At 40.6% G+C, this 144179-nt stretch overlaps 2 protein-coding genes across 3 annotated transcripts; one reads left to right on the top strand and one right to left on the bottom strand.

The window, feature by feature from the left end:
• The first annotated feature begins 23762 nt into the window (after positions 1 to 23762).
• On the top strand, positions 23763 to 34696 carry PPIC (peptidylprolyl isomerase C). Of its 2 annotated transcripts, XM_054178504.1 has the most exons (5): positions 23763 to 23935; positions 28017 to 28130; positions 28600 to 28693; positions 30298 to 30482; positions 34184 to 34686. In XM_054178504.1, exons 1-5 carry the CDS (start codon positions 23828 to 23830, stop codon positions 34310 to 34312), a joined length of 630 nt encoding a protein of 209 aa, XP_054034479.1. In that variant the 5' UTR covers positions 23763 to 23827; the 3' UTR covers positions 34313 to 34686. The 2 variants fall into 2 exon arrangements, with proteins under 2 accessions (XP_054034479.1, XP_054034480.1); XM_054178505.1 differs by lacking the exon at positions 28017 to 28130 and having other exon boundaries at positions 34184 to 34696.
• A 1901-nt stretch (positions 34697 to 36597) lies between these two features.
• SNX24 (sorting nexin 24) lies at positions 36598 to 141930 on the bottom strand. The gene is made up of 7 exons (XM_054178566.1): positions 141767 to 141930; positions 89581 to 89664; positions 84483 to 84587; positions 45238 to 45332; positions 44098 to 44130; positions 43204 to 43268; positions 36598 to 36883 (listed from the first exon to the last, which is right to left on the bottom strand). The coding sequence occupies exons 1-7, from the start codon at positions 141824 to 141826 to the stop codon at positions 36813 to 36815; spliced, it is 513 nt and encodes a 170-aa protein (XP_054034541.1). The 5' UTR covers positions 141827 to 141930; the 3' UTR covers positions 36598 to 36812.
• Positions 141931 to 144179: the final 2249 nt, after the last annotated feature.

Genomic DNA, 144179 nt, shown 5'->3' with positions numbered 1-144179 from the left:
CAAAGTGGGATGTGAACAGTTCACAAAGTTCTGTTGATGGAGGAAGAGCCAGATTAGTCAGCTTCCCTGCAATAAAAAGTTACAAGAGAGTAGGGCAGTCTGCCCGTTCAGCAATTAAGTTGGAATAATAAGCAGATCTGGCTTCTTTCAAAACATCTCTGTACACATTTATGTGGTCCAAACTTGTAAGTGCAGCACATGCAGTCAAGAAGTCCTCAAACAGCATTTAACTTGCAACCCAGAACATTCAGTTTTGAGTACATCTGCCAAAAAGTATTCTATTGAGGTGGTATGCCCTTTAGGGCATCATAAGGGTGATTCAGGTATTATGTATTTAAAAGAAAATCTAGAAGCAATCAATACATCAGGAAGCTTTATTTTTTTTCTCTCTCTCTATTTTGGCAAACTATGTTCAGTTAAAAATGAATGGAAGGGTAAGGTATCACAAACCTTATGTAAGCTTTACTCAGACTGTATTCCATTAAGTTGGGTTTTTTTGTTTGGTTGGTTTGGGGTTTTGTTTGTTTGATTGCTTGTTTTGTGTATTTTTAATGTGGCCAATTTTTAATTTGGTACGAACAAGTGAAAAGGAATTAGCAACAATTAGCAGCTCCTTAGCAATTCTTACCTACAAAGCCTCTTATCAATATCACTAACACAGCAGATGGCTATTCTGCAGGTGAAGAAGCCACATCAATGGAAGAAACAGGACTTGATCCTAAGTACATTTGGAATGCTTTTAGACTTCACATATAAAAATGCATTATTTGAAATAAATGGGATAAATTTCATGTGAACACCTGAACGTGTATAATTTGGTGGGCCTTTCTTATTTGTCTCAGGAAATAAATATAAACAGAATTATGATGAAACAGAATTAGAACACTGGAATTACCCATTCCTACTGCCTCAACAACAAATAGAAATTGCACTGTCACATTTCATTTCCAGCAGCTAAATAACAGATGACTTTATATGGCACTGTCCACACCTCTGGAACTTTTGAGATTACACCCTATATCAGAACAGCTTTATTTTATTTCCCTTCAAGTGGTCTGTCTCCAAAATTTCTTAACTGATACTAGCAGAGTGTTAAACTTTAAAGATAAAAAGGATAAGAATTATGAAGTATGAGGGAAAAATCAGACATACTGTAAGACTATCTGAAGTAAGCTCAATAAGAGGTTTGTGTGGGAACAACAAAAAAGTTAACCTGCTGTACAGAAGACATGAAAAGAATATTCCTGCATCACATGGGAAGCAGGCTAGTCCCAAGACAAGAAATGTGAGCAGGAAGAATGATTAGTGCAATGCCTTAAAACTGTACCACTGATGGTGTAGGACTGAGTCAGACTGACAATGCAGGAAAATTAATGTACTTTGTTCTGTGGCAGCATCTTCTATGAGGTGTCTGTCCCAAACAGCTTTTGATCTCAGCTGATCTTTCAGGAAGTTCCACAGAGACAGAGTATTTGATTTAGACTACAGAAAGCCTTGGAAGCCTGTTCTGTAGAGCAATTCTGTGCTGTCAGAGGATACTGTATGTACAATCTGTAACTTTAACATTCATGGTGATTTTGATTCTGTGCTTCAGCCATATCCCTGCTTCCATTATGCTATTGATATAAACAGAAACCTTAGTCCTGGAAGCCAAATTCAAGTATCATTCCATATATCATCATAAGATGTACCAAAAGTTGTTCCAACACATTAACAGTGCCTCTCCGTCAAAAGGAGCACAAATCTGGGAGGCAAGTCTAATATTCTTCAGCTATCCCTGCTTGTTGTATGAAGCATATGGCATATACATGCAATGATAATTCACAATGAATTAGTGTCATTCTTATAGAGAAGATAGAGAATGAAGACTATGACTTCATCTAAAAGCCTTGGAAAAACTATGCAGTGGCCTTGTCCAATTGCAAATGGAAGTAGCCACGCAGCATTCATACTGTTTATTTTATGAATTTCATAGTGGAAAATCATTCAATGAAAAGTGGTTCAGAAATGAATTGATTTCCTTTGCCTGTGCCCTTAAATTTGATGAATATAGCCTTTGGAAAAGCTACTGAAAGTCTTATTTGTGGCAGCTAGATCACAGAGTCCAATGTTGCTCTTGGAGCTAACTCTGAGAAAGAGACTGTTAAGATTTGGAGGTTTAACTACATACTGCAAAATCTTTACTAAACTGCCTCCACATTCATATAGGTTTTGTCTTGTTTCTCTTATGCTTTTTCCATATTAATTACCAGCAGATAAATCTTCCATTACTTTTTTATGATGAAGAGGACAGTAACGTGTTGCTGTTTGTTCTATTTTAGGACACTGAGCAATTTGCTTAATCCTCAATGGCTTCAGTATTTGTTTTTGTAAGATTAAAGACAGTGCATATGGCAGTAATTCTTCTTGTGGATGAATCATACAGAACAGTTGGACACATTGGGAAATCATGTTAATGTGTATTTTATCATCAGAAAGGGTTGCAAGCAGTAAGCAATAGAAGTTCAAACACAGGAAGTTAACAGAATCATGGAACATTTGATGTTGGAAGGAACAGTTGGAGGTCTTTTGGTTCAACCTCCTGCTCAGAGAAACCTACAGCCAGTTGCACAGGGGCATGGCCAGGCAGCTTTTGAATACCTCTTAGAAGGGAGAATCCATCACCTGTCTGGGCTACCTGTGCCAGCGCTCAGTCACCCTCACAGTGCCAAAGTTTTTCCTGATGTTCAGGAGAAACCTCCTGGAGAGAGGCCAGACAGAGAGGGACCTAGGGGTGCTGGTCGATGGTAGGCTGAACATGAGCCTGCGGTGTGACCAAGCAGCCAAGAGGGCCAATGACATCCTGGCCTGCATCAAGAACGGTGTGGCCAGCAGGAGCAGGGAGGCGATTCTCCCACTGTACACTGCACTGGTTAGGCCACACCTTGAGTACTGTGTCCAGTTCTGGGCCCCACAGTTTAGGAAGGATGTTGACTTGCTGGAGCGTGTCCAGAGAAGGGCAACAAAGTTGGTGAGGGGTTTGGAACACAAGCCCTATGAGGAGAGGCTGAGGGAGCTGGGGTTGCTTAGCCTGCAGAAGAGGAGACTCAGGGGTGACCTTATTGCTCTTTACAGCTACCTGAAGGGAGGTTGTAGACAGGTGGATGTTGGTCTCTTCTCCCAGGCAGCCAGCACCAGGACAAGAGGACACAGTCTCAGGCTGCACCAGGGGAGGTTTAGGCTGGATGTTAGAAAGAAGTTCTATACAGAGAGAGTGATTGCCCATTGGAATGGGCTGTCCAGAGAGGTGATGGAATAGAATAGAACAGAATAAACCAGGTTGGAAGAGACCTTCAAGATCATCACGTCCAACCCATCCACCAATCCAACCCACCTAAACAACTAACCCATGGCACCAAGCACCCCATCAAGTCTCCTCCTGAACACCTCCAATGACGGCGACTCCACCACCTCCCCAGGCAGCCCGTTCCAAAGGGCAATCACTCTCTCTGTATAGAACTTCTTCCTAACATCCAACCTAAAGCTCCTCCTGGCAGGAGGAGTCACCATCATTGGAGGTGTTCAGGAGGAGACTATAAAAAATTTAATGTCCCTCTTCATTCTGGTTTGGTGGTCTATAACAGATTCATACCGCAATATCACTCTTGCTTACCTTACTCCTGATTCTTAATTTGCATGGTTTCCTATGTCTTCCTAACATAGAGGGTGTCCTGATGTTCAGGAGAAACCTCCTGGAGAGCGGCCAGGCAGAGAGGGACCTAGGTGTCCACCACTTCTTCTTCCTTGCCTATCTATCCCTTCTGAAAAGTTGGTACCCATCAATTGCAGCACTGCATTGGTGGGAGTCATCCCACCAGGTTTCTGTGATGGCTGCTATATCATAGTTTCCCTGTAGCACAATGGCCTCCAGCTCCTCCTGTTTATTGCCCACGCTGCATGCATTGGTGTACAGACATTTCATGGAGGGAGCTGAGTACATAGTTTTCATCCTTGAGCAGGCCTAGACCTTCTGGTTATCTAAGATGCTGACACACTGTTCTGCAAATGTTGGGCTACTACACCCAGATTTCTCAGTGGCAAGGCCAGCTACATCCCTGTCCCCCTTTGGATACAGCACTAGCTGACAACCTCACAATGCAATAACTTTTTCTGAATCTGGCTTATCCTGTTGCAGCCATAAGGATTCACATCAATCTCAGGTTTCTATGCTGTATCACAGACTGTGCCCCTCCACAGTCAGAATTCTTGCTGATAGCATCTCATTGCCTGTGTGTCAGGCCGCGTATCTTCTTTGGTTCTTATACACACAGAAGTTCCGCTTTTCAGTGACTGGGGAAAAGGCCTTGAAGAAAAGCAGATTAACTAGTGCGGACTATGAAGCAGTGAAAAAACACCACCTAGCTCCAGTTACAGAGAAAGAATATAACCTTCTCATTGGTGTTTCTCATTGCCTAATCCTCAGTAACTTACAGTAACATGCAGAAGCATAACATAAAATGGGAGCTATTGTATACTCAGACTCATTACCTTTTCCTCTCCATTTCTATCTACCGCAATGTTAAAAAGTTTTCTGAGTAATTATAAGTAAACACAAAAGGTCTTGATCCAATGCCTCTTCCCCTGAAATTCAGCAGTATGATGACCTCAGGATGTAATGCTATAATGACAGTCTCATATCTGCAGATATGTAAAAGTTACATGTTGGGCTGATAAACCCATGAAAACACTTTGGAACTTTCATCTTGCTGATGGTTCCTGACCCCCAGACATAACATTCAGGAAGGGAAAAAAGGGTCAGCAAAAGCAGCTGAACTCCAAAATGAGCTCCCAGTCTACAGTATTCATCTCTCAGGCTACTGTTCTACCATGCTGAAAGATAGCTCTGTTATTAGTGTTTATGTGTCTCTTGACTAGCAGCTTCTGAAACTCAGTCCTTCTGAAACAAACAAACAAACAAACAAACAAACAAACAAACAAAAGTCGTTTGGTCTCCAAAGAGTCAAAGTGTTTTCTCCACATTTCTCCACATTTTTCCTCCATGTCCACCATTGCTACTCCTGTTTCTTGAGTGCTTGAACCATGGCAGAAAATGGAATTAAACACAAATTAATATAATGGAAATATGCAATCTATAACTGCAATCACCAAAAAAAGGCTACCAATGATTCTTGAAAATACAGAAGTGTATTTAATCCTTGAAACTTTTCGACCCTCTTTCTTCCTAAACCAAAGTACCTCAGTTGTATTCTATCAAGTAGAATTTGAGTAAAGACTGCATTTTATGTCATCCCTTCTGATCCTTATCCTTTTAATAGTTAGTGGTAGTGAGCAGCCACTAAGCACTAAATAGTTACTGGAAAACTTTAAGAACACTCATCTTTGCCTTCAAGAGAAAAGAGGAAAGAGAAGGCTGGACTGAAAATGTATATTTCTGGGTGTAATTTGGCCTCGTTCTTATTATTTTCTTCTGTGTGTCTTTTTGTCCTTTTGGTATTTACTGGGGGAATAAAGGCATACAAAATAAACATGAACTACTTCTCTTTTCACTGATTCTTCTATTCATAATCATATCCTATTTCCAGCATAAACTACAGAAAGCCTATTCTCCAAGTCCTATTGAATTTACCACATGGATCAAGGGATGTGGCTAAAAGTGATGTCTAGTCTCTAAACACAAGATTTGATGTAGCTGAACGGAGTCTTTCCTGGTGATGTGATACTAGTTGGAACTAGGTCACCATATAGTTCTTGATGTCAGACTTTTACTCCTGATTTAAGGCCAGTTGAAGTCAGTGGCAGCTTCTGAGATTTTACAAGTAGTTTGGTGTGGGTCAGAGATAGCTGTGTGCAAAACCTCTTTCCTCCATCGCAGAGTCTTCTCACACAAATTATGCTTATTTCTCCTGCTCCAGGACTGTCAGCTGCCAACAGCTAGGGTCTGTTCTCCTTTAAAGTTTGTAGGGATAATGTTCCTAATAAAACAGCAGACAGTTCATGATTTTTAGCTACGTAGAATAATATATGATAATTTCTCAGTTCCCTGAGAAGGGAGATGAGCTGCATTTAGAATAGAATAGAATAGAATAGAATAGAATAGAATAGAATAGAATAGACCAGGTTGGAAGAGACCTTCAAGATCATTGTGTCCAACCCATCAACCAATCCAACCCACCTAATCAACTAACCCATGGCACCAAGCACCCCATCAAGTCTCCTCCTGAACACCTCCAATGATGGTGACTCCACCACCTCCCCAGGCAGCCCATTCCAATGGGCAATGACTCTCTCTGTATAGAACTTCTTCCTGACATCCAGCCTAAACCTCCCCTGGCATAGCCTGAGACTGTGTCTTCTTGTTCCGGTGCTGGCTGCCTGGGAGAAGAGACCAACATCCACCTGTCTACAACCTCCCTTCAGGTAGCTGTAGAGAGCAACAAGGTAACCCCTGAGCCTCCTCCAGGCTAAGCAACCCCAGCTCCCTCAGCCTCTCCTCATAGGGCTTGTGTTCCAAACCCCTCACCAACTTTGTTGCCCTTCTCTGGACTCGTTCCAGCAAGTCAACATCCTTCCTAAACTGTGGGGCCCAGAACTGGACACAGTACTCGAGGTGCAGCCTAACCAGTGCAGTGTACAGGCGCACAATGACCTCCCTGCTCCTGCTGGCCACACTGTTCCTGATGCAGGCCAGGATGCCATTGGCCCTCATGGCTGCTTGGTCACACTGCAGGCTCATGTTCAGCCTACCATCGACCAGCACCCCTAGGTCCCTCTCTGCCTGGCCGCTCTCCAGCCACTCTGACACCAGCCTGTAGCACTGCATTCTTTGGAAAGACAGTGGAGTATCTAAAAGACCTCTTCTTACCTCCTGAAGCCAATTCAAAAAAACCCTAACATGTCCTTGGGAAGACTTCAGTGGAAAAAAACACAACAACCCTCTTCTATTATTTAGAAGTATGGTGACTTCCAAGTATATGTATTATTTAGTAAATAAAATAGGCAATCTGCACCTGATTAGTAGACTACAATTTTAGAATTACACTAGTAATTTAACTCAACTATTCATTCAGAATCCTGAGCATGTCCTTAGTCTTATAGTTATTACCTACATGATATTACAAACAGCACATGGTATTACTGACAGCAGCTGGGATTACTCATGCTAGAAGCTTGAATTTATTTTTTTTCCCCCTCCAAGGCTTCTGTAGCTTAGAATGCTCAGAAAACCATTTGGCAATATTTGCTTTGTTTTTTGATGACATTATCGCTACTACATACAGACAACATTAGTAGGTGACAGGAGCACACATTTATGAAAGGACAACTACTTTTCAACTTATTTGACTCACTCAATCAGGATTGGGACACATGGCAATTTTGCTAATTCTGGTCATGGCTGAAATATGACTTGTAGTCATGTAGACCTATTCTAGGTCTGAAGGAAGAATCATAGAATCATAGATTCATTTCTATTGGAAAAGACCTTCAAGACCATTGAGTCCAACTGTCAACTCTCCACCCCATTAAACCATGTCCCAAAGTCCCATGTCTGCACTTATTTTGAACACCTCCAAAGACAATGACTCCATCACCTCCCTAGTAGCCTGTGCCAAGGCCTGACCAGCCTTTCAGTAAGGAAATTTTTCCTGACATCTAACCTAAACCTCCCCGGGTGCAACTTAAGGCTATCTCCTTTTGTCCTATCATTAGTCACTTAGGAAAAGACACCAACACCCACCTCGCTCCAACCTCCTTTCAGGTAATTGTAGAGAGAAATTAGTCCTCCTTTTCTCCAAACTAAACAATCCCAGTTTCCTCAGCCACTCTTCAGCAGACTTCTCCAGACCCTTCACCAGCTTCATTGCCCCCCTCTGGACATGTACCAGCACCTCAATGTTCCTCTTCTAGGGAGGGGCCCAAAAATAAACACGGTATTTGAGGTGCGGCATCACCAGTGCCAAGTACAGCTTGGCAATCACTGATACAGATAGGGTGATGTTGGCCTTCTTGACCACTGGAGCACATCAATCATACCTCTAACTTTTGATTGTTAAGACCTTCAGACACAATTATGGACAAGCATCATTTAATTGGATCATAGCTGTGATATGTCTCTTTAACTACTTGTACCTTCTGGAACAAAAGACCACATGTGGATACTCCAAGTCTCACTAGAAAAATGCCCTTAGCCAAGCTTATCTTTGCAGGCTGCCAAATGTAAAAATCCTACTGAGACAGAAAATGAAATTAATAGGGAAGCATCAAAGACAGAAGGCAGAAGGCCAGCCAGCAGGGCCATCCCTGCTGGAAGGCTTCACCAACGTGCCGTTCACATGCTCTTGAATATCTTTCTTCAACAGAGGCAAAGGTCACTTTGTAAGAACTGAATTTATACTGATGCTAAAGAGGCAAGGAAAAAAAAGATCCAGGCTCTAATTTACATTTCAAACACTCATTTCTCTTTTATAAATTGTTTAAATCTAATTTCCTAATGACATCATAATTTATGAACCATGGCATCAAAAGACAACACGTTAGTTGTGGGTGACATTATTTATTCCCTAGGGTAAAATTTGCTGCATTAAACATAATAGAGCCAATGTGTTTATGAAATGAGCACAAATTTTGTCTTTGCAGTCAAGATTTACTGGTTCAAATGTATAGATTGGTGTCCTAAGTGTGAAAACAGTAGTTTGCACATCATGTGATATATCAATCTGTTTTTGTAGCAACGTATGAGCACAACAGTTGTGAATAAACTTTGAATTTACAATAATACCGAGGTCTTCTACAAGGGGTTACCCATAAAGCTGTCACTTCCTTGGCTATGCTGTCTGAAGCTAGAGAATTTTGACACAAAACATTGCTAAATCTAAGAAAGTGTTGGATTTTCTGTCAAGTGGGAGAGAGACAGGGCATAGCCCCAAAAAGGAAAAAGCTTTCCTGGAACTGAATTTTAAGCATTCACTGTAATCCCTCACTTTCAGCAGCAGCCACAACTGGCAATCTTAGGGGTGACTTTTTTCTCACTTGTCAAGTTGATGGAAGGAAAGATGTGAAGGAAGAGATCTGCAAAAAGTGAGTTCCCCAGAAGCCTGCAATGCCAATGAAATAATAAGAATGCTAATGTTTAAAGAAGCCGGAACATCTTGGAACAGAGCAGTACATGGACTTTATCAATCTGATGTTTTAATGAGGAAAAAAATGCCACCAGTAGTTTGCCAAGCCAAAATTTTTCTTCTTCTAAGAATACCATTGACACATCCCCAGATAGAATCAGAGAAACATCTGCTCTGTTTCTACTCTGCTGCTGCTTCTGCTAAAATCCAGGGCTATATTTTACGATGTGTAAAACCTGACATAGAAATAAATCAGCTTCCAGGAAGCATTTTTGGGATTTGATTTAAATCCACCAAATTCTATTTTCAGTAGAAAAATCAATGCATAGCTTTGGGGCCTCTAAAGAAGATTATCTAGAATTTAATGTAATAAATAATATAAAAAATATTCTTTCACCGTACAAATCATTACTTTGTCAACCAAAACTCTGTGAGATGTGCCATCCAAACCATTATGTAATTAAGGTATGCTTCCAGACATAGATAAAATATGGCATCCAGCAGACTATAAGCAAACTTAAGACTGAAGAAATAACAAGTTTCAATGGTGTTGCAATTACACTAAGCATTTTAGCATCTAAAACACAATGTGAAGTCCTATTTATGAAAGCATTTCCCAGTAAAATGATACTAATACATCTGATCCTTGAGCTATTTATCCCAGGTTCTTTTTATTGTAGTCATAAATCTGATTCCTTTTTCACAGAATCATAGAGTGGAACCAATGTCCTGCCATGAGCAGAAATATTTTCAACTAGACCAGCTTGCTCAGAGACCTGCTAGTTTATTCAGACCAACTTAAATTTCAAAAGCACTTTCCACTTTTCCCAACATGTGACAGTGCTTCATATGAATGAGGGATAAAACAAAAAGCCAGTAAAATATTTAACAGATGCACTAAGAACAAATTCTTGCACTTTAGGCTTAGCAGTCTTGCTTATGTAGAACACAAATGGCAAACAGGAAAACGTGTCATGAGCATCAATTTCCAATTAATTAAATATTGAGAAGTGATGGCAGTGTGAGCAAATTGTCATTCCAGACAATTGCATTTCCATGCATTATGTATATTCTATGTATTTTGTAAGAAGTTCTTGCTTTAAAATGCTTTGTGTAGTCTTCAGGGATTAGGGGGGCTTGCTGACACTTCGAGGTGAAGCGGTTATTAATTTATGAATATGAAATATTAATTATATAAATATTAATTTAATTAGTAAAATTATTAATAACCAACGAATCACTATTTTATACACAGATTGTAGTGCACGATTGTGAAATACATCCCATAAGTGGTTTAGTATCTACAATTTGGACCCCATTAGAATATTTACAGAATTAATTTCGATTAATGGAGCAAAGGATGCAATTCCACGGCTTATCCACCAGGCGGCTACGCGACGGGACCTTGGCGGCTGCTTCACTATATACAAAGAGCATTACAATGTGTCAGAGGCTTGAACGTGAAATGCCATGCTGCCTGGGCGGGTGCTTTGAACTGAATGTCAGTGAGTGGAAAGCATGTCGAAGATACACTGTGTCCTTTTGTAGCGAAGTTTGTTGCCAGGCTGTGGTGGAGCCGCTGGCTGGCAACCTTGTCCCTCCTGCTGCAGGGGAGAGGGGGCAGAACGTAAGGTAGCCGGCAGGCAGGCTCCCTTAGCAGGACTCAGGCGGTTCCCTCCAGCCGGCAGGGAGCGGTCCTGCGGGGTTGGCCTGGTAGAACCGGTAGGGCTGGTCCCTAGACGGGGTCTGACCGGCAGCAACGACCTTCAGGGCCGGTGAGGACGGCCCCAGGGAAGAGGCGTGGCTGTGACGAGCGGCAGCTTGCCTTTTGCTTGGCTCGAAGGAGCAGGCGGGACCTTTTCAGAGTGGTCCCAGCTGTGGAGCACAGGCATGGACGGTGCTCTGGGTTTCCCTGGGGTTCACAGGGTACGGAGCGGCAGAAGTGGCGGCTCCTCATCTCTCCTGCAATGGTGGGGACGCGCAGGCATGCGGCTAGGCACTGGTCCTGCTTTCCGAGCTGACACATAGGGTTGTGCAGCTCGTTAGCCTGTTGCTTAAAGCTGTAGCAGAGGTCTGGACTGCTGGACTAGGCTAGTCCCTTCCCCATCAACTGAGCAGTCTTACCCCTGGGTGTACAGTCCTCTTGAAGACACGGCAGGCTCTTCTTCCAGCCGGTCGGGCTGGCAATACAATGCTGTGGCTTCTCAGGTTTTGGGCAAGGGTCCCTCCTCTGGAGGCTCTCAGGGCTGAGGCACGATGGGCCTTCCCTGATGCTGGCTTCTCCTCGTCATGCAAGGGCTGCTAGTATGCTTGCATGTGGGAGTGAGAAGACTTACTAGCAATGGCTTAATAACAAAGGCTATGGCACGTAGGCTTGGTAGCTCAAGCAAAGAGAAAGAGGACAAAGAGAAAGAGGGCAACTTGTTTACAAGTTGGGGTAATATTTGTAAGTCTCTCGAGGCCACATTTGACCAATGGTCACTCTCGTAAACAGCCGGCTTCGGCCTATAGAAAGCGTGAAGCTAGAATTATGCTTGGTACTAGCACGAGCATCCCATGCGATGGGTGCATGCAGTTGTTCATGCCACCTGGCTGATGCCTTGGCCTTTGTTCCCCTCAGGAAAGGAGAGGGATATGTCCACACATGCTGGGACAAGTTTCAGTATCTGGGGCATAATTCTGGGAATATGGCGCCTTCACCACACACTTTCAAAGTACATTTTAAAACCACTACTCCTTCACACTAGCTTAAAAGCAAATGCTTCTCCCAAAAGTGTTTTAAATCCCCAGCTTTTAATGTCAGGCCTCTCAGTTCCTCTAATGATAGTGAGAATTAAATGCTGAGATTCGTCAGGCACCTCTGAAAATTCAACTTCTAAATATAAAGGCACATTGAGTCTGGCTGAGATGGATACTTTTTTATTTTGGCTTGGCTTTTTTATTTTTCTTCCAAGAGACAGAAACCTGGATACTGTGACATAGAAATGCTTAATGAGGAGTACAAGAATACACATAACTGACTGTAACACTGCTCAAACAAAAGGTACTAAGGAGAACCACCAACTAGATATAGCTGCTATGCTGGTTTTGTTCCTGGTGAGTTTTTTGGTAGTGACAGGAGTGGACTACTAGCATGGCTTCTGTAAGAAACTTCAAGAAGCTCCCCTGGTTCCAAGCTGGATTCAACTCCAGCCAAGGACAGTTCAATCAGCACCAAGTCAGTCATCTCCCACAGCTGTAAGTTGGACTCACCTCTGGCCAAGACCAAGTCAGTCAGCACCTTTGTGATAATATATTTAGGAGAGGATAAAAGTGTTCCTTTGTTTTGGGAGCTCTTTTGTTTCAGAGGGGAGTAGGACAAGAGAGAGACAGCCATGCAGGTTGGAAGCAGGGGAGGAGACATGCCAGACAGAGCAGCCACTCCCCTTTGGCCTGTGGTGTAACAGCAGGCTGAGCCCTTGAAGCTCAGTGCAACAGTGGAGCAGAATCCTGTCTGCAGCCCATAGAGGACCCCATGCTGGAGAAGGGGTCTGTGTCCAAAGAAGGCTGTGACTCTGAGGGAAGCTTGCAATGAAGCAGTCTGGTGCTGGGAGAATTGTGGTCTGTGGAAGAGACCCACACTAATAGAAGAGCTTAGTGGAGGATTGTCTCTTATGAAAGGGATGCCACATTGCAGCAGGGGAGAACTGTAAGTATTTTTCCCCCTGAAGAGACATTGGCAGGAACAACATCAAATGGACTGGGACTGACCACAATGCTCATTTCCTGACCCATGCACTACTAGGAGGGAGGAGGTAGAAAAATGAGAGCAGAGTCTAGGAAGGAGGGAGGGGTGGGGGAAAACATATTTGAAATCCAGTTTTATTTATCACTGCCCTACTTTGGTTTAATAGGTGAATTGGTGATGGGTTTATTGTAAATTGATTTTGTTTCCTTGAGTCTGTCTTCTGCCTATGACCACAATGTGTGAATGAGCTCCCTGCTTCGTCTCAACCCTCAAACCACCTGTATTTTCTCCTCCCTATCCCACCGGAAAGGAGTAGGAGTGAGTGAGTGGCTTTTTAGTGCTTTGTTGCCAGCTTTGTTGCCACTACATACTACTCATCCTGAAAACAAAATTAGTGTCCTTTCCTAGATCCCTACATAATCCTGGCAGAACTCCTTTAGGTACTGCATACATTTAATGTACAAAAATGTACAGAAAATTATTTCACATAGAAAAAGGATCATGGTATGTATTTCTCAGAAATTTGATCTCTGATTTGCAACACCTCCAGAAAGAGTAGTGTAGCTCTAACGTAATATTTCCTGTACTTCAGTGCATGTTTTAATGACATGATACATACAATAGTGCAGTATATTTAAGTCAAGCACATGCAGGCAACTCCATATGGGTTAGGAACTTGCTGGAGGGCTGAGCCCAGAGAGTGGCAGTGAATGGTGTCATGTCCAGCTGCTGGACAGTCACTAGTGCTGTCCCCCAGGGATCAGTGCTGGGCCCCATCCTGTTCAATATCTTTATTGATGATCTGGATGAGGGGATTGAGTCCATCATCAGTAAATTTGCAGATGACACCAAGCTGGGGGCAGGAGTTGATCTGCTGGAGGGTAGAAGGACTCTCCAGAGGGACTTTGACAGGCTGGACAGATGGGCAGAGTCCAACATGATGGCATTCAACAAGTCCAAGTGCTGGATGCTGGACTTTGGTCACAAGAACCCCATGCAACACTACAGCTTGGGATTGGAGTGGCTGGAGAGCAGGCAAGCAGAAAGGGACCTGGAGATGCTGGTTGACAGCTAGCTGAACAAGAGCCAGCAGTGTGTCCAGGTGGCTAAGAGGACTAATGGCATCCTAGCCTGCATCAGAAATAGTGTGGCCAGCAGGAGCAGGGAGGTCATTCTGCCCCTGTACTCAGCACTGGTTAGGCCACACCTCGAGTCCTGTGTCCAGTTCTGGGCCCCTCAGTTTAAGAAGGATATTGAGACACTTGAATGTGTCCAAGGAAGGGCAACAAGGCTGGTGAGAGGCCTCAAGCACAAGCCCTGTGAGGAGAGGCTGAGGGGGCTGGGGTTGTTCAGCCTGGAGAAGAGGAGGCTCAGAGGAGACCATGAGGTGTTGGGTGACAGGTTGGACTTGATGATCTCTGAGGTCTTTTCCAACTGTACGATTCTATGAACTATGAAATCCCAAAGTTAGAAGGAAGTGTGAGGGTGAAGAACCGCTTTCTTACACAGTATACTCTGTATGATAGCAAATTAATTAATCTTTTCAAGAAATCTTCTAAGTAGATGAGGTCCTTGGTCAGACACTGCTTTTAGCATGGTAGTAAAAATGGTGAACTTCAGGGACACTAAAATTATACTTACCTGTGTTCTCTGTATGTTCAAAGCTGTATTTCCTGTACTAATAAATCCAACTTTTTACTTCTGTCAGCATAGCAGGCTCAAGTGTGAGTTAAAGACAGAAATATTATTTATTCCCACCTTTCATTCATCTTGAAACAAACCACCACCATTTTTTGTCCATTTAAAACCATCCTTGAAGCAGCCTTCCTTCTGATTAATGGTACTCAGGTCTTTTCTAAAATTAGCATTTTTCATATAAAAGGTCTCCAAACATCTGATTGTATTACGACCTTTAAAGTAAAAACTCTTGTACTTGTCATTTTCTTGAACAGCTACAAGTCCTGCTTTTCCTCTTGACTACTACCACTTCCTCTGGTATTTGAAAGGTGGGAACCAGTCCCATTCACATGCCTTCAGAATGCCGAGTACCTTAGACATCTTCCAAGTGCACTCTCAGTTGTTATTTACAACAGCAAGTGTCCTTTCTCTGTTTCAATCTTTCTACTTCCTTTTTGTCATGCTCAACTACTTCTTCCCCTTGCTCAACTGTCCCCCCAACAATTATGTTAGCAATCATGAAAAATCTCCTATGAAAAGAGCAAAGCTGGATTAATTCTTTACCATAGTCATGTGATGGGATGCTGCTTCAAAACTTTTTCAACTTCTGATTTGTGCTTTCAAGGAAGGAATTCTTTCCTCTTTTCTCTTAGGACCCAGAGCCATAGGCTCTGTGTCCTGATTTGCATCTTTAGGCATCATAAGGCAGGTTTTGATTACTGGAACTTGAAGTTGTCGACAAAGACATACTCTTCAAACATCTATGTACTTCCCTTTAGGTGTATTTCCATGGAAGAGAGATCACAGCCATAGTTAAGGAACGCGCAAAAGTGTTTGGACAACAATCTTTATTGTAAGTAATAATCACACAAAGAGAGAAACTGAAATAATTTTTAAATGCTATGAAGTTTTAGCTTTTTTTTTTTTTTTGCCTTGAAAACAGAGAAATCTGACTGTATGCTTCCTTCAGCTAGGCTTAACTGCTATTTTTTTTCTCTTCCCCTAAGGCATCTTATGCAACTGCAGATGTTATGAAAACTAAAATTCAAATGACTGACTATGTGCTAAATGCTCACTGCAGTGAGATGTGCAATTACAGATAGCTCTGATATCCTGTAAACAAATGTGCTCAAAGCAAAAATGGTCCTGGTTCCAGCTGCACAATTTTGAAAACACATTGCTGGTATCACCTAAGTAAATGCTTTGACCATTAAAGTGGAGAGGGCGACACTTCAAATTATGTTTGGATACAAAATTTTAAAAGCTTAAAAACTCTTCACCAAGAGGAAGACACTTATCCGGAACATAGGACACATTTATTTTGCATAAGTGCACCAGATGACAGGAGAAGTCTAAGCCATTTCACAAGTGATTTAATAGAAGAGACAGCAGATATGACACACTCTATCCTTCTGAAGTCACACAAAGGGAAAGACAAAAAAAAAAAGGCAAACAAAACTCCCCATAAACCTCTTTCTTCATTATTCATCAAGGCCGTGTACAGTGAATTAGTGACTTACAATTTGTAGACTTTATTTTTTTTAAACTGTGATCTCTTAGAAATATGTGCAGTAACAATTGTTATTGGTATTTTATAACTTTAAAACATTTTATAATTCAGACAATGTATAAGATGAAGTGGTGTCAATTCTTACTTTTTATCGGATTAAAGTCTGGCTTTAAACACACGACTTTGCCAGTGATACATTAAAAACCCAAGACAAGTAATGTGGTGTCACAATGAAATGCCACGGACAAGGATCAAGCCTGGAAAAGATGACACATTTTCAGTGATTCAGGTTTGAGAATCAAAATCTCATCTACAAGGATATAAAATAAAAACTTAGTTACAGCAGCCTTACAGAATGCAGTGTTTACTCCAAGTTTTATCCTGGCAACTGTCAAACTAGAATAGAATAGAATGGAATGGAATGGAATGGAATGAAATAGAATAGAATAGAATAGAATAGAATAGAATAGAATAGAATAGAATAGAATAGAATAGAATAGAATAGAATAGAATAGAATAGAATATGAATAGAATAAGAATAGAATAGAATAGAATAGGAATAGAATAAGAATAGAATAGAATAGACCAGGTTGGAAGAGACCTTCAAGATCATCGCATCCAACCTATCAACCAATCCAACCCACCTAAACAACTAACCCATGGCACCAAGCACCCCATTAAGTCTCCTCCTGAACACCTCCAATGCCTCCCCAGGCAGCCCATTCCAATGGGCAATCACTCTCTCTGTATAGAAGTTAACATTGATGAAAGTGCCTGTGCAACCATAAAGCATTATTATTATGTATGTCATGCCCAGAATTCTTTTTACCTGTATATAATGATATACTAGAGTGATTTGGATATGAAATATTTCTATACCACTACAATAAATCATAGCTCACTAAAATACCATAGTGCTGAAAGGAAGTGCTAGAATTACTGCCAATGCTAGTACTACCAGAAATCAAAATCTGTCAGATGCTGTATGCTTCATATATCTTTCTTCCATATGCATTTTAAATTGTAAAACGCCCATCATAAGCAATGAAACACCTCATTACATATACTATTACTTAAACTGAAGACTGTCAAACAGTAGCAAATTATTCTGTTAAAGGCTCGATCCATAAGACAGTAAGAGCCAAAATAACACGTCTCCTGGATCTAAAATGCAAAATCTCCTGTTCATCATATTACAAACACAATACAGGGCTATGTAATTTTTGCCACAATAACTTCATGTTACTTGATCAATTAAAAAAAAAAAAAAAAGGAAAAAAAAGCCTTATCTGTGACTTCTACTCACATTTAAGGATAGGGGTAATATTTCAGCTAAAAACTACACAGCCAGATGACGCCTGCTCTAATATTTGACCCATGTGGAAAGATTGAAGGAATTGGAGTTGTTTAGTCTACAGAAAAGAAAACTGAGGGAAGAAATGATAACAGTCTTCACATCAGCTGCACTGAAGAGGTGAACAAACTGCTCATGGTTAGGGAGGATGAAACAGGAAAGAATGGTCTTCTGTTGCAGACCCTCTCCTGATTTTGCACTTTTTTAATACAGAGAAATTGTCCTTGTGCAAAGCCACAGTGAATTCAGTGTAGTTTTCAGCAGACTGTGCTCAATTTGTCCATGTAAAGGGTTTGGAGAGCCTTTAAAAATCTTCAAGATAGTAATGAATAACTAAAGAAGAAAAAAATAAAGAGGTCGTAACAGATTTTACATATTATTACCCAGTTTTATCATAAAGATTTCTTTCTCTTCACAGTCAACACAAAGCCTAAATTTGTCTGGCTTTTGTACACTTTCAGTTTGAGAGTAATGAAATAAAATTCTTACAAAAAGAACTTGCACTTCTTTCAGCATCAGGAAGAGATTTTCCATGTAAAATTGAATTTTCATTGAATGCATTAAGTTTCTGCCTCTTTTCAAGGTTTCCTCTTAAAATGTTGTTTTATCCTCTTCCAAAAATTATTTAGCAGCATCACCAATATGCATAAACTTTCCAACATAATATAAACCAGATCCTCTCTCATCTCACTGTTTTTACATCTCTTTGGTGCTATTAACCACTCATTTCATTCTTCCTGTCTCATACCGTCGTCTTGTACATGGATGAAACCTATTTACACTTCAATAAACTAGGAAATCATCCTTGCAAACACCAATGTTTTTATTAAGAGAGTGAAATGGAACTCTAGAAGTACTGTGGATGGTACTGTTCAGCATACCTACACTGAACAGGTCTTTCTGCATTGAGAAGTCTTAAATTAAGAAGCCTTCCAGCCAGACCATCTTTTTCTGTCTTCCCAGCTCATTGCTTGTTCCCCTGCACCTCATAATTTGAACAGAGTAGTCAGTGAACTAATCTGACTGAATATCTTTTAGGAAATAGAGACCCATCAGTCTCTATTTGTCTTCTTTCAGGTTCAAAACATAAAAATAATTATGGCTTTTCCCACAATTTTCAACACTCATCTTGTGCCTCACATGCATCCTGAGTATCAAAAGTGTTTTGTTACACATTGGTCTCTTCCCACTTTCTCCAGACCTACAAATATGGCCATCAGAGTGCTGAAGAACTTTAAAATGCCTTCATATATGTTCCAAGAGCAACTCTTTTCCATTTTCAGCATATTCCTCTGAGCATCACAGTCAGTAACAGTTAATGTATAGGGTAAGCACAATGAGTACAACTTCACAGCAAATACTGAATAGGTAGCTACTATAAAGGTAAATCATAGTGATAAAAATAGAGGGAAATGGCTAGGTTTTCACTTTGGGATTTTAACTTTTGAGATTTGTGTTATTAAGTACATATGTGGGATGCAAAAGGTTGAGCATTTATTAAAAATACTAAACTTTTTTCTAACATATTTGTACAATTACAGAGTCCTTTTAAAGTTTATACAAAACTACTGCAACAAATCAGTACATCTTTGGACTTTGTCATATTTCTGCAGCAAATCTTAACTCCAGAGCTAGTCAAAAACCATTATTATGTGGTGATGCAATATAAGGAAGGCAGCTGAATCATAATTTACTTTCTCAGCACCTTGTCAAAACAGTTAGAAAAAAACCATAGTTCACTCTGAGTAAATTCTTGTACTCATACACTCACTGAAAAGTACAGTGATATACTGAAGAATCTAAAAGACTGTAAAATTTTGGGCCTGCTTTCATATTTAAAGAAGAACTTTTGTGTGAAATATAGCAAACACTGACACCAGAATCAACAAAATACTTTAACCACCTGTAAACACACGAACCAGTTTTGTTTCAGCACTAAGACAAGCAGACCTAATTAGCTGCACAGAAACTGGGTAAATGTCTTGAACTGTGCTCCAAAGACCAATCATCCCCAGTGATGACAGTGAGCCCCCAAAGGCAGGGTTTCTGCAAAGCCCTTAGTTTTACAAGGTGCAAGCACATAGGTTAGGTGTCTAAGCTAAGCCCTATATTAGCCCAGGTTGTTTCTTTTGCCGAGGAGCTACAATCACAGATATGTTACTCCTCTTGAGTGTTGTAGTTTGAGCTGGGTGCCCCCCTGGTGCATTCACTTCCTGTGTCCAGAAGTCCAGCCCAGAGGGATGGACACAGGAAAGTGTGTATTTCCTACCATAATTCTTTGCACCACTATAAGATCCAGTGCGGAGTCTGGCACTTCTCTCTTTCCTTCCCTCTCCGAGACTTGGTAACTGGGGGAGAGATCTCCCGGCCATGGGCCTGATTAGGCCCAAGGCCACAGGGGGATGGGCAGTCTCAGGCCTGGCCAGCTGAGACTAGCCCAGCAGAGGGAGGGGGAAGAAGGAGCCCTGGGGGTTTTGCATGCACCCTCAGGTGGGGATGGGATCTTTCTTTGTCACTGCGCTTTGGGTTTTCTGTAACATTCACTGCTTTCTATTTCAACTTTCATCACTTCTGCAATCCGTTTGTCTGAGTCGTTATTTCTGCCTGTGGTGGGGAGGGGACCTGCCCCAACCCATTACATTGAGGAAACAGGATCTTTTGGTGTCAATCATGAACCAAACAAGACAATCACTCAACGTTTCTGTTCATATGCTATGTAATAGAGAATCACTAACCACCAATATGCTGTGCCTGGGAAATGATTTTTTACTACAGTTGCCTGATGAAAAATCTCATTGCACTCAGATGCGCTAATATAGGTAGCATGCAAGGCAGAATGGAAAGCAGCAGCAAAGTGACACCCCCTGTGAAAAACAGTCTATGATCAATCTATACCAAATGATGTGCGTTAGGCTTTGCGCACTTTAGGTGCACATAGGTCTGTGCACTTCCCTCTCCCCCTCCCCCTGCCCCCCAACACCTCTACTTATTCTGATTTGATTTTCAATGCTGAGTAGCCTTGCCATACACAAAGGAAATTCCTGTCAGATCAAAATAAAACAGTAGATGTATTGCAGAAGCATGTCCAGCATTCTTCAATTGCTAGTGGGCATTTGGTCAGCTGGAGAGACCACCTGAAAAGCCCATGGCTTGGATGGGCATAATCTTTAATGGACAGAAACCTGGCTAGAAGTCTAGGCCCAAAGAGTGGTGGCAAATGGATTTAAGTCCAGGTGGCAGCTAGTCACAAGTGGTATTCTCTGGTTTCTCAGCATTGGGGTCTGTTTACATTTTTATCAATGACCTGGACTAGGGAATCAAGCACACCCTCACTAAGTTTGCAAATGGTACTAAGTTGGGTGAGAGTATTGATCTGCTTGAGGGTAGGAAGTTTTTGCAAAGGCACATGGACAGGCTGGATCAAAGGGCCAATGACAGTGGCATGAGACTGGACAAGGTTAAGTGCTGGACCCTGCACTTGGGCCACAACAACTCAAGGCAACACTACAGACTTGGGGAACAGTGACTGGAAAGGATCTGGGGGTACTGGCTGAGAGAGCTAAGCCAGCAGTGTGTCCAGGTGGCCAAGAAGGCAAGTGGCCTCTCAGCTTGTATCAGAAGTAGTCTGTCCCCTTGTACTCAGCAAGTGAGTGGTGAGGCTGCACCTTGAACAGTTTTTAGCTCCTCACTGCAAGGAAGGCATTGAAGAAGAATGTGGCCAGCAGGTTAAGAGGATTTCTCCTCCCCCTCTGTTCTGCTCTGGTGACACCACATCTGGAGTATTGTGTCCAGTTCAAGGCTCCCCAATTCAAAAGGTCTATACTAGAGAGTAGGACTAGAAAGATGATTAAGGAACTCAAACATCTGTCATATGAGGAGAGGCTGAGATACCTGGGGCGGTTTAGTCTGGAAAAGAGAAGACTGAGAGGGGATCCTATTAATGTTTACAAATATCTGAAGTGTGGGTGTCAAGCAGAAGGTACAGTCTATTTTTCAGTCATGTTCTGTGATAGGACAAGGTGCTATGCATGCAAACTAGAACACAGGTAGCTCCACCTCAACATGAGGAAAACTTTACTGTAAGGGTGGCAGAACTCTGGAACAGGCTGCCCAAGGAGGTTATGGAGCCTCCCTCTCTAGAGACTTTCAAGACCTGTCTGGATGCATTTCTCTGCCACCTGCCCTAGGTGACCCTGCTTTGGCAGGAAAGGTAGCCTGTAGGATCTCCAGAGCTCCTTTCCAACCCCTACCATTCTGTGATTCTATGAAGTGCTGGATCATGTCTAAAGAAGGGCAGTGAAGATTGTGAGGGGTCTAGAAAGAGGAACAGCTGAAGGAACTGGAGTTTAGTCTGGAGAAAAGGAGGCTGAGGGAAGACCTTTTTGCTCTCTACAACTACCTGAAAGGAGGTTGCAGTGAGGTGGGTGTTGGTCTCTTCTCCCTACTAACAATTGAAAGAACAAGAGGAAATGGCCTCAAATTGCAAAAGGGGAGGTTTAGATGGAGTCTAGGAAAAAATCTTCACCAAAAGTGTTGCCAAGCATTGGAACAGGTTGCTCAGGGAAGTATTTATGAGACATGTAGATGTATTGCTTAATGACATAGTTCAGCCATGGATTTAGCAGTGTCAGGTTGAGGGTTGGCCTTGATGATCTTTGGGGTCTTTCTCAACCTGAATGATTCTATGACTGTGTAACTATTGTCTCTACTATTTGCTGAGACCCAGTCTCAAGCTGAGAGGCTCAGGTGCAATGACAGTGTACATGTGGCAGTTCATCGCTTACTCTTCCTCAGGCACACCGCTCAAGCTGTGGGCTGGTTGTGAAACCAGCACCAAACTCTTTGCATAGGTGCTACACCATGTACCCAGCAACACAGAGCTGCTGAATTTAATCCTGAGTGTTTACATAAGCCACTGCCAACCTCCTGCTTACATTGTAGCAGTATCTGCTAATTTTGTTTTCATATGCTGTCACTTGAAAGGCCATGAATTTCACAGTGAGACACAATTTGTACATTTTCAAGGCACTGTAGCACCTCCCCCTCTACTCTGCCCTAGTGAGGCCCCACCTAGAATACTGCATCCAGTTCTGGGCTTCCCAATTCAAAAGGGACATGGATCTACTTCAAGGAGTGCAATGGAGGGCTACAAGGATGATTAAGGGACTGGAGCATGTGCCTTATGAAGAAAGCTGAAAGACCCGGGGCTTTTTAGTCTGGAGAGATCTGTGTGTCAAGAATGAAGGGACAGGCTTTTTAGTCTGAGAGCTGTGTGTCAAGAAGGAAAGGATAACCTCTTCTCACTTGCGCCCTGTGACAGGATGAGGGACAATAGATATAAACTACAGCACAGGAAGTCCCCCCTCAACATGAGGAAAATCTTCCTTACTGTAAGGATCATGGAGCACTGGAAAGGCTCCCCAGAGAGGTTGTGGAGTCTCCTTCTCTTGAGACTTTTAAAACCCATCTGGATGTGTTCCTGTGCGGCTTGCTCTAGATTACATGGTCCTGCTCTGGCAGGGGGGTTGGAGCCGAAGATCTCCAGAGGTCCATTTCAACCCCTAAAACCCTGTGATCTTGTGAATACCACTTGGGATGCTGTAAAGGCTTTCATAGCAGAGAAGGCAACAGGTCACTGTCAAAGGCAAAGTGATTTGGTAGACTAGGATTTATCTTCCCTGTCTTAGTAGGCAATGATTTGGGAAAGCCATTTACATTTGATGAACCTGTTCAGCACAGCTTCTCAGTGTTCAAAGCCTGGGGTGCTGACATGGGTGCCAAACAGTCCACCTCTGCTGCCAACACAAGGGAAACTAGAAGTAGGACCAGTTCGTATTTCTGCTCAGCACATTACATATGCAAAAGACGACAGACTAACAATCTCCTTTCAACCCCCCCTGAACACCTGCAATTTTGGCTCCTTCACCCACTCGAAGGATCTTTAAGGAACCCTCCCGTGCACATGCATGGCTTAAGTCAAAAGCAGTGATGCGCACCCCCTAGACAGCCGACTCCAGCTCCGGTTTGGCGAGGCTGAGCTCCTGAGACCACACAGCATTCTGCCACCACTCCACAGCGACACCCCACCCCGTCATCACCCGAAATCCAGCCGGGGCAAAGGGCTCACTATGGAAGCCCTCCTCCTCCCCCGCAAGGAGCGGGAAAACGCACTAGCGTGAAAGCAAGCGGTAGTCACCGCAGCCCTCCGAAGCGCCCACCTCAGCCCAGTCAGGCTTCCCACTGCCAGTACCACCGCCGCCGCCTCCTCCTCCCTCCCTCCTTCCCTCCCAGCGCGGCTCCACAACGCCGGACCTAACCGGGACCAGCGACGACCGTGTGACCACGACCCCGCTGGCCCCCCCGCCACACAGCGCGGGAGGAGGCGCCCGACGGCGGGCGCAGGCGCCGCAGCGCTTTTACCTCAGCGCCCTCGCTTCAGCGCCATGGCCCGCGGGGGGCCGGCGGCGGTTGTGGGTGCAGTCGTTTGCCTTTGCTTCCTGGCCCCGGCGGCTGAGGGCTTCAAGAAGAGAGGACCCAGCGTCACAGCCAAGGTGACTGTCGCCTGCGGCCGGGGCGACTTTAAAGTCCGGCCGCCGGCTTGAGGCGAGTCGGGATCGGTCGGTCGTGAGGGGGCCGCGGCGTCTCTTTAGCGGGTCCCCAACGGGAGTGTTTATCCTGCCAGCTCTGCGCCTGTTGATGGCGGTTACTGCGGGGGAAGAGGCCGCCTAGCTGCTTTTTGCCCCCATTTTATGGTGTAAAGCTGTTCCGCGCCTTCCTGGGCTGGATTCCGGGCAGAAGGCCCCAGCGGGGTCGGCTCTGGGGAGGGCTTGGACAGATGCCCTAACTTTCCCGTTTTATAAATGTCTCGGGGTGGTTTGCTGAATCTTTTTGGTCATGCCCTCTTTCTGTAGGTGCTGGCACACTTCAGATCTCCAGTTAGCTAAGCCTGCCTCTGGCATACAGAAAGAGTAACTTTAAGATTCGTAATTGCATCCTTGTTCCTGTGGTCTCTGTGATGCTGGAAACAGTTGACGGCTGTGTGGTTGTGACCCCGTTGCACTGAGCAGTGGGATTTTCACCACTCTGGGGCTCAGTTGTGCCGTGTTTATTTTTTTGCTTCCCCCTTCATTGCTGAAACTCCTGGTAGTGCGAGACGTTATTTTATTTCATCCTTGGCTTGTGTTGCCTCGTTGCAGCCCATGACAGGCTTGGGCACTTGGTGTGCGTTAGAACTGTGCTGGCAGCGAAGCTGTGGAGCAGGACTCAAGAGTGGCTCAGTGTTGCACATCTGTCTCCTTTGTGGTAGGACTGGGGCTTCGCCGTGGGCATATGTGGTAATTAGAGATGGCACTGCCCAAGAGTCATACCTGTGGGCCTGGCACCGGGATGGGAATGCACTCAGTTATCACAGCACACTGGCATTTTTTCTCAATACATTTTTACTGGTGCAGGAAGTGGGATACCAAGTCCTGTTTTGGATAGAGTTTATATTTTTCTGCCTCTGAAGTGTCTTGTCAGCCTACACTCAAAAGCGAGTGGTGGTGTTGGTGAAGGATGCCTCCAGCAGGACAAAGCAGGGCCAGATCTACTTCCCCTGGCATGGCTGCAGCTTCCTAAGTCACAGGTTGTGCCTTTGTCTCCGAATTTCATTGCCACCATTATCAACAGCTGTCTATGATTTCATTGTCATGAACTTCCAGTCCATGATTTTTTTTTTAGGGCTGTAATCTCTTATACTTTGGTTGCCAAATCATGTTCTAGCAATATATTTCAGTTTAACTGAGCATAAAGTACTTTGCTTCTTCAGACCTTTAGCCTGAGATTTCATTTTGTGCCTTTTTCTGATTCTTAGATTGTGAGACATTGAGAATTGCAGCTGCTGACTTCTCTTGCCCCAGACAGTCATAATTTTACAGATGTTATGCAATCACACAAGTTTTCTCTCTTACAGCTTGCATAATGTAATTTAATCTAATCTTTCTTCATGCAGAAGATATTCCAGAGCTCTGAGCATTTGTGTTGCCTTTTTTCCTATGTTTTTTTAGTTTTGTTTTATCATTCTTCACTACAGAAACCAGAATAATGTGTAGCACTAAGTATGAATGTGCAGTACAGATGTATACCATGGCATGCATATGCCCATGTCCTGTCCTTATCTGTTTTTAATTATTTCTAATGTTCATTTTCATTCTCTGACCCTCACAACACAAGAGCCAAACTTTTCATCAGGGTGACTCCAGATGTCTTCTCTGACTGGCAGCTGATTTAGGACCCCTAGTTGTGGATGTACAGTCCTCTTCCACATAGAGTATTTTGCATTTATCAGGAATTCACTTGGCATTATGCTAGCTAGTCTCTAGGAAGCATGAGATCTTTCTTTTACAGTCAACTTCCTCCCTCCTCCCCTGCCCCAAATAATTGAATACTCTTGGCTGTTTTGTTCATTTTGATACACACCATCTTGGGTAAATCATGTATGAGCATGTTCATGAGAACCAACCATTATTGGTGCACACTTTTCATTTCAGTCTTGAAATATTTACTACAAATTTTAAATAAGATGAAATAGTTATATTAATAAGACTGAAAATTTATAGTGTTCTTCAAGAGTTTTTGGCAAAGTATCTGGCCAGATGTTTACTGGGATTTGAGTTTGCTGAGCTGACCAGCTCACTAATGTCTACAGGCTTTTTGACTTCTCTGAGAGCATGAGGAAATATGCTTAAATGAATGTGGCTTCTCTGTGTAAAAATGGCATTCAGGGCTACCAAATATTTCCACATTTGATTTTGTGGCCAGAAATACACATGGATGTGTTATGTGTTGCATAATTAGGAGGCACAGAACTGTCAAAAAATCACTGAGCATGTAGCATAGGTATGTGGAGTGCTAGCAGGAAGACAGGTGTTCCCAAATGCACGATAAGCCAAAGCTACGCTTTTTGGAAGTACTAGGTTAGCTACTTAGGTGAGCAGCTCTGCTTGAATGAAGCCTTCAGGCAGGGCTAGGATTAGTGTTTATGATGAACTTGTCTCATGTGCTCTGTGAAAGTGTTTGATGTTACTGCTGTCTTGGTAGCCTTGGCTGTATTTTTCATATATGCTTATGTATTTCAGGCAGTCTTCCAGGCAAAATAAAATGCAGTTAGAAAAGGCAGGCAGGGAATACCCCTTACCTAGATAGCCCTGGCGGCAAAATTTAGAGTTGTGTTTATAAAAATGTTAAGAAGTTAGTGAAAGTGTGCTGTTAATACCTTGGGAGCCATGCATCTAAGGAGTGTATTATTTAGTGCCAAGAAAATGAATGAGGTGTATCAAAAGGAATTTTATTTTCTTTATAGGGCTTTTATAGCATTAGCCAAAAGTTCAACAGTCAAAACCACATGAAGGATCAAGAAACAGTAGAAATGTTTAGTAGGAGAGTGTGAAAGAGGCATTCACATTGGAGAGACTGTGGTAATTTTTTATCATTATTGGACTAATTTCTTAGCGTTGCAGACAAATAATATTTGGTTGAGTGCCACAAGGAACAGCAAATACCACATCATAGGAATACATATTGCTGTTTCCTAGAAGTCGTAATAGTCTTTATGTAACTTTTTTAGAACTTCAAAATGCCTCATTTCCTGACAGCTGTTCCTATTTTCAGTAATTCTTGGAACATTTTTGCACATTCAAATACACATTCATGTAGTCTGAACTATATTAAAATGCTTTATAACTCATTTGCCTTTTTGAAGTTGCTTTTTAGCAACATCTACGTTGAATCTTTTAGGCAATCAGCTGAATAATGTGGACTGATTATATCTCTGTAAGGCTTGAATTCATGTTCAGGAGAGTGACTCCTTACTTGAGCTCTAGGATTTTCTTCCCTTCATTGGTCAAGTTTAATGAAATTTAACCTATATCATATACATACTAATGCCTAAAGCAGTGAAGATTATGAGTGGATAGCAAACTATCGTTTGTAGGGAGTGTCAGTTCCTTGTTCCTGTTCACCACACTGGAATAGCATTGAGAGAGCACAGAGAGAGTGATTGCCCACTGGAATGGGCTGCCTGAGGAGGTGGTGGGGTCGCCGTCGCTGGGGGTGTTCAGGGCAAGGCTTGACAGGATGCTTGGTTGCATGGTTTAGTTGATTGGGTGGTGTTGGATGATAGGTTGGACACGATGATCTTGAAGGTCTCTTCCAACCTGGTCTATTCTATTCTATTCTATTCTATTCTATTCTATTCTATTCTATTCTATTCTATTCTATTCTATTCTATTCTATTCTATTCTATTCTATTCTATTCTTCCTTACTTTCTTGTATCATCTTTTCCTTACAGTTTTAAAGATGTGTGTCTGGGAAAAATCTTGGACTCTACCTCCAAACTTGTGATTCAGCAGTCTAACTGAGCCTTTTAGAGCACTAAGAATCAAAATGTATGGTTACCTGTTCTCAAACTGTTTTCTACATGATCCGATTTCTGTAGCTCTGAAATTAATTTAACAGCACCCACAGTAACTGAAGGATATTAGTAATATTGACCGGTCAGAAGCAGTTTCTTGTCACCTTATGCTTTCAAATCTTGACCTTTTTGTTGTGCTCATGTTTGTATCACCTTTGTTCTCTTACAAAACAATGTTCAGGTGTTCTTTGATGTGAAGATTGGAGACAAAGATGTTGGCAGAATTGTAATTGGATTGTTTGGAAAAGTTGTCCCAAAGACTGTGGAAAACTTCATTGCACTGGCAACTGGAGAAGTATGTTTGCAGTTTTCTTCCACTGTATACTTTGGCTTGGACTGGGAAGTAAATATTGGTTTAATTCTGTTTGAATTCTGAATTGAAAAATCTTAATGCAGTGGATCTTGGACAAGAGTGCCATCCCCAAGACTGTGCAGTGGTGTGACTTCTCAAGTCCTTGGGGCTTGGTTCACAAGAGGCAGTTACAAGATGGTTGGACATCACCACCTCATGTCATTGCTGCCGTGCATATCTAGCATGTAGAAGTACCATGGTCAGATACCAGTCAAATAAAGATCATGGCTTTAATCATCTGAATAATACCATCTTGGGGGTAGTGTAGCCCAGCTGCATTCATGAGCATCTGCTTCTTGCCAGTATCTGTCTCCAGTGGTGGTATATTCTGTCAGATCTGGCCATTCACCACAGGCATATTTCCATAGGCTGGGATGTTACATTAATGTAAAGAATTATTTCATTCTCTTAGAGAGGATACGGATACAAAGGAAGTAAATTTCATCGTGTGATCAAAGACTTCATGATTCAAGGAGGAGACTTTACAGCTGGAGACGGATCAGGAGGTAACATGCTTAGTATCTTCCAGGTTCCCTTTCCTTTTGTCAGATGCCTTCTGAAATGATGGGCAAACCAGCATATTGGAAAAATAAAATAATTGGTTTAGAACATGTAGTACTTTTGCAATCATCTTGGAACATAAGCTGCAAATATTTGTGTTACCTGATTATGTCTAGAGCTTTCTTTGTCCTCAGTTTTTGCAGGTAGCTTTTTTTCTGTCGGTGTCTTGTCCCTGTTCAAGAAGCATGGCTTTGCATGGTGGGCTGGAGCTACACAACCAGCCAAGTTGCTCGTACAACCTGCTGTCTCCAAAAGATGGATGTCTTCATCCTTCCCCTGCTCTGGCTTTTGGACAGCACTTCCTCCCTGAGGCACTCATTGCTTGCATGTGTACGTGAACCAGTTCAAGTCATCCAGCAGAGAACTAATCCGTGATGAAGCAGTGGGAGCACATAGAGGGAAGGCAGGCAGGGAAGGAATAGGGTGCCCTCTCTGTCCTCAGTTCTGTGGAACCTTCTGAAATGTGCTATGGAGGGAATTTCAAAACAGAGGTATAGAAATTAGAAAATGAGGGTCACACCTTCTCCCCTTTTTTCTTTTACTAAACTTAAACCCATAAACTTGCTAGTGGTATGAATTCTGGCTATGTGTACCACTTCTCCCTCCTGAGTCTTTAGAAGATGCTCTGGCCAATGAGGGCAATCCCTTGCATTGCATGCATTCTAGCTTCTGATTTCTTCTCTTCCTTTGCACGCACATTCTTCAGGTGCTACGATTTCAACTGTCTGTGTACAATGTTAGTGATTTCCCTGCTGGAACAGAATGGAAAACACACATTCCTTTTCCTTTCAGTGAACAATTGGGAAGGCTAAAACATCAAAGGCACAGTGTTAGCATTAAAGGTAGGCAATGTTTGTTTGGCAGCTAGTACTGCTTATTGGGATAGTGTCTGGCAGTGTTGGGAGCAGTGTCCCTGATGTGCTAGGCAATAATGACAAATAATGAGACAGCCTTCTCTTTTCAAAGTAATGGTGGCTGAAACATGTCTCAAATGTTCTTTCTCTGAACTGTTTGCAAAACATCAAAATCTGCATGCAACGATTGAACAAATCCACAGTGAGTCGTTTAGGCTACTATTTGTCTTCATATATTTCTAAACATGTCTAAAGCAATTTTTATTTAGGAGGATAAGCTGTAAAACTTAAGACTAAAATTGTCACAAAACACGGCAACCTTATTTTTAGTGGCTATAATTAAGCAATTTAAATTTGTTGAACAGAGTGAAGTATACTGTTGTTCAGTGGTGTATGTAAGCAGGATCTGTGGAGGTACTCTGATTGTTAAATTTGAAGGATAAAACATCATCAGCTTCAAAGTATTTTCTCATGATATGTGGTGGTTTAGCTTATTTTTTTTTTCTTTACTCTGAAAATGCTTTTAGTTACAGAATCACTGACAATTGAACAGTGACTTTCCTGTGCTTACTCAAGCAATGAATCTTCAAGTCCAGAATGTACACTTTATTTTCCCCATTTTTTAAACAAAACCAGGTTTGGTTTATTTTTAATTTTTTTTTTTTTAAAGTTTGCTTTCTTATTTTGTGTCTTAGGAAGAAGCATCTATGGAGAGAGGTTTCCAGATGAGAACTTCAAGCTCAAACATTATGGAATAGGATGGGTTAGCATGGCTAATTCTGGCCCAGACACCAATGGATCTCAGTTCTTCATCAGTGTGACAAAGCCTTCCTGGTTAGATGGAAAACATGTAGTATTTGGCAAAGTCCTTGATGGAATGGTAAGCTAAAAATAGTGGCAAGAAAATATGGACTAATTCTGCCACCTTGTATCTATTTTAGCTTAACTTAAACCATTGAGGGTCAAAACAATTGAGTGTTTATGTAATATGTACATGGTAGAAAATGGTTGTGAGGAGCCTGGAGCTGGATGATTTAGAACTGAAACAGCCAATTGTGACTGCAGAAATGGAAACTTAAATTATGCCTTTGCCTTTCACAGCTGTTGTTTCAGACCACTAGCCACTGAAATCAACACTGACACCATTGCAGATTACAAATGGTCCTCCTTTCACTAACGTTGTAAGCCATGAAATAATTGTATTTCTACAAGCTAGCATCTAATTTTCTAGTGTGTGCTAGTTATGGGTGACACTTTCACTGTTAGCGTTTTAGGAGCATATGAAATACACAAACACATGTCTCTCCAATAAGGAAAAGATTATGTAATCCCCTCAATCTGTCCACATCTGCAAAACTAATCAAAGGCCAAATAGAAGCTTAAAAAAGGTACTACCAACTGATTATACTTTTGGGTTTTCCTTTTTAATTATTCCATTTAATCTGTGTTCTGAAATGAATGGCGGAAACATGAACTGCTGCACTGACCACTTCTTTAAGGAGTTTGAAAACCTCTTTGGAACACTTGCCTCCCACTCCCATGTTCACATTGAATTCAGCAGTAGCTGAAACTTTTGGAGGAGAGGGTTAGTGGACAAATGCCAAAAGACAAGTAGTCAGTATTCCAAACTGAATATACTGCTTTGATTAGTGCCTAGCATGAGGTTGGTAGTTTACCTTCTGTCTGTTGGCCATGGTGCCATGCTAAACTCTTCGTGTATGCTATGCTAAAGGTAAAAGCAGTCATCAGGTTTCTTGAAGCATAGTTATGATGTAGAAAAATAGTTACTGCTTATCTTGTATAATGTCTGGATTCACTTTTCTGCTCATAGGCTGCAGATGGACCATGTATGTGCAGGGCTGATCAGCTGAAAGCATATTTCCAGTTAGAATCACAGAATTGTAAAATCATTTTGGTTGGAAAAGACCTTTAAAATTGTTAATGCTGACAATGATCTGATTTTACCAAGTTTGGTGCTAAACCATGTCCCTTAGCACCACATCCCTGCATCTTTTATACACCTCCAGGGATGGGGATTAAGCCACTTCCTTGAGGAGCCTATTCTAGTGCTTGATAACCCTTTCAATGAGTAAGTTTCTTCTAATATTAGAGAAAAGGCCTTATGAGGAGCAGCTAAGGGAACTGGGATTGTTCAGTCAGGAGAACAGGAGCCTGATGGGAGACCTCATTGCTCTTTACAAGTGCCTGAAAGAAGGTTGTAGTGAGATGAGTGTTAGTCTCTTCTCTGAAGTAACTAGCAGTAGGATGAGAGGAAATAGCCTCAGGTTGTGCCAGGGAAGGTTTAGATTGGATAGTAGAAAAAATTATGGAAAGAACAGTCAGGCATTGGAATGGGCTGCCCAGAGAGGTGGTGAAATTACCTTCCCTGGAGGTGTTCAGAAAACTTACAGACATGGCACTTCAGGACATGGTTTAATGGCCAGAGTAGTTGAATTCTTCTTCTTAAAGATTTTTCAGTTGCTCCCCTGGTGCAACTGAGGCTGTTTCTTCATGTCCTATCACTTGTTACTAGGGAGTAGAGACTGACTCCTTTGGGCAGTTGTAGAGTAACAAGCATCTTTTTGTCCAGACTATACAACCCCAGTTCCCTCAGCTGTTTCTCAAAACACCTGTTCTCCACATGCTTCACCAGCTTCATTGTCCTTTTCTGGATGCATTCCAACACCTCAATGTCTTTCTTGTAGTGAAGGCCCCAAAACTGAATGCAGTACTCAAGGTGTGGCTTCATCAGTGCTGAGTACAGAGGCAATCACTTCCCTGGTCCTGTCTGGTCACACTGTTGCTGATTTAGGCCAGGATGCTGTTGGCCTTCTTGGCCACTTGAGCCACACTGCTGGTTTATGTTCAGATGGCTATCAACCAGCAGATCCAGGTCTTTCTCTGCCAGGCAGCTTTCCAGCAACTGTCCCCCAAGCCTGTAGCACTGCATGCAGTTGTTGTGACCCAGGTGCAGGACCCAACACTTTACCTTGTTGAATCTCATACAGTTGATCTCAGCCCATCAATCCAGCCTGTCCAGGTCCTTCTGCAGTTTTCCCACCCTCAAGCAGATCAATACCCCCAGCTTTGTGGCATCTGTAAACTTACTAAGGGGGCCCTTGATTCCCTCATCCAGATCACTGATAAAGATACTAAAAAGAACTGGCCCCAGCACTGAGCCCTGGGGAGCACCACTTGTGACCAGCTGTCAGCTGGATTTAATTCCATTCAGCACCACTTTTTAGACCCAGCCACACAGCTGTTTTTTCACACAGAAAAGCACCCACCCACCCAGCCCACGAACAGCCAGTTTCTCTGTGAGGATACTGTAGGAGACAGTGTCAAAGGCTTTACTAAAGTCCAGACAAAAAACATTCACAGCCTTTCTCCCATCCACTAAGTGGGTTACCTTGTCATAAAAGGAGATCAGGTTCCTTGAGCAGGACTTGCCCTTCATGAGCCCATACTAGTTGATGTTAGGCTGAACATGAGCCTGCAGTGTGCCCAGGCAGCCAAGAGGGCCAATGGCATCCAGGCCTGCATCAGGAACAGTGTGGCCAGCAGGAGCAGGGAGGCGATTCTCCTCCTGTATGCTGCACTGGTTAGGCCACACCTCGAGTACTGTGTCCAGTTCTGGGCCCCCCAGTTTAGGAAGGATGTTGACTTGCTGGAGCATGTCCAGAGAAGGGCAACGAAGTTGGTGAGGGGTTTGGAACAGAAGCCCTATGAGGAGAGGCTGAGGGAGCTGGGGTTGTTTAGCCTGGAGAGGAGGAGACTCAGGGGTGACCTTACTGCTCTCTACAACTACCTGAAGGGAGGTTGTAGACAGGCGGATGTTGGTCTCTTCTTCCAGGCAGCCAGCACCAGAACAAGAGGACACAGTCTCAGGCTGAGCCAGGGGAGGTTTAGGCTGGATGTTAGGAAGACGTTCTTCCCAGAAAGAGTGATTGCCCATTGGAATGGGCTGCCCAGGGAGGTGTTGGAGTCACCATCATTGGAGTTGTTCAGGAGGAGACTTGATAGGGTGCTTGGTTGCATGGTTTAGTTGAGTAGGTGGGTTGGATTAGTTGATAGGTTGGACATGATGATCTTGAAGGTCTCTTCCAACTTGGTTTATTGTATTCTAAACCTGATCACATGGTGGACCTGCACATGCTGTATAATGGCCCTCAGGATGATCTGCCTGACAGGTGAGACTGACAGGTCTGTAGCTCCCCAGGTCCTCCTTCCAGCTCTTCTTGTAGGTGGGTGTCACATGTGCCAACCTCCAGTCAGCTGGGACATCCCCACTTAGCCAGGATCCTTCATAATAGTTGTCTTGGCTACAAGTGTTTTGTGGAAGGCCTAACAGACTTCCGTGTCCTTCCGTCAGCTGTGCGTGGGTTGCCAGGTAGTACAGCAGTTAGTGTGGAAAAAAACCCCAAACATATACAGGAACTCAGCACAATAATGGTTTTTGTTCAGAAGCTTAAAAAATAGTAATGGTTGGGGCACTTAGTTGTTTATCTGGTACCAGACTTGAGCCACTGGAGTTTCCTTGGCTACACTGAACTCACTCTTTTCTTCTTTTTTTTTTAACAGTCAGTGGTGCACTCGATAGAACTCCAGCAGACAGATGAACATGACCGACCCCTTCAAGACTGTGTGATTGTGAACAGTGGCAAAATAACTGTTAAAGAACCTTTTGTAGTTGAAGTAGGTGACTGGTGAGGCCAGCAGTCAGCATGGAAACTAAAAATCACTTTTCCTTAAGGCCTGTTTTCAACCGGTCTCAACGACCCATTGAAATTGCAGTATGTATCGTTTGCCAAATACCTATATGATATAACCATTTCTTTAACAACTTGTTGGAACTATCACGCCTTGAAATTCAAGACATCCCACTAAATGCTAGATCTTGCAGAAAGTCTTCACAAAATAAAATCCAGTACTTTGCTGTTCCAAGGTTTGAAAATGCAGTAATTTGGTTCTCGGTGGAAAATTTTGCAGTATTTGTTTCTGCCTTTTCAACTGAAAAGACTGTTTCCTGTAACACATTCAGCATTTTTAAAAATGAAAAAAAAAAAAAAAAGAAAAGTAAAATACAGAAGTGTTTTGAATAAACTTTGATTTCAAAGAAATACTTAAATGAAGAGGGTTTTTATTCCTCCCTGTCCCAGAGAATCAACCTCAGTTGATTCTGCAAAATAAGCAGGGGGTGCTGCTTTCCAGATGTAAAGCCAGCAGGGATGGTAAATACCTGACAAGGTTACAGTTTCAGCTGTTGCTCAAAATGCTACAGAGGTCGCATACAATCCTGTTAAATAAGATCATCATTACAAATGGATTAAAACAGAAGAACCCTTGTTTTACAGAAAGCTGAATTTTCTTTTCTAACAGTTTTGCTGTATGTCAGGGATGCGAGTTTAGGTTCATTATTTTTTGTAATGCTGCTAAAATAACCCTTAAGATGACAGCTTAACTGGATAGCTTTTCAACAAGGTCAACATCAGGTATCACTTGGAGACAGCTGTGTTTGTTGGGTGCTATAATGAGTTACGTAGTGCTCCACAGGAACAAGATGTGGATTTTTTTCTCTTGAGTTTCCAGTGGTTTACAACTCTAGATCAAAGAGCAATGCTGAGCTCTTATAAAGGATGCTTCTGCCTGTGCAGTAGGCAGCACACCACTGATTCCTGGAGTGACTTGTTTTCTAAAGGCTGTCCTGGAGGTTGTATGAGGTATCCAGAATCTGAGTAACAGAGTAATATTACACCAAGGAAAAGTGAAAATGCTGTAGGTAGGTATTTGCCTTGGTTCCTCCTGACACATCATTTGTATTTTCAGGGGTGCTTTTACTGATTCACCATCAGTACATTCACCACAGTCCTGGTTTCTCTCCTGAGGGTGAATATGGACACTTTTATTTTCAGAGACCTGTGAAAGTATTACCATCTTCAAAATGGAGCCACATGAGACTTGTCAGGCAGGCCTCTAAATTTGCCTAGTACTAGGCAATCAGACTTCTATTTTATCCTGGTTCAAGTTTGCTACTTAATGGCTCTTCAATTACACTGAATTTTTTCCTGATGAGATAGACCTTTCTAAGCCTAGCATGGTCAGACAGCATGGTGCTGAGAGTTTTAAATGAGCAGACACCCAGGTATTATCTCATGCTTCTTGTGGAGCTAGCAGTAAGATCCATCTCTGATGATACCAGCTCAGACAAATGTCATGTTTGAAACACACCAAAAATACACTGAAGCAGTGCTTTTAGGTTCTAGTAATTTATTTTCTCATGTCCAGTAGCACACATACAAACTTCCAGTTAAATCTGAACAAATACATGTATATGTGTATATATTTATTTATGTATCAGTTTTAGTTTCATTATTTTACTACTTAATCATATTCTTGCTTTAGCTTACCACAGAGCAGTCTGCTCTGTGACTTAAGATATGGAATATAGTTTGCAAGTTGACGTGGAGATGCATAAATGCCATGTTAAATTTGGTAGACAAAACAATTTCAACTGAAATCTAGAGAGTTTCCTGAGAAAGCTGTATTTCATAATGTGGAAGCATGCTTTCCAATAAAAACTCTCCATACACCTGCACCGTCTCTTTTCCACCTGGTATTAAGGAGCAGATTCAAAATCATTTAAGAAAAATTAATAAAATAAGTGGCTTTCAATTTCTTCTTGCTGTGAGTTTTATTGTTTTGGCAATTTCTGACACACTCTTCAGCGCCAGCACTTTTAATCCATCCACTGCCAGCAATGGGTAATGCACTGGGAAAAACATCCTGGTGCGAAAAGGCTTAGTGTAATTTATGATAGAAATCACAGAAATAATTAGTAAAGCATTCAATTTTATTCAAAGGTTTAGCACCAGGCTTGGTAGAGTTAGAAGACAGTTGGACTTGATGATCTTAAAGGTCTTTTTCCAACAGGCAAGATTCTCTGCTGAAGGTTAGTGTAATTCAGTGTATGGCTTTTAGTGTTAAATACCGGTAAATAAAAGGTATAAATAACTTCAGTACTGTCGTTTCCATATTTTTTTTTTAAAGCAATTGTAGTGACATTGGTTTTATTTAAAAAGGTATAATGCTTGAACCTAAACCGAAGCTTGTACCTCTTGCTTCTGAGTAGAATTTTCACATCACAGAATTTTGTTCCTGTTAATACCACTAAAAATTACTTGCTTCCGTTTCTTCTAGCCGTGCACTGCTTCTACCTAAGCAGTAAATGAGGATAGAATATTCCATGTAGAATGCCTTCTATAACTACATTTGGAAAGTCATCTGTGAAAAAAAAAAGAGAGAAAAAAACTTCCTTTCTTATCTGTGTCAGTACAATATAAATGTTTTTGTGAAACTTAACTAGGTAAGGCCTTGTATAATTTGGGTTACTGCATCACTCAACTGTTATCCACGTTGGGGATGTGCTATTAGTAATGCTGTTTCAGCACTAAAGCCACTTTAGTGTAGCAGTGGGCATTGCTTGAATGCACTGCCAGATTTGTAGCTTATTGATTTAAAGGGATGTTCTAATACTTAATGCTGCTAGGCTCCAGCTCTTTATCTGAATCTTTTCTCACAAGGAAGATGGATTACACTGGCAATTCAATTTCTAACAAAATCTCAATATACTTGAAGAAATTCCAAGACTGCTACTGGGAATACTTCAAAGCTGTTTTTCCATTGTGGTTTACAGCAGCGTTCAGACTGAGAAGGCTTGAGGGATGCCTGTACGATCAGAGATGCTTATTTGAGGCAGGAAAATTTCAGGCTGCCCAATCAGCATAAAATGTCACATGTTACAAAAAGTCATCCGGTAATATCTGAAGGAAAAAAACACAGATGTAGAGGAAGCTGGCACTTAATTTTTGTTTGAGATTTGGCATGAAAGAATTACCTCGAACACAGTAACAGAATCACACAGAGGAGTGGCAGGACATACATTACTGAAGTGAAAGTATTTCTCAAATGCATCAACCTCTGTGTTTTTTAATGAGTGTTCTTACACCAGTGGGCATTAAGAAATCAGAAATTTCTGATAACATCTTACAACTTAAAATAGTGAGTAGACTAGGAAATAGATTTGCCTAGAAACAGAGACTATTTCTGATACAGAACTTTCCTCATTAATCACATCTTTACTCCACCTATCAGCCTATAGGATATTCAGAACGGGGAGATGCAACTTTTATAACAATCATTATATACCTGGTAACTTAGATCACAAAATATGTGTGGGGAAATGAGGTTTTATCCCCAGTCCTACTGCTGAAATAATTTTGGAGGTAAAGACTGAATAAAAAAGAAGATTTGGACTTGGTGAGGAGAAAAAAAAAAATGTCCTTACTAGCTTAAAGGTGTTCTCTCACAAGTATTAACAATAAGGTGGTTTCAGTGTATTAAAGATGTTGCAGAGATATTTTAGGATGTTTTAAGGAACTACAACCTTTGGCATAAAAAATACATTAATAATTCTTCCCAGCTTCTCATAGTAAGTCAACATTATAAATTATCTGTTAATATGTTTAATCCAATGATGACTCCTCAAGTTCTGCAAGCTCAGTTATCCCAAAGCACCATGGTAGAATAACCCTATGCTGTTGTCGTTAATGTTAAAGCACACTTGTAGGAGCAATCTGATGCTTTCTAAATTAAATACTGCTGTTCCAGAAACCTTTTTTTTGTTTGTTTTTGTTGTTGTTTTTTTTTTAAACTGGTTCTTCTATAGCATACTATAAATATGTAAGAAAATGAGTATTGATTTAAAAAAATAATACGAATTTTCAGCATCAGATTTACTGCAAGGCTTTGCTGCTTAAGAAACATTTAAGCTTAATACAAATACACCAAGGCACAGTCTTGCAGATCTGAGATACTTAAAGAATCATCAGAACAATAAGACTGAGGGAGCTGGGGTTGCTTAGCCTGGAGAGAAGGAGACTCAGGGGTGACCTTATCACTCGCTACAACTACTTGAAGGGAGGTTGTAGACAGGTGGATGATGGTCTCTTCTCCCAGGCAGCCAGTACCAGAACAAGAGGACATAGTCTCAGGCTGCGCCAGGGGAGGTTTAGGTTGGATGTGAGGAAGAAGTTCTATACAGAGAGAGTGATTGCCCATTGGAATGGGCTGCCTGGGGAGGTGGTGGAGTTGCCATCATTGGAGGTGTTCAGGAGGAGACTTGATGGGGGTGCTTGGTGCCATGGGTTAGTTGTTTAGGTGGGTTGGATTGGTTGATGGGTTGGATGCGATGGACTCTTCCAGCCCAGTCTATTCTATTCTATTCTATTCTATTCTATTCTATTCTATTCTATTCTATTCTATTCTATTCTATTCTATTCTATTCTATTCTATTCTATTCTAATACTCAGAGAATCATCAGAACAGTTTTCAAGTAAGTGACAGGAACTCCAGGATTGCATGTTGTGACACTTTCAGGCTGCGCCTTTAAGAAAGGGACAGTTACTGGAACACTCTCGCTGAATGTTTTGGTATAAAAATGAAAACAAAGATAAGTCTCATTTCATTGGTGGATTGGTAGAATGCAACTTTAAATGTTTAGCTTTAGTTCAGTTTGAATCTTAAGTCAGTTCAGTCTGTCTTTTTTTCAGTCTGTCTGTTTCAGTGTCTCTGAGCAACAGCTGTGCTGGACGGAGTTGACCTTGAATTAACTGAACTAACCAGATAAGAAACTAATTCTTGCATACGCTTTGAGCTAACAGAATTTCCTCCTTAATAATTACCTTTTTCTCTCTCTCTAATCCTTTTTGGAAAAAAAGGGAGGTAGGGGGAGAGAGGGGGTACGGGGGGGGGACACACCCTCCTGGCTGGAGGAAGGAAAGTTTTTTTCTGTATTCCGTTGGGATAGGGATGGGGAGCAGAATGAAGACCCCATAGTCCAAGAGGAGATGATTAGTGACCTGCTGCACCACTTAGACCTATGCAAGTCTATAGGACCAGATGGCAGTCACCGAAGTGTACTGAGGGAGCTGGCAGAAGTGCTCACCAAGACACTTTCCATCATTTACTGGCAGTCCTGGCTAAGTGGGGACATCATAGCTGACTGGAGATTGGCAAATGTGAAACCCATCTACAAGAAGAGACAGAAGGAGGACTCAGGGAACAACAGACCTACCAATCTGACCTTGGTGCCAGGGAAGGTCATGGAGCAGATCATCTAGAGTGCCATTATGCAACCAGATGCTCAGGCCCAGTCATGGGTTCACGAAAGGCAGTTCCTGCTTAATGAACCTGACCTTTTCTATGACAAGGTGGCCCACTTAGTGGATGAGGGAAAGGCTGTAGAAGTTTTTTACCTGGAATTTAGTAAAATATTTGACACTGTCTCCCACAGCATCCTCCTGGAAAAACTGTCTGCTCATGGCTTGGATTGGTGGATGCTTTGCTGGGTGAAAAAAAGGCTGGGTGGCTGGGCTCAGAGTGGCACTGAATGGAGTTAAATCCACTTGATGGCCAGTAAAGAGTGGTGGTCCCCAGGGCTCAGTGTTTGGGCCAGTTCTCTTTATTATCTTTATCAATATCTGGACAAAGGAGTTGAGTGCACCTCAGTAAATTTGCAGATGCCACCAAGCTGGGTAGGAGTGTTGATTTGTTTGAGTGTAGGAAGGCTCTGCAAAGGGATCTGGAAAGGCTAAGTTGATTGGCTGAAATAATTGTATGAGGTTTAACAAAGCCACATGGCAGGTCCTGTACTTGGGTCGTAACAACCCCATGCAGTGCTACAGGCTTGGGGGAGAGTGGATGGAAAGTTGCCCAGCAGAAAAGGACCTGGGGGGGGGTGTTGGTTGACAGCTATCTGAACATCAGCCATCAGTGTGCCCAGGTGGCCAAGAAGGCCAGCAGCACCCTGGCATGTATCAGGAATGGTGTGACCAGCAGGAGTAGGGAAGTGATTGTGCCCCTCTACTTGGCCCTGGTGAGGCCACATCTCGAATACTGTGTTCAGTTTTGGGCCCCCCAGTACAAGGAAGACACAGAGATGCTGGAGTATGTACAGAGAAGGGCAATAAAGATGGTGATATGTCTGGAGAACATTGCTGAGGGAACTGAGACTGTTTAGACTGAAGAAGAGGAAGCTGAAGGGAGATCTCATTGCTCTCTGTGACTACCAGAAAGGAGGCTGTAGTGAGATGGGGGTCAGTCTTTTCTTTCTAGTATCAGGTGGTAGGATGAGAGGCAATGGCCAGAAGTTGCCATTAGATATCAGGAAAAAATTCTTTATGAAAACAGTGGTGAGGCATTGGAATAGGTTTATCTGTATTTTCTCTAGAAACTCTAAGAGTCTAAGTAAATGGAGTCAACTAGTAGAGCTTCTAGACTTAAAACTTAGAATGTTAAAGAAAGGAAGAAAACTAAGTTAAAGAATAACTTCAAAGCGAGTTTGATGTTTTAAGGTCTTTGAATACAGAGAATCTTCACCTGCCATAGGCAATTCTAAATATTTTGTCAAGGCCCAAAGAAGAGTTGTCAAGAGCCTAGAATTTCCTTTGTTTCAGAAGTCATTAATGAAGCTTACTTAATATTTAAATGTCATGCATTAGAAAAGGCTTTTATCTTAATTCAAGTGAAGCGCCACTTAAAAGAGTAACAAAATTCATTATGAAGTTCCTAATGATTTCAAGAGAAGGGAGCTTAGCCTTACACAGAGAGAAGGAAGATTTAATACCATCACAGAACTGCAAAATGTTGAAAAATCTTAAAGCAAAACCTTGCATATGAGCTGGAAACATTAAGCACTGTTTTCATTTTTCAGGATAACTGTATATGAAATCCATTTTCTCTCTCAGGAATGGTATGGAATTAAATGATGTTCGTAATTTACACCCTGCCCTTGAGGAATCTGATTTTGCAATTAAGAGGAGCATTAAACAGCATGATTAAGACATGCAGTGTGGCTTACTCCAAATATTAGTATAGGCAGCATCTGCACCAGTCGCAGATCAGACAGAGGTAACACTGCGGATCCTTCTGCATTACTGTTGTCACTTGGGTCAGGAGTGACTTTGTGAAGTGGCTATCTTTCCTTATTGTGCTTAAGTTCATTGACATTCTGTTTTGCACTCCAGCCTCAAACAGGCATTTAGTCCATGTGACCTAAGTCAAAGTAAAAGCCAAACAAACCTGTATTGTATTTTCTCATACGGACCTTGATCAACCAGGATGACTTCTGCACTCACTACTTCTCGCTAGAACTGTAAGTTGAGTAAGACTCCATAAAGTTAATACCGTTGGGCCACTCTACTAGCTACAGTGGACATGGTCTTCAAGAGAGACTATTTAACCCTCTCAAAATACATAGGCCTATTCTTGTGGCTGTGAGTAACAGCTTGAAAAAGCAACAGAATCACAGTGTGTTTGGAGCTGGAAGATAGAACTGGTCATCATCTAGTCCAACCCTCTGCTCAAGCATGGACACCTAGAGCCAGTTACCTAGGACCATGTCCAGATGGCTTCTCTGTATCTTCAGTGATGGAAACTCAACCACCATGCTGAGAAACCTGTGCCAGGGCTCAGTCACTCTCACAGTGACAGTGTATTTCCTGATGTCCTTGTTCTGGGCATCACTAAAAAGAGCCTGGCTTTGTGTTCTTTGCACTCTCCCTTCAGGTATTCAAATAGATCTTGAGAAAATCTCAAGGCACTACACTTCATTGGATAAGACATTTCAAGCATTCTTTCCTAAATTTCCTCTTAAACAGTTAATGATTTTTGAGGCAGCTCAAGAATCTGACTTTTGATTTCAACACAATATTTTGTAAAACCAAATTTTATATAAACATCTATCTATCTATCTAGATATATATCTTTTAATCTACAGCTCTGAGAGAAAATTCTCTTAAGAGCATATTATATGTTTAATACAAAATTTAGTAGAAATAACAATTCAAACAAGTATCATGACAAAACCAGGAGGGACACACTACTAAAAATAACATTTTTCTTTTGTGCACACACTTAAGACAGAGGGTAAGTTCTCTGATTAAGAATGCAAATAACTTCTATAAAAGAAAAAAAAGGAAGAAAAAAGAAAAAGGGTTTATAAGAAGCTATTTCAAACACTCTTGTGAAACATGTATTAAGGGATGAAAGCTAACGTAAATGTCCTACGAAACACATCAATTATACTTGAAGTATGCATTCCTCCCCCCCCCCCCCCCCCCTTAATAACCTCTAGAGCTTATAAATGATAAGAACTAGTAATAATCCAAATGGAAGTACAAACATGTTTGCAGTAGATCGACTGGTGTTTAGGGAAAAACCACTTAGAAGGGAGTGGGCCTCTAAGTTCAAATCCTTCAGGCAAAACAGCCCAAAAGGTCAACAACAAGAAAAGAAAAGTGATGTTGTTCATCTTTCCATCTGAATTCCCAGAAGGTTTGTCTGAATGAACAACTGGGGGCGAAAATTCCACCCACCCTACTTAGTGTTTTAATATTTTTTTATACAAGAACTATTTTTTTATTGGCAGGTTATTAGATTTTGGACCAGTGTCATTTGACTAGGCTTGTATTAATAATAATGTGGTTTATGTGGTGCAGGGTCAGATCAGTAAAGCGCTGTTAACAGATGACAGGTTTGATTACCGTTGGCTTTAGGCAAGACATATGGATCCCTTAGGAACAGCAGCACAGGCTGGTGGGACAGTTTGCTGGAAAGGTCAAGAACAGGGATGTCAGTATCAAGGGACAACAAACAGAATATTCTACAAACTAGCTTTGATAAAATGCGATAGCTGAACTGTGCAGGAGCCAAGCCAATGTGTTTCTGTACGCTATCACTGCCCAAAAAGGACAGACTACCTCCTGGGAGCAAAACTCACCTCTCCTCAGACACACAGCTTGCAGCTGGCTTTGAGAGGTCCTAATCCTGCTGTGCTCCCTGGTATTTGGTGTAATTCTGAATACAAGAACACCCACAACCAGGTTCCATGGGTCTACAGGCTCTTTAGGCCACTTGATATATTCAAAATTTCACCACACTTTCCCATCTTTCAAAGCACTTGCTGTACTCCACACCCATGCAGAAAAAGTCCTTGCACGCTCATCACAGGGCTGTTGCCCACCCTGGTCAGAGAACCCCAGCCAGTGCAAGCCCTCTTTGCTCTGGTCTGTACATACACATGCCAAGCAGAACAACCAGACACATACAAAGCTCTATCAATGTACCGGGGAGTACTCAAACTTGTAATTCCTTCTGCTGAATCTTCTTGCTATGAAAAATACACCTCAATGGGTAAAAAACATTTCCAACAACATTTCCAGCCAGTAAAGCAAGCATAACAACACTCAGTTCACACTGCATTAAATGGATCTAGCACAGCTGAGGAAAAGAGCCACAGTATTTAAAAAAACACATCTAATTGTAATCCTAAACTACTGCTATTTTGTCAATTGCAAGGAACAAATACAGTAAACACCAACAAATTTAAATAGTTTATTAATCTGGTTTCCTAGAAAGAACAGGAATCAAGCTCTCACCTTGATTCTTCAGATTCTGTTTCATCAAAAGAGCTGCAAGAAAAGTGAGAGGAAACTTTAGTTACAACAAAGGGAGATTGTATCATTTCACAACAGCACTCCTTGGGAATAACATCATCCATTTTATTGCACCACATTCAGAGGCATATGTATCTGTCTGTCTATCTATCTATCTATCTATCTACCTACTTACCTATCTATCTATCTCTCTATCTCTCTCTCTCTCTCTCTATCTATCTATCTATCTATCTATCCATCCATCTATCTATCTATCCATCTATCTAGTACAGTCTCACTGTGGGTATTGACTGATGTCAACTACAAGTGAAAACTGCAAGCCTCTCTGCTTCTGATTCACTCTAGAGACCATTCTGGCCCATAGACACCTCTGAGTGCAAAACAGCCTTAAAAATGTCTCCACTTTCTTCAGCTTCTATCCACATCAGATCCACACAGCTTCCTTCAAAGTGCAAGAGAGTTGTGTAACATTCTGGGAGGCAAGTTCTGGTTATGCAGTTGGATTATCAACTATGTCATCTTGCACAACAGAAGAAATTATTCTTCCTACAAAGCTTAAAGCTCCAGATGTTAACAGAGCTTCCAGGTACCCTGTTTTGGGTATTTCTGTAGTTATTACTCTTTTCATATTAAGATTTCCTTCCCCCATCCTAATCAAGAACTCTTCCCGCGGAAGGGCAATGGGGCCATTGGGGTAGATGTCATCAGAAAGGAGATCATAAAATTATGACAGAATGAACTTCTATTTTGTGCAGACACTCTGACACAGTAATACAGGCAAAGGCTTTCTGTGGAACTTTAGTGTGTGTTTATGAATATCTTACATTTCAGTAGATACTTCAAGATCTATTTGAAAATCCTACTTTTTTTCTCATCTAAATTCTCCTTTGTTTTCCAGGAATACTACATGAAACCTCACTACTTTGAGTCTTTGAACAGGCTGGATTTATTTTATCACCTTTTGGGGATATATAAACATACTTACCATGAACCTAATGCTCATTTATTTTATAGTGTTAGAGTTGGCAGCAAGACCATTTTAAGTCAGGGGAATTGCATCAGCACTGTGTGGATACAGGCCTTTTGGCCTCCACGTACTTTTTTCAGCAAATGAGAACTTACCCACAGCTTTCTGCTTTTGGCAAAGTAGGTACATGGCGAACGTTCAGGAAATCGAGAAATATTTTAGGGAGCTCTTCATTTTCTAAAATGATTGTCTGAAAAAAACAAAACCCAAACAAAACAAAATCCCAATATTTTTTTCTGTTTGAGATATTTCATATGTTTTATCAGCTACCAAAACATTTCCTGTTTGCAATGCTTTTTAGTTCTTTTTTTTTTTTTTTAACACCTATTTTGGAATGCTTAAATTTCAACTCAAACCCCACAGATCTTAATGAATCACATATAAATACATTCAGGTGATGCTACCACATTCTTTTTCACCTTCCATCACTGGTGACAAGCAAGATGCCTCTCAAGCAGAGATGTCGGATTCTGGAGCTAAGTTATTGGCATGCTAATTTGTGAATAAAATTCTGTTTATTTAAAAACATAAAATAAAGCAGCTACAGCTCAGTGCTTTCACATTCACCTCGCAGAAGGCTCTTGTCTGGCACATCAGTGTGAAAAGGATGTCTCCACTGTTGCAATTTCATTAATGCATTCCTTGGCTAACAAGGGACACTCTTTGGCTTGACAGATCAGCTTACAATGTACTCCTTATATCTATGCTGTGACTCCTAATGACAAAACTCTGGCCAAAGACATTCTGGCTAGACCTTCCACATTCTTCCACGGCAATGACATAATGGCTGTACTCCATCCTCCTTTGTTTTTCCATTGATGAGATTATTCAAAATTTTCAGTACATTTGTTACAAGTACATTTAAGAATATGTAGGAAATGACTGAGATGCTTAGGTGCATGTTCATAATGAAAGAATGACTTTTCAAGGAAAAACCAGATCTCTGACAATTTCAGAGAAACAATTGTTGGTGTTTAATTTTCACAAGGCAAACCAAACAGTTCATAAAGTCAACTAATGTCTCACTGGAAAGATCAAGCCCATATTTATTTACTGTTCAAACTGTAATACAGTCTCACGTGCAAATGAAAGCTTCAAGCTCTTCCCCTAAACACCTTTCCTTCAGAAAGGCCTGATCCAGAGTGACCAGCTTCACTGGATTTTTATATAAAACAACTTGTACAAGTAAAGCTATCTCAATTCATCCTGTCAATTTTCACATCCTGTGTTGGAACAAACCCAGAGAATAAACAAGTCTTTGGTGATGGCAAGTAACATTTCTTTGCTTACATTCAGGAGGTAACTTGTTCCTGGATGTGCATTCTTTTATATCGCAGAATCACTAGGTTGACACAATGCATGTATGGGATAACAGGATCACAAAAAAACCCCAAGATTAGGTTGGAAAAGACAACTAGAGGTCATCTAGATTTTAAAGCAGATTTTATAGCAAATGATTTGATTACTGATGTAATGAAAACCAAGTGTAAAAATTCTAGAATAGGTGCTTAGACTTAAAGAGAGAAACATATTTGAAAACAAAGATATTTGAGAAATGCTTCTTTTTTGTTATATTTACAAATCTGAATTCGGAGTCTATATTTCTTCAACAGCTGAGGCTATCACTAATAAATCTGAAAAAAAAAAACCCAACCAACCAAACAGCAGAAAAATGCAACTTTTGAAGTTTTCTGCTCTAGATTTTAATGGATGTAACAAAGCATAGGTCTGAAATGTTAGGAAGTGTTAAGCCTTTCAGTTCACCTCTATATGAAGATGCTGCATTAAAAAACGCCACTTCATTTGCATTCTGCAAGATCAGCACTGTGCTACTGCAAAATTTATCCTGTTCTACATTCAGGATATGCACAGAAGAAGGGGTGGAGGTGGATGCATATTCAGAGGGTGTGTGAATTGAATATCAATGTGCATGATTTGCTCAAATAAAAACATCTTACTAATTACATGCAACAAACAATTGCAAAAAGTTGTATAAAGATGTGTAATGCTTACATGCCACCTCATGCTCACATATTCTGACAGCCTTCTTCCAAAAGTTAAGCTGCCTGCTGAGGCTGCTGAAAAGAACAGTGATTGCCAGGAAAAAAGAGAAGGATACATCACTGTATGAAAGGAAAACTCCTGACAGCTCTCACAAGCCTATTTGTTTTCTTCTTCAACTCACTCCAGATTAATATCTCATTATCTTCATTTTTTTTGTTGTTTTCACAACATACATCAAGCCAACCCAAGACCTGCAAACCCTGTCCTGACCAAATATATTTCACAAAAAGTTGTAAGCAAATAGCACTGGTTTTAATGTGTTCATCCATGTAGATTGTTAACTGCCAACAGCTCTGCTTCAGTGATCAATAAATCTGAAAATGTAGAATTTGCAGAGAACCAGAGACAGTTTTGCACTGTGCACTATTTTGGATGTCACCTAAGTTGACTGGGAATGTTGTCATTTCCAGAAATTCCAGGGAGGAATTACTGCATTGAATAAAAGATTTTTCAATGATGTCCTGTGACATGTGTTTTAAGGACTTAAAAAGTAAATGAAGGTTCAAGTTAATTATATTGATTTGACTTAACTGATTTTGATATAAAAAAGGGCCAGAATACAACCCAGCTAGCTGTTCAGCTAGCTCTTGACGTAGCTGAACGTGAGAGATGGCCACTGACTCATGGATGGTAGCCAATGCTCTGTGGGGTTGGCTAAAGGACTGGAAAAAGAATGGTTGGCAGAGAAAAGGAAAGCCTATTTGGGCAGTTGAACTGTGGCAGGACATTGCTGATCGAATTGAGAGAATTCCAGTGAAGGTGAGACACATTGATGCTCACATTCCTAAGAGCAAACCTACTGAGGAACAGCAACACAACCATCAGGTAGACTTAGCTGCAAGAGTTTCTCAAGTAGACATGGACTCTGATCTTGATCTCGACTGGAAACACTGAGGTGAGATATTCTTAGCTTGGTGGGCTCATGATTCATCAGGACATCAAGGCAGAGATGCAACCTACCAGTGGGCTCGTGACAGATCCATAGACAAAACCGAACCAAAAGAGAGAAAAACCCAAACAGCAACAGCTAGGAGCCACACATAAACCCCAGAGCCACACTGGATTAGGTATGCCCGTCTAGTTGCATTTCCCACCTTTGGTGGTGACCCAAAGTGGATATCCAGAGAAAAATGTAAGCATTCCAAGCTTCCTATTTAAGTTGTTCAAAACAACAAGTCTAAGTCAGAAACTGTTACCATAATTGGCTTAATTTACCTGGAATGTCCTGCAGCATGACATATTTTTGACTTCTGGCTAAAAATTTGGAAGAAACATCTATTCTGCAAATTCTAATTAATAGTTGAGAAGAAAAGGAACCAGTAGGTAAAGCCTCTAAACCACTGTCTATAATTTGTGATGTATTGTGCTCAATTGTAGCCGTTGTTGAAGTGAATATATGACAATGCCTTGTAAGCATGGCCACTACCTTGTTTCCTCTGCACTCAGAAAGTTAAAGATACAGGTTTTTCAAAGAAATAAAACCTCACATTAGTTGGTTAGTAAAGTGAAAATCTAATACATCCACATTGTACGAAGATCATAGCAAGGAAATTCAGATGCATTGGCTGATTGAAGGCAGGGGGCGAAGTATGTGTATTGCCTTCCTAAAATAAATTAAAAACCAAAACCAAAACCAAAACCAACCAACCAAACCGAAACCAAACCAAACCAGAAAACCAAACTGAAACACATAACACAGCCTCTGGCAAATGATTTGGGAAGTGACTCCAGAAATATATTTTTCAAACTCATTGATTTCAGCTGAACTAAAGAGTATAAGCACTGTATTTTCTTGGAAAATCGTAAAGGGTGTTTATCTGTTACTGTCAAACTTTAATGAACTGCTCCACGCTTCACAAAAAAAACCCAAACAGACCACAAGGGAAAGTGTGATGTTTACATCAGCAGAAATGTTGTGGGTTGTTTTGTTGGTTTTTTTACATTGAAAGGGTGCAATTATTATTATGTAACATAAATCACACAAAAAAAAATCCCTATTTTTCTGCCGTATCAGTTTCATAAAATCATGTTCCCTACGGATGTCATTGATTAGTTGCACATGTTCTTTCAGTGACATCTGAAATACTTAATTGTTGGTTATCTTTTCTCCTTCAGCAAGTAAAATATAGTCACAAAATTGCAAAGGGACTTGTTCTGCCTTAACCTTAGCTAGATGCCATCATGCAGTGGAAAACAGTGCTAAAATATCACAGGATAATGCTCTCCAACAGGGGAGACATATAAACAGCATAATGATTTCCCACGAGTTTCCTTCTTAGAAAATTGTCACTAAAGCCAGGGTAAATGGTGACATACCTTCACAGAGGACACTGTGAAATCGAACACTGGCATTCTAGTTAGGTCCAAACCTACTCATCAGCCAATTATAACAGTAACTGAACATCTTGCTGAAAACCTGAACAATACTACTTTGCTAACCTTAGAAGATCATGCCAGAGGAATGCATTGTTTTCACAGATTTTTTTTATTAGATTTTATTGCTGTTGTTGCCATTAGTGAAGAAAAAAAATGTAAAATTTAATTTCTTACAATTATTTACCACACTTTCAAAGGCTGCTGGAATAGCTCCTGGAGGGGGGGAAATGAAAGTGGAGAGCTGAGTTACAAGGTTTTGAAGAGTCCTCACAGACTTTTCCATTCAATCGGGTTTAGTTTGAAATGCTGTACTGTTAGGGTGATAAAGTTCATGACAGATTTTCCTCTCTTCACAAGGAAGGATGCTTCACAATACCTAATTCTGTGGCACAGCTAAAATGGGGGAGAAGAAAATCAATACATTCCAGCTACAGTAAGTAGGCTGGAGTGTCAGTCTCCACTGGGACCAAAGCCCACATCTTTTAGCACACTTTAGAGTCTATATTCTTCTGTTAACCTGCTTTTCCTGAACTGCTTTACACAGTCCCACAAAATGATAAAAAGGTTACCAAAAGAACACATTAACTAAAAACCAAGTAGATGAAGGAATCAGACTTCTAAGAGCAAGCTTTCCTTTTTGTTTTTCCCAAGTAATAGCACAGACAATAATGTTTTATATTACTCATGAAGAACCTGACTTCCTTCTTCGTTGACGATGTTGCTATAGGGTGTCAAAAAGAATTATTTAGAATAGAATAGAATAGACCAGGTTGGAAGAGACCTTCAAGATCATTGCGTCCAACCCATCAACCAATCCAACACCACCTAAACAACTAACCCACGGCACCAAGCACCCCATCAAGTCTCCTCCCGAACACCTACAATGATGGCGACCCCACCACCTCCCCGGGCAGCCCATTCCAATGGGCAATCACTCTCTCTGTATAGAACTTCTTCCTGACAACCAGCCTAAACCTTCCCTGGCACAGCCTGAGACTGTGTCCTCTTGTTCTGGTACTGGCTGCCTGGGAGAAGAGACCAACCTCTGCCTGTCTACAACCTCCCTTCAGGTAGTTGTAGAGAGCAATAAGGTCACCCCTGAGTCTCCTCTTCTCCAGGCTAAGCAACCCCAGCTCCTTCAGCCTCTCCTTGTAGGGCTTATGTTCCAACCCCCTCACCAACTTCGTTGCCCTTCTCTGGACTCGTTCCAGCAAGTCAACATCCTTCCTAAACTGAGGGGCCCAGAACTGGACACAGTACTCGAGGTGCGGCCTAACCAGTGCAGTGTACAGGGGCACAATGACCTCCCTGCTCCTGCTGGCCACACTGTTCCTGATGCAGGCCAGGATGCCATTGGCCCTCTTGGCTGCCTGGGCACACTGCAGGCTCATGTTCAGCCTACCATCAACCAGTACCCCCAGGTCCCTCTCTACCTGGCCGCTCTCCAGCCACTCTAAATAAGATGTCACTTAAATTGTTGTAGTAAGGATTCTCCACTTTTCATTACTACTAGAAACATTCATTGATGGGGCACTTTTGTAAGAACAGGAGGAGGCTATCAAACATACTTAGAACTCTGCATAAAGGACATAGAAGAAACAGGAAGAATGCAAACATACAGAGAACAACACAGAAATGATGCCCCATATGAAGTACCAGCTACCTAACACTTCCCATGTGCCTATCAAAAGGAAGTCAACAGTATGCATGCCATCTACACAGTGGAGCTTGAAAAGGAACAAGATACTGACTGTAGTTATTATATGCCAAAAACCTTCCAACAAAGATCCAGAAGTTACTACTTGAAGGTCAATGTAAAGTCACGTAAGTGAAACAAAATAAAACCAAAACCAAAACTCAGAGAATTGCACCACTGAACCTCAAGACTGGAGAAGAGTAGAAAAGTAACTGCACTGATTTTCAGATCAATTTATTGTACTTCCAGTGAGCTCACCAGATGTCTCCTGAATGACAAATCCATCTACCATAGCATTCTCATGTGACACACAGGATAAATGAAACAGGTGGACGGAAGCCCAATGGGTTAAAACACTGCTGGATCATCACTGGGAAACTGTATGCAGAAACTCACGACAATACCTAGAAAGTACCAGCATTTCTACTGAAGTCTTGTCTAACTTCAAGCACTTCACTAATTTTGATTTAAAAACACTACCAAATAAGGTTTAAGTTAGTGAAATACTTTAGCTAGAAAGGTAGTTAATTATACATTTACAGTTCCAACTAATATTTAACTGCGAAGTGCAGGGCCGATTGACTTGAGGCTAAGTGTACAAATATAACCTGTTTGATGTGAAAAATACAATATTGATTTTTAATTTATTTTTTTTTTTAAACTGGGAACCTAAACTAGTGGGAGCAAACAGTGAATCTCTCTGCAGCAAAATCAGAGACTAGCCCTTGAAAGATTAAAAACAAAGTTCAACAAACTACAGTTCCTTTGAAAAATAAAAATGAAAGGAAGCAGTCAATATAATTTACTAAGACACTGCTCAAAGGATTGGAGGTTAAGACAAAGCTGGATGAGAAATGAAGAAATCAACAGAGCAAAAGGAAAAGAAGCTGAAGGGCAAAACAAGTTAATGATATTTTAAAAAGTTAGTAGGAACAAGAGAGGCTTTTAAAAATAAGTAACAGGAAAAAGTAGTACACAGCATAAGCAGATCCATTAATGACATACACCAAAATAGATGCACATATTTAAATGGATGAATTGAAGTGTTGTTTTTTTAAAGTCATCAGACCACTAAGACAATGGGCAATTAATAACTAATTACAACTATGTCAATAATGCTGCTGATAAACAGGTGCAGGAAGACCTTATACAAGAATGCAGGTATCAGCCAGTAGATCTAATCCCAAGACTGCTCTCTCAATATTGGGGTTCAATGCATATTTCTGACTCCTTCTCCTTCTCCTTCTCCTTCTCCTTCTCCTTCTCCTTCTCCTTCTCCTTCTCCTTCTCCTTCTCCTTCTCCTTCTCCTTCTCCTTCTCCTTCTCCTTCTCCTTCTCCTTCTCCTCCTCCTCCTTCTCCTTCTCCTTCCATAACCCTTTCTTGGAATCACAGGGTCATCAAATCATTTAAGTTGGAAAAGACCTTTAAGAACACCAAGTTCAACCCTTAACCTAGCACCACCAAGTCCAGCACTGAACCACGTCACTAAGCACCAATCTACACACATTTTAAAATACTTCCAGATGTGGTGACTCAACCACTTCCCTAGGCTGCTTCTAGTGCTTCACAAATTTTTTGCTGAAGAAATTTTTCCTAACACCCAATCTAAACCTCCCCCTTTGCAACTTGAGGTCATTTCTTCTTGTCCTCTCTCTTGTTGCTAGGAAGGTGAGACTGACAACCACCTTGCTACACTGTCCTTTCATGTAGCTGTAGCGAGTAATGAGGTCTCCCCTCAGCCTCCTTTTCTCCAGGCTAAACAACCGCTCCCCCACACGCTCCTCAGAAGACTTGTTCTCTAGACCCTTTACCAGTTTCGTTGCCCTTCTCTGGACACATTCTATCAATTCAAAGTCCTTCTTGTAGTAAGGGGCCCAAAAGTGAACACAGCAGTCAAGGTGCAGCCTCTGCTGATTACAGGGGCATGATCGTTTCCCTATTATGACTGGCCACACTATTCCTGATAGAGGATTCTGTTGGACACCTGAGCACATTGCTTCCTCATATTAGGGCAGCTATTGACCAAGACTCCCAGATTGTCTCCTGTGTGGCAGCTCTCCAGCCACTCCACCCCAAGCCTGAAGCATTGCATGGGATCACTGTGACCAAAGTTCAGGATGTGGAACTTGGCCTTTTTAAACCACATACAACTGCTCTTGGCCCTTTAATCCAGCCTATCCAGATCCCTTTGTAGAGCCTTTCCACACTCAAGCAAATTAACGCTCCTTCCTAATTAGTCTTGACTGCCAGCTTAGTGAGGGTTCCCTTGATCCTCTTGTCCAGATCATTGATAAAGATCTTAAAGAGAACTGGCCCCAAAACTGAGCCCTGGGGAACACCACTACTGACTGGCTGCCAACTGTATTTAACTCCACTCACCATGACTCTCTGAGACCAGCCATCCAGACAAATTTTTACCCATCAAAGAGTGCACCTGTCCAAACCATGATCAGCCATCATCAAGACATCATCATTAAGCTCTGAACCCTCAAGATATACTTTGGGTACACTTGTTACAGTAAAAAAAGTCAGCAGGACTGAGTACCATGAGAAAACTGAGGATTTATAAACTAGTATGCCTGTACCAGGGAAGTTAGTAACAACCTCAATAAAGAAGAAAAGAATCATAGGGCTGCTGTGAAAGGAGATCCTGCTTCAAAACTTACTGTGATCCCTGAAAGGGACAACACATACAGATACAAATGGCACTGTTGATACAGCCTATTTTCATTTCCAAAAGGCTCTGTCAAAGACCCCCACCTAAGGCTTCAAGGAGAACTCAGCAGCCACAATCCTTACAAAAGATAAGTAAGTAGTAACAAGTACTGGAAGAAAAGTTAGGAGAAAAAAACAACAATGATGGGGTTTTAGCCTGATAAGTGATTAGGGGAGAGGCATGCTGGTGGCTACAATACATACTTCAAAAGATAAGCTTGCTATCCTGCAACAATTTAAAAAAGCAAATTAAAAGTTTATTAGAAATTGATAGTAAAGGACTAAAAAAACAAATAGAAACAACAACAACAATAATAAATACATATTATTATTCTAAAAAATAAGGGGCCTTAGAAGAATGGAATAGGTATTTGAATCATGGACCAGAAGATACTGCAGGTGCTGAAAATTTCCATGTGTTTAAGGAGACACTGAACAGATTGATAGAAAAGGAATTCATTGAACTCAAAATGCATGGAAATGGAGAGTGTATTAAGGAGGAATTGTCAAATCTTGTTCTCTCTGATCTCTCTCTCATGTACCTGCTGTTCAGGCACTATCTACTCCAACTATGATTTTATACTATGCCACCTGAGTTATAGGGTAAACTGTACTACTCCACAGCAGTAGATGGCTCCCCTATAGAAGGATGATGGAGCATGGCTGGAAATAGCCAACTCACTTGCTTCTTTCTCCACTTCGCTCATCCTTTGTGCCATTCAGGGAGCCGAAAGGAGCCGCTTCCACCTGCCAGTTCTCATCAGCAAAACCCCACAGTGAAAGGTTTTCGTGCACACACAGCCCCTCTCCCAGCATTAGCAAGGACGGAGATACGCTGCGGGGACATGGGAGCTATACTTCATGGATCATACGTGAACGACTGTTGTGGCAGAGGACTGAGCTGCAGGCTGACCCAGTGGGCAGCCAGCATCCCCTTTTGCAAACAGTGAAGATGAAGGGCTGATGCAGGGCTGATAATCCAACACTTCTTTCTTGCTGCCAGCCCTGTTTTATTTTAGAAATATGCATGTTACTTAGAGATCTGCAAAGCCAGAGAATATTAGGACATACCAAAGACAACAAATACTTTAAGAGAAAACATCATGTGGAACCAAATACTGTTTGCCTTGTTTTGCCTGTATTGATTACAAACTATCTAAGAGAAAATGTATTCCTGAATGTAAATTAAGAGGTGAAATGGCTGTTATTGCAATTCACTAGAAGTTTTATGTAGATACACTGTGAAGTATATGAAACTAATTCACATTTAATTAAAAATGCTGCTTGACAGAGAATACAGTTTTGGTTGCAGAATGGCTGCAGTCTTTGTAATTGCAGGCTTATTTTCTAGACATATTAACATAAACAAAAATATTTTTTTTTCCTGCTGTTATTATGTTTCATTTCAGAGAGGAATTTGAAAAAAAAAATTGTCATGTTAACTATTTTGTCCTGAAAGGATGCTGTAGAGAGGGCGGTGCTGATCTCTTCCCACAAGCTAATTAGCAATACAACATGAGTGATAGCCTCAAGCTGCAACAGGGTAGGTTTAGACTGGACATGAGGAAAAATTTTTTTATGGAAAAAATTGGTCAGGCATTGGAATGAGCTGCCCAGGGAGGTGGTTGAGTCACGAACCCTGGATGTGTTTAAAGGTCGTTTTGATGTGGTGCCCTGGATATGGTTTAGGGGTAAACCTCGTAGAGCAGGGTCAATGGTTGGACTTCATGATCCCAAGGGTCTTTTCCAACCTTAATGAATCTATGATCCTATGATTTTTGCACTGCTATACTTTGTCTTTATTGCTGTGGTGGCTTGGCCCTGGCTAGGGGTAAATGCCCACCAAAGCCTCTCTATCACTCCCCTTTTAGATGGACAGGGGGGAGGGGGAAATATAACAAAAGCCAGTAATAAGGTAAAAGGAATTTTAATAACACAAAGCAAAAAGGCCGTGTACAGAAGCAAAAGCAAACATGGATGTTATTTTCTACTTTCCATCAAACCAGGTGTTGTTTTGGTCGCTCCTGGGAAGTAGACTAGACTAGACTAGACTAGAATTAACCAGGTTGGAAGAGACCTTTGAGATCACTGAGTCCAACCTATCATCCAGCACTATCTAATCAACTAAACCATGGCAAGAAGCACCCCACCCAAGCTCCTCCTAACCGCCTCCAGTGATGGTGACTCCACCACCTCCCTGGGCAGCCCATTCCAATGGCAAATAACACCTTCTGTGAAGAGCTTCTTCCTAACACCCAGCCTAAACCTCCCCTGGTGCTGATTGCCTGGGAGAAGAGAACAACCCCCACCTGACTACAACCTCCCCTCAGGTAGTTTTAGACAGCAATAAGGTCTCCCCTGAGCCTCCTCTTCTCCAGGCTAAGCAACCCCAGCTCCCTCAGCCTCTCCTCATAGGGCTTGTGCTCCAAACCTCTCCCCAGCTTTGTTGCCCTTCTCTGGACACATTCCAGCAACTCAACATCTTTCTTAAAGTGAGGGGCCCAGAACTGGACACAGTACTCAAGGTGTGGCCTTGTGGTGCTGAATACAGGGGCACAATGATTTCCCTGCTCCTGCTGGCCATACTATTCCTGATACAGGCCAGCATGCCATTGGCCTTCTTGGCCACCTGGACACACTGCAGGCTCATGTTCAGCCTGCTAATGACCAGTACCCCCAGGTCCCTCTCTGCCTGGCTGCTCTCCAGCCACTCTGACCCCAGCCTGTAGCACTGCATGGGGTTATTGTGGCCAATGGGTAGAACCTGGCACTTAGATGTGTTAAATCTCATGCCATTGGACTCTGCCCATCTGTCCAGCCTGTCAAGGTCCCTCTGCAGAGCCCTTCTTCCCTCTAACAGATCAACACCTGCTCCCAACTTGCTGTCATCTGCAATCTTACTGATGACGGATTCAATCCCCTCATCCAGATTATCAATAAAGATATTAAAGAGCATGGGGCCCAGCACTGATCCCTGAGGGACACCACCAGTGACTGGCTGCCAGCTGGATGTGGCACCATTCACCACCACTCTCTGGGCTCGGCCCTCCAGCCAGTTCCTAACCCAGCACAGAGTGCTCCTGTCCAAGCCACGAGCTGACAGCTTGGCCAGGAGTTTGCTGTGGGGCTCCAATATGCATAGTGGTTGCTTTGGAGGACAGATGCCACCAACGAATGTCTCCACGCCTCTTTCTTTCACTTAGCTTTTATACATGAGCTGATGTCATATGGCACGGAATACCCAGCTGGCCCGGCTGTGTCCCCTCCCTAGATCTTGCCCACCTCTCATCATACTCTTGGGGTGAGGGAATGTTGGATAAGTACAGTCTGGGTGCTCAGCTCAGTAGCAGCCTTTGAAACACTAGTGTGTCATCAACACCCAGCTACAGCACTGCAAAACTCAGCATTACACAGATGCTCTGGGGACAATTATCTCCAGTTTGGCCAAAACAAATACAACTATACTTGCAAATAGCCCTTCCTAAAGAGGAAAGCTATGAGAAAACCTGAAGAAAAGGCAGTGATTAAAGAAATAAGTTCTACTCCATTCTTCAGAGCTAGAAGCAACAGAATACTAGTTCAGCAGTCAGAGTAACTGAGGAGCAGGTCTGCAGCATGACCAGCTTTTCCTAACCCCCCCAAAAAACCCTGCTCTTTGGAGAATAGAATAGAATAGAATAGAATAGAATAGAATAGAATAGAATAGAATAGAATAGAATAGAATAGACCAGGTTGGAAGAGACCTTCAAGATAGAATACATAGAATACATAGAATAAACCAGGTTGGAAGAGACCTTCAAGATCATCGCGTCCAACCCATCAACCAATCCAACACCGCCCAAACAACTAACCCACGGCACCAAGCACCCCATCAAGTCTTCTCCTGAAAACCTCCAGTGATGGCGACTCCACCACCTCCCCAGGCAGCCCATTCCAATGGGCAATCACTCTCTCTGTATAGAACTTCTTCCTGACATCCAGCCTAAACCTCCCCTGCCTCAGCCCGAGACTGTGTCCTCTTGTTCTGGTACTGGCTGCCTGGGAGAAGAGACCAACCTCCGCCTGTCTGCAACCTCCCTTCAGGTAGTTGTAGAGAGCAATAAGGTCACCCCTCACAGACTGTTTTAAGACATAGATGTTGGATTGGATGTTGAATTTATTTTGTTTTGTTGTTCAATTACGTGCTTTTAGTCAAACAACACAGCTTCAAAGGAATGAAAAAAAGCCAGAAAAATGCTGAAATATTGAAAAATATCCTTCAAATAGTGTTTTCACTTCATTTTAGCTTCATAAGAAAGATCCCACAGCTCTAACCCATTTTGCTGTTTTTCTGGGTATAAGGCAAGTGTTAGGTGGTTAATGAAGCCTGAGGACATTAGCTATGGAAATAAGTCTTGCACGCCACAAGAATGATAATTCCATGCAAAACTGTATCCAAAAAATCTAGAAATCATCTGAGGATTATTTCCTCATCTACATCATTTCCACAAGGTGCTGTAACAAAAATGCTATTCAACTCCACAATAACTTACTTTGTCTCCCTGATATTTTCTTGTCAGAGGTTTTGGGTCAGAGTAAACTCTTGAGAAATGACTCGACATTCCCTTTGAAACTAATTAGACTAAGCAGCAGGTACCCACTCCAAAGTCCAAACAAGAGAATGGAGAAAGCACAGGGAATTCACTGCACCTGGGGTTAATGAATGCACTGTGTCATTTCTGTTGAAGTAAAGAAGGGGTAACTTTGCTGACCAAATATATTTAGATTTATATGGTGAGGAATTGTTTTTTTCCTGTTGGAGTTTTAAAAATTGTTTTGTTGATGTTGTTTTTGTTTTGTTTTTCTTCAGTTTTGAGTGCTAGTAGACCTTTCAGCACAAAATGCTGAATAAAGACTCTAGGCTATTTCCCAGTGTTGCAAGAGTAATTGCAAGGAACTTAGTAAGTGTAATCCTGAAAATTACACTAAATTTTAGTCAGCTTAATAAGAAAATATATGTTGCATCTGCAAGACAGCTGCTTACCTTTAGCAGCAAAAGCAAGGTAAAAATTATTTTTGATGTTGTTGCTGTTGTTTTTTGAAGCACAAAGTAAGCAACAAGAAACTCAAAAGATGAGAGGGACATGGGGGGCTCAGGAAAAAGAGAATTAGTACAAACAGATACCAAAGGAATAGAACAATAGTATCAATGCACTTGTTTTACTCTGTGAAAGCAACAGGCTTTCTTGCAGAAGCACTGTAACAGAACCCTGTTTAAAAACGTGCACTTCTCAAGGTGCCATTACATTAATTTATCTTTGTAATAATGGTAATGTTTATAACATTTTCCTAGCTCCACAGGACAGCAAAACCCAATGAGCTTGGAAGAATGCATTAAATACTGTGCTGACAGCATTAGCCATTATACAAAATAACCTATTTTCTCCTTGAGAAATCCACTCTGGATTAAATCCAAGTGGTTAAAGCCAAAGATTCAAATAATCTCTTCTTGCCTACTTATGCTACAGAAGCAGTGTAACAAACAGTTGAGGTGTACTGACTCTGACCATATGGGCATTAGAAAAGCTTAGACAGCATTTAATGAATTACACAGGCAAGTAGGAATCAATGTCACAGATAAAGTAGGACACTTTTTTAACAAACATTAATGTGCATGGTTAAATTAAGTTCTTGGTAAATAACTAGCTACTAACTATGCTGTAAGAATATTTTTGCCAAGGATCATACTTCATGGATTGTTTTTATCAGAAAGGAAGACAATATAGATGACATAGAGGACAGCAGGGCAGTCAAAATGGGATAAATTGTTTTATTTTCCAAAACATCATCATGGCAGAAGGATGCTCAAGACTGCTCAAAAATCAGCTGTAATCACTTCAGCAGTAAGAGTCACTGCAGAACAGGTAGGTGGACAAAGACTAAAGTCAGGGAGACAAAGTAAGTTGTGGAACCACATAGCATTCCAGTTACAGTACCTTGTGGAAAAAATGCAGATGAGGAAAAAATCCTGAGATGATTTCTAGATTTTTGACAGGACATTTGCATGAAATTATCATTCTTGTGGAGTGCTTGCATCATCAAAGTATTTTACTGGTCTGGTCTTGTCAAGAGGCTGGGTTTCTTAAGTCTCATACTACCACACCTGTGGATCTTGGCAGATAGGCTATTTCTATGTTAAAATAGATTGATTGAGCACTGTACCCCATTTTTCAATACCACCCATGATACATACTACTCTTCCAGAACTAACACATTAAATAATCTGAAATGGTTTTGTCTTACAATAACCATTCCTATGCTTTATTTACTGAAATATTCTTCTGTCACATATCTACATTGCACTAAAATCTGTCTAACAGTTATAGATCTTGTTCATGCCAAAATTCTGCATTAAATACCCTGAAAAGACAACTGTCAGGGAAAGTTCTTTGTCCCTCTTCCTCCCATCCCAATTACAGCAGAGATCCGACATCAAATTATTAAGTTATTTACTCATCAGTGAAATGAACTGTTTGCAGAGTCAAACCCAGAATATTACAGTATGATTTTGTCTTGCTAAGGAGTCAACAGCTTTATAAAAATATGGAAAAAAATTGTATAAATAATAAAAACCCTAAGCAACTATGAGTCAATGCTATGCTAAATTCCAGATGCTCTTTGCAGTATTAAGTACTTGCTTGCTCTCCACTTTGATCTGCAGTGGGAACTAATGTTAGCAGACGCACTAGAACTACACAAAATAACTTCTTTTCTCTGCAAGCACATGAATCCTGCTTTTTGTTTGCACAGAGACACTAACATAAGTTGCAAGGTCTTCCGTGTTTTGCAAAAAAAACCCAACCCCATAACAATCCCCTATCCCCCCTGTCCTTCGTTTTTCACCCTCACCACTCTGGCAAAAAAACTCACCTCTCTTTCACAGAAATGAGCATGCCTTGTTACATGCTGCTCGGTAACTATAGGAGCAAATCAATAGCAGCTGAATGCCATCTGCTTCGGGCAGCAGAACAGCACCAAAAGTGTGAGCAATGCATCTTCCCTTATTGAAAGGTTATTTTATGCAAGTAAACAATTCATCGTCTTCTTGCACGCTTGATGCTCATTTACCACTTTTGATCAATAAAATATGCAAAACAACAAAAAAATTGAATCCTAAGAGTAGTTCTGATGTCAGTGTGATAGTTAATCAATATCAGGTCTCTGTTCAGTAAGGCAGGCAGTAGGGTAACTCCTTTATTGTATGAACCCAGGAAAAGTGTGGAAATGTGTCTTGTTGCCTCTAAAATGCAGTAAGAAAGTGAGAAACAGAACTTTCAGTCTGAAAAAAAAAAAAAAAAAAAAAAGGAGAATGAATCAGTGAGTCCTATTTTAATTGCATTTTTTCCTCTCACCATGCAAAGGGTACTTAACATCAGCTCACTTGAGCATTTGTTGCAAAGAATCTGTTGTTACGAGGTAGATGGAGCTATACTATCATTTACAGAGATATTTGGTTAAATTGTAGTTATTGCAAGATGTACTTTGGGCAGCAGCCTAGTCTGTCTCATTCTAAAGCTGCTCTACCTGATTAAGTCTTGGTTTTCAATGTATTTATGTTTCAGACAAACTCAGTTTTTCTGTTAAAAATGAACTGCTATGGGAATTTATTTTGCAGTGTGTTTATTTTAGTCAGACCACAAACTGCCTTATTACATTAAGCCTCCTAACAATTGATTCAAGTAGAGTACTTTTCTCCCAACAAAGAAAACAACATCACTTTTACAGATGTTGTAGAATAAAACCTGCAATTTTTGTTTTGTTTTGTAAATAACACAAAATACTTAGCAGTTGCTACACACAAATGTTCTCTTCTCTTGTGAGCCACAGATCCTAATATATATCAAAAAGTAATTAACCAATCTCTCATTTGAACAGCAACTTGCAGATCATATCACAAAGAAACAAACCACAAATTTAGTTGCACCTGGTATGTTCTGATCCACATGTAATACTTTATCTTGTTCACTGTGCTTTCATGCTTGTACCTAGAAACACAGTTATTAAGGTATGAGGCTTTTACAGGCTTCTGGTTATCTGAACTGAAGAAAAGCTTCTGTAAAAGAGGACATTATGAGATGCTTCTGTTTAAAAGAACTATCAATTACAAGACTTAAAAAAAAAGGAGTGAAAAATTACTGTTTTTCTGTACAGACACCTCACAGTGTACTGGTCATGGATTACCAGAAAATATCTCTTAAAGTGAAACCAAGCAATTCTGAATAAAAAGTAATTTAAGGACCAGCTTAGAACCAAATACTAACTTGCAGTCAAGCACCAGCACTTACATGCAGGAAACCCAGCAAATCTCTTGCTAATTGTTTAATTCTCATAGTTCTTACAAAACCAGGACAACTGGAAGCACATGCCTTTAAATCAGCCTGTACAGAATTTTTAACATATTGACCAGTAATCAACAAAACACACATTTACACATATGATAAAAGTCCCTCTGACCATCCAATTTGGGGTTTAGGTTATTTAAATCTGTGAGTTAGAGGCAGATTTGGAAGCCAGAGTTAGAAGTTTTTATTTTATAATCTTATAAAACCCCAAATATTTGCAGTTGTAACAGGCAGCTGCCCCTTCTATGTTACAAAGCTCCTTCTGCATGCCTTCTTAAAAAATGCTTATGAGTTTATATGAACTCCAATACTTGGTTTGATCACATTTACAGAAGCTTAAACAATTTTGATCAAATTAATAATACAGAACATAACAGTGAAAGTGCAGTAGCTTTGAGTCAATGACCCAACTAGCAGCAAGGGTATAATTTAAAGTCAGAAATTTCCAGTGCATGCACCGTTAGCCACAGTGAACCTGTTACTGCTCTAAAGGGAATTGTTTGCCTCTTATTAGATTTTCTACAGCACAGCCATAAGTGATAAATGTACTGCTGTACTCACTGTCAAGTTAATCAATGCTGCCAAAGTTTTGTTGACCTAACAGTAATCCATAAAGTGAGCGGCATTTTCTCTATCCCTATGACATCTCGGTCCTCAGTGGGGATACAAATCTTACAACAGCATCTTAAAAAAAATGAAAAAACAAAGCAAAGCAAAGCAGGGTGGGGAAAAGATATCTTCAAAATCCTGTCTTTAAATTAGCGGACTGTGAGAATTCCTTGCCTCTCTGACAAATTGCTTAAAAATGAAAGCCACACCATGGATTTAGTTTGACAGTTAAAATATTAGCTAATGGATAATTTCACAGAGGATAAAGCCTTGCCCACTAAAAAGAAGGTGAAAAACAGCTTCAGGAGTCGTCCAAAGAAACAGTTAGAAACATGATTTACTTTGACTATACATTACTGTACTGGTTCAAACAGACCACGGTGCAGCAATTCTGAAGACAGTAATGTGAAAACAATAATAAAAAATCACCACCCTAACACCTGTCTATTGCTGTATCTGGGTGTGATTCACAGTCCATTAAGAGGAACCACCACTGAAAAGAAGAAAAAGTCAGGAAACAACCCCTGGTAGAACAAGCTGTTCCATAAACAAACTGCTGGCATGATCTCACAAGCAATTATAGACGTATGAAATATGAATTGCCATTGATTTTTCTTCTAGAGGTCACTCTGCTCCATGTTTTACGCAATCTAGGCATTTATTTGGGTGGCAAACTGACAAGTTTTTACAGAATTAACAGAGCAATGTAATCCTTGCTCAATCGCAGGTACTTCATTATGGTTCTCTTCCTTGACACTTGTCCCTCCCAAAACTCACTAGCAAGGGAGTCCATGATAAAGGTGAGGAACAGTGCAATTATTTCTGAAAAGAGCCCATCCCAACTTGGTCATCAAATGCTTATTTACTTCTGTGTTGATGGCAGACAGGCAGCATCTCGTGGAAGTCGGCATTTTTCACAGCATAGCAATCCTGCAGATTATGTTCTGCAAAACTCTCCAAATTGTCGTTATTGAATGAGGAGAAACAAGATTGCAAGTTAGTTCCCTAACAGAACACAGCTATCTGGATGTGTTGAAAATCATAATAATATTAAAATACTGCAAGAATTCCAAGCTGCTCTCCATAAAGATCACAGTTTGGGTTTTTTTTTCCTTCACACTTAGCTACTGTTTGATGTTCCTTACTCAGCAACCAGAAAGCTACTTCTTTTGGCCCGTAAAGTCCACAAATGAGGTTGAAACCGAGAATCATAGATAAATTAATCAATCATATATTCTGGATTTTTTGGATAGCATTCTTCTTTAGTTCTATTATTAATTTTTGGCACAAATACTCTGGCTTTCTTATGCAGGAAGAATTTGCAAAGGCAGTTGCACCCTTCATTCCCAGTGATTCTTCTGTTGCCAAGAGCTCTGGTTTACCCTGCAAGTGAGCCTTAGCATTTGAAGCTCAGGTTAAACTGCTGGCTTAAGTTACATTTCTTGCTGCTTCAATGAAAGGACAGTAGTGTAATACTGGAGTATGGAGAGCTTGATCAGACTCTAGACTCCATGATGTGCAAACAAAAGAGATTATGCCATCAGTTCAAGTAAATCTGGAGAAGGGGTACTCTGAAGTCAGAGTGGGTATGGATATAGTATAAAGGTTCATAAACTGCTTATAGTGGAACTAAAGTCTACAAAAACCCTTGTATTCTCTGTTGACTGCACAAAGAGGTGACCTTCAACACATCATCAGGAGAGAACACTATGACTAAGATGTAGATTGAATAAAGTAGTCAAATGGACAAAATTTTAAGGGGAAAAAACACCAAATGAGAAAAAGTGGGAAGATGCAGAGTGATTTAGGATGTTGAGAGAATCTGCTATAGGTATAACAATGGCAACATACTGGTTACAACTGGTTGATATTCTACAGGGAAAATATTTTAAATGTTTCCACCCATAGATTAACAAGCCCAGCTTCTCCACCTGACCTGCATCTCAGCATCAATCAACAGTCCAGTGGTGCAGTCCCTTTGAATTTCTAAGTGAATGCCACTATTTTGTACAAGTGGGCAAAAATAATTGCCCAAGCTAGAGAATGTTTTTTTAATATATTTTTTGGTCACATTCAATTCCTTTTGAGATGCTAAGCCTAGCTATTCCTTTTGAGATGCTATACCTGGCTATTGCTGTATGTTTACATTAATAATACTGTTTCTAAGTATCTGCATTGTACCACAGTTGTCAACACCTTCCTGCATCATTAGAGCACTAATTCTTCACAACATCCACTAATTTTTGGGTTTGATACAAAAAAAAAAAATCCCAATATCTGATGGCAACTTCTCTTGCAGTACATGTCCTCATCATTCTGCCATTTAAAGTAGGATAACTAATTAAGGCTACATGATCAAACTTGCATGGATTTATTTATTTTAAAAATCCACCTATAAAGCAAGTAGAGCACTGTTACATGGCATATAAATACAATACCATTAAAAAAGCAAAGTGCTTCCCAACTCTGAAGTTACACAAATAATGCTTTTCAAAACTATTAGGATGTATCACTTCATGGCCTTGACTGAGTTCAAATGCAAAGAGAAACATCTGATGGCATAATGCAGAGACAGCAGCATTTATGCCGGTGGCTGTAAGACTGCTGTGAATCCTGCTCATGGTCTTTTTCTCCTCTGTAATCTCTTTTTACCAAGTGCTTTTGAGTTGTCGCATAAGGAACCTCCCCCCACCGTAGCCAATGTGAGAGCTGGATCTCATGTTGAAAAGTGCACTTGGAGAGCTGGGTGCTTTCACAACTGGAGAAACTAGGAGAAGTTTCACTTGTCTAATGCCCTCATGATTTCTTGGGCATATTCTGTACATTTTCCAGAAGCCAGCATTATAGGGAAGCTAATCAGAAAGCCACAGTTACTTGGAATACAACTCTTATCTCATAGTGATTTGCCAGCAAAGATAAAAAGAAAAACTATGGTAAATGACCTGTGCTCAAAGTACTACATCTGTTGCAGCATATTTGTTATCATCAGTTCTTGAGCTGATATGACACCATGCTATCACAGTTATGAATGCTGTATTTCCCTACCAATGATGATATTCTAGAAATAAAAAATAAGACACTCAAAAAATGGAGGATGAACTCCCCCAGTCAGATACACATAACTGGAATGACATTTTCTCAGAACATTTTATTGGGAAAGTTAACACTGACCTTTTCATTTTCCTAGAATAGACATACCCAGTAGGTTGCAACAGCATAAGAAATAAGATTTTTATCCTACCTTTTTAAAACTGTAATTCTACAAAAGCAGACTCCAGCCACATTGCTGGTGTAAAGGCCAGGGATGCACCACACAAACTTCTGTTCAGAGAGAGCAGTTTAAAAAGCTGTGACAGTTGGTATATTTGTGCTATCAGTTTACATAAATGATGTCAATATCCACAGCAATGATACAGCTGAACTAGCCAGGGTAGTTCTGCAAAAACTGTCTTAGAAATTTGTTTGCATGGTGTGTAACAAATTATGTGTACCCTCTCCTGCCTTCTTGACAGCGCACATTACTCCAAAGCCTTATATATACAACAACTGAACCAACATGCAATACTTTCTTTGAATATACTAATACTGAAAGCCTATAAATTTATTTCAATATTTAAGGTGACAGAAGATTTCTCCTCATGCTGATGCATTCATTATCAACAGGCAAAATGCTGACACTTAAAGGGAACAGCCAGGTGGTTTTCCTGTGGTTTGTCATTAATGGAAATATCCAGAGGATCCACATGCATAATGATACATACACTCTATGGGTCAATACCATTTGGCATGCACAGACAGATAAAAGAAAGAAACATCCTTCAAAAAAGGTCTACATATGTATCATTAGGGAGACCTACCTGTATTAAAAATGAATCAGAATACAAAGTGTTAGGCTTCAGTGTCTGCCAAACACAGGGTTTACTGTTTATTAACATTAAGCAAACCACACATAGAGACTACCCTACTAAATAGTAACAAACACAAATTTTGTAGTATAAACAGGACTTTCTCAAGTTTTAGAAGCAACTAGAGTAAATCCTGTGACTGGCTGTGAATTGTAGGATGTGTGATTTCCCCACGTCTGTTATTTCCTGCAGCACATTGAAGGAGAAACCTACATAAGAAAGGTGTCAAATAAGATTTGACATTCATGTAACAGGTCTTGAAAACAAACAGCTTTTAGTGCTTTTGTTACAAGGAGAAAGAAACAAGACTAATTTCTGTGCCACTGATAAAATTTTCCTTTGTGCTTAGTGGTTACTCTCAACTCTATTTCGTTGCACCAGTGCTTCTTACTGCTTTATGTGAAATTTGCATTCTTTGATAACGTTGGCTTACTCTGGCTGTTATACTAAGCTTTGAACTAACTGCTCTCAATTAATCTGTTCCACTCTTTGATAGCTTATTTATCAGATTGGGAAAGATAGATTTAATGGTGCTTGCTGGAAACAAGTTCTTTAATTGGAAATACCAGAGCATTTAGCTTGCTTTGTGCTCTAGCAATTAAGGACAATTTGGAAAAGCGTTTTTCCCCCTACTATTGTCTCCTTGATTAGATATCCAAAGAAGCAGACAAAACAAATGACAATACCACCTAGCAATATTGGTTCAAATAAAAGTCCAGCAGCCAAATTACTTACTATGAGAAATGTGAACCATTCCCATCAATTCCAATGCTGTGTTACATTAATTTTGTTGTATCTTTGCCTCCAAAGTAGGCAAATAGCAAAATTTCTTTCAAAATGCATAGCTCTATACCTGCCTTTATACAATTATCCCTTTCCACAAATAAGCCAAATCAACAGAAGAAATTATTTTTCTTGATTAAGCTCCCACATTTCTCTTGGGATGAAACAAAACAAACAATTAATCTTTCCTTATTTGTTCTCAGAAGAACCTGCATCCCTTAAATGTACGATAACCAGGGTACCTGTGGCAGGCAGTCGGCAGCAATTAGGCTTGTACTGAAAATGAATGGACTAGAGTCAGAAAGCCTAATCTGCTGAGAGTTTCTACAGGAGGCCAAGGTTAGACCAGGAAAATTCCCCTGCTGTGGAAATACTGTTAAAAATTACCACTTGACTTCAGCATAATTAACAAGGTTTGGGAATTTATATAAACTGAGTAATTGAAAAGAATTAGCAAGAGATATATGCATTAATCTTTACCAGTTACAATGTGCCTAATGAAATTAAAGGTTCTACTTCTACTTCATTCTTTGTTTCTGCAAACTTTTTTCACATGCAGAAGAAAAGGTGTATTAGACAAAGACATTAATTATGAGAAATTAAAAAGAAGAAACTACATCACAAATAAAATTTTTTTTTCTATCAGTAATTCTTGAAGTTCTTCCCATATATAATTCATAGTATTTACATAAGAACCTGTATGGAAGCTTCTTATTTTAATGTCCACATTTTTAAAGCCAACAGAAAAAAAAATCTGTATCAGAATTATAAATTTAGGCATCATTCAGTAATGCATACATGCTTGTAAATATCCATGCACTTAAATTCGAAACTGTCTCAGTTAAGATACTCTGCAATCAAGAGTTTCAGTAAACCAAGACTTTTAACTTAACAAAGTCTGTATATTTGGATTATCGAAACAATAAGCAGGTAAAATGAAAAATAAAGGGAAGCAATGTCGACGTGTGTGGAGATAGACGTTAGCAGAAGATAACAAGCATTCATTATTCTCCTAGGCTACCCATGAGCACAGGACCTTCTCCCCTTAGTTCACTGTGAAATTCCTCAACACACCCTTCAGAACAGAGGCTCACAAGATTGCATAAAAGCCAAGAAAAGGGAACACACACAAGTAAATTATATCTAATGCAGTAAAGTCCAATTTACTGAAGGACAAATGGAGAAGGCTTACTAAGCACCTTCACACAATCTGTCTGAGGAAAACTAGTCATCTCCTTTGTTCACCTCTCTTAGCTACTGATGGAGCTCTTATTTCTTGCTTAAGCAGCCCTTCTTACAAAGATTTTTTTCTGTTCCTGTGTCCTTTCCATGCAACATGTCCAAAACAGAAGCTCAAGAATCACTGTTTATTTAATCAACTATCTTTCTGTTAAAACCCTGTGATGAGTTCCACTTTTTTCCACTGGGTTTCATTGGTTTGGTGTTATTTTTTTCTGTTGTTTTTCTTTTCTCCCCGCCTCCTCCTGCAGAATGATCAGTGCTAAATGACACAATGTGAGATGGCACACTTCAAAGTGAAGAATTGTCAGGTTAAGCTTAGCAATCAAATTTTAATTCAGCTTCTTTGAATGTAAGGATTTATTTAATATTGCTTACATATGTAGTAATATTTTTACCTGCCTTCCCTCAGTCAGTTCTTGACACAAAGCACAGAATGGATGGTATTCAGTGTATACTCAATATTTCATTTTCTTCCTCTCATCTCCAAACATGGCCTGTGTCTTCTGTACAAATTAAAATCCTGCTACAAAGACAGAACTACTCACTTCTTCATGAACTTTTTTCCCCCAGCCCTCATGTGTAGCCAATAAATGCGTAAGAAATATTAACAGTTAGTTCTCAGTCACACAGAGTGTAGGCAAAAGAACACTATTGGGTTGTATAAAGGCAATGATTTAAAACAACAAGGAGTAGGAAATGAAAATGTTTTTTAAATGCTGTAAATTGACTAAAAACACAGGAGAAACTGAGTCATTCTACCATACAGAAGTGGTGATAATAAAGACTGTCTGCAGGAATTACAGCTCTCCCCTTCCTTCCTTTACTATAATGGACTAAATCCTCTTCTGCCCTTAAAGAAGCTCAAGCAAATCTATTAAATATTTGCTAAGGAAAAAGTAAATCAAATGTCTCCAAGTCAAAGGAGGAGTTGTCTTCAGAATAAGGAGAATGATAATTTTTCCTTTCATCATGGCTAAATGAAATAACATCTCACACTCTGTATTGCTCTAGAAGGAATGATGGCCATTAGAACAATTGGTTGTCAGCAGACTATAGTGACTGTAGCAGTGAGCCAGTGCTTGAGTTTTAATGTCCCTAGTTCTTTAACAGGCTGTGAACATAAATTTTTTTCTTCTTCCTCTTAAAATACCTTGCAGTTATTCTCAGCATATCCTGGTCATGACAGAGACCATTTCTCCCTCTATAGAAAGTCACAATTAGTACTTTGGTGTTCATCTTCACTTGGGTGAAAGAATGTGATATATTAGCATTGTTATACAGAGTATAACAAAAAGACAATGAGCACTTAGACATGGTTTCTAAATCTGTCATAACTTCTAACATAACTTCTGCTTTTAACAGAGTAAAATTTATTTTGATCAGCTCTAAGATGTAAGAGTGAAATGAGAGTGAGGTTCATGCATCACAATCCTATACAGCAAAACCAAACAGATTTCTGAAGATGAAGGAAAAAATATGAATCACAAAACACAATACAGCACTACTTGAAAAACAGAAAATGTAACTCTTAAAATATAAATCAGGTAATTTTGCTAAGCATACTTGAAAAATGCTTGGAATATTTCTGTGGGAAACACTTCTGCAAACTGACACTCTTAACAAATGGCTCTCCTTTAAATTATCTATAGAATTATTTTGCTCTCCTGTTTTCTCTTGCCTTCTGCCTCCTCTTAATAAATACACCATCCTGCATGTGTCAAGCACACTTCTTTAAAATCCACAGCCATCTGAAACCAGCTATGTATCTGTATCACCAAAGAAACGTATGCACAAGAGAATCTTTAAAAAGCTGGTTGCAGCAATGATGGATTTAAGTTATTAACCGATCAAAAAAAGATGGATGGTGGTCTGCTTTTCTTAATCTACATCATCATCTAGATCTATTTAAAGATATGTGGTGCACTAACAAACTTAGTTAAGGCTTCGATAAAATCAGTAGAATAATCTGCCCTGCTACATTGAGACTGTATCGATCAATAAAATCACTTGTACCAGGAAAGTACTGTTAAGTACTGACAATCCCAGCCATTAATATTATTTAACACTCTGCTCACAATCTTTAATGAGGACAAAGAACATTTTGTCTTTTTATACTTATCATACCATTGCTTTTAAAGCTCCTTACAGGTACAGTTCAACCGTGATTACTGCAGACTAAATGGAGTTAGAGAAGGAAGACACTGAATAATTTTGGATAATGGAGAGAATTTTCAATGTGATTAATAGACGTGGATGATTCAATAGACTTTCCAGCAAATCATCAGTTAAATCTTATTTCACTGAACCCAACTTTTACTTGCAACCTTCTAATGCCAGACTCATTTTTTCCAATGTATTCACCTGCATGTAAAACAAAACTGGTTTCCAGAAACAGCAGTCTGGAAGATAAGCATCTGTTCTGGACTTGATGGGAATGTTTTTAAATTTTTTTTTGCAAATAAGCCAATTTAGTCTTAAATTACTTAGAAATAGATCCCAACAGTCAATGCGTACACAGGACAAAGGGAAGGATTGTCCCTGCAGAAATCTTTGTTGTGGATAATGAACGACACAAGGAAGTCAAAGTGGTATCAGCCCAGCTCCTGGTCAGATATGGGGAACAGTTAAACAGAAGCCTAGTGGGAAAAACCCCACAGGTCAGATATGCACAGAATAAAGTGGAGAAGAACAAAAATAGGCCCTCCTTTTGCACAGAAGTTTTATAGCTTAACTTTTCTTCCCAATGAGTTCAGCTTTTAAACATACTTCCAATAACTTCCCATGTGTAAAGCATTTGGTCTTAAAAGGCATCAGCTTTTACAAGCAGCTTCACACAGTAGCATCTGACCTGCACAACTCTTCGTCAGATCAGTATGATACAACCATGTCTTCTCAACCATATGATTCAATCTCTTTTCTTTTAAGACTAGTGCTTATGGTATGTACAGGGCTCAGTTCATGAAAACATATTAATGTTTAATCAAATCTAATAACAAGGTGAAACACAAGTCCTTACTTTAAGGACTACATAAGAAAGGCCATGATGGTTCAGACCAAAGGTCCTTTTAGCAATGTATCCTATCCCCAAAATTATTATGAAGGGATAGCAAGTCTATAAATAACACTAATGTATGAGATGATTTCCTTCCACACTGTAGCAGCCTTGAAACCTTCCAGCTTGTGAACCTTCTCTGCCTCACAGAAAGTGCTCTTCTGTGAACTTCTCCAGTATTCCTTTGAACCAGTTTAAAATTCTGCATCCACAATACCCTTTGGCAAAGACACACAGGTATACAGGAATAACTACATGCTTGATATAGAATGAGTTTCTGGGAATATAAAGGAAGAACAATTGTAGTGAACATTAACGTTGACAGAGTGGATAAATGTGACAAATGTGAACTACACAGAAATGAAATTTGAATAGTGGAACAATCATTGAATACTTCTAAGATCATTTTGCCATTACACTTCCAGAATTAAATAGTAAGCAATTCGATTTAGATTTACTAAGCAAGAGCAAAGTCTCATAAAATTGCACACATCACATACACAGATTTCAGTTATTTCTAAACAGCTTCAACAACACTGGCTCAAAAATGTCCACCCATACAGATATTACATTTTCCCCCCTTCTTTAATGGATAATGTAACATCAAGAACTGTTCCATTTAGAAAACACTTACAGATTGCTTCTGATCCTAGAGAACTATGTCAGCTTCAACCAAGACAGGATCTTCCTGTCTTTATATGAAATCCTAGCTTTTTTTCTACCTAGCAACATTCAGGCTGACTTTTATATACTACCATGGGACATTTTTTGACTCCACTTACAGAGAGAAGAGAAAACAGTGAAAAATCCTGTGCATCATCAAAGGTCTGTTTTCCCTTCTTCCTGATCTTACTCTAGCTACAACAGCTCTGAAGCAGTATTTCAGCTACAGTTACAGGTGAGCAGTATCGGGCTACTGAAAGGCAAAGCTTTACCCAGTGCACAGTGTAGAGTATTTGCAGACTGACAACAGTAGTCTAGATGGTTGTCCTTAGAGCAGATATCTCTCCAGTCTTCTTGAGGATGGACAAGGTTATAAAATGACTGATTTTGCATTCCTCTAGTTAAGATAGCGAGAGTCCAACAGAAACTGAATCAGTCAAGCAGTGAAGAGCTAATGAAATGTACCACTAGGTGATGGAAAACTCTTTTTGTTCACAATTAGATTAAAAAATTCCAATAAATCAAATTATCTCACTCCCTAGAATGTCAGAAAAAAGCGGCAATGACTACTGACAATCAAAGAAAGCAGAAGATTCTTATAATAATTTGCAATATGAAGCACTGTATTAACTCTGAAATGCTCTGCAACAGTTTCCAAATGAACAATAAGTTCCTTTTGGTTTTTTTGAAAAATTTCAGTTGAATCTAAAACTTTTATTAAATAATAGCTAGATCAATGTAGGAGAAGATAGTCCAGAGCTTTAGAATACAACTTGGATAGATGACTAAAATTAGCAGGAGGTTTTGTTGTTATTGTTGGTTGGTTGTTTGTCTGGGCTATGGAAGGTTATTTAATCCTTCCACCCAGATTTATTGATTTGTTTGTACCTGCTGTGCAGGCAGGAAAAAAATATTTATTTATTTATATTTTATCATAAGGAATTTAGTATAAATACACATTCAAGCAATGAAAGAAAATCATCATGGCCCATGAACAAACATCATCTTGGGCCAAATCTTCTGTAAGGTAGTTTTCCTTTTGTAGTCACTAACAGCTCATTTGTCTTTACTTTTTTCTAGTTGCTGTGGAACTATTCCCCCCAGCTCCCCTTCCCTCCTCCCCCACCCCCCCCCAAAAAAAGAAACAACAAACAAAACAGAATAAAAGAAAGATAAAAACATGCAATATTGCAATGGGTGGTTTTCTCCCTTTTATTTCTGATGAAATTACTCACAAAGCAACTACATATTGTTATTCATTACTTCATCCAGTTTTTCTAACTCCACCCTGCTGGAAACTAAGATAGCTAAGTAGTACAGGATTGGATTCTACTTTCTTAAAAGCAGTATCATAACAGATACGGTTTTATTTATCTTTTCCAGGAACAACTGGTAGTTAAAACATTTTTAAATAGAACTGCATTTTGAGGAATATTGAAATAAAGGTCAAAGTGCTTCTCAGATCTCCAGATTGTTTACTTAAATGGAAAACAAATCTCTAGCCCAGTTTCATAAACTCCATAATTCATTTTGAGGATTTGGATTCCTGAAATTGCTGGAATGTTGAAGTTCATCAAGTCTTCAAGTCTCACAGCCAAGCAGCACTTTAACCAATCTTATCTCCAGGAATCAGGACTGTTCTCTTTGTAAAAAGTTCAAGAGTAAATGAAAGGCAAGTATGTTTTCTTGACCTCAGCTGAGAGAGAAATATTAGCTCTACGTATTAACTCTGGTTAGAGATGTATGTAGAAACAGACTCTATATACATACAGAGCAGTTCAGAAGGTTTACAGCCTTCTGTTTTACATTAAGTGCCTTGCCAGTCACAAGAATTTCTTCAGGTCATCCAGACCACAAGAAACAAGTTAGTATCCTGAAGCTCATAAAAATAGATGCCTCCTCTAAAATCACTCTTCTCCACAACCAAATCATTTCAGTGAGGACTAGCAGCAGCTACAGAGTCCTCATGCTGAGGTGTGGGTGCCACTTCACAGTGAATTTTGTTAATGATGCCTGTTATCTTGTTGAACTGATGATATCAGCAAATGATAAGACTTCTTCTGCCCAAGGGGGTTAGAAAATATCTATTCCATTGAACTTTAAAAGGCAGACCTGTCAAAGGGCAAGTCCCTGGGGCAGAGAGACTGGATGGCAATAACATCCAGTGTCAGCTTGTTGGGACAAGGAGATGACCTAACTCCAAATCAGTAGAGAGCAGGTGGCAAGATCAAATTCTTCTCCATCCATTGCCAATTCACTGGAAATAAGCTCCATAAAAACTGCTCCTCCAGAAATACATAATATGAAATCTATTTGCAACAACTACTGATGCGATTGACAATGAAGCTGCTCTGATAACAAATGCTTTCATAACAAACAAAGAGGTTAGGCCTCTCAGTGTAGGAATCTAAATAGTGTCTTCAGTGTCCGCAATAAAACCCTGTTGTGGTTTAAGGGTTAACAGGTGGGAAGGTGGACCCTAGGACTCCGGTGGGGTGACCAGATCATATTATTCCCTCCCCTTTCCTGCCTATCCTCTATTTAAGGGGACAAGAAGGTCCATTGGGCTCTCTTTCCTTTCACCTTCTGGTCTGGTGGGGAGGTATTTGCTGGCTGTTGTAACCCTTGGTGTGGTTGGGCCTGCATCCCTGTATTCCCTGTGGTGGGGAAATCCCTTGCTACCAGAGATTGGGTTTTGTTTATCTCTGTATGTATACATATATATATCCCTTCCCCCAACCTCTTTGTACATCCTTTTTCCTTTAATTCCTTTTATTATCTGTTAAAATTACATTCTTAACTTCAAATTCCATACAAGCCCTTTTGTTTACCCCTTACTTCCTCTGCCTATCTTTCCCCTGAGTGGGAAGAGAGAGGGGTAGATGGGGCAATCCAAATTCTGTCCTGTGGGGTTTTTGCCCTGAAAACCTTGGGTGGTGACAAACCTCAACTATGTGTTCAGTTGATCCATCCACAAGATGACCTTCCAAACTCATACACAAAAATATCTGTGCAGGAGGGAGCATTTCAATTGATCTGTATCTCCTTTAAATACACTTACAAAGCAGAATATGTTTCTGCATTGCTTCGTGATAAAGAGTCAGCCCAAGAGTATACTGAGGATTAAAAAAACCCAAGCAACCACTACTCAGAAGCTACAATGCTGATTAGCAGTCTGCCCTGTCACCTTCAACATTTACCTTCATCTTCTGACTCTCTGAAGAAAACTTATTTCTCCAGGCTCACAGCCATTCTATCAGGAGTCACATGCTCTCAATGTAGGTCCAGTAGGCAGCCATTCTCAAAATGCAGGCTTATTGCACAATCAGCTACCTCAAATGTGTATCTTCTACTTTTTCTCAAGACCAAACTCTTCAGGAAATGTACCAAGCTGGGGGCAGGAGTTGATGTGCTGGAGAGTAGAGAGGCTCTGCAGAGGGACCTCAACAGGCTGGACAGATGGGCAGAATCCAATGGCATGAGATTTAACACATCCAAGTGCTGGGTTCTACACACTGGCCACAACAACCCCATGCAGTGCTACAGGCTGGGGTCAGAGTGGCTGGAGAGCAGCCAGGCAGAGAGGGACCTGGGTGTACTGGTCATTAGTAGGCTGAACATGAGCCTGCAGTGTGCCCAGGCAGCCAAGAGGGCCAATGGCATCCTGGCCTGCATCAGGAACAGTGTGGCCAGCAGGAGCAGGGAGGTCATTCTGCCCCTGTACACTGCACTGGTTAGGCCACACCTCGAGTACTGTGGCCAGTTCTGGGCCCCACAGTTTAGGAAGGATGTTGACTTGCTGGAACGAGTCCAGAGAAGAGCAACAAAGTTGGTGAGGGGTTTGGAACACAAGCCCTACGAGGAGAGGCTGAGGGAGCTGGGGTTCCTTAGCCTGGAGAAGAGGAGACTCAGGTGTGACCTTATTACTCTCTACAACTACCTGAAGGGAGGTTGTAGACAGGCGGATGTTGGTCTCTTCTCCCAGGCAGCCAGTACCAGAACAAGAGGACACAGTCTCAGGCTGAGCCAGGGGAGGTTCAGGCTAGATGTTAGGAAAAAGTTCTATACAGAAAGAGTGATTGCACATTGGAATGGGCTGCCTGGGGAGGTGGTGGAGTCGCCATCACTGGAGGTTTTCAGGAGGAGACTTGATGGGGTGCTTGGTGCCGTGGGTTAGTTGTTTAGGTGGTGTTGGATTGGTTGATGGGTTGGACGCGATGATCTTGAAGGTCTCTTCCAACCTGGTTTATTCTATGTATTCTATTCTATGTATTCTATGTATTATAAACACCCAACATCTGCAAGAGATTGACTGGTTTGGAAATAATGGTTAATGACCACCATTTTGGCTAGAGATCTGCCTTGGGACCACCACTGGGACCGGCATGCTTGAGCTGAGATGTTTCTATTTTGGTTTCTTTTAGGAGCTTTTTGGGGCAGCAGGACCGCGGTGGTCAGTGAGGACCGGCAGCGTCACCTGTTGTGTGCCTGCTCGAGAGCGTGATGTCAGCTGCGGGAAATTTACAACGCGGCAGGGCTGAGCCGCGCGATGCCATTTTGGCTAGAGAGCTGCTGTCTTCTTGCCCGACCGCAGCTAGCGGCATGTGCTGGGTGAGCCGACAGAGTGCAGAAGCCTCTGTGGTAACTCGGACAAAATATAGTAGTTAGGTGGAGTATGTATTTTTAACAACAAACAATAAACCCCCTAAACTTAATTTCACCTGCCTGAAGGGATCCAGCCATGGTAACAACCTGGCCAAAGGCTATTAGAAAAATGGTAGGTACCCAAACAGAGCCAGTGCACAAGTATGCAGGTGTCCAGGCTGCTAGCTGCAGAGAGTGCTGGAGCCTGGCACTTGGAATGGAGGGTGAAGGAGACAACACCTGTGTCAGGTGTGACCAGGTGAATTTTCTCCTCAATCTAGTGGCTGAGCTTAAGGATGAAGTGGGTGAGCTAAAGGATGAAGTTGCAAGGCTCAGGACTCTCAGGGAATGCGAAAGGGAGTTAGATATGTGGGAGGAGGTTTGCAGACCTCCCCTTTGGAAGGACAAGGGGGGATGGGTACAGGTCCCTGTTAGAAGCATGGGGAATCCATCCCAGCCCTCTTCCCATCGCCCATTGTCCTTGCATAAAAAGTATGAGGCCATGTAGGCTGAGGGCAATGTAGATGAGAAGGCTGAAGAGGAACCATCTGAAGGGATACCTAAAGCACATCAGTCCCCACCATCCATCAGGACTAGTGCCATAAAGAAAAAGAGGAGGGTAATTGTTGTTGCAGACTCTCTCCTGAGGGGAAAAGAGGGTCCTATATGTTATCCTGACCCATCCCACAGGGAAGTCTGCTGCCTATCTGGGGCCCAGGTATGGGATATCACCAGGAGACTACCACAGCAAATCCAGCCCTCTTGACTATTACCCATTACTAGTAATCGAAGCTGGCAGTGACGAGATTGGTAAGAAGGGCACCAGGACAATCAAAAAGGAATTCAAGGCCCTCGGACAATTGATTGATGGGGCAGGAGCTCAAGTGGTGTTCTGCTCAGTTCCCTCAGCGGCAGGGGTGTACACTGAAAGGAACAGAAGAACCCATGCCATCAACAATTAGCTCAAGTGATGATGCCAGCAGAGGAATTTTGGGCTCTTTGAGCAAGAGGTGAATTTATCTAGAAAGGGCAAGGGGGCTCTAGCACTGGAGTTGGTAGGGCTCATTGGGAGGGCTTTAAACTAGGTCTGAAGGGGGTGGGAGAGGAAACCAGTCTCTCCAGAGAGAAGAGAGAGGGACATAAACTAGGGCTAACAGAGAAATCAGCAGCCCAGCTGAAGTGCATGTACACCAACACATGCAGTATGGGTAACAAACAACAGGAACTGGAAGTCTTGGTCCACCAGGAAAACTATGATATAACTGCCATTACAGAAACATTGTGGGACAATTCACGTGATTGGAGTACTGCACTTGGGGTTTACAGGCTCTTTAGGAGAGACAGGAGAGAGAGAGAAGAGGAGGAGGGGGAATCTCTTGATACCACAGAACTTGAGGTTGAGGATGAAAGGATCGAGGGTCTGTGGGTTAAAATCAGAGGGAGGGCTAACAAAACCGACATCCTGATTGGAGTCTGTTATAGACCACCCAACCAGGATGAGGAGGCAGATGAAATATTCTATTAGCAACTAGAGGCTGTCTCAAGATCATCAGACCTTGTCCTTGTGGGTGACTTTCACCTGCCAGACATCTGCTGGGAACTTAACTCAGCAGAGAGGAGGCAGTCCAGAAGGTTCTTAGAATGTATGGAGGACAGCTTCCTGGTGCAGCTGTTAAGTGAGCCTACCAGGGGTCAGGCTTGGCTTGATCTGCTGCTCTCAAATAGAGAAGGGGTGGTGGAAAATGTGATGGTAGGAGGCTGTCTAGGGTGCAGCGACCATGAGATAGTGAAGTTTTCAATATGCAGGGAAATAGGGAGGCGCAGTGTGGTGGTTTAGGCTGGGTGCTGGCCCAGATGCCACTGCGCAGGCCACACCTGGGAGTTCCCAAGGGGTGGGCCCAGCCCAGGGGGTGGTCACAGGGACCAGGTATTCCATTCCCATAATGCCCTGCTCCCCTATAAAAAGGCCATGCGGGGTCTTCACTTCCTCTTTCGTCCCCTGCTGCTGCCTGGGTAACATGGCGTGAGCTGCCTCCCTTGGGCCTGCTCAGGCCCAAGGCTGGGTTGGGGGGGGGGAGGAAAGAGCCCTGGGCGGGGTTTGGGTGTACCCCCAGGTGGGGATGGGATGTTCTTGGGTATGTTCTGGGATCTCTCTCTTTGTCATGGTGCTTGTGGGTCTCTGTAAAACTTTCATTGTTGTTTGTTATTGTTTTCCTATTTAAACTTTCATCACTTTTGCAATCCGTTTGCCTGAGTCGTTATTTCTGCCTGTGGTGGGGAGGGGATCTGCCCCAACCCATTACACTCAGTAACAGAACCCTCACTTTGGCCTTCCAGAGGGCAGACTTCAGCTTGTTTAAGCAACTTATTCAGAGAGCACCCTGGGTAGAAGCCCTTAAGAACAAAGGGGTCCAGGAGAGTTGGACCTACTTCAAACAGGAGCTCTTGAAGGCACAGGAACTGGCAGTTCCCACTGCCAGTGGGCTCATCTGAAAGAGCCGGTGGGGAATGCAACCGGCCTGGATGGGCAAGCAGATCTTGAAGGAATTAAGGGAAAAAAAGAGGCTGTATCGCCTTTGGAAAGCGGGGGAGGCAACTCATGATATGTTTAAGGATGTTGTTAGATCATGTAGGACAAAAATTAGAGAGGCAAAAGCCCAGTTAGAATGCAAGCTGGCCACTTCTATAAAGGACAATAAAAGGCATTTTTGTGAATATATTAATGCTAAAAAGAGGGGCAAGAAGAACCTCCACTCTTTATTGGACCTGGAGGGGAACATTGCAACTAAAGATGAGGAAAAGGCTGAGGTACTAAATACCAGCATAACTGGCCTCCTGAACTGGTAGATGGGGAGCAGTGTAGTCCCCCTGAAATCCATGAAGAATTAGTTCGGGACTTGCTGAGCCACCTGGATACTCACAAGTCCATGGGACCGGATGGGATCCATCCTAGGGTGCTGTGAGAGCTGGCAGATGAGATGAGCTGGCCAAGCCACTCTCCATCATTTTCCACCAGTCCTGGCTCACTGGAGAGGTCCCAGATGACTGGAAATTGGCCAATGTGATTCCCATCCACAGGAAGGGTCGGATGGAAGAACCTGCATGCTACAGGCCAGTCAGCCTGCCCTCAGTGCCAGGAAAAATTATGGAGCAGATTATCTTGGGGGCAATCACTGCACACCTGAAGGATGGCCAAGTGATCAGGTCCAGCCAGCATGGATTTAGGAAGGGCAGATCCTGCCTGACCAACCTGATCACCTTCTATGATCAGGTGACCCGCCTGGTGGATGTGGGGAGGCTGTGGATGTGGTCTACTTGGACTTCAGCAAGGCCTTTGACACCATCCGCCCCAGCAAATTCTTGGCCAAGCTGTCAGCCCGTGGCTTGGACAGCAACACTCTGTGCTGCGTTAGGAACTGGCTGGAGGGCCAGGCCCAGAGAGTGGTGGTGAATGGTGCCACATCCAGCTGGAGGCCAGTCACCAGTGGCATCCCCCAGGGATCAGTGCTGGGCCCCATCCTGACCAATATCTTCATTGATGATCTGGAAGAGGGGATTGAGACAGTCATCAGCAAATTCACAGACAACATCAAGTTGGGAGCAGATGTTGATCAGTTAGAGGGCAGAAGGGCTCTGCAGAGGGATCTTGACCAGCTGGACAGATGGGCAGAGCCCAACATGATGGCATTCAACAAGTCCAAGTGCTGGGTGCTGCACTTTGGTCACAACAACCCCATGAAGAGCTATAGGCTGGGGTCGGAGTGGCTGGAGAGCTGCCAAACAGAAAGGGACCTGGGGGTACTGATTGATAGTAGGCTGAACATGAGCCAGCAGTGTGCCCAGATGGCCAAGACGGCCAATGACAATCCTGGCCTGCAACAGAAATACTGTGGCCAGCAGGAGGAGTGAGGTCATTCTCCCCCTGTACTCAGCACTGGTTAGGCCACACCTTGACTACTGTGTCCAGTTCTGGGCACTTCAATTTAAGAAGGATATTGAGACATTTGAATGTGTCTAGAGAAGGGCAACAAAGCTGGTGAGAGGCCTTAAGCACAAGCCCTATGAGGAGAGGCTGAGGGAGCTGGGCTTGTTTAGCCTGGAGAAGAGGAGGCTCAGAGGAGACCTTACTGCTTTCTACAACTACCTGAAGGGGGGCTGTAGGCAGGTGGGAGTTGGTCCCTTCACCCAGGCAACCAGCACTAGAACAAGGGGACACAGTCTCAAGCTGTGCCAGGGGAAGTTTAGGCTCCAGGTGAGGAAAAAGTTCTTCACAGAAGGTGTTATTTGCCATTGGAATGGGTTGCCCAGGGAGGTGGTGGAGGAACCATCCCTGGAGGTGTTCAAAAAGGGATTGGATGTGGCACTTAAAGCCATGGTTTAGTAGTCATGAGTTGTTGGGTGACAAGTTGGACTTGATGACCTCTGAGGTCTTTTCCAACCTTATTGATTGTATGATTCTACGACTCTGTAACAGTGTACTAGCTGCACACACAGACAGCTACAGATACCACCACTGACCAGTGATGGTAGTAGGCAAACCACTCTTGCAGATTAACTCCTATTAGCATCACTTGTAAATAGGTTTGCAATACTTTATATATATCGTGTTAAGTTTAAAACTATTTATGTATTTCAAAATTGTAACACATTCTTACACTGCCCCTTGAAAATTATTTTCATTATTAAAAAACTTGTGATAACTGAGGTCCCATAACACAAACTTCTGATTGTCTAAAATCAGGCTCTCATTATTTTAAAAATTAAAATTTCACAGATGATTTGTTCTGCTTTTTCTTAGCAGAAACTGAAATAATTGACAAGAATACTAAGAACTTTTGTTATTAATTTAGCATGTTAGTATGGATAGGCACATGGAGAGCTCCCAAACAGAGAGGGACATGGGGGTACTGATTGACAGCCGCCTAAACATGAGCCAGCAGTGTGCCCAGGTGGCCAAGAGGGCCAATGGCATCCTGGCCTGCATTAGGAATAGTGAGGCCAGCAGGAGCAGAGAGGTCATTCTGCCCCTGTACTCAGCACCACAAGGCCACACCTTGAGTCATGTGTCCAGTTCTGGGCCCCTCAGTTTAAGAAAGATGTTGAGTTGCTGGAATGTGTCCAGAGAAGGGCAACAAAGCTGGGGAGAGGTTTGGAGCACAAGCCCTATGAGGAGAGGCTGAGGGAGCTGGAGTTGCTTAGCCTGGAGAAGAGGAGGCTCAGGGAGACCTTATTGCTCTCTACAACTACCTGAAGGGAGGTGCCATGGTCTAGTCATGAGGTCTGTGGAGACAGGTTGGTCTCGATGATCCTCGAGGTGTCTTCCAACCTTAGTTATACTGTGATACTGTGATACTTCATGTCATATTTTAATCAGATGATGTCCACCAGTTCCTTCCACCCTACATGTTCCTAAGACAGCCTGTGGTGATATGAAGAGGGGAAAATGTGCAACTGCACAAGAACAAGAGTTGACTAACTTTTCCAGTAGGGGGAGATGTTATTTTAAAGTTTACCAGTAATTAAACAGACCTACCCATTTCACCCCTCTATCTTTTTAACAAAATTAACCTCCTAAGAGAAACTGGCACATATGCCTTAGTAGCAATATTTTGCAAAGAACAGCTGCATCAAAAAAAAAAAAAAATTCAAAATAATTAAAGATTCACAGCAAATGGCTCCAAGAGAAAAAAACACACAGATGGAGCAAGCCATGCAGATAGCCATTAAAACCAAAAAGTTCCCACTCCTTTTCAAAGCCAAGGTCTCCAATAGCAATGTTTGTTCACCCACACAACAAATGTAATTTTAGATGCCAAAGATGCTATGAATATGATTGAGCAAGAAGAAAAAAAATTATTTGTTTTTAAATTTAACAATATGAGCTACAGATTTAAAAATAGAAGTGAACTGTGTTGCCTGAAATGTGCCCAGTGTCTCAGAACAAAAATCTGAGCTGTGTTTTCCTATGATTTCCAAATTTTTAAAAATTTTAATGGCAGAAGCAATACTGTCTCATGTCAGACAATAATTGTACTCTTCTACTTGAGCAATTTTTCTTTTACAAACCTTCCTGAGAATCAGGGAGGTTCCTAAGTAGCACGGGTTACCATCTGTTTTTTTATGAATGCAGCTCACTGTCCATTCTGTTGCAGTACACCGTTCTTCCAGCTGTAGTGCTGCAGCTGTGGATCACAGGATGATAGGGGCTGGAAGGGACCTCCAGAGATCATCTAGTCCAATCCCCCTGCCAAGACCATAGAATCTAGTGCATGCTGCACAGAAATGAATCCAGATGGGTCTTGAAGATACAAATCAGAACTTTGAAAGTTTTGCTATTTTTACTACTCTGCTATGAGTAAAAATATAATATTCTCACTCTTGCCTTCTTCCCCAAACAATTTGCTTTTGACTCTGGTAATTTCTGTGATTCCCTTCAATAAAACAGCACTTGCATCAGTACAGATGAAGGTAGACTGAACTGGGAACATGTCTAGAGAAACACCTTTATCTTCTATCATTGTCATCAGAGATATGGCTGTGGAACTACACCACAGGACACTTCTAAAGCAGTTGTGGGGAGAGTAAAAATTCTGGCCAGGATTTAACAGTTCATATTGATGTCTGTATGTCTGAATCATTCCTGAAGACTCCTTTTACGGTCTGTACCAGAATCAGAACCCAAATAGGTAATCAGGAACTTGAAAAGCAAGTTTCCAAACCTACTGAGATAAATATGAGATGACAGGTGCTTACTTTGACTAGATACAATACAGATACAGGCATGTGCAACAGAGGGACGAATTGGACAAGCCAATACTCCCCTAGTCTGTCTAAATAGAGGTGAGTTTAAAAAAGCCTTTTCCTATGTCCTCTGCAACACTTTTGATAGGTATGGTCAGAACAACTTTGGAAAGAATGCCATTAATTTTCCCTATGTTAGGCACAGAAAAATAGGTACTAAGGTTCACCAAAGTCAGTCAACAGCTTTTGCCAGAATAAGGGAAACAAGTGCAAAACACTCTGGATGTTCAGCTGCTAATGCTGCTAAACGAACAGAAATCACCCCTGCTGGTAAGCATCCAGCTCATTTCCTGCCTCTAAAATTGCCTATCAGTAAAAACACTTTACTTCATACCTTCAAATGCTTTGGAATCTACCACTCTGAAATGGATGCTGCTTCTGCTTTCACAGTGCTGACAGGAGACTCACCTGCAAGTACAACTCCAGGCCTTGCCGTCGTTGCTCCAGGACCTTAGGAACCCAGTTTCTCACGTGCTTTGAAGGGATCTCTGGAGTTCTTATGAACTTTTTGAGCTGCAAATAGGAAGACATGCATACATATACAAAGTATAATAGCAATCCTTTAAAGTTAATATGTTTATTTGAGGCATGAGGCAGTACAGGTAAACCAACTATGCATAAAGGAAAAGAGCACAGCAATGAAGTTATTCACCATCAGTTCACTGAAGTATATCACAGATGTCATACGTGCAGGTTGCAGTTTAAAAATCTCCTTATCTAGTTGCCTGGGACAGTGAAGAAGATCCCTGCTATTTATTGTAACAGCCTTAAAACAAAACTGCACCAACTACATGAGAATTATCTGAATTGAGTTCCTTGTTAGTCACGATGGGATGACACCACACAATGTCACCACAATGTACACTGATATTACCTTGCTAATTGCTGTGACAAAACACTGCAACAATTTGTGACTCTAGATTAAGGTAACCATGAATAAGTGGAAGAAAGAGAGCTAACCATTTCTCTGGAGAGCTGTCAATCAAGAAAGCAAAATATCCTTGCTCTCAAATCACACCAACAGATTGACAGTTGTGTTTAATATCTTCAATAGAGAGATCTGCCACTGAATGTATTTCTAAGACAGCTTTATAACTTATTCCTCTAAAGATGCCCACAGGAAAGCTTATATACATATATATGGAAATGTATATCTGTATACGTATTGATGGCTGGGATGAGTGGGCACTTTGCTGAGTTAAAAGCTGGTGGGCCAAGCCCAGACAGTTGTAGTGAACAGAGTTAAATCCAGCTGGTGGACGGTCACTAATGGCGATCCCCAGGGCTCAGTTTTGAGGCCAGTTCTCTTCAGTATCTTTAGCAACGATCTGGATGAGAGGATTGAGAAAACCATCACTAAGTTAACAGATGACACCAAGGTGGGTGGGACTGTCGATCTGCTTGAAGGTAGGAGGGCTTCACAGAGGAATTTTTACAGGCTGGACCAATAGATTTAATAAGGCAAACTGGCAGGTCCTGTACTTGGGCCAGAATGATTCCATGCAATGCTACAGGCTTGGGGCAGAGTGGGTGGATAGCTGCCTGGCAAAAAAGGACCTGGGGGTGCTGGTAAATAGCTGCCTGGATGTGAGACAGCAGTGAGTTCAGGTGGCCAAGAATGCCAACAGCACCCTGGCTGTCATCACGAATAGCATGGCCAGCAGGAGTAGAGAAGTGATTGTCCCTTGGTACGCAGCGTGAGGCTGCACCTCGAATACAGTTTTGGGCCCCTCACTACAAGAAGGACACTGAGGTGCTGCAGTGTGTCCAGAGAAGGGCAATGAAGATGTTGAAGCGTCTGGAGAAAAGTCTGCTGAGGAGTGTGTGAAGGAACTGGGATTGTTTAGCCTGGATAAGAGGAAATTGATAGGAGATCTCATTGCTCCCTACAACTAACTGAAAGGATAGTGTGGTGTTGGTCTCTTCTCCCTAGATAATGATAGACCGAGATGAAATGGCCTCAAGCTGCATGAAAGAAGGTTTAGTTTGGATATTAAGAAAAATTTCTTTCCTGAAAGAGTGGTCAAGCATTGAACAGGTTGCCCAGCAAGGTAGTAGAGTCAACATTCCTGAAGGTGTAAAAAAATGTGTAGACATGGCACTTCAGGGTTGACAGTCAGACTTCTTGATTTTAAGGCTCTTTTCCAGCCAGAACAACTACATGATTTTATGATTATAGGATTACTTACAGATATAGAGACAGAATCACACATTCTCACAACACTAAATGTTCTCTTGATGGAGCTTTTTCCAAAACCAAAAAATATTGAAGTTTTCCTCAAAACTACAGATCAAAGATATTAATCGTAATAGACTCCACTACATTTTAATAGAAGTTGAAATTAGACATTCTTTATGTTGGATATTGCCTCTGAGTAAATGTGAGGCAAGGAATGCAAGGAAAGAAACTCAAAATTGACTTTGACATGCATGCCCATGGGAGACTGAGAATTTACATTTCATCTTTGAGCTTTCTGAGATGTCACTATAGGAAAAAGCAGTGCCAACATATCAATGTCTCTACAGTCACAAGTAACCAAGCTGCAGCAAGGGAACCTCAATTGCTCTGGAAACTTCTTTATTTCTTAACAATACTAAAATACAATTAGACACGAAGTGAGAAAAACAACTCACCAAAACAAATCCCTCAACCCATGTTCTTTTACAGCTGATTCAAAGTCAGAGTATAAGCCTCAATTTTTTCCTCAAAACTGGCTGAGAATATTGAAGAAGCTACAGTCATAGCTGCTGTGAACTATGACAGCACCTGCAGATGAGTAACAAATGAGGAGAATGCTTCAGATGAGGGGAGACAAATCTGAAACAATATAAGCATCCACCAAGGCCTAGCTGCTTACAAGATAAATACTCTGTGGTTGGTACCTCAGCTGATGATTAACAATCTTTTTGTGCTCTGCAGCCCTGTTATACAAAGCATACAAGCCACAATTGCTTGAATGTGCAAGCACAGGTATTGCATATGCTATACCGATGCACAAAGAATGAATGACCACTTTCTTATGCTTACCGTAATCCAATAATATATTGCAATGAATAATTATTACAATGTCAAAAAATAGTAAGCAGTACAGTAGCTATTCTAACATTATAAGTAACTTGCAAAATAAGATGTATAGAACTTAAGATTTTTGCAGCTTTCACTGCAGTAGTTGTAACACTGTCACCTTCTATCATTTTGGTGCTGGAAAAAATTGGCAGGGTAATGAATTAGTCAGAAGGATGAATGAATAATGGCCCATATGAGGAAAGAAGCCTTCCTTCCTCCAGATGATGTGAGTGGAGCATGCCCTTCTCTGGCAAAAGGCATCATCTCCCCTTCAGTCTCTATTCCCTTTTTCTACTACAGTTGTTCGTCACAGAAACTTCGTTTCTCCTGCACACTACAAACATCTCCAGCACTAAGGGCACCTTGAATATGCAGAAAGTCTAAAGATACCTTTCCAATTGCCATGTACTTACAGCAATTTAGAGGGAAACGAACATTCTCATTAAAAGGGAAGAAAGGAACAAAAAATAAACACCCTATTGGCATGCTGAAAGTAAACTAGTGTCTGGACTTGAGTATAAATAGAGTCATGGGATGTGAACAAATTGTTCACAAAAAACAACAGAGATACAAGCTCATAGTATTTTAATCCAGTAAAAACTGTTCAAGTACACACCTCACTTTTGTGAGTATTGAGATTTTCTGCTGTAACACGTAACAGAGAGGAAAGAGTGAAACCATGTACTGTAATAACAGAGAAAGCTTTCTCCAGGATTTCTATTACACTGAAATCACTAAGAATGGGTCAGAGCACAAGCTGTTCAACCATGTTTACTGGTATATTACTGCAACTTCAAAAAGAAAAGAGGTATACTGTTGCTAATAATATGCTGCGTGCTTTGCATCTGTACAGAGAACACATAAGGAAAAGTCACTGTCACCTTTGGAGAATAATATAAATGGAGAGCAAGCACATGAGGAATAAGATAAATCAAATTGAAGAGTGGTGCAAAATGTCTGGTTAGAATACCTGTTTTCATGTTTGTTTATATTGCTGCTGTTTCTGGAGAGAGAAAGGAACCATTCTTTCTGGTTCTCTGGGGTTGTAAGAAGAAACCTCTGCAAAGGGAATTATTGCAGAGGCAACAGTGTACAAGGAAACAAATCTGAGAGTGAGTCTGCAGGCATTCCATGTGAAGTAATCTTGCAGGCTGGGACGTTACAGAAAAATTAGACAACAACAAAGGGAAGAATGAACAGCTGAGGCATTCACTGTCTTCCCCCCCCCCCCCCAGTTTTAATAATACTGATAGACCCTGCACTGCCTGGTCATTTGAGTTGGGGGACCAAAAGTTTAATACCACTGACTTTCCAGTTGGTGACACTGAGATTGTTAAGGGACCATCTTTATTAGCTGAATGTTCACAAGTTCATGGAGCCTGATGGGATTCATTCCAGAGTAGTGAAGGGGCAGGTGGATGTTAGGATGTTACAGCAGGACCTCTCTTGATCTTCTTACCAAAAATCTTGGGAGTCTGGAGAGGTCACCTGTCTAGTGGATGAAGGGAAGGTGGTGGAGATAGTTCTTCTGGATTTAGTAAAGCTTTTGACACTGTCTCTCATAGCACCCTTCTGCACAAGCTGTCCAGCTGTGGGATAGGCAGGCTCATGGTGCACTCGGTGGAGAACAGGCTTAAGGGCAGAGCTGAAAGGGTCAATGGGGTTAAATCTGGCTGGAGACCCATCACCAGTGGTGTTACTCAAGGCTCAAGAGGAGGGCCAGTTCTCCTCAGTATATTTGTCAATAGTCTAGATGCGTAAGTTGAAAGTGTCATGGGCAAGTTTGCCTCTCAGCTTCACAACCATGTAGCAGCAGCCAGTTCAGCTGTGAGAGGAGAATTCATACTTAACAGCCATCAAAACCATTTAAAGAACAATTACTGGATAACTAATCTTCAGAGTACTAAGTTCCCTTCTATACATTAGCAAAGTGATTGAGCAGACAAGCTTAGCATGTATCTTCTATCGCATTCATTGTATGAAGAGCAGCAGAGTGAAGTGGTCTTCCCAGTCTTTTTTCACATGTAGTATCCTGGTGTATAAAAGCTGTTTCCTCAGCTTTACATACAGCAGGTTAACAACACATTTCTAGAGTTGACAAATTATTTGCCTAATTCAATAAAACCCACAACCATATTTGTTTGCTGTTGGAATTTGTCTTATTTTGCCATATTTCAAGAAGAAAAAAATACTACAGACAGCATTTTAGCAACACAGCATGTAAAAAATAACAAAAAAAGAAATGGGAGAGTTAGTAACATCAGAAAAAGTCGTCATCCTCCTTCCACAAAATAAAGAAGCTGAGTTGGTTAGGAACTCATTTCCAGAGACATCTATCACAAGATGTATTTAAGATAAACATTGTACAGCAACAGAGAGAAGAAAACACCAAAACTAAGGCAAAATGAGGTTACATATTACAAACACAGAGATCATTACCTTTTTATGAAGTGCATGGAATTCGCTATACCTCTTCTCCACAAAATGTTTCCTTCCACTCATAAGCACCTCTATTTTAAAGACCTGAAAATTACAAATAATAACAAGGAGTTTAATGTTACTTGCACAAACGGTTCTGTGTCATGGTTGCGCCTGCACATTTTACCAGTCATTGCAGTAGGTGGTCTCAAAAAACCCTTGATGACTCACAAGCTGCAGAAGTACAACAGTGATTAATGCAAGGTTTTGCTGAATCTTGGACTGTATACTATACATGAAAAACTAAGTATTAAAATCTTCCCTTTCAGAAAAAATTTCAAGGAGTTAAAAAATAATTTTAGAAAAGGATGGTAAGAAGTCCCCCCCCCCCCCCCATCATTATTTTCCCTTTTACAATACAGCATACTAACACATTCACACATGTTCAGTAAGAACTGGCTAACAGATGCAGTATGTTATGCATGGAAATGAAGAAATAAATGCAAACACTATATCATAGGTTAATATCCTCCTAACCCACAAATTCATCTGTAGTCTCAATTGAGCTTTTGCTACTATCTACACCCCAGGGAAAAAAAAACTCTACCAAAAAACAACCCACAACAAAAAACCCCCCACCAAACATGGCAAATGCTTGTTTTCTTTGTATGATACATGTGACAGCTTTTGTTGCTGCCTTTGGAAGGTTGAAAGGCCAGGATAAGAAGCTCCCTGGATCCACTAATTAGCAGTCACTAACAGGACATTTTCTTGATTCTCAGGTCACCAGGTCAGTTCCAAGGGAAAGTGATGAGAAATATTTTGAAGTACTCAAGAAAATACAGTCTATTAAATGGAGAAAAAAATCAGCAGAAAAGCAATACGGAAAATGTGCCTGATCTATCCAGCAGTTCTTCAGTTTCTGTTTTGCTCAGAAAATGCTGGAAATAATTATTTCCAGAACAATTAGAAATGATGTTCAGGGCAGATGATTACATTGAAACTCCAGATCTAGGCCAAACAAAAAGTTCTTTGAAAAAAATTTGCAAACAGGGTTTATGCCTGAATGCAGAAAAAAAGGAGGTTCTGTCACAACATAACCCAGCTAGCACTGATCAGAGCAAACATACAGAAACCACGCTGGATAAGCTTTCTGCTGTCCACTACAATCTGCCTTTCAAACAGGTCAAAATGCTATGGTTTTCACTAGCCAAACCACATTAGAAACAGAGAGTATTTTATTTAATCCAGGCTGAAAAGCACTTGCCTTTGTTCGAATGCCGGACAGATGGGACTGCAGTCATTTCACACCAATGTTTACATTTCCAGTATTAGTTCAGATTGTTGTAACAATTTGTGATATATTCCACCCCTTTGAAAAGGACTGTGTCCTAATCACTATGAGCAGGTGACCTTACTTGGGTGCATTAATCTCCTCCTCTCCCCACCATCTACTTAAACTGTTTTGGGAGAATAGATATTGGCTATGAAACAACTTACCTCTACACATAAAAAAACCTCCAAGGCACTGTTAGGACTATGTTTTAAGTTTGGAGTTGTAAAAAAGAATGACATGCAACAAAAGGTCAGTGTTGGCTTTGGTGTTTTTTTTTTAAGCTGAGACTTAACATCATAATTATATGAGAAGAAAGCTTTATTTACTTCTTATATTTTACACAGAAATAGTTATGCAAGGAACAAAATGCTTTGGATTGCACAGTAAAGCCACTGCAAGGAAAAAGTTTCAAAGATAACTTGGTGGGAAGATTGGATAATAGAATATGAAACTAGTTAAGTTAGAAGAGACTCTAAGTCACTAGTTAAGGTATTGCAACAGTTTTTAATTGGTATTAAAGCTCCACAGCTTATGCACAGCTCATAACATCTACTTTTTATCTCTGTCAGCTAAGAGACACCGCACCACAGTTAGTTTAGCACTTCTGCTGGGTACAGGGTTAGCCAGACAGCTTGGAGAAGTCTAAGGGGCTCCTGCCTCAGCTGCAAGCACTACTCTTGACAGGTATTTCTTGTTAATCATAGCTTGACTTGTGCAGTTCCATTCTGATTTCAGTCACACATGCACAACTTTGGAGAAACATCTTTCCCATTACAGTCTATAAATCTGTCTTTTCATAAAGTGAATAGCTGGAATAGTGGGGGAGAAAGGAAATATAACTCCCTCTGTGGACCTTTTTTTTTCAAAGTATATATCTATTTTATGTTCTATGTTTCATCACAGGTTAAGGAATTACAAAAATGGCTTCAGAGCATCAAAAATTATGCAGCATTTATTCACTTTCTTTTTTTAATCTCCGCAAACTTTTAATTACAGTTTCATAATTTCTGGTTACAACATGACACTAAAGAACGTATTTGCTAGTTACTTTGGCAGGAGTCCTATTGCTTTCTATGCATAGTGATGCCATTTTAAAAACCATAAATCTGCTGCCTCTACACCCTGAACTGCTTATAATATAGATGCTTTAATTTTGCCTCTGAATGGCAGCATCCAGACCCCTTGGATCTAGCTTTAGCAGCTATCTAAAATTTAGAAAACTGGACAACAGATCTGCTGCGCATGACATGGAAAATTACTGTTTGAAAACAGATCCCTGCCAGTAGTATTTCTAATCTACTCTATAGCATCTGTATCTGGAAGTGCTTTAATTTAAAGCAAACCTAAATAATAAATTGATTTACAAGGAAACTTACAAAGCACAAATGCAAGTAAGTGAAATAACACATATTGTGCTTATGAGCTTCATATTATGAAATGACCTCATTTAGATAAAACAAATTTAAGGTTTGCCTCCTCACTGTTTACCATCACAATTCACAAGAGCAAAATAAAAGCACAGAAGTGAGTTTCTGTGCTACTATTTCATATAATTACATGGCTTTGTGTGAAAGACAAGAAGATACATTAGCTTACGAGAGAGATAGGATCTCTTCATGGATTCAAAATAGCTATAGACAAATCTCACACAAATTTAACTGAGCAATTGCAGGCTGTGACAGAAAAACAATGTAAGGAAACTGGTGAACACAGATGAAAGTGCCAAAATAAAGACGGAAGAACTATGGGGGAAAAAATGCAACACTGCAAGGAAATTACTTTTCTTGTAAAAATGTTCATATTATATGAACAGATAACTCTGAAAAGACATATGACTTTTTATAAGTGACAGTTAGTTAAATGAAATATGCAACAATTAATCACTGAATAATACAAGTAAAATGCTTTTCCCATAGTCACTGAAATACCAGAAATTATACTGCAATGAAAGATTTGCAGTTCATCCTGCCTAGGACAGAAGGGACCATAGGTGTGAAAGCACCAATTAGAAAACTCTTTAGAAGTAGTCTGAAATTAGAAATGGTTCACTTTTCTAGGTTACTACCACAAAGGCTATCGAGGATGTTTGCACAAAGCCAGAAGATCACTATCCATTAAAAGCATTGTTCCAACGGAACTTAAGCCACATAAATGATATATGAGACAAACACATTTGGATTGGATATCAGTATGAATAATGTTGATCCTTTGCCTAGCAGAACTGCAGATCTGCCACTGCAATTAATAACCATCAAACCTGTGAATTCCTGGGTTTTTTATTACTAAGAGAGCAAAAACTTCCATGTCTGATTACAAAATAGATTTACAAATTATTTTTAAAGAACAGTCTTTTTGTCTCTCATCTTTGCTCCACTTTGTTCCAATGTTATGGATCATACTCAGATCTTGGAAAATGTTTTCTTAATTTGTTATCATTACCATGTATGCCTAATTTTGCTATGCTCTGTAATTTGTCCATTTCTGATTGTTAGCAAATGTCTAATATTTTTTTCTCTTTTCAAGAAGAACACTTAAATTTCTTTTCTGGGTGCAGGAACTGGACAATATTACACAGTAACTAAATTGTATTATATATCGGTAAAGAATTAGTACATTTCCAAGACAGAAAGCAGGAATGGAATAAAACAGGAACCAGTAAAACCTACAAGAAGCATGCATGCCTGGTGTTTTAAGTGCACATCACAAACTGCATTGTAAATAACACTGATGCTATTTTCCATCAGTTTCTTACCTATGTCAAATGCTTATGGTGGATACAAAAAGACATCTTTTATCAAATAATTAGATGTGAAAACATGTAGCTCTAGTAACTTTCTCTCAAAACCCCCTGAATTATCAGTATAACAAAAATCACAGACTAGTATCATAAGTGTTATGACAGAAGTTTCTCAGATTGCATTTTTTTACATGAGAAACACACAGATGGTACTTTTTTATTCACTTGTGAGAATAATGTTAACTCTCATAGTGTATATATTTATATATTAAAAATAATTTAAAAGTATATAAATGTATGAAAAATTATAGCTGAGAAAGAGATATACAGCCTTGTTCAGAATGAGGAAATAATAAATAAAACATAAGCAGAAAAAATTTACAAAGAACAGATACATCTGTCTAACACGCACCAGGAAAGAAACCCCATAAACAATTCTACCATTGTGCTTTTCTCACTCAAGACCAAGCTTAAGAAAACTATTTCTATTTAATCTATTACAGAAATAAATCCAACCCTTTTGTTGCTTCAGTATGCTTGACAGACTTTTGTCTGAGGAACAGCTAATGCGTTCAAAGCAACAAGAAACTCAACCTTAACCCACTGTCATGGCTGTATGAAAGGAATTCCAGAGCAAATGAAATGACAGCCATGGTCCATGAAACACTCATAGGATTTCCATGTATTTAGTATTTCATTATTGTTCAGGCAACAGCACATTTTCTGTTTCAGTTGTGCTATGACTAGAGCAAGACCACAGCATATAATAAGGATCAGGAGATGACTTCAGACCTATTCCCATACAAATGATCTGGGTGAAAACAGTATTGCACAAAGTCAGTAACGGCACCTGGGTGGTGAAAGTAACCAGAGCTGCATTTAGCTGCAGTGGCAATCTGGTATCTCAGGGTTGTAAGTACCTCATGGCAGTACTCCATACTTTTGAATGCCCTCCACAGCGGAAGTGGAGATGAAGACAATATTCAAAGCCAACTCAAACTTCAGAGCAGTCTTGATAAAACTGAATCTTGCTATCCCCAAAATGAAAACAAATTAACTTATTCTGACTTCATCCTTTGGAAGTAGGGGCTGCAAAATTCAGTTCTGCCATGGGTACAGGGAAGTCCAAGGGAACAGAGCCAGGCTGACATGAGTCTGGGTCACGAGGCATGAGAAGAGGGAAATCTCCCTTTTTCTCTCCTCTCCAACCACATTCATCTCAAGTCTAGTTCTCCCCTTGCTTGCATCCACTGTTCACTTTGGATTATCCCCATCACATCCCCTTGCTGAGATTTAAGACCTTCTCTGCCTTAGGTAGGTGGCTTATGGTCACATATTTGCCTCCCCTCTGTAATAATTACTTCCCCTGCTCTCCACAAGCAGCTCCTGCACAAGCTCCTGCATGGTCTTCCCATAAGGACATGGTTTCTTTCCTGATGCAGAATTGAGAAACAAGTTGAAGCACAAAAAAGAAAGAACAGCTCTCAAGGGCTCAGTTTGCTCCATTTGATTTTAGAGGGGTCCTAAGAAAGAATGTCTGCGGCAGTAAGATGTAGTAACAGAAGTAACAGAAAAGTAGCAGCAAAAACAGGCAGTAACAGAAAAGAAGCAGAAGATTAGCCATCAGAAAATGAGAATACTCAGCACTGGGGGCAGGGCAAGGTGGTGTGTGAAATTAACAGGGACAGAGCTGAGAGTCTTACCTCCTTCCTAACAGCAGTTCTCACACTTGCAGAACCATTTTTCCTGACTGTCATGAAAACAGACAGAAAGTAGGAGCTGCAGCGGTGATGTTTGGAGCACTGGTCCTCACAGGCAGACAATGGGCCCACAGCTATCTCCACCTCTGGGCTTACCAGAGCAACTGCTTGTTGTGCCATCATTGTATAGCTTTAGTCAACACAATTGTTTCACTTGTGCTGAAGGGCCCCAAAGGGATTCAGATCCACTGTACTATCCATTATGAGATGTGCTTATCCAAAGTTAGGTCAGAAGTTGGGCTGCAACCACAAAGAGCCCCTTTCCTTCACCCCAAGCACTGTCATGTGTATTATATGGAATCAGACTGTTTCACTTAGTCCCTATTATAATGTATAATATTAAGTTACAGCCTAACAAAAAAAACACATAGTTTAACTAATGAAGGAAATCAAGGCTTGACTTTATGAAATTATGACATTGCTTTGTCCAGAGTCTGTGAAGGAGAAAGGCCATGTCAGTGAAGTGAAACATTCACTGCAGGATTTCCAGAGAGCATTCCCAACAGCTCCAGCCTTTGTGAAGCAGTTACCTGACCCCTCTCGGCCTGGAGAAGCAGCCTTACTGTTTTGGTTACATAAATAGATTTTCTACTTTGACATAAACCCACTAAGGGGTAAGTATGTTGTTTCACTGACTCCTTCAGTTAAATCTCATGTTACTGCAATATAGACTTTCATTACTAAAAAAAAAGAGAGATGTCTACCTAGGAACAATCAGAAGCACGTGCTCTTATTAATTTGTCTTCTAATTTATTATTATTTTGTTTGCTGAAAAAGCTGTCTCTAAACGTGTTACTGGTACCAGTATCTGCCTAAACCAGACCAACATCTCTTTGAGAACCTTTCAGTAAGCAGATTGTCTTAAAGCTACATAATAATTAAGGATACGCCTTCTCCTATGCTGTTTTGGTTTTGTTTTTTGTTTTGTTTGTTTGGTTGTTTTTTCTTTCTCCCCAGAATGGGCCTCCTCCACTTATAAAATGGCACAGTTTGGGGAGGAATTACACACAAAAGGCATGCACAGGACTTGGGGATATTCTCTGGAAATTGCCTTTGAGCAGTATATGTCATATTTATTTGATTTTAGATGAAAAGCTAGTAAAACCATTTATACTGAAACTAAGTCAGAGAGTTTTGTAATTCCTACAACATGGGAAGCTCAAGGGAGGCTTCCACAGAGCTGTCACTGTTGAATGAAAGAGTAGCTGATATATCAGAGTAAGTAGTTTTCTGATTTTTTCAACTCTTTCTAAACCAATCTTTTCCAAACACATGGTTCATAAAATCCCATAGGAACTACTCTGTCATTTCCTGAAAAATAACTTACTTGGCTTTTCAAGCTAAAAACCTCTCCTTTGCCAGCAAAACACTGACTATGGAAATCTAATTTGTAACCAAACCAAGAAGCTACAAGATCTGACTAGCTTTTGGTTACACAGATGATACCCTTTTTAAATCTCTTTGTCACTGTAGTCAAGTATTTGGCTAACTTTCTTAGAAATAAAATTAAAGAAAAATGAGTTATTTTTTTACTGAAAAAGGAAAGAGTTCCTAACACACGCTAATGCCAACAATTACACAGACAAAACATTAGCTTGCTCTACTCTACTTGTCCATCTGGATCATCTCAATGTCTCATATGGGAAGTTTTCTACTACCAGAACAGCTATGAGCCTTTTCAAAGATAAACTTTCCAGTAGAAATAGTACTTTGGGATGAAAATTTTGAATATTGAAAAAAACCACCCCAAAACCAAACAACTGATGGAAAAAGTACATTTACGTGACACAAAGGAATTCCAAGTTTGATGAAATCTAAATCTCTCTCTATAAAAAGATATATACACACTCTTGTATTTTGTCACAAAATCCTTGGGAAAGTCTATAGAGAGTCGTCTCACTTCCCAAGGCAGGATGCAAGTCATAACCACAATTAAAGTGGCTCCATACTGCATACTGCAGACACCTAGCTGCAACAAGTAATTTTTTTGCAAAAAGCTAGACATAGGACAAAGGTTTTCCCAGAGATTTTGTTTGCTCTTATATTTGCTGTCTGGAGAACACTTGGACCAACTGAGAACTCCAAAGCACAGATGTTTTGTTACAAACAAAAATGCCAAACAGTGTCAAAGAACACACTTATAAAATATATACAGCAGGGTGATAAGCATTACACTTGAAAGGAGCTGGCTTTGTACTGTCTCATATTCCATGATATGTCTACCATGTTATGTGAATTTAGCCTTTTCCTATGCTAGTGACTAACTAAACTTACACGAGCATGAAACACAATAGTATTTAGTCAAGTTATAAAATACACAAGCTGGTAAAAATCAGGCCCACATTCCTCAGGGTGAGTAAATACCAGGGGAAAGAAATATTGTATATCCACCTTGCATTTTTTCTTACTAGGGTCTCTACAGTAACACATCTGAGAAGGTTCTGCTCCTCTTTAGCTGTCAACCCAAGTAGTTTGTCCACATAATTTTTTTGAAGAGCAGCAAAGTAGTCAAAGCAGTCCAACAAGGTTACTTTTCTAAATGTCTGTGCATCTTAGCAAACATTCTTCACACGTGACATTTAGATACTGGGATTAGCCTGTCATCAGCCACGAAACAGAGGATCCAGATGCTGCGCTAATAGTAACAAAGCTGAGCAGTTAGGAAATACACAGTATTTTCAGGGCCTTTCTTTAAAGGAGTTAACTCATCCAAACTGTCACTAAATTAGCATTGGTCTGCCTTCCAAACTGGAAACTTAATTACCTCCACCATTGCATGCCATCTGTGTTATTCTTACATGCAGCTGACAGCATTATTTCAAACATCAGTGCTTGTTTCTGAAAAGTCATCCCATCCATCTATCACAGAACACCACCCTGCTCACCAATGGTTTCCCTTGCCAATTAATCTCTTTTGAATGGTAATTCAAAGGGGGATGAAGAAATAAGATCAATAAGAAGTCATAACGGATACAATGTGGTGCTGTCAGATCTATGACTGCCTTCCTTGCTCTGAGGTTTCAAATTGTCTTTTTGCTTTATTATGAACTTAGCGAATACTTTACTCTCCATGCAAACTTCATGCAACGCTGGCATTTTCCTGGTTGTTCACCTTCAGTACTGAAAAGAAATGGACTGAGCCTGCTGTGACAGCGACAAGGCCTGAAACATGTTAGAGGGATGTAATTATTGATACATCCAACTGCAGAAAACCAGACAGTTCTTCATGTGCAATGAAGGTAGAGAGAATGGAAGCAACAAACTCTCCCCAACTTCTGAGGGAAATGCAACCGAAGCTATTACAAACAGTACCCTGAACCAACAAAATATTGAATGCTGTGACCAACAGAGTGTTTATGCTGTAGTTGGCTAGATGGCTACAGTGAACACAGATATTCCTGAACCAGATTTAAACTAGTTCAGGTACTGCTGACAGCTTAACAGTAGCAGCAGTGTGAGCAGCACAAGCAGCAAAACTCATGGCAAAATCTGGATAAAGTTCAGTGCCAAGGGTGCCAGCCTAGCTCTATCCTGGATATGTCTGCAGAAGCTGTAGTCAGTGAGATGTAGATGTCCCACAAAAGGGTGAGTATGAAATTCAAGAGCAATACACAGTTTAGATTTGACTTGAACACAAGGGGAGAATGTAAGAAAGACAGAAAAGTATTTCCTCATTTGCTTTCCTGATAAATTATCATATAAAACACACCAAGCAGCTGAATCACAGACACTTTAAGCAGAATTGTACTGGCATTAGTGGAAGAGCTATGACAGCACAGAATTTGACTCAAAACCCTACCTCTGAGAAAAGGCAACATTTAAACTGCTTATGGAGACTACACCCAGGGCAATTATGTCAACATACAGTATCGGTTCAAAGGCAGTAGAAATCCTACTACAAACCGATACCCAGCACAATATATGTAATTAGACTATCCTATTAGCAATTTTGTAATACAAGATTGAATAACCTATCAGAGAGCACCAGTTGCACAATTAAATATTTATCATTTCAAAGACAATGAGCATCGATTCAGTGAGAATTATGTTAATTTGCAGCTGGCCTCTCAATCATTTGTAAGATAGTGAGCCAAGCATTGAGTAATTACATGCCTGCACATGTATTCAGCCAGATAAAGTATGAAGTATTCAACACATTTCAGTAATATTTAAAATAAGTTATAAATTGCATCTGATGCTGGAAGTGTGGAAATAAAAGCATGCATACTACAAACAAAGTGACAGACAATGGATGACTGAAATTTGTGCTAAACGTTTAATTGCTGAGTGTTGCTTGAACTGAAGATAATAATGTGCCACTCTCCTAAAATGTTAACTAGAAGCCCATAGTCAACAAGTACAATCCACTGGTCTAAAAGTCTGTGAGTGCCTTTTCCTTAAAGAAGAAAAAAAGTTAGAGACATAGCCAAGCACAGACTACTAAAGAACTAACTTGGCTTGAACACTTCAGCAGTGAAAGATTTCTAAAAACAGCATTATGAGGAACCAATATTGATATACTAATTTTTACCTGAAATATGAGTTACATTTCATGCCCCCATTCCTGGATGTATAACAAATCTAGGTGTTCATCACCCACAGATACCAATCAAGTCCCTTGTTTAAATACAGTCTTAATCACCTAAATTCAACCAAATTCAAGAGTACTATGAAGAAAAAAAATAACAATAAGAAGTCATAACAGATACAATGTGGTGCTGTCAGATCTATGACTGCCTTCCTTGCTCTGAGGTTTCAAATTTTCTCTCTGCCTTATTATGAACTTAGAGAACACTTTACTCTCCCATGCAAACTTCACGCAATGCTGGCATTTTCCCGGTTCTTCACCTTCAGTACTGAACAGAAAAAACTTTATTCTCACAAAACACTGCCATAAATAACTTCTTCAAGTAGCTTTTTTTATTTTGTTACAACTATATTACTGTGAGTTTCCAGTGCCACCTTGTAGAAGGAATGTAAACTTTGTTTAGTTTACATTAAGGTTTTTAGTTGCAACATAAGTTGATTTGTCAGTGTATTTACAGTTGAGTGCCACTTCTTTATTTACAGGGCAAAGAAAAATGCAACTTACCTTATCCTAAGGTGCCATCTTACCTGCATCTGCCTCAGCAAGTAACTGCTTATCTTTCTGTACAGCCGCTGTCCCTACTTACTTTCTCTTTCACCCACATATATTTTTAACAGGTAAGAAATCTGAAGGCTTATGGAAGGGACATCCACTTCGACTGAGTTGATTCTTCACCAGCCTATTTCATGCTGCAGCTCACCCACACACTACTGCTATTTTTAATTAACATCTCAATAACGTTTGAAGAGCACCCAAGATGGAATTAATTTAATAAAATATATTACAGGAGTTAATGGCAGTGCTGGGAGTAATTAAAATAATCTAATATTTTCCATTACAAGGCTATTCTCAGTTACTTACAGTTTTGCCAACCTTTAATCTTTGAGCTTAGATTTTCCATAACAGGTAGGTGATTCAGATAGAAAATATTTTTAGAAAGTTACAGCTCAGACAGTTCAAACACACATTTGAAGACAAATATATTTTACTTTACCCATGCCAAAAAACCTAATCAAGCACCCAAAATCCAACCCAAACCAATCCAAACCATACAAATTCCCCTAAGATGTGAACAAGAAAACCAGGAACTCAGATGGCAGTCAAATTTGGCTAGCCCATAAACTCCTGGCAAAAAGCTCAACTCCTAACAGAACTTTGCACAAAGTATACGCATAATGCAGTTTTCTAATGGCATCAGCACTGCTGATGCTCTATTCTAAGTCTATTCTAAGTACTGGTACTCTATTCTAAGTACCAACTGAAGTCTTACAGCATTTCCACAAAATCAGGGTAAATTTCAGGTCTACAGAATACCTTGCTACAGTTAGGAGCTGCTATGATGTTAGGGAGAAAAGCAACAATAACAACAAACAAACAAACAAAACCACTAGAGGACATTTTAAATTTTCTCTGAGAAAGATATGCTGGACAGGAATCTACATTATGGAACAGGGGAACAACACCTGAAAAAACCAGAATGCATTATCATCAAAATAAGCAGGCTAAGGAAGAGCAGGAGAAGGGCTTTTTAATCTGAAGCACTCTGGCTGCTGTAGCCACGGAGGGCACACTTGTTTTCATTGTGTGTGAATCAGAAATGTATGCCATGGCATGTACTCACTGCAAAAACCCGCTGGTGATGCACAGCATCCTTCTCCCTCCCTCTGCTGCAGGTGGGGTAGCTGGATGACAGAAAGTCTAGTGCCTTTTAGGGCAGAGAGCTATACTGGGGACCTAAAAGCTCTACATCCACCAGTTATATGGCTGGGGTAGTATCTAATCTATCCTTTTATTCTTAGTTGCCTGCTTAGGAGTAAAAAGCAGAAAATGGAGAAACCACTCAGAAACAATCATTGTGAATTAAGTAATTATAGTGCCATTTAGGATTTTCATACAAGCTGACCCAGAGTACCTGCACCTACTTACTTGCAGTGGTCAGTGTTTTACCCATTGAGTGCACACTTAGCTTAGCATGCAATATGGACAGTGGTGTGGAAACAAATCAACAAACAGCAATGTCCTTAGCAGCTCTTTGCATGTAAGAACAAAAAAACTTTCAAGAAGGCTGGAAGACCGTATGTACAGAAAGTATGGCCTTGAGATTAAGGCAAACTGTAACATCAGATCACTCTGAAAACTTTAGATCTAAAATCCAAGTATTTCTGCAATGCTGAACAACTTATTTTATTCTTTTTCTTAGAAAAACCTACTTTGAGTATCCCTCTTGGGCATGATGCAGTAACAAAAAAATCAACCAACCAACAAACAAAACCCAAAACCAAACACCCCCCACCAAAAAAGGGGAAAACCCCAAAACCCAACAAAACACACACCACCACCACAAACCACCCCCAAACCAAAACTGGCAAGTGCACACACAAGTTCAAATATCTTCTAGAGTCAGCTCCTCCATACACTGTCAGTGATAGCACCTAGCTGATTTAACATGAGAAGTTGTACTGCTACAGGGACCACTGTTGTTCTACACACAGAACCAACATTTCTCAACTCCTCCTTCCAGCGTATATTAAAGAGGTGGAGGAGGAAATAGGAGAGATATTCCACAGAATGCAGTATTGATTTTTCTACCTGAGGAAAGAGACTCTCAGTGAAAAATATCTCTTTCCTCCTCTGCTTCATGGGAGAAGCCTCAAAAAGACATTAACCTGCAAACCATGAACTACTGCAGAGTTTTGCACCAGCCAGACGTTTTGGCATAGGTTGACAGTATGTAAATGAAAAAATACTCTTCATACTTCAGGTATTCTTCAAATACATAGAAGTAAAAAAAGATATTTTTTCCGCAAAACTTCCTAATCACTGCAATTACTAACACATACCGAATGAAACCAGTGGAGGATTTTTAAGAAGAACAAACTCCTCTAATTATTCTTCAATACCACAGAAAATAGAGGAAATAATTCATTAAAATGTGTCACAGTATCACTAAGGTTAGAAGAGACCTCAAAGATCATTGAGTCTATGTGTAGGTAAAAAGCTGATAGAATGTTAAAAGAGTGATGTTTTCTTATTTCTATATTACATATTAATTTTGCAACATGCTGACCATCAATTATACATAAAATAGTAATGCATACGTAATATTTCTGATAGTAAAGACTGATAGGATTTGTAATGGTCTCACAGGAATATATGAAGCATTACTGTAGTTAACAGTGAGAAGATAACAGCTACAAAATACTTTCAGAAAAAAAAAAAAGCTAGGACTTGTATGCTTTTGTGCTGTTTTTGCTTTATGTACACATCACCCAATATGCCTAGTTCAAAAAACAAAAGTCTTCCCCTAGTATGTCATCACATCAGTCTGCAAAACAAACAGCTTGCAAAATTCTACCCATCAGAAATAAATACTGTAAAATATGTAATACTATTCCCAGATCTTTCTTTGCACTAAAAACATCACCTTCTATCAAATCTCCTTCTTTTTTTTTGGAAAAAAAAAAAAAAAAAGAGCTAATGGAAAACTACTGCATGTAAAGCTCACTCAATTTTAGTAGAAAAATAAAACTATCACCAGGTCTAGTGCCAAATCTGGTCTATTTAATAGTTTCATTATAAAGTCTACGTTAGATAAACACTGGTGCCGGGGCCCAGAGAGTTAGTGTAGAATGTCAAAACATGATAGGACAAGACCCTGTGCAATATGATCTATGTTGGCCCTGCTTTGAACAAGGGTGGGGTGGGGGGGTGCCTGGACCTCTATGGGCCCCTGCCAACCTAAATGACTCTATGATCCTATGAAAGCTCCTTCCAAGTCAGAAGGGAGAAGTAAAAAGACAAAACAATTTGTTTTATTTTCCATGCTTGTTTTTTGGAAGACAGTTAGAAGATCCAGGTTTACATTCACAACTTCCTGTCATAAATTTCTCCAGTTTTGTGTTACTGAGCAGCAGTTTACCCCTCAGATTTACCAAATGACATCCTGAACCTATTGTTTCTGTGAAGATCCTGGTGGAATATTTTGAAGAAGATGGGTGAGATGGGACATGATAGATAATCCCATTACAGAATCATAGAATCATTCAGGTTAGAAAAGACCCTTGGGATCATAAAGTCCAACCAATAACCCTACTCTACGAAGTTCACCCCTAAACCATATTCCCAAGCAGCACATCTAAATGACCTTTACACACATCCAGGGTTGGTGACTCAAGGACCTCCCCAGGCAGTTCATCCCAATGCTTGATCACTCTTTCTGTGAAAAGATTTTTCCTTATTTCCAGGCTAATCCCACCCAGTCACAGCTTGAGGCCACTCCCTCTTGTTCTATCGCTAATTATCTGTGAGAAGAGACCAGCACCAACCTCTCCACAATGTCCCTTCACGTAGCTGCAGAAAGCGATGAGATCTTCCCTCAACCTCCCTTTTTTTCCAAACTAACCAGCCCCGGCTCCTTTAGCTGCACTTCACAAGGTTTGTTTCCCAAGAATAGCTTAATGATCTTTCTCTTCTTAAGAACCTTTCATCTCTCACACCAGGAACAGAAGAAAAAAAAAAAGAGTCATGTCTGAAAGTGAGTCTGAAAATCAGACAGCAATTTGTTCAAAATTGACAAAATCATTCCTAAATTACAAATAATGCTGGTTTGCTCAAAGGGGACTTCCAGAGAGACAAGAGGGAATCTCGAGTATGCCTCCACATTTGTGGTTCTCTATTTCCTGTTACCCTGGTGGTTCTCTCTTATGCATTCATTATTTCCATTCCAAACATGGATCATACTAGCTTTTACGGGTTCTACAAACAAAAGTAGAATTAGAATATAGAATAAACCAGGCTGTGTCCTCTTGTTCTGGTGCTGGTTGCCTGGGAGAAGAGACCAACCTCCGCCTGTCTACAATCTCCCTTCAGGTAGTTGTAGAGAGCAATAAGGTCACCCCTGAGCCTCTTCCTCAAGCTAAGCAACCCCAGCTCCCTCAGCCTCTCCACATAGGGCTTATGTTCCAAACCCCTCACCAACTTTGTTGCCCTTCTCTAGACACGTTCCAGCAAGTCAACATCCTTCCTAAACTGAGGGCCCCAGAACTGGACACAGTACGCAAGGTGCGGCCTAACCAGTGCAGTGTACAGGGGCAGAATGACCTCCCTGCTCCTGCTGGCCACACTGTTCCTGATGCAGGCCAGGATGCCATTGGCCCTCTTGGCTGCCTGGGCTCACTGCAGGCTCATGTTCAGCCTACCATTGCTCAGATTGATCGTGATTTAATAGCATTGTCTTTGTTGTTGACACTGAACAGTACAGCAAACTGCCTCAACAACAGTCCAACAGCTAACCAGCAACTGGTACTCTCCATATCTCGTAAAAATGAATGAATTAATGAAGTTTATCAGATTACCAACAGATATTAATTACACACTTAAAGACTACATACTGATTAATGCATGTATATAACACAACAAAAGTTACTATTTAAATTCTATTGTATGAGATTAGGATTTAACATGAAGGTCTTTGTAAGAGAAGATCAATGCTTTTCTATGCTCAGAAACTCCCAAGCTATAAACCTATGTTCAATGAAACATACTGAAAATGGAAAATTTACAGTAAAATGAGTACCAAATAAGGGGTATAAATTTGTATAAGCAAAACTCTCTTTTTCCATATTTAGTGAAATTGGTCCACAGTGGCATGAAATCACACATTGCCATGAAATCACAGGATCTATGCTCTACTGATGTACAGTGACTCAAATCTCACAGAGAGTCATGTAAGGCACATTCCCAGTTCTGTGAATATGTCAAAAAAAGCAGCAAAAGAAAGCATTATGCAGTCAAAACAAGCTATTATTAAAAGTGTAGCACGCAAGTGGGACTGTACTGCTGGGTAAAAGTAAGGGTCTCCAAAAATACTGAAGATAATTATAATCTTTGCTCGGCACAGGCCTATTTAGCAGGTAACTAAAGCAAAGCCCAATCTCAAAAGACTACAGAAGACACAAAGATACCCGAATGATATTTATCACAAACTAAGTCAGTTATTGCATGAAAATGGAAAACACATGGAAATAGTGCACTAAATGAAACTGTTTTAAAATGGAAATCTTGTAAGCACAAACTTTTCTACCCAACTAACAATACATAATTGCAAGATGATCTACGTACACTGCAAGATCTGTATACATTTAAAAGTTCTCTGGTTAAAAAAAAAATCTAAAGTACCATGAACACATTGTTCTTAATGAATAAAAAAAAAAAATGAACAAACAAAACCCAAATTCAACCAACCAAACAAAACCCCCCACCAAATAAAAAAACCCCACCCAAATACCTAACCTATTTGTAGTAAGAGGCATTTAAAATATTCAACATACCAGGAATAGAAATCCAAAAATAGCTTTCATGTTTTTGCTTGATATTGAAAAGGGAATTCAAATGCCTTAATTTTTTTTGGTGAAAAGTCCCATTGATATCTATACAATGACCTGATACTTTCTTTCCTCAGCCCCTGCATATAAGATGGCTCACAGTGTTGTCATACCAAACTCTGGAAACATTCCTCTAAAGATTACGATGCAGTGTAAAATAAGAACTTAAAACCTACTTCCTCTTTCCCTCACCTTCCATTTCAAGGTATTTTAATCAGTGAAAAGTTGTACTTTCTTGACTTTCTGATAATGCAAAGAAAAAGAGGTTCTCTAACTGAAAAAAACCTCAAGTGACTTGCTTCCAAATCAGATTTGTACTGTCCCCTCTCAAGACACCTATTTACATGAAATCTCTTATAGTTTCTCTGCTTGTATAAAATGCAGATGCCACTGCACATCAGGCCTGTGTTTGCCTCTTTGCACAGACAGTCCAAAACAGTTTTCCTGATCTGTTTCAACTTGAAATGTTGTCAATATATGGATTGTCTTGCTTTCTAATTCAGTGAAAAATCTAGTTTTCCATTAGTCTCTGCCTTCCTAATTTTCGATACAGCTTTACTAAATGTAATTATTAAAGGCAGATTCAAGAAAGCAATTACTGAGCTACTGGTTTGTATCTCTGAAGTCTTAATAAGGATCAAGAAGTTGAAGTGACAGAAACACTGCAAAACCTGTAAATAATAATAATAAAAACCATCACCAACAAAAAACCCAACAAATTTGGCTGTTTAGCTTAATATATGCTGTTCACGCAGAGAAAAAACAGAATGGTATGGAAAATTGCTGTGATCAGTTTATATTTGGGGCAACCACATAACTCCCTGTTACCACAAATGAGTTTTAATCTTTATATTACTGTGAAGTGAATTAGGATTGCAATTCTATTTCAGAACTGTTGCAGAAATAGCTCTAGAACAAATTTTTACTATTATAATTTCAATAGTGGGATTGTGAAAAATGGAAAGTAGAATGTTAGCTTCTTTTGGTGATTTTCAATGTGTTCTGGGGATTATACTGGACTATAACATTGCTAATCTCACTTCCCAGTATTAGCAACCAAGTATTTAAAGTAAAATTAAGGTGACTTTGTACAGAAAAAAAAAAGTGGAAGTAGATTGTTTGAAATCTAAGTATAATAAAGCACAGGAAAACACTAAGCTGCAGAAGGGGCTTCTACAGAATTTTGGTAACAATTCTTAAGATAAATTCAATCCAGAAACACAAGTCTGCAGATAGAATATTTTCCAGTTGTGTAGTGGTTTCCTCCACCTTATAATTCAGTCATCTTCCTTCCTTACCGCAACCCCTCAAAAAAAACCCCAAAGTGGGTAATATCTTGGCTACAATGAAATCAGTGACAAAATCCTGCTTAACAGCTACACCTTGACCCCATTCTGGTTTTGCAACCATTGTTTTACACACCCTTATACTGCTGTAAAATAATTTTGGTTGTTTTACGTATCAGAAAGAATGACAGTGTGTCTCATCTGTAACAATAGTAGCTCTGAATGAGTTTATAAGTCAAAATAGAAATCAACTCAAAATAATTTTCTCATTTAAAATAAACATCAACCTATTCATAGCTCTCTGGAAGCCTCTCATCACAATACTTCATCATAAGCAGCAAATTAATTTGAGTATGCTATCACAGCATAAATTAATGACTTAGCATTACTAACATTACTTTCCATGGTACTCATGACAAATGTATAATGGCAGATAAACATCTAGCCATTCTTTGCATATGACACAAAGGTAAGTCACAGCAAATAATTAACCACAGAAAAGGAAGGCGGAGGTAAAAATCTGATGCCTCTCATAATAGGGAATAAATTTAATTTGCTTGGCCATTCTTAACCACGATTCATGCCACTCTCAAGAAACCTGGTCTGCTTTCCAGCTCAGGTCAAGTATTGTCTGAAAGTCCCGTGGAAAACCCATTAGAGATGTAAAGGTGACAGTAACTTGAGAGACCAAGCTGAGGACTCAAGAAAACAGTGAGAATCACAACCTCTGCTCTGAGATGAGGCCTTTCATCTGGCATGTCCTGGCATGTCATCCTGGCCCGTCATCCCGGCACATATGGGCAGTATGGTGAGTGACTAGTGAGGATCAAATTTTCAGTACATCAGCACTGGCCACAAGGCACATGGCCAAAGCCCACCACAGCAGAAGCAGAGTACTGAATCTGAAGGTCCTGGAACTTGTCTTCACGCAAATTACACTTCAGTGTAATGGATGAGAGCACTAAAGCATTACAGTATTATTAAGATAGTGAAGACTCAGCTGGATATGACAGATAGGTAGCTTCATTACACACCTGTAAACACATAGACACTGTTGGGAAGAAATCCAACAGCGAGCAGGGTGAGGGAAAGTCGCAGCAATCAATATGATTGATAAGCAAGCTTCAACTTTACTGTTCAAAAGCACGGCTTATAAAGCATCTCAGCTAAATATGCACAAATGTCATTATTCCATTGGCTATTTGTCCAGGGTTACATTATAATATCCCTCCTCCTTCCAGTTAGGTCTACATGCACCTTCACAAGCTCCTTTCTCAGTAGTTCTTTGTTTCACATTTACTTTGTTTCATATGCTGTTATCTTATAAGCAACTGCAAGCACAGCCACAAGGCAATGGTGGCCTTGCTGCATCAGCTCACATGGAGTCTGGCCTACAACTTTTTTCAAGCAGCTGTTCCATAGAACCATGTCCCTGCAATACAAACCATTCTACAACAAGACACATCACAACACAAACACATTTTTTCAGTATTTTCATCAGTGGCTGAGAGAATAGACTGGGGAACAACATGGTAGCAGGGAGACTACTATTACAAGTAGGCTAGAGTACAGATCTCTCAATACATGCAAGTGTTACTTTAGAATACTAAACCCACGGATTTTTTAGAAGAAACATAGTTATTTTACTAATGCATTTACTTTTTCTTCAAAATTACAACTTTTACTTTTTCCTTCATATTACATGCTGGGAAACATGGTAAAAATGTCTATGCTGAATCAGAAGGATAAAATCGACCCTCAAGACAAATAGCCAAATATGATGTTCCTGTTCAAATAGCTTAAACTTTTACTTGGCACCAGCCATCCATTACAGAACTTTCCTCTCCCCCCAGAAAACTGTGGCCTGGAACTCATGTTGTAAACTTTATGACAAAATTGGAACAAGAGTCTGTTTCACAGTGTAAAACATGTAATCCAGGGACAATGCACCAAGACACCCCAAGGCAATCTAGGGGGATTTGCCTAAGAGGGTGGCATGGCCAGCACAGCTAAGTGCCTCTATGCAAACACATACAGCTTGGGCAATAAACAGGATGAATTAAGGGCCACTGGGCTGCCAGGATGCTATGACATTGTGGATATTACTGAAACTTGGTGGGATGAGTCCCATGACTGGAATGTAGGGATAGATGGGTACAAGCTCTTTTAAGAAGGACAGGCAGGGTAGGACGGGAGGAGGTATTGCTCTCTATATCAGTGACCAGCTAGAATCTGTGGAGCTCCACCTGGGGAAGGATGATGAGATGGTTGAGAGCATATGGGTGAAGATTAAAGGGAAAATAGGGGAAGGTAATGTTACATAGGGGTCTGCTACAGGCCACCAAACCAGGAGAACCAAGCAGACAAGGTCCTACATAAGCAGATAAAAGTGTCTTCTGGTCCTGGTCCTCATGGGCAATTTCAATCACCCTGACATCTGCTGGAGGGACAATACAGCAGGACACCAGCTATCCATTATGTTCCTGGAATAGATAGATGACGATTTTCTCCTCCAAATGGTGCAGGAACTAACAAGAAAAGGTGCTATGCTGGACCTTGTTCTCACCAATAGGGAAGAGCTGGTGACCAATATGAGGCACAGGGACAGCCTTGGCTGCAGTGACCACAATGTGCTGGCATTTGAGATCCTCAGGGCATCTAGGAGTGTGTATTCCAAGCTTGAGACCCTGGACTTCAAGCATGGAGACCTTGATTGCTTCAGGGATCTGCTGGCCAAAGTGCTGTGGGACAAAGCCCTACAGGGAATAGGGGCCCAGGACAGCTGATATTCAAGGATCACCTTCTCTGTGCCCAGGAACAAAGTATACCCACAAAGAGAAAGACAGGAAAGCATGTTAGGAGACCTGCTTGGATGAGCAAGGAGCTCTAAGACACACACAAAAAAGCCTGTACAAGGAGTGGAAGAAAGGACAGCTAGAATGGGGGGCACATAGGAAGCTGTCCAAGCAGCAAGAGACCTGCTTAGAAAAGCTAAAGCTCAGTTAAAATAAAATCTGCCTGGGAGGTAAGTGGGAATCACAAAAGTTTCTGTAAGTGCATTAATAGTAAAAGAAGACTAAGGAAGGTGTGGACCTCCTCAGAAAGAAAACAGGACAACTGGAGACAAGTGTTGTGGAGAAGTCTGAGGTTCTCAACAACTTCTTTACCTCAGTCTTTACTGGCAAGGGCTCCAGCCACACTCCAAAAATCACAGAAGATAATGGCAGGGGCCGGAAGATGAAACTGCCTATTGTAAGTGAAGATCAGGTTAATGACCACCTGAAGAACTTGAGAGTGTACAAGTTCATGGGACCCAATGGGATACATTCATGGGTACTGAAGGGATTGGCAGAGGAGGTCACTAAACTGCTCTCCATAATATTCCAAAAGACATGGCAGTCTAAGGAAGTCCCCACTGACTGGAAAAGGGGAAATATAACCCACATTTTCAAAAAGGGAAAGAAGGATGAACTACAGGCCAGTCAGTCTCATCTCTGCGCCTGGTAAGATCATGAAGCAGATCCTCCTGGAGGCACTGCTGAGGTGGAATAATAAAGAGGTGACTGGGTACAATCAGCATGGCTTTACCAAGGGCAAATCCTGCCTGACAAACCTGGTGGCCTTCCATGACAAGGTCACAACATCAAGACAAGGGGAGAGCAGTCAACACCATTTACCTGGACCTGAGCAAAGTCTTTGACACTGTCCTGCACCACATCCTGGTCTCCAAGCTGGTGCAGTATGGGTTTGATGGACAGACCACTTGGTGGATAAAGAACTGTTTTGATGGCTGCACCCAAAGGGTGTCTGTCAGTGGGTCCATGTCCATGTGGAGGCCAGTGACAAGTGGAGTCCCCCTCAGGGATAAGTACTGGGACCAGTCTTGTTTAGTATCTTTGTTGGTGACGTGGACAGTGGGATTGAGTGCACCCTCAGCAGGTTTGCTGACGACAGCAAGCTGTGTGGTGCAGCTGACATGCTGGAGGGAGAGGATGCTATCCAGAGGGACCTTGACAGGCTGAAGAGATGGGCCCACGACAACCTCATGAGGTGCAACAAGACTAAGTGTAGGGTCCTGCATCTGGGTTGGGGCAATCTCAGACACTGATATACACTCAGCAGTGACTGGCTTGAGAGCGCCCCTTAAGAAAAAAACTTGGGGGTGCTGGTAGATAAGAAGCTCAATATGAGCCACCAGTGTGCACTTGCAGCTCAGAAAGCCAACTGTATCCTGAGTTGCTTCAAGGGAAGTGTGGCCAGCAGGTTGAAAGAGGCAATTCTCCCCCTCTACACTGCTATCACAAGACCCCAGCTGGACTACCGCATCCAGTTCTGGAGCCCCTATTCCAGGAAGGATCTGGATGTGCTGGAATTTGTCCAGAGAAGGGCCACGAGGATGATCAGAGGGCTGGATCTCCTCTCCTATGATGACAGACTTAGGGAGTTAGGGTTGTTGAGTTTGGAGAAGAGAAAGCTACAAGGAGACCTTATTGTGGCCTTCCAATATCTGAAGGGGGCCTACAAGAAAGTCGGTAAGGGACTTTTTAGGGTGTCAGGTAGTGACAGGACTAGGGGCAATGTATCCAAGCTAGAGGATAGATTTAGATTAGATTTCAAGAAGAAATTTTTCACTGTAAGGATGGTGAGACTCTGGAACAGGTTGCCCAGGAAGGTGGTGGAAACCCTATCCCTGGAAGTTTCTAAGGTCAGGCTGGATGTGGCTCTGGGCAACCTGATCTAGTGGAAAGTGTCCCTGCCCATGGCACAGGGGTTGGAACTAGACAATCCTTGAGGGATCCCTGACAATTCTGTGATTCCGTAATACAGCAAAGTGAAAGACTCAACAGTACTAAGCTCTCTCCTCTTTCTATTAACTCCTATGGCAGTTGATCCTCATTGGAATCATGAAGTATAACACACAAAAAACAACCACCAGATCTCAACGAGAACAACGCTGTACATTTAAACTACAATTCTCTACTATGGAATATAGCTATTATCTTCTTCACTCCTCTACTGTCAATATTGAAAGGTGTTTTAAGCTACTTCACAACTGGAAAAAACCCAGCCAACCAAAACCCCTGTTCAGTTTTTGATTCTGTGGTGAAACACTGATGCTTTGAAAGAGATTGCTAGCATGAATAGACAATTCCCATTGTATGCTGCCTAGAAGAACATTTTCAATATTTATTCAACCTTCCTTCATTTTAAAAGAAGACAAGAATAAAACAAGAGGTGACTTCTAAGTGGGCCATTCAAAATATTGTATGGTGTCCTGTAATATAAAAAGCCTATTTTTTTTTCTCTCTCTTCAGTCTTTTTGAACGATTTGACTTGTAAAAGCCATAGTAATTTTGTTGCATGCTTATGGAAAATGAAAAATCTTGTCTCTAGCAATATCAAATCATTTACACACAGCAGACATCAGCTGTCATTTCTGTCCATCGCAGCAGTACACCCCCTCCCACACCTCTCTTTAGTCTAGGTGAGCTGTCAAGTTTCTAGTTTCTGACGTGTATTTACATCATTCAATGACATCTGACAGTACTGAAAGGCCACAGAAAACTGCTTATTGATCAGAGCAAAACTAGTTGATGGAACAGATGAGGTTGTATCACAGAAATACAGCCACACTCAGACGATGACATTCTGCTCCCTTGTACACAAGTGCCTAATGGAATACAACTTCATTATATCATGCCACTAGTGCTTAAAGAATTGCACAGTTCTCATGAGTGTTTTGTCTATGTGGTGATGAGGACAATCTATTTGCACTGGTACCAATGTATTACTAATATGTTTTGCTCATGAGCAATTGCAAACTACCAGCCAATGTGTCCTGATGAATATACTAAGAGACACTGAAGACTCAATCTTGCCAAAATCTAATTGAGCTGACCTTTTAAAAAAAGATGGAATTACCATTTAGGGAGCCAGATCTACTTGAGATTTAGTTCTGCAGAATTCTGTGCTGCTTAGTAAAGACATTTGAAATGACCATTTTTATGCTTGGGACTGGTACATTTTCCCAATGGATGTGATAACTGATCATTACTGTTTCAGAGGTTATTATACCAACTTGCATGAAGTCTTTCAAACTGTTTTCATTTAAATGTTGGAGAGTTCTTGGACAGAGGCTCTCCATACAAACTGTCCTGCAGCTAAAATATCAATTTTCTTATTTTTATTACATTCTTCTCACTATTACCTTGAGTAGAAAACCATATCAGTTGAAAGACATGGAGTAACCTGTAAAGATATAATTACAGAATACAACTATTCCTTACAGAATCTATGTTTGTATTAGCAATTTAACTGGAAAACTCAAAAGCAGTTTCAGGACAAAGTGAAATGCAATGATTCAAAAAAGCCAGCATGTTACAAGCACTTGACTAACTTAAAATCATGAAACTTCTAGAGGTATACTGGTCACAGCAGAAACCACAGATGAACCTGCTTTCCATTTCAGATCTTACAGGAAACAGGAATGGTGGATCTTTGCTTCAAATAAAAAATCCAGAAAGAGGAATGATGTCAATGGTCCAAAGTCACTCTTCAAAATGAGTAGCTGTTGCTCAGCCTTTCTAAGCTAAGTCTTGCATTCAGGTTAACTATTTATAACTGACAACATTTTTCAGATTCAAAACAAACTATTGGTCACCTCAGATACTCAGAAAATTATTTTTCATTTCAAGGGGAAAGACAAAAACCTCTCACATCTCAGAGAAGGCATTTGCTATCTCTTAAGACAAGCAGCATGAGACCAGAGGTTGACTACATCCAAGTCCTATATAACTATTGAAATCCAAGCTTCAGAAATAACAGAGAAGTGCAAGCAAACATTTTACACAAGCAGAGCACTGCATCTGCTATTTCTAAGTAGAAACAACATGGACTATCCTACACATGACTTATGAACAATGAAGGAAAAAGATGACAGCAGTCTTGCTGTTTTCAGTTCAGCTGTATCACTGAAACTTCTTTCAGACAAAAAGAGTAACTGTTAGAAGTGTCTTGTTCTTTTCTTAGTATTCCTATAATGCACTTGCTGACAAAAAATCCTAGCATAAATTTGCTTTCAGGCTGAAAAAAATTCTGGTGGTAAACTGTTTTTCAGAGGTCATCTGGGTAAGTTTGAATCAAGTTTCAGGTACAGAGTGATTACTTTTCTCAGCCTCATGAAATCCCACTCAAATAAAACTTCTGCTCTAAAAACCCCCAAACCAACAAACCCAAACAAAACTGCAATACAACAGTCACAAGATTGAATTTATTTTCCATCTTTTTCCTAAGAAGTAGATGAACTGATATCTCTGGAACTTAAGAAGAATTTCAATGTATACTAATTATTTCTGATGGAATATTTCAGCCCAGAAGGCAGTATTTGCAATGACTCAGAAAAACGAAACCAAGGACATAATCTTACCAAATGGCTTTCAAATACATTGTCAACATTTTTCCACAGCTAGCTCAGTATACATCTAACTGAAACTGTCATCTCAGACACTATGGTTAGCTGTTGGCATGTGTTTGCATATATACAAAAGCATGCATATTTAATACATACAGATCTAAGAGGAAAAGTGGAAGACAAAGAAACAGTCACACATTCAACGCATGTGATGCCAAATATCTGAGAAGCCAACTTTCTGCAATCTTCTTGAAGTTAGTGAGAAGGGAAGTACTCCAGACAATGCATAGTATAGACAGGATGCTATTTTATGTATATTTAAGAAACTTATTTTAGTCTTGACTATTTTTTTTAATCAATGAAAACAAAGACAAAGAAGTGTTCTGCATTCTGCCGAAAAACCTTTCCCTACATAAGCTTTTATTCATAAGAACTGAGAATTATCAACAAGAGTATCTTTAGACAAGAAGTTGCAGACAAATTACATTTTGTCCTTTCCAAGTCTGGTTCTTGTACTTTTTTGCTTATACAGAAAACAGGAAATTCTCTTCATCTCAGTTGTCTGATATGCAAAAATATCTGGGCTCAAAGCCTTGACACTGATACTGATGATGGCAGCAATTCATAACCAATTACCAAAAAAAACCCAAAAAAAGCCAAGTGAACCTATTTTTAAATTAACCCTGGATCTAGAACTATTTGCCATATTTGAAGCGCAAAGTATCTATCCAAAGCACAAGAAATACGTTTTTATTCAGTGAAGTTAATTTGTTTTGAGCCACCCCTGAAAATCAGATACACTACTCAATATATATTTATATATATATTTCATGTTTGTAATTCCAGCCAACATGGATTTAGGAAGGGCAGGTCCTGCCTCTCCAACCTGATCTCCTTCTATGATCAGGTGACCCGTCTGGTGGACGTGGGAAGGCCTGTGCATGTAGTCTACCTGGACTTCAGCAAGGCCTTTGACACCGTCCCCCACAGCAAACTGCTGGCTAAGCTGTCAGCTCGTGGTTTGGACCGCAACACTCTGTGCTGGGTTAGGAACTGGCTGGAGGGCCAAGCCCAGAGAGTGGTGGTGAATGGTGCCACATCCAGCTGGCGGCCAGTCACCACTGGTGTTCCCCAGGGATCAGTGCTGGGCCCCATCCTCTTTAACATCTTCATTGATAATATGGATGAGGGGGTTCAGTCAGTCATCAGCAAGTTTGCAGATGACACCAAGTTGGGAACAGACGTTAGTCAGTTAGAAGGCAGAAAGGCTCTGCAGGGGGACCTCGACCGACTGGACAGATGGGCAGAGTCCAATGGGATGGCATTTAACAAGTCCAAGTGCCGGGTGCTGCACTTTGGCCACGGCAACCCCATGCAGAGCTACAGGCTGGGGTCAGAGTGGCTGGAGAGCTGCCAAACAGAGAGGGACCTGGGGGTGATGATTGACACCCGCCTAAACATGAGCCAGCAGTGTGCCCAGGTGGCCAAGAGGGCCAATGGCATCCTGGCCTGTATTAGGAATAGTGTGGCCAGCAGGAGCAGGGAGGTCATTGTGCCCCTGTACTCTGCATTGGTTAGGCCACACCTTGAGTCCTGTGTCCAGTTCTGGGCCCCTCAGTTTAAGAAGGACATCAAGACACTTGAACGTGTCCAGAGAAGGGCAACAAGGCTGGTGAGAGGCCTTGAGCACAAGCACTATGAGGAGAGGCTGAGGGAGCTGGGATTGTTTAGCCTGGAGAAGAGAAGGCTCAAGGGTGACCTCATTGCCCTCTACAATTACCTGAAAGGTGGTTGTAGACAGGAAGGGGTTGGTCTCTTCTCCCAGGCAACCAGCACCAGAACAAGGGGACACAGTCTCAAGCTGTGCCAGGAGAGGTTTAGACTCGAGGTGAGGAAAAAGTTCTTCACTGAGCGAGTCATTCGTCATTGGAATGGGCTGCCCAGGGAGGTGGTGGAGTCACCGTCCCTGGAGGTGTTTAAGGGGAGATTGGACGTGGCACTTGATGCCTTGGTCTAGTTGTGAGGTCTGTTGGGACAGGTTGGACTCGATGATCCTTGGGGTCTCTTCCAACCTTAGTTATACTGTGATACTCATTATTATCATTCCCAAATTTTGCTGGACATAGACTGGAGTGAGCTTTTTCAGGAAAAGGGCATAGGTACCTTTCCACTGTAACTGAACAGCAGCTATGATAGGCTGCTATCATATGAATGCATAAATGACATGCAGAATTTGAAGGTAAATTATAATAAACATACTTTTTCAGTCTTTAGACAACATAAAATTACTTTCATATCTGACAATATTACTACTTAATTCCTTTTGGATTCAGCTTGTATTTTCCTAAAGCAGATCCTAACTGCAGCATATAACAATCTAAATTATTTATTCACATTTGAGGCATTATTTTAATATTCAGAACCCAGAATTACCCAGGTTGGAAAAGACCTTTGAGATCATCAAGTCCAACCTATCATCCAACACCATCTAATCAACTAAACCATGGCACTAAGTGCCTCATCCAGTCTTATTTTAAACACCTCCAGTGATGGTGACTCCACCACCTCTCTGGGCAGCACATTCCAATGGCCAATCACTCTTTCTATGAAGAACTTCTTCCTAACATCCAGCCTAAACCTCCCCTGGTGCAGCTTGAAACTGTGTCCTCTTGTTCTGTCACAGGTTGTCAGGGAGAAGAGACCAACCCCCACCTGGCTACAACTTCCCTTCATGTAGTTGTAGAGAGCAGTAAGGTCTCCTCTGAGCCTCCTCTTCTCCAGGTTAAGCAACGCCATCTCCCTTAGGTGCTCCTCACAGGGCTTGTTCTCCAAACCCCCCACCAGCTTTGTTGCCCTTCTCGGGACATGTTCCAGCAACTCAACACCTTTCTTAAACTAAGGGGCCTAAGGTGTGGCCTAACTGGTGCTGAGAACAGGGGCACAATAACCCCCCTGCTCCTGCTGGCCAAACTATTCCTGATGCAGCCCAGGATGCCAATGGCCTTCTTGGCTGCCTGGGCACACTGCTGGCTCATATTCAGCCTACTGTCAACCAGTACCTCCAGGTCCCTCTCTGCCTGGCTGCTCTCCAGCCACTCTGTCTCCAGCCTGTAGCACTGCATGGGGTTTTTATGGCCAATGTGTAGAACCTGACACTCACGCCATTGGACTGTGCCCATCTGCCCAGCTTGTCAAGGTCCCTCTTTGGAGCCCCCCAACCCTTTAACAGATCAACACCTGCTCCCAACTTGGTGTTATTGCAAATTTACAGATGATGGACTCAATCCCTTTGTCCAGATCTTCAATGAAAATGTTGAACAGGATGGGGCCCAACACATTCCTTTATTTCATTACAGGAAAACATATATTAGAGGTATTTCTTGCTGGTTTAGAAGATACAGTAGACTTTTTCTTCCCTGTGAATAATTCACAGAAAGCTTACATCACTGCATCTGACTTCAAAAGAACAGAAACTGACTCTTTATGACAGAGATATATGTACTGGGGAAATGCCCAAGTCATTGCTCAAAGCATGCCTGTAGCAGTATCATCGCTTCTTTCTAGATAGGCACACTAGGCTGAAGCAGTGACTTTTCTGTTTTCCTATTTAAACTCAATGGAGTTAAAGTCAAAGTCAAAAGAAAAACTAGCACCTGGATTCACTGTGTTAGAGGCACCTTTCTTTGCTAGTGGGTAAGTACAGATTTCAGTGCCACAGGCTGCTCTCTCTTATGTTTACCATAAACCAAGAACCTAGTATATTTTAAAGAAATCCTGAAAGACCAAAAAAAAAAACCAAACACAAACCAAAAATCCCAAATACATGTAGTTATAAACACTTACTATGTCAACTGACTTTCAGTAACTTGTCAATTATCTTTAATATGAAAGCATGAGACCCTACACCTGCACCAAACAACCAGATCTTTCCATTGGAAAAGACATCATTTAAGAGAGCTCCTTCAAGTAGGAGCTCATCTTTGTATTGAAGGCGTATCACCCAAAGGCTCCCTCCCACATAGAGGATCTATAACAACTTCTGCAGTGCACTTCCATGTCTTTTTGCTCCCTCTTCCAGATTCAGTCTTCTTACTCTGTTCCTTGGAAAAACGACTGATTTGTGTTCTGTACAAAGTTCACTGTACAAGTAGCAACTTCCAAACCCAGTATATTTACTACTGTATGATGTAGCAACTCTTTTGTTTCCTGTCTAGATGGCTCAATTGTTACCAACTCTCATTTATGTTAGTTTTTCTTTTTTACTGATTTTTACTTTCATTAAGTTGTGATTTATTTTTTTTTTTAATGTGGAGTACCCCTGAAAATGAGTTCAAGAAGAAAAAAAAAAAGTATACTACTACATCTGTCATTTAAGAATAAAAATATCCAGGAAGATCTACACTGCCATAGATGAAGAAGCAAAAGGATATTTTCCCCTCTAATACTTTGTTCATCAAGTTGCCATTGAATGTGTAGTTCACTAAACTGACATTTTGTCATATTCCTAATTCATATCAATCCCCTGAAACCTCCTGGAAAACTATTTCAATCTATCTCAGAATGGTTGTTGTTGGTTGTGTTTTTTTTTTCAGAAGAAACTGCAAAAATAATACAATTAACCAGTAAGTAATGCAAAATTAGTTTGCTTTAATCAAATATTCTCTTTTAAAAACCTCACAACTATAATCTCCGAAGTGTCACTACTCATTTATCATTACCATCACCATAAATCACACATAGGCCATCCTAAGCAGTACATTCTTTTGTAACTATCAGTGTTACCTAACTGAAACAAGTAATCTCAACTGCTACCATGTTAGCAACATAGCATTAACTTGAGCCACTGCAGAACTTTCCTACGTGATCATCAACTGAAGAGGTGGAAGTACAAGTTAAACCCTACACAGTTTTCATAAGCATATGAAACCACCCGTTTCTTCATTTCCTCATTAAGGAATCTCAGTAATGAAAGTATTAGAAACAACAAATCTCACATTTATTTTTTTTTAAATTCAGTTATCATATTTAACTTAAAACAAACTCATTTCATAAAGGAGGAAAATACTTATGTCCTTTCATCTTTCTTCAACCTTATGTGGAAAATAATTCAAATCCTAAGACACAGATTTTAGCAGAGGGCAGGAAGAGATGTGAAGAGATACTGCAACACTGCCATTACAGAAAAACTGGAAAAAGATGTAACATATATTGGTTTGAGGTTACCACATTGATTATCAAGTAGTTGCAAGACTAACCACTCAACTTAGAAGAGTAGGATATTATCAGCCATCTATTTAATTTAATACATGTGTACTTTAAAAGGAAGAACATTCTTGGTATCTTTCCACTAGACTTGTTACAATGGCCTTAGAGTTTGGAGTTTTTGAGTGTAATGGAAAGTTCTGTAGTGGCTCAAGTTAATGCTATGTTGCTAACATGGTAGCCCATTGGGCTGCCTCATCAGACTTTCCAGCCTCTTAGTGTGTTAGGCTATGGAAATAAAGCAGCTCCAACCAGGACCACTTTCTTCTCAGCACACTTTCAGCAAGCTGTGAAGACTCTCAACACCAGACCCTTCCGAAACTGCATCACTAGACATTCAGTCTCTGATGCATCCATGCTTTGCAGTTAGTTTGTGGTGTGAACTGTTATGCATGTTTTCTACAGATACTCCCAACTCAAAGACAGCAAAATAATATAATAAATAATTAGTACTATTCTTCTCTAGGATTTATGACTTTAAAATGTGCCAGCACTCACAATTTAAAAAGTAATTAAAATAACTTACACATTTCCTAAATTCAATGCATAGAGTGACCCCTACTGGTCTGCCAGGCTCCTCAGCAAAGATACAAACCAATTAAACCACCACTCCAGGGAGTGAACCTGAGCTAACTTACACAGACAATCCTCAGATACAGAGCATACACACTTACTCAACTTCCAGAATCACCCCATGGACTTTTAAACATTCATTCATTTTCTAATGACAATTAATAAAATAACTGAATGGCTTGAAAAGAACACTTAGCATATAGAACAATCTATATAGATGAAAGCCACATTATTGAGAAATGTTTCAATTTCTTTCAAAAAATTTTCTTAAAACACATGCAACAGAAACAATCTTCAGTCTACAGAGGTTTTAAATCAGAAAAATGTATAGTCCCTGTATTTTTACCTTTAAACATGAAGCGTAATTACAACAAACCTCCATGAATCAGACTGTGTTTGCTCATCTTTTATACATAAAAAGCATGCCCACAGAAGTATCTAATTATTTGTTTGCTTTAATATGCAACTAACTAGTAAGCCAGGTAATCAGTAATGTGCTTTATCACCTAATACATTATTTCATTAACTTAATCATTCATGATATGTGTTACAGATTAGTAAGAGTATGGCTGTTTTATTTGAAGTGATGAACATTCTCTTATTTTTTATAAATGTATTAGACATATACACATATACTTATGTGTGAAATCAATACACACTAGGATTAACAACAACTAGAAAACAGCAAAGTTTATGCTGTGTGAATTTTAAGCACATTTCTTTTCAACATTTTAGTAACACATATGATTACAACATAAAGTATGCAGAAAACTCCCTAAACATTTCTGACTTCATTTCAGCCAAGACTGATTCCAAGAATCTATTAAGAGAAAGCAGTGTTTATTTCTACTCCTGAAGGAAACCTTTGCTTAGAAAGCTTATGCAATAGAAATAAAAATCCCTCCCTCTGTTTCAAAATCCCTGCAAACTAAAAACAATATTCTGTGGCGAATACAAATTTCCAGTGTGTCCAAACCAAGTCAGTCCAGTGTTGCTCACTATGTGCTCATACTGGGAGCTTACAAAGGACATCCCTTGTCCCCAGTGCCTCAGGAGTAGCTGGAACCCAATGGTAAAATGTGGACCATGTTGCTTCCCAGTGTCAGCAGCAAGTCCACCAGCATTCTGTCCCTCACTTCTCAACACCAGTCAAAGCTGATGCAAACAACTACAGCCAAAAGTTATTTTAAAAACCCCTTTAACCAGTTCTGTCTTGGCACACCAAATCCCCAGATTCAACAGAAGTTCAACATTTTACAGATATTTTATTTTTGGAAGCTATATTTAAATATTTAAAATGTTACACAATGGAGAATAAAAGAAAAAACAAACACGTAACATGCTATAAAACATTTAGGAATCCTGCAATTTGGCTTTTTTCTTTTCCAAACTACACAGTGAACTTTGCTATTCCTTGCATTGGAATATGTCTACTGTAAAAATATGTATTTAGACATTATTACATCAAAAAACTAAAACCAAAACAAACAAACAAAAAACAACAAAAACAAAGAACAAAAGAACCCTGAGGTTAAAAGTCAAGAATTCCCGTGTCAGAGAATTCAAGAAATAATGCTGATGATGTACAACTTAATTAATCCCTTAGGGCTTAATGTCTCAAGAGATAATTACAAATTAATTTCTCAAGACCTTGGCACTACTTAGTGAGCAAGCATTCCAGCATTGTTGCAGCTGGTCCTGCTCACACTTGATGCCAGGCCTGAAGCAAAGGCCTGGTCCACAGAGCTGTACCAGGGATTGCATTGGTTTGGATGGAAGCTTCACAGGTCATCTTGTCCAACTCCACTGCAGTAAGCAGGGACACTTCCAACTCAGCCTGCCAAGGGCCACCTCAAGTCTGATCTTGAATATCTCCAGGGACAGAGCCTCAACCACACCCCTGGGCAACCTGTTCCAGTATTTTACCACTTCCTCCTTATGTCTAATGCAAATCTAGCCTTCTTCAGTTTAAAGCCAGTACCCCACACCCTATAGCCACAAACCTTTCTAAAATGTCCTTCCCCAGCCTCCCTGTAGATCCCCTGCAGACACTGAAATGTAGTTGTAAGGTCTCTCCAGAGCCTTTCCCTCTCCAGGCTGAACAGCTACAATTCTTTCAGCTTGTCTTCATAGGGAAGGTGCACCAGCCCTCTGGTCATCTTTGTGGCCCTTCCCTGGACCCACTTCAGCAGGTCCATATCTCCTATGTTGGGGGCCCCAGAGCAAGATGCAGTACTCCAGCTAAGGTCTCACTAGAGCAGAAAGGAAGGGCAGAATCACCTCTCAATCTATTGGCTGTACTTCATTTAATGCAGCCCAGGATGCAATTTGCATTCTGGGCTGCAAGAGTGCACTGCTGGCTCATGCCCAGCTTCTCATCCACCAGTATCCTCAAGGCCTTTTCTGCAGGGCTGCTCTCAACTTCAACCAAATGCCAAGATGAGTGGTGCATCTGACAAGCACCTATTTGCCCCTGCCTTCAGGGCAATTAGCTTCATTTGTCCTAGCAGCATAGTGTTTAGGTCTCCACCACAGCAGTGTGCTCTCTCACTTCCTCTAATTTTGGATATTACCTTTTGGATTATTCCTGCCCTTTGGATTGCAAATATGAACTCAGAGCATTGCTTCATTCAGCAAAGGTTTTGGCAGTTAACAGCTCAGCAGTTCGTGAGTAACTTACACTAATTTACCTGGTTATTTCTAAGGTTTATAGCTTGTTTTCCTGTTGGTTAGCTCCGCTGTGAGCCCGAGGTGGTCCATTCTTGCCACCCGGGGCAGCACTGCTGTTTATTTTGTGCGTATAAGAAGTTTCCAGTTTGTTTCTCTGTATTCTAAGTTCTGATATTTCCAGACTGTTATTCTACTGTTTATTAGCATCCTGTTGTGTGTAATCAACCTATCATTGACTGGGCAAATGAACCTGAATCAAATTGGCTCCAAATTTTTTTTTATATTCCTTATATTCATATTTTATCATTTTCCTAGCATATCAATTTGATCAAAAACTGTATCCAGGTAACAAACTTGAACATGGAAAGTTCCATCTAAACATGAGCAGAAACCTTGAGGGTGGCAAAGCATTGAAACAAACTGTCCAGAGAGGTGGTGGAGTCTCCATCTCTGGAGACATTCAAAACCTACCAGGATGCCATTCTCTGCAACCTGTTCTAGATAAACCTGCTCTGGCATGGGAGTTGGACTAGATGATATTCAGAAGTCCCTTCCAACCCCTATTATTCTGTGATTCTCTGACCTGTTGGAGTAGGTCCAGAAGAGGGCCACAAAAATTATCTGGGAAAGCACCTCTCCTATGAAGACAGGCTGGAGTGGTTCAGCCTGATGAATACTCCAAGATTTTTTTTGTGGCCTTTCAATAATTAAAGGGGGCTATAAGAAAGTCGGAGAGAGACTTTTTAGCAAGGCCTGTAGTGACAAAAGAAGGGGCAATGATTTTAAACTGTAAGAGGAGATACTTAAATAGGGGATATGGAAGAATTTTATTCGAGGGTGGTGAGACACTGGAACAGCTTGAACAGCTTGCCCAAGAGAAGCTGTCCATATCCTGTCAGTGAGCTAAAGTTGTCCCTGCCCATGTACACCAAGAGAAGGGCACTAAGTCTATTAGAAATCCAAATTTCCTGTTTGTGATACTAGAAAATAACACAAAGCCAAAGCTTCAAGCCAGCTTCAGTGCCAGATATGCTACTAACATCAGGAGCCTGCTCTGATCAAACTACAGATTTTTATCTATATTAGTTTCAGTCCTGATCTCTGTACCACTGTGGAAAGCTACACTGTGACGGCATGGCTGAGTCAAGGATTTCCACAGTCAGCTCCTTCTCAAAGTGTGTTCTTACAGCACTTTGTTTCTTCTGACCCCCAATAGTGGCTGGGCAGTTTGTGCATGCACTGAGCTCTCAGCTTAAAATCACCCATGAAGATGCTGGTTGGAAATCAAAGTTAAATCTCCTGTTACTAATGCTAGGGTGATCCAGCACTGAGGCCCACTAAAGACTGACAGCAATGTCAGCCATCAAACTAGTAACTTGCTTTCCCTGGATAGTCATAAAGTAGTCCCTAGTGCTCTTCTGCAAGCTTGCTCATGATCTGTAAATGAAATCACATTTTACTACCTACAAACTAGAAGTTAAGAACTGTTGAGGTAAAAATGGACACTTAACTGAGGACTGAGTAAATGCTGACTTGTGTTACCTTTTTACCACACTTCCCAACATAGCCTCACCTCACTACATTAACACATACACAAACTGTCTGCCTGAGTCCTGGGGAAGAAATTATTTTTCACTGTAGTCATACTGATTGTTGGTGACAAAGATTCTTGCATATTTGGGATTTTAAAATCATTTTGCGTCAAACAACCTGCTAACACCAAGGACAGCAGTGAAATACAAGAGTTTGTATTTAGTATTCATGACAGATGCACATCACCATACTGTTGGACATCTAGTATTTTGCACCAAGCCCTATGGTTTCAGGTAGCACTCTTGCAGGAGCTGCAGAATATACTTCAGTTATTTTTCTGGTGTTAAGGGCAAAGAACTACAACTAAACATGAGCAATAAATGAATTACATACATAAAGAATCTATCTACCTACCTATACATGTTACTGGCTAAAAGGACTAAAATGGCAGATGGCAGACTACCATTGTGTTGCTTTGCTCTGTCTGTGACTTCTGGCAGAGTACATGGTCTGTGACACAATAAAGCACACAAGTTCTCAACAAGAAGCCACACAGGAACAAGCACAGAAGAACTTTAGTAGCAGAGAGTCATCATAAGCTCCTGCAGTGGGGCAGAGTCAAGGTCTGCCTTACCAGTGAACATGCAGGAAACAGTAAAAGCAGATGACACTGATCTTGTGAACACTGAAGCATACACTGACAAGCAGCCACTCATTCCACAAAGTTGTAAGAATGTGCTCAACTAACTCATTAAGCAACCGCAAGACTAGGTGATACTAAGTTCTGTAGACAGAAGCATGTAACTTGGCAGTAACATCCTATAAATCCCTCTGCAATACTCTTTCAAAAAATACAATTCTTTGACCAACTCCTGAAAACATTTTCGAGTAAGCAGCACAAACAGTTTGGTCTTTGTGCTGTTATCTCAGTCATTAGCAATCCTTAAAATTGATGTTCCAAACTTGTACAGTTTACCTTCATGCCCCTTCAGATGAGAGAGGATTATGGTGGAATGCTCTTCAGGTGTTAACTCTGGCAACAGCTTCCACATGGTTTTCTCCTCCTGCAAAAATGCATCCATCTCCTTTTTTAACCAACACATGAGGAAAAGATCTGGACTGGGTTGGCTAAGCCACAATCTAGCTTTAATATGCTACCCATCAGCAATTTAAACATTTAGAAAGCTTCCATTTTATGGCAGATATTATACACATCAAGAAGTGTACTGTGGGTAAGAGAGGAACTGTTTTTTTGCAGTTTCTTGAGTGGCTTATAGAGGAAGATGTTGTTCCTAATGTGCTGTACCTCCCTTCACTGCTGTGTATATTTACAATTATGGGAACAGATACAAGTAGTCCAATTCTGAAATACTAACCAAGATAAATATTGAACATAAGCATTTTACTGAGTAATATTAGCAGTGTTTAAAAAAAGGAAAAAAAAAAACCCCAAAAAAATTTTGATTTCACAAGTCCACTCCAAGCACTGCTGTCACCTCAAAATTTAGAGCTGGAAGCAGGAAAGAATTATTGCCTCCCAGGACGAACTTGCAAAAGGCTCTCAATTAAGATAACAAATTATGTTTCTACTCCTGCATGCAGAAACATAGATTGAAAAGTTCATCATCGTTTCAGCAACTGTTCCTATGTGAGACGCTCCTAAAGTTCTCAGGAGAACAGAGCTACTTTGGGTGAATTTTTAAGGCTTCTAGAAAGCCACAGAATCTGTAAGCTTTAAGAGACATGGGGATGGATACAGGTAACACTTTTGAAATAATACAAAGTACAATTGCCAAGTGTCAAGGAAGGCTCACAAAAAGAAGCTCAAGGAAGACTGCTGAGAGAGGGTCAGCTGGGCTTCAGAATATTCACACAATTTGCTTACATAGTTTTTTCTGCATAATATTGTCCAGTACTGAAAGACCTCTGCTCTTGGCAGAAACACCTGTCTCACACAGGTGGAGTTTCCATACCCTACCTACACCTGAAGGGTATTCTGATGCTGCAGTATCTTTATTACTCAGCACCATTTCATAGTTTTTCATACTTCTAGTGGATAGAACAGGAAATTGAACAGCATTAAGAACACACGCTCTTCAATCCACTGACTGACTGCCTCCTCCTATTTTTCAGCAGCTTTTATGTTACTGAGGACTGTTATGAAGTTCCTGCTCAGTGTATTCTTTTCAATCTAAACAAACCATGGTGTATTTCATTCTTCATACTGATCAGAGATACAGAAACCAGAGTAACACATCATGTTTCCTTCTACACTGCCTTCTCCTGTGGACATTCTTTCCCACACATTCACATTTCCTGGAATGCAGTACCTGAAATTGTACACAGTACTCCATGCTTAGTATACACTTCTTATAATTGACCTCTTTTTTACATTCTCCTGCTGAAACCTCAATTTTGCTTTGTCGGCAACAGCACGACAAGAGTGAGATGGCCATCTTGCAATGAATGGTGAGCCCCAGATCCTTTCAGGAATATCTGTTACCTAATGTGTTGTGCTACTGACTATTTTTTCACAAATACAGCACCTGACTCCACTCCCTATTGCATTAGCACCCTGTTTGTCTTTAATAATCCTTCCAACTGACAAAAATTAGTTTTAATTATATTCATATTCTCCAGAGTGATTCCACAGTCACTCCACCATGGCGTTGATGGCAAATTAAATAAGAAGACTCTTACTCTATCACCCAGATCATTAACCCACCAACTCATCTCTGCAATACAACCCAATAAATTCTTCCACTGTTGACATATGCTCTGCATATCAGCAGCCAAACATGTACAAACCCAGAGAGTATGTATGATATCTATGTTCTGCACCTGATCAATCCCAGGTGATTACACTGACCACAGTAGTTTGTCGGTTTGGATGTTTGGTTAGTGGAAATGGACTTAGATTGCCATCAGTACAAACAATATTTGTGTTAACAGCATGCTCACTGGATTTAACTTGCACTTTCCACAATCAACTACATATTTTAAGTAGGATGTAAGATGAAGCTATATTACTGATGCACAAACATGCATAAGCTGGCACACTGCAAGAATCTGTATTGTTTTAAGAAATCATCCTACAAAAATCTCCACCAAGGAATAGAAGCAAAACGTACTTTCAAAAATCGGTCTACATCATGCATAAAAAGAAACTTCCCTTCTTTTCTTGTCATGTGCAAGACTGAACAGCAAGTTTTGATCACAACCCAAAACTGAGGAATTGCGTAACACAACAGTATTTTGCTGAATATATTTATAACAGGAAATGAAAAAAATGCAGGCTTATTTTAAAATTTTGCTTAGCTATGCAAAGCTGCTAAGCAAATGTGGAAGCTCCAGTGAGAAAGCAAGTAGCAGGAGTGCACAGACTTGCTAGCGGGGTGCTCAGAGTTACACTGCTGTCAGTAATTCCTGAGGCAAAACTAAAAAGAAATAGTTTGTGCTCAAGCATTTTTACAAATTCCTCAGAGATACCATAAATATTAATAACAACATGTTTTAAACCAGTCTGTTAAATATTAAGGCTTGTGCATGTATGCTATAGTAATATATGACAACTGAATAAAAATCTGCTCTTCCCACAGGATTCACTAGAACAGTACTTTTTTGGTTCTCTAGAGAAACCCTTGTTAACCCAAACTAACATGGTCTAAATAACAAGATTCAATGAACTGGCCATTTTTAAGAACAGATTACTGACATGGCTTTGAATGTTTCTTAGATGAAATCAGTAACATTAACACTTTCACATTAATCGATTTGTGTCAGCAGAATTCTGGAAAGCCATGCTGCAGGCTCCAACACCAAAGTAGTAATCAATTAAGGAAGTCAGCTGAAAAAAATGATGTAAAGATCAGAGATGTCAATGGCAAAATAATCTCATCTCAATGGTGTCAAGGAAGAGTAAAAAAAAACCCCTCATATACTTACTTCATATTGAAGAAAGAAAACTATTCCAAACAAAGATTTAGCTATCCAATCATTTTCAAGTAACTACTGCAATTAAAATCTTTGAAGATACTCTTCAGGAATCTATATTCCAGACCATATTTATATAATTTTATACATGACAGATTTCAGTGTAAATTGTACAAACTTTTAAAAAAACCCACAACATTAAACAACATACTTGCTAAAGAAATTAGTACTAACTTGTACAAACAATTCACACAGAGCTAAACACAAAGGAAAGAAAAAAAAAAGGTTGAGCAGTGGAAATTAATTCGTATTTTCACACATCTTGCATGCTTTTCTTGAATATGAAGAAACAAAGCCACTGATTTTTAGTTATATATTTTATCTGTAAACAACTCTTACGCATGAAAAACTCTGCTTTTTCAGCTGCTAAGTTCTTGAACCTGCTGAGTTAGCAAGGATGTCTACAGTAGGGTGTTGAGAAGGGTGTTAAATACCACTCAAAATAGGGTTCTCATTTCTCCATACTCTTTGTTTGGCTATCACCATCATGAGGGCCTCTACCATGCTACATGCTATAGAAAGCTACCTGACACAATCTGTAGTGCATTCTTTACCTTCCACAAGCAAACCATCAGAATCTATTAAAATTACTTTACGCCGATAGCACTAGAGACATGACAAATCACAGGCCAAGAGTCAGATACCAAAGAATGTGTCTCAGGGCTTTGGGGCCAGGCCCATTTGCAAGCAAATGATATTGTGTGAAGCTGGCATGCTCAGTGCATGACAAACTGATGCAATTTCAGTACTGTCGGAGAAGCTGGGTGAGATTTCTCTGATGCTGGCTACGCTTAGTGTACAGAATTGTGCAGAGTTCCCAGATTTGAATCACTTGGGGCCTGAGAGGGCTTCGCTTGACAAGCCACAAATAATTACACTACACTCTTTCTATTGTACTCTATTATTTTGCCTCTTATCTCTAGGCTTTGAGCACTCATGAACAAGCAAGGTCGCTTCTATTTTGACCATGATGCACAAAACATTGTTCTTTTGTGATATGATAAATAAAACACAGCCCTGCAGACTAAACATTTTTATCAGGTCCATTTTCCACTTTTATAAGCAACAACAACTTTGGGAGCTTGTTAGAAGAGTAGAGGTTGGAAATAACCATGCAGGCAAGTTCATGAGCTTTTCACTTAAGAGTGTGATACAGCTATCTCCTTATTGTAAAAACTCATTTGAGAAATGGGGCATTAAGTTCTTAGCCTGTAACAGATAACAGTTATATCTGTGATTACTATAAGCAGGTTTTTACCCCCTTTCAAATCAGCAATTTTTGACAATTTAGTTGGGGAGTAGCAAAAAATAGTTTTGAATGTGCAGCATGTTGCAAGTTCTCTTCCAGACCAAAACTACAATAACTGCATTTTCTGTATCATTTCACAACATGTATTATTTAAACACCAAGGCAGTTAGGAAAGTTTTGTGCTAATGGTAATATCCTGGCCAGTGAACTTAAAAAGTGCAATGATATTCCTAACAGTAACACTCTGGAGGAAAAAAAACCCAACAACAAAACCCATGCATTTTCTTAGTTTACAGAACAATTTCTTCAAGTAAAAACTCCTTTTTTTCCCCCATGGTCTTGGCAAAAATCAAGCTTTTAGTTCAGTTACACATTAGAAACCACACTGTACCATTTTTTTTTCAGCCTCAGAAGTATGTTTTCTAAAGCTGCAATCACATACAAACCATCTAGTAGTGAAGGAAAAAAGTTCCAATATGAAGACTAAATACATTTGGAGAAAAAATTATTCTATCAAGTACCTTAAACCTGTTTCTGATTCCCAGTAATGTGTTCCTTTTATTTTCCCCATATAGATGTATTAACAAATAGACACCACAATTTAAAAGGAAAAATTTAAAGGACATCTTAGCTGCAAATGTTGGTCTTTAATTAGAGACTAAGTAAGAAAATTATTCAAGCCAATAGGGATTGTCATTTTTGAGAGGAGACAATTTCTATTCTCAGTAATGCCCCTACCAAGTTCTTAACAAGTCATTTTAAAACACATCTAAAAATACCCTTTCCCTCTTAGCAACTGGCACTAAGAATTTATGGCAGAACTTGAGAGAAATGTGGAAAGGGAAAAAAAAACAAAAAAACCCAGCACACACCTGTACTTCAGAATCTACTGTGTCAAACAGGAACTTTTAAAACATACAGAAGAAACAGTGCAAATATTGTACTCTGATCAATCGTACATCTACATTCTAAGCACTCTGCAAAAGGAAAGGCTTCTTTCTATTCAATACCAAAAACAGATGTTTTAGATTTTTAATGACTTTTTATGCTCCCTCACTACAATGTCAAAATGGGAGCTAGGTTTTTACAGGAAAAATGGATTTTTAATTAAAATCTGGCTTTTAAATGTTCTCTAACCTGCTTTTATGAATGGAGTGTTTTGGAGTTTCATGCAGCATATGTCAGCATGGAATACAATTTTTCTCAGAAATTCAAAGAAATCAGAAAAGCAACAGGCTAATAGATTTTCTGATTTCTAAGAGCACAGCATTGAGCTCCAAATTTTGGTTGCATTTTTTCAAATCTTCAAAGCAAAGCAAATATTTTTATAACATTTCCTGGCATTACTATAAACCTACCAGTCTGAAGGCACAGTCGGTATGTTTCTACATCTCAAAAGAACAAGGAAGTTAGACTGTAATCACCATCACAGCTTAACTACAAGGAAGACACATTACCAGGGAGTCCTAATCCTGGAAAAGAACTTGCATGCTAATTAAAGAGTATGAAAGGGAATCTACGTGTAAAGAAACAGACTTGTGCAAGCCAGAAGTAAAAGTAGTTAGCTGAAGTACATACAGTCACTTTTCATAAAACTAGTTTGTTGTAATCAATACAAACTTGCAGCAGAACAATTGATTGTTTCACCACATAATCAAGAGTGTTTGTCCTTATGTAAAAGATGATAGGAAAGCTTTAAATTTCATTAATTTCCAATTTGGAGATACTGCAGCACACAAATACCTTTTGCCCTGGTATAAAAAGGGAATCCACTTTAAAAAAGTGAATCAATTACAAGAGAGACAAGGAAAATAAATAATAAAATAATGAAGATCAGTAACACTTATCTCATGGTTTTCAAGGAAGACTAGAAGAAAATAGACTTCCAAAAATGCTTATACCATTTCCACTATATTGAAGAATTGAGTAATCAAACAATAATAATACAATTTTAGATAGATACCACATTTCACCAGGTAAACAACTTCTACCAAGTATAAGCAATGCCTTTCAAGAGTGATTTTCAAAACTGTGTACCACGTACACAATTCAACTGTCACCTAGAGACCCTAGTCTTCACTGGGACCCATAAACACTGTGACATACAAATAAATAATACACTAACTGGAAGATGCATTGGAGGTTTGGTTGTCATTTCTTATAAACTACTTACTCTTAGCTATACTGGTGGCAGCTTCAACATCCAAAAGCATCTTCTCTGTCTTCCTATTTATACATTTCAAGAACCTAAGGTTGTTTTGAACAGGAGGTGGAGCTCTCACTGCATCAGCAGAAGAATGAGAGGAAATTTTGTTTAGTGGAACTGAGGTGGGCAGTGCTCCTTTCTCATGGTATGCATTTTGTGTCCCATCTTATTTCAAAGCCTAAAAGTATCCAAGCACTGCACTTGTGTTATGAACACTTTATTGAAAAAAGAAAAAAAAGGAAAAAAAAAAGATTAAAAGAAGAAAAAAGAAGCACTAATTACACAATGTTTATTGGTTTATGAAATGTGAAATGTTTGTAACATGATGTACAGTTGAAGTAAAAATACTAAAAACTGTTCACAGAAAGAGAGCATCTGTGTTCTGCCTACAAGATCTTTATCATCAGGACATCTAAGAATAAATAGTTTGTTAACAGACTACACATACTTCTTTTTTCATTTCCCATTAAAATTAGAACACAACTTTCAAAAGGATTGATGACACTTCTGTTTTGTCACCAAAATTCCCTTCCAGAATGCTCTACAAAATGCTGGTTCAGCTTTCCCCAAGCCACAAAATATTCAGTCTTACAGAAAACTGAAAACAAAAAGCTGACACAAGTTCTCATGTAATTGTAAATGGGAGAAATAGTGGCTCCTTACAATAAGTGTATTCAAAATGCAGTAGCTGGAAAGTCTCCATTAGCACACTCCCATGGTGCATTACCAGTGTACCCTAGCACAGCACTGAAATTTTACCATCAAGTGCTCTGCCACACAAGCCTATCTTCTCTGTGGTTCTCCTCACTGCCAGGGCACCAGGAAGAGCCTTCCTCACCTTGGCAGGGATAGGATGAATCTCACTAGACTTTGTCCTCAGTAGCCTATTAAGTAAGAAACAAAATTAGGTCACTAAGCTGCACTATGAAGCACCCTCAATTTATTTGCTATTTCTTGTGAATTCAAAGATAATCATTATGAAACCCACAACATATACTCAGACTCCATACAAGTTATCTTTTTAATTCCTCTATATAAAAATTTCACAAAGAAACTTAGAAAGAGACAGCTAAGATCAAGGAGCACATAAATTAGCAGCACAGACAACGCTGTTTACAAAGCCTGCAAAAATTAAAACCTCTAAGTAGGTGGGTATCTGGTGGTATTTTCCAATGGATAATTTTAAATTGTAATGGTTTGAAGAATAGAACAGAACAGAATAGAACAGAATAGAATAAACCAGGTTGGAAGAGACCTTCAAGATCATTGCGTCCAACCTATCATCCAACACCACCTAATCAACTAAACCATGCAACCAAGCATCCTGTCAAGCCTTGCCCTGAACACCCCCAGTGACGGCGACCCCACCACCTCCCCCGGCAGCCCATTCCAATGGGCAATCACTCTCTCTGTGTAAAACTTCCTCCTAACCTCCAGCCTAAACCTCCCCTGGCGCAGCCTGAGACTGTGTCTTCTTGTTCTGGTACAGGCTGCCTAGGAGAAGAGACCAACCTCTGCCTGACTACAACCCCCCTCCAGGTAGTTGTAGACAGCAATAAGGTCACCCCCAAGTCTCCTCTTCTCCAGGCTAAGCAACCCCAGCTCCCTCAGTCTCTCCTCATAGGGCTTGTGCTCCAAGCCCCTCACCAACCTTGTCACCCTCCTCTGGACACGTTCCAGCAAGTCAGCATCCTTCCTAAACTAAGGGGCCCAGAACTGGACACAGTACTCAAGGTGTGGCCTAACCAGTGCAGTGTACAGGGGCAGAATGACCTCCCTGCTCCTGCTGGCCACACTGTTCCTGATGCAGGCCAGGATGCCATTGGCCCTCCTGGCTGCCTGGGCACACTGCAGGCTCATGTTCAGTCTACCATCAACCAGCACCCCCAGGTCCCTCTCCACCTGACTGCTCTCCAGCCACTCTGACCCCAGCCTGTGGCACTGCATGGGGTTGTTGTGGCCAATGTGCAGAACCCGGCACTTGGATGTGTTCAATCTCATACCATTGGACTCTGCCCATCTGCCCAGCCTGTCGAGGTCCCTCTGCAGAGCCTCTCTACCCTCCAGCAGATCAACTCCTGCCCCCAGCTTGGTGTCGTCAGCAAATTTACTGATGATGGACTCATTGCCCTCATCCAGATCATCAATAAAGATGTTAAAGAGCATAGAGATGTTAAAGAGAATTATCATTAAAAGTTTCCAATTATTCTAAAAAAAAATTCCACAGTTTGTTGTTAAAAAGTCACCTTTCTAAAACTGCTCCTGCAATACTAAATTAATCTATCACTGCTGTAGGTAAAAACCACATCTTCAGCTTCTTTAGGACTTCAATAGCCACCTAACATAAATAATATAATATACTGAGATTCTAAGATAACTTCATAAATGCCATGACATTACATAAAAAGGGAGAGGTCTATTACAGTTTCTTTCATGTTGGATTTTGAAGTCTGGTGTGTTCTTACTCCAGGGAAGTAAAGAAGATAGAAAGATAGATAGATAAATAGATAGATAGATAGATAGATAGATAGTTAACACTATTCTTGACATGATTTTCTAAATATCATGACTTGATACTGTACAGACAGAAACACCAGAAGAGGTTAAGCATGAATCGTTTGATGAAATAATTTCATCAGCACTAACAACTTGCTACAAAGTTTTACCACTACTATCTCTCAAAGATATAATGAAACTCAAGCATACCATCGTGATGCAGTTTTAAATGCTTTGCTACTTCCTATCTTTCTGAAAATGTAATTTTTTCATTGACACTGTGAATCAGTAGATCTTGGGAGAAAACTGGGCAACAGATGTTTTACAGTTACAGTTTACTGACAGTATGTGTCAACTCTTGGTCTTTCAGGTGGTAAATTGACATGGGCAATCATGCTGCTGCTTCTTTATCCTACTTCTGCCCCCTCAGGAATACATCAAAAGTGATTTCTTTCTCAGAGGAAACTTATGTGGCCCTTTCCACTAGGATTTCACGACTGTGAATCAGGGAGGGGTTGAGTAATTGTGCAACAATTAGAGATCACTGGAGCTCTATGTCTCTTTCTAATCTGTCTACACCCTGAAGCAGATGAAACACACAAAAAGGGAAATGGCTTTAACTGAATGTTATGTATACATTCAGTCAGATTCTCATTTTGGTTTTACCTCCTTCTTTCTGCCTTAGCTGCCTTTACGTGCACTAAAAATCCTCCACGTCTTCCCTGATATTCCTCAAGGTCCTGTAACATACCAAGTGATAAGTTTCCTATTACTTTCTTAAAGTCTATCAACAGGAAAACTGACTGAATGGGAGAAATGTAATCATCACTACTGACAAACACACAAATTAACAAAAAGAATAAAAAAACCCCAGTATTTTCAACAGCAGCAATCTTTGGACTAAATTATTAGGTCTCTATCTTCCATTAATACATGCCCCCTCACTGGAACAAAAAAATCCCTCAATAGTTAAAACAACATTTTCCTGACATCACAGAATCATTGGCATCTGTCAAAATTACCTTTTATGCTCCTTCATCTTTTCATGCAGGAGAGAAAACTATCCATACAGACCTCCTCTGACTCCTTTGTGGAGTAATCAGGACATTTAAAAACCCTCTATGAAGACACTGAGACATCTTAAAAAGTCTAATTGATGTAACAGACCTAATTTTTCTGTCTAACTTCCTTAAACCTGGATTAACTGGTCTGTCATTGATTTCAGTAGGACTTGTAACACAAGGCAACATATAGTGAGCTAGTACAAGCCAGACCGGTAAGCAAGAAACCTTCATACTGGCAGACTGCATGCTCAAGATACATAAGGCCTGTTAAGATTTTTTGCAACATCCAAACTAACGCAGCCCAGAGACTCGGGAAAAGGATTAGAATAGTAATGTTTCACAGTTTCTTTACATAACCCATTCACATGATTAATCCTTCTATGCTTTATAACCACAATGCTTATATATATTCCGCCATCACTTGCTGTTGTGGCTTATACTTAGGCTTCAAATGGAAGAGTATATAACAATTCCCCTTTTTGACTCACATTAACAGTAAAGTATGCAGAAATAAATAAGCTATACCAAACTTTAAGGTTCTGGTAGTTTTATACTTCCATAAACAAGAGTACAGCCTAGTAACTTAACTGCTTCTATGGCAGTAAACTCTATGGACTTCTGAAAAATCCATAGTTCTTTACATTCTTATATGCCATATCTTACTTTCACAACATTTGCAACTCCAGGAACAATTTGGGGAGTAGTATTGGAAGTGTTAATTAAAAACGTACTAAGCACATGTGTCAGTCAAGTATGCCCTCTGCTCTACAATACATTTAAATGTGTGTCACCTTGACCTGCAATATACCAGTGTAAAATTTTCCTGGTCAATATAAATCAAATGTACACTAATTTATTCAGTAAGTTTCCTAGCATCTGAATCAACATTAGAAATTTAACTAGTATTTATTATTCTGTTATTGATGAAAGGAGCATATTTAAATGATAACAAGAACACATGGGTGTCATTTCGAAGTTGAATTGTTCTCTAGGGACATCCTTAGTAAGCGTCTACATTTAAAGGTCATTCACTGCCAAATTATGAACAACTGTTGCATTTATTAGCACAGGCTCAATAGTTTGGAAGGTAGTGTCATCAATTTAAACTGACAATGAGATCTAATTGTTCACAAGGAAAACAGACATTTTCTTATTCTGTTTCATCTTTGTAAGTATACTCCAAACAAAAATGGAACAAGTGCAAGTTTACCCTTTTTATTTTTTTGAGTGGGGGAAGGTATTGTGCTGATGGGAAAAAAAATCTTTGCAGGTTTTATATCAGAGAGAGAGTGTTTCAATAAAGCCAAGCTCCTGAAACAAGACCAAAAGAAGTATATTTCACATTTACTATGTTGACGGAGCCCTGTCTCAGGTGTTGCTTCTAACAGCTAGCTGGTGGCTGATGGGTCTCCGCCCATTCCACTTTCCCAGTTCTGCCTAGAAATTAGTCTGTAACAACAGGGTTCAGGGAAAGTAAGCTGGAAACAAACCAGTAAGTTGGTAATGAAATTCCTTAAAGAAAAGGACAAACACTCTTTTTGTGTCTTTCCTTCTCAGGCAGTGATAATGTGAAGGGGTAGGCTGAATGCAAAATAAACTGGGTTCTGTTCATCTACAGATGAACCAGAAACCCAAATATGTCAGGAAAATATGTTTCAGTACGCATGATGAGCCACTGTAAAGAGGAAGGAGTCTCCTTCTCATTTCATGTAGAAGGTCACCACCATCACTGTTTCTAGCACAGAAAAGATGTACATCACCACACTTCTCAAAAACTCCTTCTTTAACCTTATTTTTAAGCAATGGCCCCTGACAGTCACAGTGCAGATGACAACCTCTGTAACTGTCTGATGCATTATTGGGCTGCTGAGGAATTAGCATGTGACAAATCTTCTATCTGTTGCAAGATCCATGGTCCTTTTCTGCTACTAATCACATCATCTCTGATAGATCCTTGTTCCGGGTACTCAAACAAACAAAAAACAAGCAAACAAAAAACCAAAAACAAAACCACCACCAAACCACAAACCAACCAACCAACCAAAATCCAACCACGTATCACTCCTGGGAAAGAGAACAGCAAAAGATCAACTGTGTAAAGTAGCACTCAGATTCATGGCACGGTTTCAGTTGCAAGGGCTGTTTAAAGGACTAGTTCCAAACCCTCCGCACTGAGCAGGGACACTTTCATTAGACTGGGCTGCTCAGAGTCCCTTCAATGTTTTCAGGGTCAGGAAATTTACCACCTTTCTGGGCAATCTGTTTCAGTGTCTCACCAATCTCATTGCAAAAATTTTTTCCTTACATCTAGTCTGAATCTACACTCTTACAGCTTAAAAATCATTACCCTCCTCTCCTATCACAACCAGCTGTGCTAGAAAAGACTGTCCCCATCTTTCTTATAGGCCCCCTGTAAGCACTGAAAGGCCACAAAAATGTCTCACCAAACCCTACTGTTCTCCAGGGTGAACAACCCTCACTCTCTCAGTCTGTCATCACAGGAGGGGTGCTCCAGCCCTCAGATAATTTTTGTGGCCCTTCTCAGGACCCATTCCAACTGGTCCATCTCTTTCATATGCTGAAGACACCAGAGCTGGGCACAGTACTCCAGATGCAGTCTCACCAGAGCAGACTCAAAGGGTAGAATCACCTCCTTTACCCTGCTTGACTACACTTCTTCTGATGCAGCCAAGGATATAGGTGATGTTTTGGGCTGCGAGTGCACATTGCCAGCTTGTGTACAGCTTTTCAGTCATTAGTACCTGCCCCGAGTCATTCTCCACAGGGCTGTTCTCAACCCCTTCATCCCCCAGCTTGCATTGATACTGGCGCTTGCCCTAACCCAGGTACAGCACATTGTACTTGGCCTTTTTGCCCTCATGATGTTCACAGGGAAACATTGCTCAAGCTTGTCCATGTCCCTGTGGATGGCATCCCCTCTCTCAGGTGTGTTAACTGCACCAGTCAAGATGGTGCACTCAATCACACTATGTCAATGATGAAGATATTAAACACCACTGGCTCCAGTACAGACCCTTGAGTGACACTACTTGCAACTGACCTCCATCTGGACATCAAGCTGTTGACTGCTAGCCGCTACATGTGATCATCCAACCAATTCTTTATCCACTGAGCAGTCCAACCCATCCAACGTTTATTTCTCCTATTTAGAGAAAAGCATGCTACAGAGGACCATATCAAAGGCCTTACAGAAGTCCAAATAGATGATGTTCATATGTCTCCTCATGTCCACTGATGTAGTCACACCATTATAGAAGACTACTGGGTTGTTCAGGCAGGACGTCCATGTCCTCCATAGTTTCTAGGAGGATCTGGCTCCATGATCTTGCCAGGCACAGAGGTGAAGCTGACAGGACAATTGTTTTTTCTGCCTTTTGTAAAAATGGGCACGATGTTGTCCTTTTTCCAGTCACTGAGGCCTTCACTTGATTGCAATGCCTTTTCAGATACAATGGAGTGGCCTAGACCAGTAAATTGTGTCAGGACTCTGGGATGCATCTTACCAGATCCAATACACTTATACGCCTACAGATTCCTCACGTGGACACAAACCTATGCTTTTCTTAAAGTGGGAAGGACTTCATTCCCCCAGTCCCCGTCTTGCAGTCCGTCAACTCAGAAGTGAGCCTGCAAGTGAAGACTGAGGCAAAGAAGTTAAGTACCTCAGTCTTCTTGTCCACTGTTACCAGTATACCAGTTGTGCTCATCAGAGGGGTACTGTTTTGAACGGTAATACTATACATAAGACTAATGATGCAAAATAACTGAACTACCAGTATAATTTCATATGGAAAAACATACTTCACTCAGATACACTGCACTAGTCCAGGACTGAACCCATCCCCTTTAATTTGAAGGTTACAATTCAAAGAGATTCAATACTTCAGTGTCACTTCCTCTGCTTATCTCAACTTTTTTAATTCATCAGATTCAGGCAGCACAGAACTGGTGAAACATCTACTTAATCACAAAGTCTTCTGCACTCTGCAGTCCCCACTTGCTTGAGAGAAAGAGGTCTGCAATAATCAGTAACACTGTAATAATCAAACATTTTCACTTCCAAGATAATTTTCTTGAAACACTCCCAGAAAGATACAATTTAATTTCTGATTTCTCTGAAGTATACACATCTTAGCATTACTAATTAAATAATTCCAGTACATAAAAAATGTACACTGTACATAAAAAATGTACAGTGCTATTAAAAAATATATGTCTATTTGTGTGAAACACACATCTTAGAAATCATTGTTACTTCAACTAACCCACTCAAACTGGGACATGCTGGCACCAGTTTGTGCTATCGTAGCCACACTCACTCAGAATATTTTACAACCAGACATGCTGTAGAGAGTGATTTGTATTTAAGTTCAACTAAGAGACTGTAATGTTAATGCTGTTACATCCTCATATTAGCACATATAAAGTGGTTTATGAGGTTTGTGAATACTTGCCAATACTGAATATCAAGTAATACACATTAGCATCCCGTAGATGCACTTGCTTCATGCAACTCAGTCAACATGGATCAATCTTCAGATAATTCTGTAACATTAGATTTTCTTCCTAGCATTTCTTTAACACTTCAAAACTAGTGGATAAGCAGCTGACCAGGGTTCTGGACCATGGTTTTCCCAAGAAAAGTTCAATCCACTGAACAATGACATCCATTCTAAGCTGATATTCTATGATTCTGTGATGAATAGGTTTTTAAAAAGACATTATTTTTGAACACCAACATTCAGTTAAATGCCTTTTAATTTGGTTCAGAGCATCTCCTGTCTCCACCTAGCAGCATGTGGAAAAGTATTGTTGCCCAACAGCTCCATGGGATGAAAAAAACACTGAAGTAGAAAGGGACCTCTGAAAAGTCTGTAAACTAACTCCTCTACTCAAGCAAGGTCACATACAGCAAGCTACCCAGGACCATGTCCAGACAGGTTTTGAGACCCTCTCAGGACAGAGACTACAGTCCTTTGGGAAACTTATGCCAGTGCTTGATCACGCTAATGGGAATTAAATGGTTTGTGGTTTTTTCTTTTTTTTTTTTTTTTTTTCTTCTATTTAAGTGGCATTCCCTCTGTATTTGGATGTGTGACTACTGCTACTTGTTCTGTCACTGGGCACCAAAGAGAAGAGTCTGGCTCCCTCTTCCCTCCATTCCGATTATTGGTACACAGCAAGTAAGTCCTCTCTTCTCCAAGTTCTCTCACCGCTCTCTGTCTTTCGTTCTGCAAGACATTATGAAGCTTCAGGCCATTCATCATTTTCGGCCCTACGCTGCAATCAATCCAACTTCTCCGCTGAGGAGTCCAGACCCGCAACCTAGCTGTGCCTCCCAGCAGGGCCAGGCTCCAAGGGGTCTCTCACTATGCCCATAGCATGCTCTGTTAGCCGCTGTCGTCACTACTCCAGCGCGCGAAGCTGGCGTGGGGCAGGAGATGCCTGACGTGCCCAGCCCACTCCTCCGGCGCTGAGGAGGTCTGGGCATGGTAGCGCAGGGCAGCCCCGGCCCGCCGGCCCCTCAGGGCCGGCACCTGCATGGCGGCCTGACCCCTGACGCATACACCGCTCGCGCCCCCACCCCCAACATACTGCCCCCACGAGGCACTGGGGTCTCCCGCCCCACCGCCCCTCACCGTGTAGCCCCGCTCCAGCTCGCTCTCCTCGTAGCGGAAGGAGGGGATGTACACCTCCATAGCGGGGCGGGCCCGGCCGGGCTGCGCCTGGGACGCCGATTCCCCCTCAGGGCCGAGGCCTCCCGGCGAGCGACGCCGCCGCAGCCATCTGCACACAGCACGTGACGCCGCGCACGTGACGTCGTGCCGGGCGGGGCTGGGCTAGGCGAGCGACCCAGCCGGTGCTCTTCAGAGCGTGATAGTGCGCGCGTCCGCAGGAGCGGCGGGGGGCTGGCACCCTACCCTGGCACAAGCCGCCAGGAAGGAGCAGGCTGGGCGCGTTCTGTAAATGTGTGTGAGGAAACGGTGACTGCGGGACGAAAGGACGAGGTGGCTGGCACGCCGCCGTTCCCCGGGGTAGGTGCGTTCGGGATTGCCCGCCGGTCAGCAGAGCCCCTGTGCCCCGTCACGGAAGCTCTGGAGAGTTGGGTGTGCGATAGGAAAAAGCGCAGGTTTCCCTGAAAACGCAGTATTTCCAGAAATTAATTTTGAGAGCATCTGCTTTAATGTGCCAGGGCAGCAGCGTGCTTCGGAGCACAGAAAAACGGGGAATAAAACTTCACAGCACCAACCATTTCCTGCTTTGTCAACAAACACCCGATAGCTGTACAAATACAGTATCTGTCATAAAGCCTGTTGTGAACTGAGATACATTAACTTAAGGAAAACCGAAAAGTTCATGCTTAGGGGAAGTTGCCCATATTGTGCCCATTCCTGAGAAGCTACCCCTTGCTTCGTTATCTGTCAGACCAAACCATTTCAGAGAAGCAGAGATTACTGCTACTCCTCGGGGAAATTCAATGACGCTTCATTACTCCAGAAAACAAGCAACTGTGTTGATGACTTAAAAAAGGAATAGAGGCAGAAACAGAAGATAGAATGCTACATGTTATCTAGCTGGCAGTGCTGCTGCACAGATTAACACACAAATTGGCTAACCCCAAATTTAAAACAGTTTCAAAGCAGTACAAAATGACAACAAACTGCAGATGTATTAGATGGTGGTACTTTAAAAGGTTCTATGAATTTTAGAAAACCTCAGAGGCTAAATACTTAAGACATGCAACTTCACCATCTCTCATCTTTCAAGGAACAGCCTCCATTATAAATTCATGTGTATGCAGGGTTTGATTTTGCATAAGCAGTATAAACATAACTCAAAACCGGACAGAAATGATTACTTTAACACCTGTGGTTATGCTTTCTTAGTGCTTCTAAAATCACCTTTTTGAAATATCCTTTGGAAAGTGATTTGCTTCCTTTTAGACATCAGGGTGAAAAGCATTGCAAGCTCTTTCCCCCTCCATTTCTCTTTGTTTTACTACCAGCTAATTGTAACTTTGCTCTAATCAAAGACCTATGACCTGAAGAATTCAATACAAAATAGATGGCTTTTCACTAAACCCAAGAAGACTAAAATAAACTAACACTACTTCACTTTGTTAAAGTAATAACCACAAGTAATAAATAATTACCTGAAATAAAAGCAAGATAGTCCTTAAGTATTCATTTCTTTTCCTGTGCCAGCGTCCTCAACTGCTGGCAACAAGGCAGGGAATTCCCAGTGCTGGTTTGTGGTAGTGGTGGCAAGAGCAAACAGGTTTCCAGTCCCTACTTGCTCTTCCTGTGGGAACCATTCAGTGATGACTGAAGGGATAGGGTAAGGAATCCTGTGTTCCCTCAAAGCATGGTCTGATAAATACATTATAATCCTATCCCAAGGACAAGTAAGGCATAGAGTAATAGTCTAATCAGTCTGGTAAATGTGGGCATGCTCAAGAGCAATTACCACACTATTGCTATTGTTAGATTCTGGTTAAAAATCCAGTCTTTAAACTTAACTTCTGTTCTTTCACTAATGCAAAATGGACAGTTCTAATGACTCCATTTGTGTCATAAGGCATTTATACTGATGAGAAACCAGTAGAAGAGTTGCAATCTAATAACCAGTTATTTCAAAAAGCTACTTTTCTCTCTCATGACATGTAACTTATTAACAAAGAAAAGTTTGAGACATTAATCTGGTTTCAAATTCAATAGTACATAATGGAACTTTTGACTATGCAGCAGTGAAGAGGAACAAGGAAGATTACATGGTGAACTGAATTCAAATACATCAATACTTTTTGGAATGTTAAATACTTAATTTGCACAATATATCATCATTAGTTGACTAATCTTTAAAATTACATCTAAAGAAAAAAGAGGATTTCTCCATATGGCTGACTGGCCAGAGATTGTCTTTCTGTCTCACAGAAACAAAAATTTAAGAAACATTAATTCATAAAATACTATCAATGTGTGCTGGAAATGATCCAGGATTTTTGGTTTTGAAAGCAAATTGCACAAATGATACAATGATTCCCACAAACAA

This window comes from Dryobates pubescens, chromosome Z, assembly GCF_014839835.1.
Source record: "Dryobates pubescens isolate bDryPub1 chromosome Z, bDryPub1.pri, whole genome shotgun sequence".
NCBI classification, from domain to species: domain Eukaryota; kingdom Metazoa; phylum Chordata; class Aves; order Piciformes; family Picidae; genus Dryobates; species Dryobates pubescens.
The sequence above is the reverse complement of the archived record's forward strand: the minus strand, read 5'-3'. Positions and strand labels throughout refer to the sequence as shown.

Bases quoted from the DNA above. Each gene is read 5' to 3' on its own strand.
- PPIC (XM_054178504.1), top strand. From the start codon at position 23,828: ATGGCCCGCGGGGGGCCGGCGGCGGTTGTGGGTGCAGTCGTTTGCCTT. The intron at 23,936-28,016 runs GTGACTGTCGCC...AACAATGTTCAG, and splicing joins GACCCAGCGTCACAGCCAAG to GTGTTCTTTGATGTGAAGAT. The intron at 30,483-34,183 runs GTAAGCTAAAAA...TTTTTTTAACAG, and splicing joins GCAAAGTCCTTGATGGAATG to TCAGTGGTGCACTCGATAGA.
- SNX24 (XM_054178566.1), bottom strand. From the start codon at position 141,826: ATGGAGGTGTACATCCCCTCCTTCCGCTACGAGGAGAGCGAGCTGGAG. The intron at 84,588-89,580 runs GTAATGATCTCT...TCCTATTTGCAG, and splicing joins TCCATGCACTTCATAAAAAG to CTCAAAAAGTTCATAAGAAC. The intron at 45,333-84,482 runs GTGAGTCTCCTG...TGTTTTTTTCAG, and splicing joins GCCTGGAGTTGTACTTGCAG to ACAATCATTTTAGAAAATGA.